This window comes from Corvus kubaryi, unplaced genomic scaffold (genome assembly GCF_017639235.1).
Source record: "Corvus kubaryi isolate FWS band 111438036 unplaced genomic scaffold, C.kubaryi_AGA036_p1.0 66, whole genome shotgun sequence".
NCBI lineage: Eukaryota > Metazoa > Chordata > Aves > Passeriformes > Corvidae > Corvus > Corvus kubaryi.
This window is the reverse complement of record NW_024582054.1, coordinates 32,847,534-32,957,308: the sequence shown is the minus strand read 5'-3', so window position 1 is coordinate 32,957,308 and position 109,775 is coordinate 32,847,534. Positions and strand designations below refer to the sequence as shown.

The following is a 109,775-nucleotide window of genomic DNA, read 5'->3' as shown; positions in this document are numbered from 1 at the left end:
GGGCCTCCCGGCGAGGGGCGGCGGGCCCAGGCCTCGGCGGGCCCGGCGCTGCGGCCCGGCCGTGGGGAGGTCCGAGCGCGGCCCCGCGCCGGGGAGAGGCCGCCGCCGTGGGGCCGGCGGGGTTCGGGGGGCTCCGGTGGGGCTCCGGTGCCTCCCGAGCGCATCTCCCCGCAGCCGGGTGAAGCGGGGCAAACACGCCGTGTCCGCGGTGTTTCCGGAGCGTGCTGCGTTGAACCGCTCGCCGAGGGGCGGCTGGGCGAGAAGCGACGCCCGAAATGTGATTTCGGAGCGTTCCCCGTGGCTGTCGGAGCCCCGGGTGAGGTTTGGCGAGAGGCGGATGCTGCAGCGCCCGGGTGGCCGTACGAGCTTTAATGAGCATTGCGCTTCATTACCGCGGTCTGGCCCGGCTTGGGTGCCTGTACTGGTGTCACATGCTCGCAAATGCTGCTCTCCACCTTCGTAGGTGATGTTGTCAGCGGTGTTTTATTTTTGAGGTTGCCTGTGCCCTTTGGTACGGCTCCGGTATGGGTTGTGTGCAGCTCTGTTAACCCTGGAGGTGTTAATGTCCCCTCACCTCTTCTCTACTCACAGCTTACTCCCTTCTTCCAGCGTGCAAGTTGTTGAGAAGGAAAGAGGAGTTAAGGCGGCAAGGCTACACCTTTTGTACCCGGCTGCCTTCGATTGATGAAGTATTTTAATTGAGTAGGTGGTTATTAAGAATAACGTAGCTGAGCATCTTTTCTGCATTAGACAGTGACAAGTTCTGCTCTCTAGTGATGTGCATCCACCCGTGTGCTTTAGGTTTGTCATTTTATAACCTTTCTTCCCCCACACTCCCCCAAAGGCTGTGCTGTGTATTTTGAGGTCACTGTTAGAAAACCTCAAGGATCATTTCTTTCTTTGTGGAAGAGGAGCTGAGCTGATACCCTGCTGTAGCTCTTTTCTGTTTAAAATTCTCCCTTCCCCCATTCCTTTGGTGTTGCCGTTGCTGCTTCTGTCCACCAACACAAATGGTATTTAGTCGACAGAACTATTCTGTTTGACATCTCTTTACCTATGACAAGGCAAAAATCTCTCACTGGGCAGTCTGAACTGATTGCTGCAAAAGTTGAGAAGGGATTCAGTTCCTGTCTTCCACATCCTTTCAGGTATTTTCCTTGCCTTTTCTCTCGGTGGATCACTATCATCCTCCTGTTTGGCTTGGGCTGGAAGTGTTTCTCTGCCTCGTGGACCTCTTGCCTGTAACTGCGCTGTAATTTCTGCCCGCGAACAGGCCATGCAACTTGCTTTACCACATATTTTTTCTCTTGCCTCATATGCTGATGCTGCTTTCTGCATACTGTGATTAAAATAACTTTTGTGTGTAACTGCAGCAGTGAAAGGTTGGGGATTGGAGAGAAACACTTAATTCTCTGGTAGAGTTACTACCAAATACCTTTTTTGGTAGTTTTTTTTCCTACCACCCCACTTTTCTAGCTGCTCTCAAGAAGATGCTTTCTGCTCTCAGAAATAGCAGCAGTAGGATCTGAAGGACACAATGAGATTTTAATTTGATCCTTTATCCCCTACTGTCACAAAACCCTTGTTACAGACCTGATGACTGCTTTGTTTCTGACACCCCTTGAAGAAAAGGGAAGGACTTGCTTAAGCCTGTATAAAGCTGTGGTATTGCTTGGTTAGCTCGATAACAGCTTTCGTTTGTGTCATATGCTCTTGCTGTTGGAGATTTGATGGTTATGGCTCAAAAAGGTCTCATCATTCTTGACCCTGGTTGCTGTAAACCCGGGGCTAAAAAAATCCCTTAGGAACTGGAATTCCCTGTGAATTTCAGCAGTGATGGCCAGGTCTGTGTTTAAGCTACACCCAAGACCCTTAAGCGCGAGGACACGGGGGAGAGGACGTGCGTTTTATTTTAAGCATCAAACTTGGTGTCTCCTAATCCCTTTCCCGCACTGCTGCCAAGGCACCCACCTCTCACCATTGACTTTGTGAGGCTTCAGCTCCCAAGTTTAGTTCCCTGGTCATACCCCAGTGATGCGCCTGAGTAAATAGTGTGAATTCCCCCTGTGCTGTCCTGGAGGGATGGGGAGGAAGCAGAAGACAGAGTGGCAGGAGGAGGTAATTCTTCATCCCGCTCCGCACTCCAAAAGCTGTGGCAGCAACCCAAATCAAGTTTAGTTTCTCTGTTTTTAGCACCCATCCGTGCTGTGGATGCCTTTCATAACACAACTGCTTCCAAGGTGAAACTCGATCCGTTTATTCTTTCTCCATCTCTGTGGGAGAGCTCATGGAGAACCTCCTTGAAGTCTCAAGCAGTTGCTGAATTCCCATCCTCACGATGTTCGTGGCCTGGTTGTGTAATTTGTTTTTGGTTCTAGTGTTTCCATTTGGTTTAAATGATTGTTTTCCCTTCCTGATGTAATTAGAGCAATCGGATCCCCTCTTGACCCCTTGTTTTCATAGGTTAACCAAGTCAAAGTCTTTAAGTCTCCTTGTGCTGTTCTCTTATCAATATTCTCAGGATTTCCTTGTCAGTGACAACGTTTTACCTTTACCCATCAGAATCTTTATTTTTAATATAAGGGGAATTTTACGTATCTGTGTTTAGCTCTTAAACTTCCTGCTCTGCATTGGCAAAGCAGCAGGATTGGACTATTTTTAAAAGTAGGAATATTTTGGAGGGGGCCGCTCACTGCGCTAAGCTCACAAACCTTTTGACATTCCTCGGGTGATTGTTTCAGGCTAACGAGACAGGGAGTTGCTGGGCTAAATCTGTCCCAAACAAATCACTTCTTGTTAATGACTGTGCATAAACTATGGAGATGATAAATTGGAGAATTACCAGCCCATGACTCCTAGGAATCTGCTTCTCTTCTCATCGTTATACAAGATGTCCAAGCAAATAAAACACATGGGGACTTAAAAAAAAAAAAAAAAAAAAAAGTATTTCTTTATGCTTTTAGAAATGTAAAAGCTTCTTCCTGTTAGCATGCCTGAACTACAGCTGGTGGCAGGAGAGAGGGTACTTGGGAGCTTTGAAAACTTCCTATTTCTTGCCAGAATGGAGCCTTTAAAGTATTTTCTTACAATGTGGACTCTTGGCACGTTTTCCAGGCTGATGCCTATGGTCTGAAGTTTGGGAACGCATCTGTGCCTGCTGGCGTGGGTGCTGCCTGAGAGACTGATTCCTGTTCTTTTTTTTTGCCCCCATTTCCAGTGATTTAAGAGCAGGAGCAGCAGCCCTGGCATCGATAAGTGCTGTCCATTGATCTGGACTCTGCTGCTGCTTCCAGCTGAGGAATTGTTATTTACCTGGTGGAGGGAAGAAGCAGAGTGGATCCAGGTGCACTCTGAGACAGTGCACAGGCATCTGCAATTCCTGCCATTCCTCTGCAACGGGTGTTTTCCCCTCTCTGTGAGAACTAAGTAGCACCTGGGCTGGGTTCCCTGTGTTTGAGCTCATCAATGTCTGGTCACTGCCATGCCTGTGTACAGGACTGCTGCATCTAATTAGATTATATTAGAATGAATAAGTGAATCTCGATAAATGAGCTTATGGGGGCACTGTCGGGTCAGCTCAGTCCCTAAATATAGGTCCTGGGCAGAGGGCAGGCTTGGTGCAGGATCTCTCCATGCAGCAAAATTAAACAGAGATCTCCTGGGAGTGCAAAAATTCTGCTGCCTTGGCCGTCTTGTCAGTCTGGATGCTCCGGTCTTGGTACAAGAAATACCAAAGTCCACTCAGATAGGAGGATTCTGTGTTTGAAGCTTGGTGGGGACTTGGAAGGGGGAGTCATGGCAGTGGAAACTTTAATATAATCTGAGGTGCTAAAGAATGCAAATCTCATGATCCTTTTTAATGCTTCCAATTTAGAGGTGAGGGGTTTTTTTAAAGTCTCTTAGATAGTGTAGAAAACAGGGAAAAAGAGGAATGGTGTCTGTTACCTGTGTGCATGTGAAAACTCTGGAAACAATCTCTGACTAGCACAAATAAATCTCCTTGCCACTATATGATGCAGAGAAGTAGTTTGGGTGCTTCAGGCCTTGAGTTTTGCTGTGCAGTGAGTTTGCAGTGGGAGGGAGAGGAGAGGAGCTGTAAGGCTTTTGGGGCAATCAGAAACCTTACTTCTTTGTAGTTCTCCTCCTCCTTTTCTGCAGTGTTCTCTGTTTTTGTTAGTGCTTTGTGGCCACACTGCTTACCGAAATCCATAGCTCTAACTTGCTGTTACTGAAGAGAAGTAAAAGTAGTTTCTTCTCCTTTTCTTCCCATGAAGATTTATGTAAAGAAATCACATTTTTTTCTGTTTCAAATGAAAGCTCATCTTTGCTTCTGCATCACTGGGGCTGCATTGTAACTCGGAGAAAGTGTCTGTAAATCAGTCATGTGGACAAGCTACTCATTTTCTTGCACTAATAGTCCCTATTATAAATAGCATTGTCCTCTTCTTACATTTACAGCTCTTTGCTGCAGTTGCTCTCAGGTGTGCAGGATTTTCAGTGCTACTAAAGCATGGGGAACAGCTCTTCTTGCAGGGTTTTTTTTCTCATTTTCCATTGGACACCCTTCCTTCTGGCTGATCCTGCTGCCTGGCTTTCCTGTCTGGATCTGCTCACAGCCAGGCAATCCTGCAAATCACTGCTCTGCTGGAGCTGCTGCATCACAGCTCCCCTGCTGCAGGAAGCATCTTTAAGCCCTTTTGTGCTGTGAAGTTGAGGAAATAGAGCAAAACTCCTTTTTCCTTCAAGTTGTAGCTGAATGACTAATGGAGCATCAGAAGCTGAATGACTAATGGAGCATCGGAAGAGGTATGTTGATGTTATCCAGCAAAACACAAGTTCTGGTTTTGGGATCACACCTATTAATTGAATAGCTGACTTTCTCAGCCTGCCTGTCTCATGTCCAGCTCGCTGAGCATGTGTTGAATGACCCAGGGAAAATCAAGCTGGAGTTCAGAATTACGTGGCTGTCAAAGGCTCTTAAAGCCTGGTATATTTATGCCCCTGATTCATGGTGCTTCCAAAAACAATCCAGCTCTCATCCTGCAGAGGGGAAATACCTCAGTCCAGTGTTACCAACTTTTGCTTAGCTGCCAGAGCAATATAAACTCAACCCGAGTTATTTTGGGCTCCTTATTCTTTTGCTTCCAAATCCCACCCTGCAAGTTCCTTGTAGAAGAAATGCTGGATTAATTCTGTTTTATACCCTCCTGTATGGACTGAAAACAGTAAGCAGGGCATTTTATTTCAGGGTTGTGACAAATTTTAGTACATCTCGTTCCTGCCTGTGGTGTGAAGAGCTGTCTTTTGTCTGCCTGCTACCACACAGGAAGGAAGTTGTTGAGTCTGGGAGATAAAAGCTTTATCTCCTCCCCTGCAAGAGACAAGCTGCCCACTCCTAGGCTGGCACCACTCTGCTCCATCCTGCTTGTAGTAGGGCAGGGAGGAAAATTTTCATGGGAAAGTGTGAGTGGACTCATAATCTGTTTGTAAGTGCGTAGCTGTCAAGGAAGATGATGACTAAGCTATTGCACAAGGTGCAGCTCTTCAGGGAGCTCGCCAGGATTGGACCAGATCGTGACTGACTCATAAGAGAGCCTATAATATCAGTCAGCTCCTAATTTTATTGTTCCTGGTTTGATCTGACCACTAGCCATGACTAGTTTTCTTTCCCAGCCTATTTGCCGTGGGGTTTTAGGTTGGAAAGTCTACACTTGATGACAACAGATTAAAAAGTCCAATTTATTGGAGGAAGTGAATGGTTCCCAGGCTTTGGGTGGGAAGTGCTGGGTGGCAGGAGTGTTTAAGCTGATGTCTTGCATTTGACTCACATGGATGTTTCTCCATCAGCACCTGTCCTGTGCTGCTGCCAGGCTCTGGCATGGCACTTAGCTGCCCATTTTACAGGAGGGAAAGCAGAGGCCAAGCACCTGCAGGTGAAGATGCCAGGGGGTCACCAGCAGAGCAGCTGGTAGTGCCTTTCTCTTGGTCCCATCTGTGACCTGAACCCCTGGCAGTCAGCTGGTGGGTGAGCTGCATTGTCAGATACTGACAGGACAAAGGGGAATGGATTTAAATGAAGAGAGGAGAGATTTAGATTAGGTATTAGGAAGGAATTCTTCCCTGTGAGGGGTGTGAGGCCCTGGCACAGGTTACCCAGAGAAGCTGTGGCTGCCCCTGGATCCCTGGAAGTGTCCAAGGCCAGGTTGGATGGGGCTTGGAGCAACCTGGGACAGTGGGAGGTGTCCCTGCCCGTGACAGGGGCTTGGAATGCAGTGATCTCTAAGGTCACTTCCAACCCAAACCATTCTGTGATATGACGTGAAACTGCTTTCCTGCAGCAGCCAGTTCCCATGTGCCCTTCCTTGCAGGGTCTCCTTTGGTGTGGGTGGGAGCCCAAGCCTGACCCCAGAAAGTGATGCTGCTTCTTGCCTCCCAAACTGGTTTGAAAGGCTGCCTTGGTGTTAAGTGCTGCTTTGCCCACCAAACCATCACTGAATGTTGCATGTGGACATCCCAGCTTGGCTTTCACATAGGCATTGCCTTTAATGCTGTGTGAGGACCTAAAAACAAGTACGTGAAGCCAGCTGCAGCATCCCTGCTGCTCCTGTCTGCTTCAGCTCCAGGTGTACCTGAGAGCATCACCATGGCTGCAGCAGCTCATACCCACTGGATCTTTCACAGGGCATTCTCAGATCTGGGAAGTGATCGGAGTTTAGGGTGCTGTGCCAAGAAGGGCCCTTTTCCCCAGGACTAGGTAGGAATTCTTTTGCCTCCTTTAACTTGCTGTTCTCCAGGGAGACTCAGTGTGTCCTGTCCTTGGAGCAGGCAGTGTCTGCAGTTCTCAGGGGGTGTGGTGCTGGGAGCTGGCAGAAAATGGGAGGTTAGAGGTCAATGCTGTATCCCATGTCACACCTACTGACCTTCGCTTGTTTCAACACCTGTTGGCAGCACGTGTGGCTCCAGCTGTGGTCAAAGGACAAAGGATTGTGCTGCTTTTTCTCTTCATACTGCCTGGTTTTGTGTTTACAGCAGTGGTGGTGGAGGTCCATGAACCTTCACTTCTCTAAGCTCATGGAGAATTGTTTGCCCTGAAGTGTGCTGAGAAGGTTCCTCCCAACCCTGTCCTAGCGTGGGCAATGAGCAGCATTGTCCAGAAGAGAGGTGGAGGGGGGATCTCAAAGCCTTGGAAACCACCAAGCTGCCTGATGGATTTATGGAGGCTTTGTTAGGATTTTACTGGGTTCTCTGGGCTTTCCCACGGCAGCTCAGTGGGAGTACTGACAGCTTTTCCTTGTTACCTTCACCTAAGGTCACTTCCATATCTTCTGCTTGGGCTATGTTACCACTAGGATTGGGTTGCGTGCTAAATTTAGTGAACCTTTATGGCTTGGTGTGTGTATGTAAAACCTGAGGGGTTTTTAGCAGCTTTTAAGGGGTTAGAGCCTGGTTCAAGATGCCCAACAAGGCCAGGCTTTCTCTGCACAGGTGGCAGCACCCCAGGCCAGGTGTGGGAGGGTTCTTCTCTGCCTCAGTGTACTTCCACACAGGGATTTGCTGAGATGTAGAGCCTGTGGGTGGCAGGGAGGGTTCTGGAGGCACAATTAGGACTTGCATAACATGGTCTGCAGTCTGAGGCATGTGAGAAGTGCTGGCGAAGGGGTTGGCTCTCAGAAGTTTTAAAGGCTTGTGAAAATTCTTGATCAAATGTTTCCATTACAATCCTGCCTTTTTCGGCCCCTTGCCCTCCATCTCCAAGTTTCTGCCTCTTTTTCTATGCTGTTTGTGTGCCAAAAGAAGAATTTTTTTGGCTTCAGGTCAGGTGTACCTATTTCTAAGTAGATTTTTTTTAATCCCTGCTTGGCATTATAGGCTACTGAAGTAATAGTTTGAGATGTAACTTAAGTTGGAAGCAAATAAGTTTAGATCTGTGTGGTTGCAGTGAAGTGTTTGTTCAATTCTTGCACGCCAAAGGAGGAGCAGATTGTGGGACAGCAAGGGGAGTGAGAACCCAGAGAAGCGTGAGAGAAATGACCTCAATTACTCTGCATTTCTGTTGCTGAACATTTTTAGGCCTTTTTAACAACCTGGCATGTTCTTGAATTCAGATCAGTGCTGAGCACATTGGGGCGGGTGTGTGTGCTTGTGTTAGGAGGCCGTTTTGGGGGCAGAACTCAGGGATGTTGGGTTCTTGACTTGAATTTGAAACTCTTCAAATAAGCATTTCACTGCTTTCAGTTCCTTTAGGAAACTCCTGCAATCTCGGTCCTTATGGTCACAAGTGGAAAGAACCAGGAAACCTTTAGCGATGTGCTTTGAACACATCTTTTGCAGGGTTCTTGTGTGGCATTGCCCAGCTCTCAAAACTGCCTTGTGCGTGGGGTTATGCAGTGAACTGGATTGTGGAACTGGGACCAGTAAGGAGTGTTGCAGCATCCCCTGGGCTGCTGCTGCTCAGAGAGACATTAGCAACACTCAGCGTCACTCACCTGGGGCATCAGCAGCTGCATGAGGAAGGTGGTAAAAGAAAGCTCCTTCACCATGTGGCTCAGGTGTGGTTCAAGCATTAAGCAAGTCTGTGGAGGAGCTGGAGCCTTTACCCTGCTGCTGGAGGGGAGTCTGGTCCCCTGCTCTGGGTGTTTTAAGATGCAAGTATTGCCTTGGGGTCTGCTGAAACACTGCACTGAATCCTGAGAACATGTGACCTGCTAAAGCTGCCTGCCAGAGCCTAAAGGATCCGGGTGATGACACCGTGAGATGACACCAGTTGTGTATCATTTCTTCAGCTGTGTGTGCCCTCAGCAAACTGGTCAATGAAGCACAGAGAGGTTAACAAGGTGAAAAGAAGCCTTGTGGGGAGGAATATGTGGTTCTGCTGTTCAGGAGCACATCTCCTTGGTGTGGAAGGTGGAAGGATGGCATTTCAGTGGAGCTGTAGCCAGTGAAATTCTTGTTGTAGTGCAGGAGGTGTTTTGGATGGATGATGAGGTGAGCTCTTAGTGCTGCCCTCGATAAATGAGATACGTGCAGTGTCTCAAAGGAGAGCAGAGAAAGACCTTAACACTTCACCTGCCTCAGCAGGGAAACGACCAGAGTTCAGCAGCAATTTCTAAACCTTCATGTTGTGCTTTTAAATAGTTAGAAGTTCCAGCTCCTGATGCAGTTTATACTTTGAAATGCACTGGTGTAACTTGTATGGTGCCAGTGCTTCAGGGATTGCTTCTAAAGCCTCTTTGTTCCTAAACCATTTTGAAACTTTATTTCTAAGAGTATTAACAGCACCATGTCCTACAGCATGAGGGATCTGACTTGGGTATGGAAGTGCTGTCTTTATGCCTGCATGATAACATGCTGTAGGATAAATGCTGAAAGACAGCTTTGCTATGGAGCAGTCAAACGAACTCCTATCTACTGTGGAAGTTTTCATGATGGAAGTTTGTTCAGCCTTCAGCTGGTGCAAATTTCTGCTGGAGCAGAAAGTCAAAATACCAGTGTACTAGGAAGCCTATCACCAGCAGAGCCTTCTGTGGTCCAAATTCAGTCCTGAGTGTACCTCTAAATGTTCCCTGCATTCAGAGGGTTTGTAAACAGAGTGTGAACAATGCTTTAATCTGGCAAACGATTTAAAATTTAATGCACATTTGAATAAAATCCAACCCTCTTTGGAGGTGTCGTTCCTAATGTGACTGTGGATTAAAACTCATTGATTGCTACCAGCAAAAGAGTGAAATAAAATACAGTGCCCCTGCTCTGTACAGAGGCTGCAGGCTGACCATTACAGCACCTTGCACCTCGCTGGATTGAGGATTGAGAGCGTTCTCCCGACTTGCAGCCAAAATGCAGCCATGGCCCATTGCTGCCCAGTTGTTCCCATGCCAGCATTGTCCTCTGGCTTCGACCCCTCCCTGCAAGGTGGGAGCGGAGGAAGCCTGAACTGCTGGGCAGGGTCCTGTTCCTTGGGTGCAGTTCAGGGCAGCAGAGCTGTTTGTGCACAGGGGAAGGGAGGGTAGCAAGTAATGCCTGCTAAAGCCTGGCTGTTCGGATTTTCCAGTGTTTTTGTGTCTTTCTGACCCATGACTGTGGTGTAGAGTATTAAAAGCAAAAATAGACCTGCTGATGCAGTGCTTACCCGGCTGCGTGGGCTGAAGAGGAGGCAATTCCAGCCTTGTAGTACTCCCTAAATTCTAGTTTGGTAGTTGTGCTGGGCATGTTGGTGATAATTTCATTTTTGATGCCTCTGTCAACATACAGGAACTTTGACTTCTCTGCGTTGAGTCTCTGTTCCCCCTGTCGTCCAGCCTAAACTGAAGCTGCCCTTTTAAAATCTCAGAGTTGAGAAACTAGCTGCATACCCCTGAGTTTTAAACTCTTGGCATATTTGAAAATTTATTTTCACTCTGTGAACTTTGGTTGTTTAACTGATGGATACTTTTCCCCCCCCATTCTTTTATTGTACTGTGTGTGGTGACAAAGGAAAGATCTTCCCTGTTGATTTCTCTCCCTTTGCAGCTGAAGAATTATCAAGACTCAGTCTGAGTGATGGGGTACAGCAATCTTGTTTCACTTGCTGCCTTTTGATGCTCTCATTTAGCTACATCTGTGCCACATTGACAGTAATTTTGATACAGCAATCGCACGTTTTCTCTTTAGAGACAACTTAAATCACTCAACTGCTTAGACATAATGTGTGCAATAAATAATATCTTGAGACTCCAGGTAGTTAGAAGAAACCACATGAAAGCATCTAGATCTGATATGATTCACAATCACTGAAGTTTTGATTTCTCTCTGAGCTAACAACTCTCCTCTGCTGTGCAGCCTGTTCCCAGTGCAGCTCAATTTCATTTTCCTCTAGGAATTCGGATAGATGAGAGCATCCGTCTGCTGCTGGCTTCTCCTTTTGTCCATTGCTGTTCAACAATAGGATTGTCGAGTCACTGAGAGGTTAACGAAGCTTTTTTTTTTTGTCAGTGGTCCAACCTCTTTGTATAGCTGTGTGGAACAGCACACTGAACAGAAATAATGGGAAAATCTTGTTGCTGGAATGACCGGGGTTGTCATTTTGCGATACCAGGGTAAAGACCTGCTTAAGCTTCAGGCTTCTGGCTGTGTTACGGGGTGGCTGAGCACAAATCCCTCTGCAAAACATTAAATATTAGTTTCTCTGTGTCTCCTTGCATCCAGCAGTGTTGCTGCAAGGGGAGGGAATCTGAACGATTACAGTTGGTTCGGCTTCCCATTTAGTATTTAGAATGGTTTTGTTACGAGCCTTTTGGGGTTTGGCATTGGAAAAAGGGTGAATTGTAGTCCGTAATTATGAAGTGTGGGAACAATTGGAGCTGGACAGACAGGCAGTGGTCCAGCTCCTCTTCCTGAGCGAGCAAAGCTTTTGTGCTGTGCCATCCCACCGCACAAATGACCGTGCGGGGCTGTTGCTGGATTGATTGGTTTTGATCTCTTTTAGGAGGGGGTTTGGAAACTCTAATTTTGGGTTTATCACAGTAGTCAGGCTCCTGGCCTGTTGCTCTGAGCAAGCCTGTTACTGTGGCTGCCCCAAAGAACTTCCCATGGCGGGGGGAGCATGGGATTAAAAACCAGTTGTTAAATCCAGTTGAACTGGGACATCAGTGGCTGGGCTCGTGTGGGTTCAGTGACAGAGTAACTGCAAGGAAAGATGTGAAGGTGCTGTGTTTTGCTTGTGCAGGGAATGGAGAGCTTTGAGGGGGAATTAAGCTTGGAATGGTGTGGGATGGATGGCACGTGGGTGAGCTGTGACTTGCTGGATGCCACCTGGGGCACAGAAACACTTGCACTATCTCTTATCAGCTTGTGGATGAGGGCACCCAGCAGGGCAGGGTGGCAGTGGGATTTACAGGAGTGTTTGCTGGTGGCAGTGCTCCAAGAAACTCTCACCTTTTCCCTTCAGAGCACCTCTCCAGGCTGGCTTTTCCCTACAGTTCAGGCAAAGTGCACGTGTTATCACTCGGGCATTGCTGCTGGCCCCAGCTGTGCCTCCTTTCCAGGCTCTTGTTCCAGCAGAGCTCATGCTGGGAAATGGAAAATACAGAACTCCTCTTCAGGACACAGCTTCACTTTTTTTTCCTCTATTTTTTTTTTTATTTTCCCCTCCTGGGAGCTGCTGGGCCTCTGTGGTGACTGGTGTATGCATGGCCCTGCATTCTCCTGTTGGGAACGTTAAAAATACCAGCTACAATTTTCCCTTTCCACATACCAAAATATATTAATGTGCTGCTGCGTTGATTAGTCATTTCCTCTTCGTTTGTTCCTTTTGCAACAGGGTAAAGGACCGCATGCACGCACTTGGGTGAAATCTTGTCTGGTTAAGAAGTCTGAAACTAAATAGATTCTCTTAGGTTAATACCTGTCTTTGTTGGCAGAAGAATTCTGTTCTCATCCCTTAAAAATACATTCAAAAATAAGTCTGGATAAAGTCACTTTTATGGTGTTCAGACTAAGAATATCTTTGCCTGATTTATTTTTGTAGTGGAAAGAAATTCTAATATGAACAAGATTAATATTCTTATCATGAATTTAATACATTCTTGTAGGAAAACCTTTGGTGATACATTACTATAGGAAATTTTCCAAATCCATTTATTTTGAGGGTTCTTGTCTTCCTCCTGTGCCATCACCTCCGTGCACACATTCCTCCTTCCCTGAGTTCCTGTGAGACTTCGTTCAGCGTGGGTGGAAACTTGGTGAAAGCAGCACTGTGCCACTGTTGGGCTGTGCATGGCTTGGTTTGGGGTAGCTCTGGCAGCCTCTGCACCCTCGGGGTCTGGGGCTACAAAGGTTAATAAATCCAACTTACAGGGACCTGCTAAAGTTGCTCTGAGTGACTTGCTCACCCTTCAAGGCTGGGTATTTTTTGCTTCTCTGTTGCTGTGGCTGCCTTAGTGAGAAATTTGGGAGAAAAGCTTTAGCACCAGGCGGTCTGGAGAGCTGCAGAACAAGTGGTAGGTTTAAAACTTTCTTGTGTGTGTGGAGGAATTCAAGTGAGTAAGCTAAAAAGTTGCCTGGTGAGTATAGTTAAGGGCAAAGTTGAGTAGAAATCTGGAGAATCAAGCAATAAATTAAGACTGATCTTTTCTCAGTTATGTCCAAACTTGAGAAACACAACCCATAAACAACATGCCATCCTCTTTAGCAATCTGTCGTGGTTTTCCTGTCGCTCTGGCGCCGAGGGCGTCTGCTCTGCCCTGGATTCAGACGGGAGCACAGCTTGTGCCTGCCTGGGGAGGTGAGGGGCTGCTGCCTCTGCCACGCAGCCTGAGGGAAAACTGTGGTGCTTGGGCTGTGCAAAGCTTGCAGGGAGCGGATTTTACTTCTCCTGGGATGCACAGGCAGGTAGTACACTCGGGTTTTCTCCTTGACTCTTTGCAGCTCTTTTATATAAAAGCCTGTGTTGTTTTTTTGAATGAGCGTTAGTTTCCCAGTGCTCAGATGCCATTCATACTTTCACAGAATCTGCTAAGGCAAAAAAAAAGAAAAAAGCTAAGCCAAAGGCCTTTGCTTCTTTTGTTTCTGTCTCCTCTTATTTTACATTTATTTTTAAAAATATAAACAAGAATTCATAATACAGAATGTATATTTATACAGTTATATTTGCTATATACACTGGGAAAGGGAAAATGTTTAATTGCAGCTCTTTTCTCTCTGCAGATTGCTGTGAAGGTATGAGAGGAATTTGAGTACTGAGAAGCTACTGCTCATACCTGCTTTCCTCCGTTACAGAATCATGGAATGATTTGGGTTTGGAAGGGACCTTAAAGACCATCTCATTCCAACCCTCTGCCATGGGCAGGGACACCTTCCACTATCCCAGGTTGCTCCAAGCCCTGTCCAGCCTGGCCTTGGACACTTCAGGGATGGGGCAGCCACAGCTTCTGTGGGCAGCCTGCACCAGGGCCTCCCCACCCTCACAGCCAAGAATTTCCTTCCATGCTTGGAATTGGATGTAAGGGGATGAAAAGGATGTAGCAGCCCTAAATTTCTCAAGAGATGACCTTAATCTTTTTTGTTTTTCTTGGAATTTGGGGCTCTGCCTCATTCGTGACCAGAGAATGGTCAGCTGCATCATTCCCATGGGTGCTGCAGACCTTGTTTTAATTGAGTAATAGAGCATGGCAGGGGTAGGTGCAGAATGAACATACTTGCAGTAATGCAGCTTATTCCTGCATCAGAAAGGGATTAAGCTGTGTTAAAGTGAGCAAACCCAGCTGGGCTCAGACCTATATTTTACTGCCCTTGGCTTTTTAGGGACTGGTAGCTGCTCCCTGAGGCTTTCTGTGGGTCTGAGGTGAAGATTATACTGTGAATGTCCATTTATACACTAGACCACAACAGTTGTCTTAAGGCCTTTGTTGAGGTGCACAGCAGCTTTAAACCTGTGTAAATGGCTTTTGTGTGTGGTAAAGCTGAGCTCCTGTGGAGTGTCACAGCAGCCTGGATTGTACAAACCCCTGTGAACTTCCCAGACAGCTAATTGGAATAAAACAGGCGTGGCCTGGTCCCTCCCTCCTGTCCAGGTGCTGGGCAGAAGCAGATTTCGGGTGTGGTTGTGTGTGTTTAATGCTTTTGCCTGTCTGATCCAAGAGTCCTAGCTTGAATTCTCTACCTGGCTCGTGCTTTTGGATGGGTTCATGTTGCAGGAGATGCTCGAAAACTACGCGACATATGGAATTGCTGCTCAAACTGGGAACCTAAACTCAGCTTTGGCCATAAGTCTGCTAGATTTGGCTCTTATTTGTAGTATTATTTTGAGAAAATCCTGTGATCTTTTTTATGCCTTCCTATTTTGAGAAGTATCACTTCCCAGTTCCCTGTGCACGGAAGCGGGTGGTGATTGAAGAGCAAATGTCTGATCTGGTCCCTGCCTGCGTGGAGAGTAGAGAAAGGGGAAATGCTTACCCAAAAGCCTGAGCTGGCTGCTTGAGTGTTTAAGTGCCTCTCAGGTAGTTCATGGTGGTGTGGGCAGATCGTGTCTGTACATGAATGCGTGAAGGAAGGAGCTGGGGAAGCCTCAGAGACTCCTTGGAAGTAGTGATGGGAAGATGCAGACTTGCTGAGTAATTCCTGCTGGAAGAAAGAAACCTTTGATTCTTTACAGGCCCTTTGGAAAAAGGTAGTGTAAAGATAATTTGTTATCTTCTGACTTTGGAGATAATAGGGGTGTGTGTGTTAGCTGGTGGTGATTTAAAGGGAAACTTGCAGTTTCTGGAATCTGGTGGAGCCAAGGACATCTTTCGCTGGTCCTGACGCATGCTGGCTTTTATCCCAAATAACATCCCCTCACAAATACTGCAAAAAATGTTTTGGTTTCCTAAGACCCTGTGCTGAACAATATAGATTCATTTAGGCTGGAAGAGCCCTGTAAGATCAAGTCTAACCATTCCCCCAGCACTGCCAAGGCCGCCTCTGCCCCCTGACCCCAAGTGCCACACCCACATGGCTTTTAAATCCCTCCAGGGACGGGGACTCCACCACTGCCCTGGGCAGCCTGTGCCAATGCCTGACCACCCTTTCAAGGAAGAAATTTTCCCTAATATCCAAACTAAACCTTCTCTGGTGCAATTTGAGGCTGTTTCCTCTTGTCCTGTCCCTTGTTCCCTGGGAGCAGAGCTTGAATCCCACCTGGCTGCCCCCTCCTGTTGTGGAGAGCTAGAAGTTCCCCCCTGAGCCTCCTTTTCTCCAGGCTGAACCCCCTCAGCTGTCGCTGGTGCTCCAAACCCTTCCCCAGCTCCTTTTCCTTCTCTGGTCGTGCTCCAGCCCCTCAGCATCATTCTTTTTATGATGGGCCCAAAACTGCCCCCAGGACTGGAGGTGCCCCATCAATGCCCAGCACAGGGGGCAATCAGTGCCCTGGTCCTGCTGCCACACTATTCCTGATATCAGTGTATTTGTGCCCATGATTTGGTGAATGCTGTGGGGTGCTGCTGTGACAGGGTCTGTGCAGTTTTGGGATATTTGGGTGAGCTGCCAGGCAGGAACGTGGAGCGTGGTTGTCCTCGCTCTGTGCCAGCAGCAGGTGTGTGCGCGTTTATCCCTGGCTAAATGCGAGGTTGCTCGCTCCACTTTCACTGATGCTAATTCCAGTTCTGGGCTTTATCCTACAGCCCAGGTGGTTTCAGGGCGTCAGCTGCCACCTGGTGAATCCATGCCCTGCCTTATCTTGTAGGAACTTGCCCGAACAGCTGGGCTGTGGTGGAAACCTCTTGCGGGAGGTAGCTGGGTGCTCCCTGCTGCTGGCACTGGGACAAGATCAAGGACGTCTGCTGGATACTGGTGGCGAGGTTGCGCAGCTGTATTGTGCTCCTAGCTTCCTCTCGGCACTGCTGCTGCATTTTGTCAGGTGTTGGCTCTGAAGCTGTGTTGGAAGAACCCTCTGAAGGTAAAGGCTTTTGTTGAAGCAAAGCTACTCTTTCTGGAATTTAATAAAGAGCTTGTCTGTGTTAACTAACATCAAGCGACTGAGAGCAGACAGAGCCCAACAGATGGTACAAACAGTGGCATGTTTGGAATGGAAAATATTTACCTAGAGGGTATTTGAAGCACTGAGCCTGTGCTCTGCAAATGGCTTAATTGTATCAGTGAAATAAAGTGAAGAGCAAGGTTTATTGACAAGTTTTCTCTGCTCTTGCTGTCAGCACCTTGGAGGGGGTGTCAAGCACTGTTGAGCTTCCCTTGAACAGGTTTCCTTCCTGGGAAGAGTAGTTCTAATACCTGAATGGCTCAGTTGGTGTTTTTGAGTGTCTACAGCTTTCTCCTGTGGCTGCACAAATCATGCTGTCAGGGCAGGTATGGAAATGAAAAACTCAGAGCTTGAAATGCTGTTTATTATTGCTTCCCCCCCCAGTCTTGGGTTTGGGAGGATTGGTGTAAACAGAGCATGGAAATACAGATATAAAACTAGAATTTAAAAAGAATACAAATATGTAGGTTAAATTTTACATTGAGTGATGTGTGCAGTTTTGGTTGCCACAATATAAGAAGGTTATAAAGGTATTGGAGAGTGTCCAAAGAAGGGCCATGGAAGTGGTGAAAGGTTTAGAGGGGAAGCCATGAGAGGAGTGGCTGAGGTCACTTGGCTTGTTCAGCCTGGACAGGAGGAGACTGAGGACAGGCTTCATCCTGGTCTCAGCTTCCTCACAAGGCGAAGTGGAGGGGCAGATGCTGATCTCTTCTCCCTGATGACCAGCAACAGGACCTGAGGGAATGGCTGAAGTTGTGTCGGGGGAGGCTTCGGCTGGATTTCAGGATTTCTCCCAGAGGGTGCTGGGGCACTGAATAGGCTCCCCAGGGAATGGGCACAGCCCCAAGGCTGCCAGAGCTCCAGGAGCATTTGGACAACGCTCTCAGGAACAGGGTGAGATTGTTGGGGTGTCCTGTGCACGGCCAGGAGCTGGACTCTGATCCTTGTGGGTCCCTTCCGACTCGGGGTTTTCTATGACTCTACTGTGTAATTCTCTGATACTGTCGCTGGGGTCAAAACTCAGAGGTCTGTTTAGACCTTCAGCTTTTCTGTGTGGTGAGTGCCTCATGCATGACTTTAAACTGTGCAGGTTATAAAGTGACCCGTGAGGAGATTGTGATCTTACTGGAACTGTGCCTTTTCCTTGTCAGGTGAGATTTATGTGCAATACTGTATTCTCCTGTGTAAAAAACTGCTCGGGTGCAGTCAGCTCCTTGCTGGTGTTCTCTGGACTGGGTGGTTTTGTGAAGGCTGAGGCCAGCAGGTGTGGCTCACCTGCAGAAGTTAGCCAGGTGTTAATGAACTCAAGCAAGTTTGATGGGCTAAAATCCCTGCCTGCTCCGACAGCTCCTTTGTGTCACATCACAGCAGCTCTGCTGTCTTTTGTGTCTTGTCCTGGGGCATGAAAAACCCATCTTGTTTTTTCAGTAACACACAGTGCTGCTTAAAAAACCCTAAAACTAAACCAACCTAAGCTGTAATTCTGCAGTTTTCCCATGTCCTAAACCAACAGTGATGTTAAATGAACTACCCTGAGGTTTTTCTGGCAGCCCCCCTTCCTAGAGCTTGAGCCCAGCAGTGCTTTAGTCAGGTAATACTCATGAACAAGTCACAGAGAGCTGGTTGCTCCTGCTGTATGAATGTGGAATAGGCATGGAGTGGCTGAACTTCTTATTTAATTTTGTTCTTTGCCTTTGGCAGAGTCTGGGTTTAGTTGCCCAAGTTGCTGGGCATCCTCTCCCAAAAAGCTCTGGGGGAGGATGAGCTTGGGAGTGAAGCTGTTTTCAAGAGGATCCTCTTTGCAGCTGGCTGATAGGGAGCGTGTTCCAAACTGTGTGCAGATTAGGGAGAACAAAAATAGTGTTATCTGTTTGAGGAATTTATTGAATCCAGATACTGCTCTGAGACTGCTTGCTGTGTTCCTAGTGACTGTTGGATGTGAGTCTGCTTGCCAGCTTGAGAAAATCCCAGGAAAATATCCCAATTAAAGGAGCTCTTGCCTTGGCTAAATCATATGTGGTATCTCTTAAAACTGCTTAGTACTTAAAAAAAGGCACCTTGGTACCTATATTCCCCCCCTTTAATGTTAGTTTTTCAAAGAGGCACAAATCCCCGAAGATTATGTGCATTTTGGGATCCAAGCATTTACAGAAGCTGTGCTTCTCATGTGCTGGGACTAAGCTATGAGTGACTCATTAGCCAGATGGAGCTATAATTTATTTCTATCTTCTCAAGTAAGTTAATCCCCTGGACCTAAACTGAATGGATATCCTGTGAAATGTGGTATCTGTGCAGAGTGAAACTTGAGATTTAAATTCAAAAAGGCAGAGGGTGGGTTAGAAAATCCAGGGCAGCATGAACTGGCAGGGGAAGTCAGGTGCAAGCAGTAATAGCACACTGGAGTTCAGAAATAGTCCTTTTTCTGTGGCACGGGCTCTGTTTAGGGAACAAAAGTGCAATTCTTTTGTTAAAGGCGGGATGGGAACAGTAACTGGGTCTGTGCACGGCCTGGGACAGATGCAGCTTGTTCCCCTTTTTCAGAATGACTAAAGGGATGTTGTGAGGTCTGGAATTTACGGGTGAGACAGGAGCATGTCTGCAAGGGGGGAGCCTGGCACGGGTGCTGGACTCTAAGAAACGTGATCAAGAGCAGGTCGAATATCAAATACGAGTGAAAGGTGAGTATTTAACCAAATACCTTGAAATTTAAATGTAGCTAAAGTCACTGTGCCTCTTGTAGGCAGCAGGGAGAGGGGGAATGCAGTGTCATTCCTACTGGGAGTGCCTTGCCTGGGATTGTGGGTTTGGGTGGGTGGGGAGCTGGTGCAGCCGCCCTGGGGAGTTCTCTGAGGGAGCTGCGAGTGATAAAAGTTCCATTGCAGCATTTCTGTGGGAGAAAAGCTTTTTTTTGGGAGGGTGTCTCCTAACCGGGATGGTAAAACTAAATGGAGCAGTTAAGCTGGTAGGTGAAGGTGTGTCAATGTAGCAGTTGTTTTTTGCTGCTTTAGCAGAATGAGTTTCTTCATCCTGTTTCTTTTTGCATGGCGTAGAATTCTTTTTCCCCCCCCTATAGATTTTTTTTTTCCTAGATGGCTTGTCAGTGTAATACAGAAATATCAATTGGAATGATGGAACTGTTTTAGTAATTGTAGATTGTCAGAGGACAACTGGAAACTGTGTGTGAACCAAAATACTGCCAATTTACCCCATGGCAAGGATGCCTCTTTGCAAAGACATTTTGACAGGGGGTGGTGTGATGGATGTTGTTTTGTCATTCTGCATAGAGCCAGCAGCAGTGGGATCCTCCTTGAGTGAGTTTTAAATACCCTTGCTGGGCTGAGATGAGAAATTAGTGCATGGTCATCAGAGCAGAACTTCTGCTTGCCTTTCCTGTGTGCTTAATCAATTCTAGTTAAACCCTGAGACTTTTATTTGGGTTTAGTTTTTTTGGACCCTGCTTGCATGTGAAAAACTGGATTTGTGTATGGCATTCAGAGATCAGATCTACCTGCCTCTGATTAGTGTTTGGGGTGGAAGGGTTCACGTGGCTTGTGCTTGGCTTTGCCCCGATGAGCAGGAGGGGGACAGGAGCAGGAATGGAGCCTGGAGAGGCTCTGGACCTCATCACTGCAGTGTCATGCTCCAGATCTGGGAGATGATCCCGTTTTTGGTGAAGTGCAGGGAGGGGGAGCAGGGTGGGGGACAGAGGCTCAGCAGAGCTCGCACTGCTTGTGCCGCTCTGAGATCAGACCTCAGCTAGTCCAGCACACATTCCCCACCCAGACTAGCTGTTGTAATTCAGTATTTATGGCTCCTCTGGAAGCAGCTGAAGCTTTTAAATGCGTCTCTGCTCTCTGGTCTCGGAGCAACAACCACTTTGTGCGAGCATGTCCTGCCTCGATGGCCACTGTGCCCTCCTGACCTTTGAGCCTTGAACCTCTTTAGCAGCACATGTTACCCTGAGCCTGTGGTTTGACCTGAGCATCTGGTGTCAGATGCTGGGAAATGTGTAGGGACTGACAGGGTGTGACTGTCCATCCCATGAGTTCATGGCTGGCTGTGTGCATGGTGTCAGCAGCAGGGCAGAGCTGGGCTCCTTGTGCTTGGGTATTGTAACTGTTGCAGTAATGTATTGTAATGATCAACTTAATTACACTTGTGAGAAATCTGCTTAATTACATATTTACTTTGGGGATTAGCTTCCCCCCCCCTTAAGCATTCAATATTGACTTTGGCTGAGACAAATTTTCAAGATCTGCTTCCTTGAAAAGATGACTAATATTAGATCACTTAGTGCAGGGAGCTGGGTTTATCAAGTAGCTGTAATTAATCATTTTGAAAGCTCCAGCTTAGTTTTGAGCATCTGTGCTTTTTCTCCCCAAAAGACAAGCTTTTCTTCCAATCCCTCTCAACCCTTCCAAAACTTTCTGTGCTGGATGTAATTTTAGACCCTGTAATTTTCAGTGAGCTGCGTGCATGCAGAAAATAAATACAAACTGGGAGGAGACTTAATGTTAAGACAACTGATGAATAATTAGTGTATTGAAGTGTTAGTCTTTTATTTGGATAACTTAATAGCCAAATTAGAGTTCCCAATCCTTGCTTTCTGTGCTACTCAATGCACTGTGCAAATATATTATCACAGTAACTCCTCTCTGTCCAGAAATTATTCTATGTAACAACTATTCCCCCTTGAGCCTGAGCCAGACTCCACACCGAGCTCTCTCCAGTGTGGCAGGATGGCACAAGCCAGTTTGTGATAGCAGCTTCCAAAACAGTCAGGAATTGAGGTAAAACAACTTTAAATGAGTAAATCTTCTGCCCAGCAGCAAGGAGAGCCTGTCCTCTGCCTGCACCATGCAGCTTCTTTGTGGACTTTATTCCCTGTGCCCTCGGTACGCACATCTGTTTTCATTTTTCAAGCAGCAGTGGAAATATTCCGAGCAACCTGGGTTAAATCCCTTGCCTTTTGTTCCCAAGAGAATGGGTGTCCCAAGGGACACTCAAGTTGAAGAGTCATTTTTTCTTGTGTGCAGGAAAATGTAGTTGTAGCATGTGCTTCCTATGATGGGTTGGTGGATCGGGAATTGCCTAATTAGTTTGGATTATGTCTGGATTTTTTTTTTCAATATCTGGTGAAATTTTTTTTTCCTTTCTTGGAACAAACAGTCTGGAGAAGATTTGGATTCTTTCTGCAAAAATCCAGGTCTGTTCATAGCAATCAGGTGTGAAATGGGAAAATCTGGCATGTCTTGACCCTGAAGTTAGGTTTTTTAACATCGTTTTGACTGTTCTTTAACTTTGTGGTTCCTGCTGTTTTTAAAAAGACAATAAATGTAATGCTTGGGACAAAAATATTGTTTTCAGCAAATTGTCCTGGAATCCTCTGGTCTGTGTAAGTGCCCTGGAAGTTTTATACCATCACATGGTCAAAATAAATAACAGATCTTCTTGTTGCCCCATAAATGTATGGAATTTTAATGAGTGTGAAGCTGGGTTTTAAGACTTCAAAAAACAGTTTTGAAAATATCTGATTCTTTATGGCTGACTAAAATTCAGGGCTCTCTCCTGTCTTCTCCTCATTCTACTTCTGAAGCTGTCATAAATCTGGGAACAAAAGCAAGGTGAAATTTAACTCCCACTTGCCAGGGTGAGAATGTTAATTCAGTATGTTTGATTTATGGAGAAAAAAAAAAAAAGGCAGTGTTCTGCATATTCTGGTCCCTGGTCCTTATTTCACAGCCTCTGAAAATGCTGTCTCATGTATTTCTGAAATCAAAAGCTTTCACTTTCATAAAGTCGCGTGGGAAGGAAGAGTGAGGAAGATGAAGGAAAGCAAGGGAAGGGAATTGTTCTCTCCCCAGATCAGCAGTCTGGCAAAGTGCATTTCTTCCTATCCAGGCCAACAACTTTGAAGCAAGTGGTAAATGATTCCAGGAGCTGTTCCATGGCTGATATAGTTCGATAATTTTATTAAAGCTACTTTAAGGCTACTCTGTAACAATGAGAAATCTTCTTTTATTATTATAATTGGTGGAGGAAATAACACCTAGGGAAAACCTGTTCAAAACCTAATTTTTCCTCTTTTTTTCTTTCTTTCTCCTATAGGTTTTTTAAGAAATCATAGCTAAGAAAAAGCACAATGGAGTTTTACGAGTCTACCTACTTTATCATCCTCATTCCTTCTGTGGTTATTACAGTCATCTTCCTCTTCTTCTGGCTTTTCATGAAAGAGACTTTATACGATGAAGTCCTCGCCAAACAGAAACGGGACCTAAAGTTCCCACCTACCAAGGCTGACAAAAAGAAAACCGAGAAGAAGAAGAACAAGAAGAAAGAGGCTCAGAACGGGAACATCCACGAGTCTGACTCGGAAAGTGCCCCTCGGGACTTTAAGCTGTCTGATGCCCTGAGCACGGATGAAGAGCACGTCACTCCCGTCCCCTCGGGCGTCACCGAGGCCTCTGCCAGCGTCAGGGAGCGGAAGAAGAAGGAGAAGAAGCACAAGGCCAACCAAGATGATCATGTAACTAAGGACTTGGAAGGATCCAAGTCTTCAGGCAAGAAAGTAGATCCAGTCCCTGTTACAAAACAGCCCACTCCACCATCTGAATCAACAGCAGCTAAGAAGAAGCCTGGGCAGAAGAAGCAGAAAAATGGAATGGGTACCTGATGTTGCATATGCTTTTTGCACAGAACGCCAAAACTGTGTTCTGCTTTTTGCAAGGCCACAGAGTGTCTCTCACAACTGTTCTGCCTGATCTCTATGGGGCAAAGCTCCCTTCTAACCTTCTCCTTTTTTACAAGCTATTGCTTTTTTCCCCCCTGTTTTTCATCTGGCAGCAGTGCTCTGGTTTTCCTCCTCCCGTCCTTGCTTTCTTCTACTAAAGATGAAGTGGAACAGAGTAGCTCGTTCCTCTGCTTTGCTCTGTGGTTTGGCTGCTTTGCTCTCAATCAGAATTTTGATTACCTGAGAGAAGGCAGTAGATGTTTGCTGGGTGCATTCTGAGTCAGGCTGTGAAAAAGTGGAGTCCTAAGAGTGGTGGCTCTGATAAGGGAGGGCATCTCGAGTAACCTCATAGCAGTCTGCAAAATAAATCACTGTTTAAGCTCAGGGTTAATGCACAGAGAGGTGTTTGGTGGCTGATTCATGGATTGGTGATTGATTCATTGCTGCCCGCCTGCTACACCTCTATAACTGAATGGAACTGATGCTAAAACTGGTCTGGCTGTTGTAACTGAAATATCCAACCTAGAACAGACCAAAAACTCATCAAAATCACTTCTGACTGTCTTGACCATATCCTCAGCAGCTGACATGTCTCAGTGTGGTTGTCTTGACTAGGAATAGAAGTGAAAAAAGAATAAAAATACCCAGTTCTAGAAATGAAACCCAAGATATTTGCTGATCCCCTTGTGAGATGCAGGCACAGCAGGTTTACACAGGGAGTGAGGAAAAAGAATGACATTGCTGCTTGATGTGGTAGGTTTTGTATTTTTCTGAAAAAAAAAAAAAAAAAAAAAAGGAGAAAAAGACCCACCCACTATCAACAGAGAAAGTATCCAGTCTTGTTTGTGGGTGTTATCCAAAAATCTCTGTGGCACAGTTAAAACGTGGTCTGCAAGCACAGTTCTGAGGGCAGCCACAAGTAACTCTTATCCTTGATTACAGGAGCTGACACCAGAGCCCTGTGCTGTGCGTGTCAGCTCTGGCAAGAATCTTAATATAGCACAGGCTGTCCAAAATGATAAAAAAATTCTCACTAGAAACTGCTTTTAAAAAGAACAGTTCCCTAATGGGAAACACTTCTTTTCTGCTTCTCACAGTCCCAGTAGCTATTGGGGGTGTGTGTTTAAAGTGCCCAAGTGGGTTCACGGAAGGGAAGAGTACACTTCTAAATAAGAAACTAATATGGGTAACATGTGCTGTCTGCTCTGTCACAGTGAAATCTGGATTGGAGTTGTTAAACTGTTCCTTGCATTGCCGTGTGTTCTGCTTGCACATGAGGTTCCTGTCTTAAAAATCACTGGGTGCTGTGGCTCTTGATTCTGCTAAACCTTCCTGTTGCTTTGGGGTCTCACTTGATCTGGGAAGTGTGTGTGTGTGTCTGTGTACGTATGTATATGTGAATAACTTTGTTCTGATTTAAAAGATGTGAGTTTGTTTTCCTGGGAGTGGAGGCTTTGGTTATTACAGATTTGCTGATTGAAAAGTATTGCTGAGGATATACAGAAGAGCATATTGTCTTAATTGTCTGTTGCAGATGATCAAGATAGTAAGACTGATTCTGTTGTGTCTCCTGCCAAAAAGCAAGAACCGGTGCTGCTCCACCAGGAGATAAAGCAAGAAAATGTGTCAGGGAAGAAGAAAGTCTCTGCAAAGAAGCAGAAAGTTGATAATGGTAAGAATTCAGTCTGTGACATTGTTCAGGTAAACCTGACTGTTAAACCTTTTTGCTGTCCATGCTTCAGTTTCTCTTCCTTTGGAAAAGGAACTTGCAGAATAGTAACTCTTTTGATTTGAAAAAGCAGGAATTGCAGGTAGGAAAGATTGCTGAGCCTGAGATACTCTTAAATTTTATGAACATCTGGTACCACTGAGCACGGGATAATGAATGTTGTGAACCTTCCTGAGCTCTCTTGGATCCAAACATCCATGCTTGAATGAGGAGTAATGTGCAGACTTAGAGTATAAGCTGAGCAGGTTTTAAGTTGCTCTGAGCAAGGCATGTCTGGAACTGCTGCAGTCATCTGCCCCAAACAAGATTGCAGTTTTTTCAGCCAGTTGCTTTGGCCACATTCCTCTCTTACTGTCCTTTTGTTGGCTGGCTCTTGCTTCAACACAAACTGTTCATCTTTGCTGTCAAGGCCTTCACTGTTCGTCATCCCTTGTTCTCTGCCAAGATGCTGCTTCTTGTGTCCTCTTGGCTCACTGTGCCTCTGTGTGTGTGTTTTTCTCCTTTTTTAAAAATGTTTTACAATGAGTGCTCTTGTGTCTGGCTTTTGGACACAGCGTGACCACGAAGTTCTGTGAGGCCACCTTGTTAGCTGCTCAGGACTCTTCTCTGCTGGGGCAGCTGCGAAGTTGGGAGCTGATGGGCTGCTCCTGGAGTAGGCACTGTTCCCCACTGTTCCCTTTGTACTTTGGTCAGGTTGTAAGGGTGTAGATCTATTGTGGGCACTGTTCAGTCCAGGATGGGGTTCTAAGCAGTGTAAAGTTCCTGTATAACTGAAAAACTCCTAAATGATTCCTGGAAAAAGCCTACTGATGGGGAACTTAGGATGTGATCACCTTTTATGGATGTGCTTATTGTTTTCCTGATGGGAAGCAGGTGCACTGCACTTTTTAGGGGCCATAAACTTGTCTGTATGTGGCAATAAATGTCAGTACCAGCTCAGCCAGCAGCAAAGCTGAGCTGTCAGTGCTACAGGGCAATAGCTTATGCATTACTTGAATGCAAACTGTTTCTTTTTCGAGCCACCTCTCCAAAATGACAGAGCAAAAATGAGCAGCGGTGGACATCAGGATTAGCCAAGACAGTACTATGGGGATTTCATCCTGCAAAATGTCTCATTGATATTAAAAAGGTTTTGAAAGGAGGGGAAGTTAATAAGGAGAGGAAGGAAAAATATGAGGATAGCAACTGGAGTAGCTGGTGGCTGTTTCTGCGAGAGGAGAGCTCTCCTCACTTCTGAGCTTGCAATGTACCTGCAGGTGTTTGCTGGCTGCTTAAGTGAAAGGCTCTTACCAGGTGACACAAAAAGGTCCATCTGGCCTATTCTGCTCCTTTTACAGCAACCAGAATTTAAGAGCGTTTTATAACTGGCTCTCTGGCAGCCAGGAGTGCATACTTGTTTTGCACGGATGCCCAAAACCCTGCATCTCACCCAATTCCTCCTCTCTCTCTGTGCTGCTGCCTGGCATCTGTTGTCCATCAGCCCTGCAGTCTGGGCTGGCTGGGGCAGTGATTTTCCTGTTGGGCCATGCACAGCCTCTGGCATCCTGCAGGCAGTGTGGAGCAGGAGCTGGGCAAGCAGCAGCTGCAGCTCTGGCTGTACCTGTTGCCCCAGGTCTGTCACTCCTGCTCTCCCCTTGCCTGCTTTTGTCTCCGCTGAAGAGCTCTTTGGACAGAGGCTGCTCCTTACCACGGTGATCCAGTGGTGTGGGAATGGAGACCTGGGGTCAGGCAGTAGCCCTGGGTACCTCTCTGCATGTTAATGATGCCCGAAGCCTGCTCTGACAGATGAGAGCTCTTCATTAAGTGCAGTGGAGTCTGCATGCAAAATAAGCTTGACTGCTGCCCCTGCTGCATGTTCTGCCTAAGTGGTTGAGTTCACAGGTGATGTAATCCATGAAAATGATGGCAGTGCAGCACCAGCTTTTAACAGAATAGGGACAAAAGACTTTACTTATATGTTAGGGATGCTGAATGGTTTCCTGCACAGGCACAAGTAAAACAGTCTCACTGATGCTATGTGCAACTTTCTCACTAAAGTGAAATGAAAGTCAAAATGTAAAGGCTCTTGTCTTCTTGTTAAAATGCTAAAAGGCGGCTTTGGAAGTAGAAATTTAATTGAAGCTATTAAATTACTATGCATTAGAGACCTTTATTTAATGGACTTACCTGAAGAGCTTTAATGAGTTAAACTGTGAAGGATAATAGAAATAGAGAGTATAATTAACTGTTGAGGTTAGAGATGTTTTACTTCAACTTTTAATATGTTAGGCACCTTTTCTAAAAAGGTTGGTGTCAATTATTCCAAAGCTTTAACCCATCCTATGGACTTATGATTACAGTTTTGGTGGATGAACCTCTTATTCAAGCAACTACTTATATTCCTTTGATGGATAATTCTGACTCAGGCACTTTGGAAAAGCGTGAGCCGGTTGAAGTTGTAAAACACAATGTGAATGAGGGGATCCAGAAGAGCAGTGGCAAGAAACTGAAGAATGAAACAGATAAAGGTAAGAAACTGATGATTCAGTCTGTCTCTGGCATAGCCGGCTTGCAAACCTCAACAGGGAAGATGTGTGGGGAGGGGGATCCTCTCTGATGTAATGTGAAGAAAGGATTTGAGGAAAACAAAAGAGCAGGATGCTCTTCTTGTGTGTGCTCATTTCTGCTTGTCTTTGGCACTGTGGAAAGGGCTTTGTGCCATCTGAATCTTTTCAGCTCTGACTGGGCTTTTGTGTCCTCAGTGAGCACAGGGGTGATCACAGACCACACAGATGCAGCGAGGGAGTTCACAGTGGAGAGTTCAGACATTGCCCACAGGGATGGACTCCAAACCCAGGGCGTTCAGCACAGGCTCTTGGAGTCTGCTGGAGGCTGGAAGTGCAGCTTGCATGCTCCAGGACTGTTCATGGAGCTGAGACTGACACAGTGCAATACAGAGTGACCTGAAGCAGACTGCCAGTGGAGAGAGTCTGGCAGTTTCCAGGGAGACTCCGAATTTTCCCTTCAGTGCCGTTGGAATTGGTTGGGACAGGGGAACTTCCTTCATACTCTCCCACAAATGCCTGGAGTGATTAATGAGCCTTGTGTTCCACCCTGAAGCTTTAAATAGGCCTCTGACTATGTCAAAGCCTGACAGATATACCGAGCCATGAGGTGAGACCTCAGATTTGTGAGTAGCTAGGCTGATTCTTCAGCGTTGTCTGGTCACTCACTTCATTCTTTGGAACCTTTCTTTTTAGTCTTGTCTTCTAAAATGCCGCCTGGAAAGCTTCCTGGCAGCTCTTTGATTGGATTCCCACATTCCTGAGGCTCCTCTTGTGCTTCTGGTTCAGTGGCTGCACGTTACTGTCCTGCAGCATCAAAGCCCCTCACGTGCACTCGTCCCTTCTCATTTCCTTGGCACGCTGTGACCTTCTCCATGAACTCCTAATTCTCCTGTGTCAGCTGGGATTTGCCCTCCCGATATAGAAATCTCCCCCTGCTCTGATTGTAAGCTCCTTGGATGCAAGGGCAAGGTCTCTGTGCCTTCAGGGAGCACAGGGCTCAGGCTGGTCCTGGCCCAGCTGCGATGGATTCCCGGCTCACCGGACTGTGGTCTCAGGATCTTGGCATATTCCTGGTAACAGCATCACTGATGATGTCAATGCAGCACCGATGTGAGCTGAAGTCTGTGGCCAAGACTAAATTGGATTTAGGACTAGAAGAGAGAGTGTGCTAGAACTCCTCAGCACTCCCTCCCCTTGCTCTATTATTCAGCAATTTTTATCTGTGGTAATTTCTTTCAGGGCATAATGTCACCACTGCTTTTTTGTTCATTTATTTTTCAGACAGATCTTTGGGTTTGATGTGTAAATTGGTTTCAGGGACGTGTTTAGCACCTGTGGTGAGAAACCCAGACCCTTCTCCATGATCTATGGGACAATTTCTGACCAAGCATCACTTTTAAGCTTGTGGTTTTTTTTATTCTTCCCATCCCTTCACATAGTTTTGGGCACTGGTGAATGTTTGACAGGTATATGGGATGCCTTGGTCTTGTGCTCCTGTTCCCTGGAGTCAGAGGGCCACCTAATGACCTGTCTACGTGCAGCCTGTTTGTGAGCAGTGTTTTTTGTTAGAGAATAGTTCAGCTGAATTGTCTTTCCTTGTGTGTGTCTCTTTAAACACTTGGTCAGCCACTAAGATACTGATTTATCTTCCTACTCCTGAGCTCTTCTTGCTGCAGTGCCCTCAATCTAAATTTGGAAGTTAATATTTTTGTCTTCCATATATTGTAATCAAAAATGTGCCAGTTTTAAAAATTAATTAACTTGTCATGTGCATATTGCTTGTGCAGCCAGGCTGTCCTCCAAATTGAGAGCTCAATTTAAATTACTGTCATGATACCCTGGAAAGGACTCTTCAGTTTTTCACATTTGTGCTATTTTTCTCCTCCAAAATCTGTGTTATGCTTTGTCTTCTTTCTAGCAACACTATAAACGTTACCAACTGTGCAAACAAAGTGGTGGGATTTTCTCTTTTCCCAAAACTATCAGCTGGCAGATTGTTATCGGATTTAAATTGGAGAGATGTTGTTTTTGCTGAATGTTCATGACCTCTTGCTTCTTGGCATTTCAGACTGGAATTAAATATAATGCATAATGATACCCCATCACATGCTGTTTCAAGGCAAAATAAATAATTCTGTATGGAGTCCAAAGTAAATAAATCCTCCCTTCTGTGTTGCAGAGAATGCTGAAGTAAAATTCAAGGATTTTGTAACATCCATGAAGAATATGGTCTTCTCTGAAGATGAGGCCCGTTGTGTAGTGGAGGTGTTAAAGGAAAAATCCGGTGCAATTCATGATTTCTTGCAAAAGGTGAATGACTGTGGGGGGCAGACAAAATTTATTAAACAAACAGAAAGTGGAAGAGGTGCTGTCAGATTAGCTCTGTCAATGTTCTCGTGTGATCTGGGCAGTCTGTCTTTGGAAGACTCTCTCCAGCTGGTCTGTGCTTGCCTTGCATGCAGGGAATGAGCTGTCTGATGCTTTTGCGCTGCCATCTGCCATGCCAGGGGTGGCTCTGGCCACTTGGAAAGAGCAGGCATGGCCATGGAGAACAAGGAATACAGCAGGTGTGCTGCTGCTGACGCGCGTGTGTTGGCATGGGGAAGGATGGCTGCTGACTGTCGGGAGTGATCTTTCCCAAATGTGTAAATAGGATAAGCTGTGGGAGAAATTCAGAACAAGCTGCTGTGGCTGTGCACTTGATCAGCTAATTCTGTGTTTTGCGAGTCTATACAATGTAGTCTGACTTCTTTGGATATTTTTCATAGGATCGTAGAGCAATTCAGGTTTGGAAGGGGCCTCAATGGGTTTGTAGTCCAGCCTCCAACTTGAAGCAGGAACAGCTCTGAGGTCAGCCCACAGTGCTCAGGGCTTTGTTCAATCTGGATATCTTGAAGCTGTCAGGGAATGGGCCTGCAAAACCCCTCTGGGCAACCTGTGCCAGTGCTTGGCAGTTCTTTTTAATTCTTGTGGTCAAGACAGAAGAGAATGGTGTCCACCAATATCTTACCAATACGGAATCACACAGTCCTTGGGGTTGGAAGGGAGCTCTGGAGGCCACCCCAAGTCCCTGGCCAGGGCAGGGCCACCTGGAGCAGGTGACACAGAAATGTGGATTTGAAATGTCTCCAGAGAAGGAAACTCCACCCCTTCCTTGGGCAGCTGTTCCAGGGCTCTACCCCCTCCAGGGAAAGCAGTTCTTCCTCACGTTGAGGTGAAACTTGTTGTGTTTTAGTTTGTGACCATTGCTCACCATCCTGTTGCTGGGCACACACCTACTCCTCCCTGCCATGACTCACTGTGGGTGTCACTGTGTCACATCCTGAATGTCACTCTTGAACTCTGGCAGTCCCATGTTCCTCTGCAGACATGGTACCAGAGCAGAAATGCAGAACTGGCTACGTGTCAGCCCAGTTAATGCAATATATCACCATAACAACACAGTTTGGGCTGGGTGGGACTTCAGGATGTTGTGCAGTCCAGCAGCCATCTCAGAACAGGTCCAACACTGAATTCTGAGCAAGTTGCTCAGGAATTTGTGCAGTTGCATCTTGAAAACCTCCAAGGACAAAACCCAGTAGTGCTACACTTGGAATGGTGTCACCTCTTCTAGCAGCCACCCTGCCTGCTGTGTTTTTTTCTGTTAAAGGAAGGTTTGGGGTTAAAGCTGAACCTTTAGGATGAAACTGAGTTCCTGGGTTTGTACACAACAAAAACATGTAGGTTTCTGTAGGTGGAAGTGTGAACAGTGTTCTCTCTGTAGCTCATGGAAGTCCCTGACAGTGTCTTTGTACTGCAGGCACGCACATTACCACTAAAGAAGAATTTCCAAACAAATCTGGAGTGCATTTGTGGGACTGACACTTCTTTGCTTCTTCAGTTATCAGGTTTCATTGAGTAAAGGTAGTCTAGCCTCCTCCTCGAAGCAGCACCAGCTCTGAGGTCAGCACTGGCTGCTGAGGGCTTTATCCAGTCTAGCTTGGAACCTTCAAGGACTGAGACTGCACAACCCTTCTGGGCAACCATCACACTTCACTGAGCCAAGTCTGAGCACAAACACGTAGAAGTTGTGCTCCTTATTACATTGATTTGATTGGTAGGACCAGTATGCAAGTGGCAGGACCAAGGGGATTGTTCTTTTAGGTCTATTTCCTGGAGTATCTCTGAAACTTTGTGTGTCAGTGTGCCAGTAGAAATGTAATTATATCAGCTGGAGGCTCTCCTGGGAAGTGGAAGGAGACACCAGATTAGTGTTTCCTTTTCCCTTTGTGCTGAGATATTTCAAGGAATTACAGTTCTTGGATTATACCTGCTTTGAGTGTGGGCTGGACCAGGTGATCTTGGAAGTCCTTCCAACCGCAGTTATTGACTGATTCAGTGTCTCTGCATCTTTTCCCGTTATTTCTCTTAGTGGCTGTTCTTTATTTTCCCCACTGCCACCACAGCAGCTCTTTTGCAATGGGAAGCACCTTAAGAGCCCATTTATCCTCTTAATTGGTTTCCATGGCTTGAAAATGCATTTCCTTGCCTGGTGAAATGGGATCCATTAGTGGCATAACTGGGTAGCAGTGGTGCCATGCGCGCCGTGCAGATGGAAAATCTGGGGGCAGGAGGGGGTGTTTCCTCCTCTCGGGTTTGCTTTGCTGCCTTTTAGTGTGCTGTGCCACTATTTGTGGTTATTTTTGTCATCCTGCTGCAGGCCAGCAAGGCTGAGACGGCTGCAGCTCTGCACCAGCTCCAGGACAAGGAGAAGATACTCGCAGTGATGAAGGAGGAGGCAGCTGTTGCAAAGGAGCAGTGCAAGCAGCTCTCCCAGGTAAACATTGAGGGGTTCATGGGTATAGAGAGGAACAGGGGTTTGTAGGACTAGCAGCCAGCAAATGCTGGTTTACTGAGCATATTATAAGTGAAAAGGTGAAATATTTATGCTGAAAAGGCTTACCAAGACACTACGTTTGCTTTTACAATGTATTTATGCACAGGTATTTTCCAGTAGTTTTTCCAGAGAGTTCATTTACTGAGACTTGTAAGCTGAGCCTGTTTTTCTTTTCAAATGGTTACTTTAAAAGCACTTCCTTCACCACTGTGAGACTACTTCATGGATGTAAATATTAAACGTCTTTCCTGCGCTGCAGTTTTAATTTGGTCCTTATTGTAGCATTCACGTGCTTAAGTGCTTCTAGGCACAACAATCACCAGTTTTCTTCAAGAAGGAAGGTACAGAAAGTGCAGAATGTGCCTGCTCAGCCCCTGGAGGTGCAGCTCTGATTGCTTTGGACTTATTGGGATGCTGATGCATTACTGTCAAAACTAGTTTGTGAAAATACACTTTTTTATGAAGGTTTCAGAGGAAAACAGTTAAAGTAGAACAAATAGTGAGGCGGAGATGGACTGAATTTGAGAGTCTTAGGAGAAGGATTTGTGTGTTTTGGCTGGTTTGGAAGCACATGAGCATTAGACTCAGGAATTGTGGGACAAAACTTGGGCACAGAAAGCTGGGTGGGCAAAGATGGGAGCAGAGTGGCCAGAGGATGCAGGAGTTGGGAGCCTTGGGAGATGAGGAGGGGAGAAGGGAGTGGGTATTGTGTGAGCTCCTGGCAGGGCACAGGTAGGTGTGTGTTCACAGGTGGGATCAAGAGGTTTGGGACAGTCAGTATGTAATCTTACGGAGAAGGGGCTTGTGATGTGTTTGGAGGGAAGAAAGAAACTACCTCAGGATTACAGAATCAAATTGGAGAGAGGGATTTGCTGCTGAAGAAGCAGAGGGAATGTATGAAGGAATCTGAGTGTGGGAAATGCATATGTGGTTGGGGAAAAAACATGTGCAAAGTGGGGCTTGTGAAGGCGAGGCAGGATCTGCAGAGAGACAGGAGTCATCAGGGGTTTTTTCCATCTGGTTTGGGGAAGGGAAAAGCTGGGAGAAAATGGATAACAGCAAAGTTGCTGCAGTGCTGAAGTATCAGGATAAACGAGGGTAAAGCTCAGCTTGACTGATAAAAGCTCTTATCTTCCAATTAATGTGTTTCTCTTGAAAGCACTGTCAAAAGCTAAAGGTGCTTTAAGGTGCAGAGCTATTCCTGTAGGGATCTTGATAAAGATAACAACTGGAGGGGATAAATGAGAGCAAGAGCTGAGTACCTCAAGATTCAGAGGTATTTGGCAAAACAGAAGCTCGTGAAAAGTTAATCTTCCCAGGATCTCTGGTTCTGCCCTGACAGGGTAGCTGGGTTACTGAGGACTGCAAGTGAGTAGGGGGATTGGTGTAGGGATAGAAGAAGCTGCAGTGTGTTCTGGTACTCTTCTTTTAGTTGCGTCTTAATTAAAAATAACATGGAGAAAGATTTGTGTCAAGCTGTCTAGATTGTATTTGTAGAAGTGTCTTAAAACTGAGTTTGATCTACAAGACAGAATAGCTCTTATTTAAACTAAAAGGTGAAAAAAACTGTAACTACTCTGAAGAGATGGAGGGTATTCAGGCTAATAATTTAGAGCACTTAAATTATGTCAGGGCTCCCTGGCACTGTTAGGAGCTGTGTGGCTGGAAACACCTGAAGCTTGGGTGGTAGAAATTCCTTTTTGTGTGATGGGAGCTGCTGAAAGCTGCACTTAATATTTTTGCTTACTACAGCAAGTGCATTTATATTGCAGAGGAGCAGCTCTGTGGATTTCTCAGGTGTCTGGGTTGAATTACTGGCTAATAAAAGATTAAAAAGCAATGTGTATTTTCATCTGAAAGCTATAATATGGCATCATGCTGGTGGGATTCAGGGCTTCTCTGGCCTTTGTAGTGCACTAATAGCCCATCTCCTGTGGCAAAGCTGTTGGCTTTGCAACCTGCTACAAAGCAATTATTTTGCTCTAAAGTGCTCTATTTTGCCGTGGTGCTTTACCTGTGTTCTTCCATTTTGCTAAACTTGGGATGAAAATCTAAACTCTGCCCTCTGTGATACACCCGTGGTTTTAGTTGTTAGAACTCTGTGATTTGGTCAGAGATAGAAAAAAGACTCCCATCTCTTTGAGACAACAGAAGATCAGTGTTTTAAATTGGTAAACTTTTTAATAAATGTGAGATTTATGATGATTTAGGATCATCATAAGGTTTTGGCAGTTTGGTCTGATACTGTGAATTTGCTGAGTGAAGATCAATGCTGATTTTGGTTTTGATGCACACTTGCTGTATTTTTAGTTATCTTAAAGACTCTTAGCCTTTAGAAAGGAGCAGTGGATTATTTGTTTCCCTTTTCCTGTTACTTCCCACCCAAGGAGCTGGTTGCAGAGAAGGAGAGGAATGGTTTGCTCACGGCCAAGATGCGAGAACGCATCAACGCTCTGGAGAAGGAACACGGCACCTTCCAGAGCAAAATCCACGTCAGCTACCAAGAGTCTCAGCAGATGAAGATAAAGGTAAATGCTGCGAAGTCACTGCAAAACTTTGTGGCAGTTTTCTGACTTAAAAAAAAGACAGGGAGTTCTCACAGGTGACTTTTGTGGTGCGTAAAGCCCAGTGCTGGCCAGGCAGCTGGTCCTTGATGTAGTTACTTTCCCTTTCTGGTGTTCTACTGAAATGTTATTCAATTAAAGTGTAAAATCTAATTGAAATACCCAGCTTAAGGGAGCCACTAATGCTGATGATCATTTACCAGCAGATAAGTGTCTTGAAGATTATAGTACAGAGTGATGGTGTAGCATAATACACATGAAATATCATTGCCTGGGGGAGTGCTTTGCTGGAAATATTTGAAGAGCAGACACTTGTATTTTTTTAAGACTCTTGTTACTTTCTGTTGTAGTTGCTTTATGGAGTGACCTTAGAAGGGTTTGTTCCATCAGATTAAAAAGTTTAACTTAGATTTTTCTAAGGAAAATGGCCCTTCTTATACCAATTTAACTGCTTAGATTTCATTCTAGAAGGTTTTTTTTCTGTATGCATGTCACAGCATTGAGCCCAACATGTGAACTCCCCAACTTTCATGTTGTATCCTCTGTCTTGGCACTTTGGAGAGTAGCATCTCTGCAGTTTTGGAGCAGAGGAAACTTCCATGGAACTTGTGTAAATAACTGGACAATTAGAGGGTCTTGCTGCTGGCTGGGGAAGGGGATGGAGACCTGGGCACACCTGGGAGGCTTTAGCAAATGCTGCAGTGCCGGGCTGAGCTGGAGAAAGGAAATACAAAAGATCCAGTGCTCCGGTCCTGCTCCCTCTGCTGATGTGCTGCAGCATGGCAGAGGAGCTGAAAATGGTCACAGCTTCCAGTTTTGTGGGGTTTGTGCCCCTGCTTCTCTTGTTGGCATTAAAAAACGAAGTAGGCAAGGAAAAGACCCCCCCAATAAACGTCCAAGGCCCAGCTTGTTACATTTGTTGGTGCAGAGCTGGAGGTGGCTGCCCTACAGGGGACTGCTCCCTGCTGCTGTGGTTGTTACACAAACTTTTATTTGGATTTTTTTTTTATGTGAGAAATGCTCATTGATGAATCAGCCACTTGATGAATGGTATCTTGGAACGGTGTCAGCCATACCTACAAACTGGCACTGATAAAGGAAGAGTGTTGTGTGTCCCTGAGGATTTTCAGAGCAGACTTTTGGCTCCAAGACCAGCTCTGCTGTTGTCTGCATATGCAGAGTCCATTTTTTTTCCCTTTGAATCCTGTCTTTTGATTTTGTTCACACTATCCTGAACCTTGGGTTATCAGGGCTTCTTTCTGCCTCAGTTTGGAACCTTGCTGAAAATCAGAATAGATTATTAGATTAGATGCCTTTTGCAGTTTGCATGCTATAATCCATGTATTTTTAGTTTTTTGTTACTTTTTCTGCTTTGTTTAAAGGCTTTGTAAACTTCTAATGATAACTTACAGCACGTTTGTTTTATTTCCCTTTGGAAAAGTAACATATTGATACCCAGTTATTGATAAATACCTCAACTTGTGTAGCTGAGCAATTGGTATTCTGAGTAACACTTATGTAGTCTTTTAAACAATAAAAAAGGTTGCCTTGATAAATAGGTTGATGCACTGATATAAAAGGAAACCTGTGCTTTGGTTTGAGCATGAGGGTCTCAGTAGCACAGTTTAATTTAAGAAGGGATGTGTGAGGAGGGAACAAAGCTCCCCTTTTCCCAAAAATCCACTTCATTTTATTTACTGAAACTATTGTGGTATCTTACCTACTGCTACAAGCTGGGGTTTTTTTGTTTTTATTGCTCCTTAGCTTAATCTTTTACAGAATTGACTTTGTTTCCCCATCAGTTCCAGCAACTCCGTGAGCAGATGGAGGCAGAAATAAGCCACCTGAAGCAGGAAAATGGTATCCTGAGAGATGCTGTCAGTACTTCCACCAATCAAATGGAGAGCAAGTATGTTGGCAGCTACTCGGAACTCTGGGTGTTTTTGAGCCTCCTCTGAAGAGTTATTTTGGCTTCTCCTTTTGTTTCTGAGTCCTTGGCTGTCTCTGAATTAGTGATTAAGCTGGGAACACAAATGTTTTGGGCTGGACAGGTAGCTGGTGGTGTTTGCATTGAGCCAGGGCTTTCAGAGCAAATAATTACCTTTTTTTCAACTTGAAGCCTGAGCTTTTAGGCTGTGGTGCTGAGGCTTTAAATGAAACAGTGCAGCAGTGCTCAGGCACAGTTACTGTTTTTGGCAGGGTGTGTATCCTTCCCCTGGGGCTTTAGGAGAGGTGCTGATTGTGACCTCTTGGGAGAACAGCAGCTCTAAACTTAGAGATCAGTATCAATACCCTGCAGTTACTGGTACTGCTGGGGTGGCACTTGGATTTATCTGCTGGTGGTGTAAATGTTTGGAGCAAGGAAAAAAGGTATCTCCAAGTTTTGTCTATAGTGAGTTAAGTTGCAGCTTAGGGTGCCCCTGAGCTGCTCCTTTTGTCCATTGTGGTAAAAGCTGAGCACCCTGGTAAAGTGTGTAGAAGACAAAACTGACGAGATCTTTGATATCAGATATTTGTTAGTGTTGGAGTCTGGAATGTCAAGTGGTGAGAGAAGGGTGGGAACCCTGGTTTTAGGGGCCCTGTTCATTTAAATGAAGCATCATTATCTTTTAGACAGTTATCCTGAGAAGGCCTTAATTCAAGCAAACTTGAGATAAACATGAAATGCTTTTTACTTGCTTAGGCACAAAGGGGAGCCTCTTAGAATTCTTCCCTCGGGCTGAACAAATACATCTTCTCTCCCTGCCGAGAAAGTGCATCAGATACCTCCATAAGTTAATAGTCAGGTCAAGGCCAGGAGGCAGCAAATAGTCTGAAGAAATGTCTGCAGTTAGTCCAGGAGGAATAGTCCTGAGCAAGCCTGAGATCAATAATCCTTTATGGGAAGAGGAAGAGAATGTGAATTTCAATGCGAGACCTTTCCTTATGCTCAGTCTCTCTGGTTTACATCAGCCTGCCCAAATCATAGCAGTCAGCTTGCAAACCTCTTCAAGGAACTGGTGCTTGTGGCTTATTGCTGACCTTTTGTTTCTGACCCTGGGTTGTAGCTACTGAGTTGTGCTGATGGCCAGGAGGGATGTGTTTTGCTGCTGTGGCCAGGAGTACCTGGCTCTCATCCCTTTCCTAGGATGAAACAGTTTGGGGAGGGGGGAAACGCCCCAAACCCACCCTGTACAGCCCTTTGGTTGGAAATACAGGACTGGGTGTTGACATTTGAGTAGGTGCTGTGTGGCCTTTGCTCGTTGTAGAAAAGCCCTGTGGAAATGTTTGTTTTCAGGCAGTCGGCCGAGCTGAACAAGCTGCGCCAGGACTACGCGAGGCTGATGAACGAGCTGGGGGAGAAGAGCAGCAAACTGCAGCAAGAGGAGCTCCAGAAGAAGAATGCAGAGCAGGCAGTGGCTCAGCTGAAGGTGCCTGGGGTTTTCTCTGCCTGTCAGGTTGTGCTCAGGATTTTATGTGAGCCGGGATGTGAGGCGTGTGGGAATTGCTTTAGCTGCTTGTTTCAGATGGGCTGAGCCAGCCTAGGGGTTTATTTAATGTTTTTATTCAGTGCACTGGGTTTTGAGTGATTACAGACCTCCCTGTGAAGTGAAACTTACCTTCCAGGTAAATATCTTTTCAACATCACCAGTTTAGCTTTTTACTTTGCTTTCTGTGAGACTACAATTCCAACAAGAGTTGATACTTTGGAGCCATTCATCCAGATGACATTGTCCTTGTGTGGTTTTTATTTGAAGCTATGTGCTTTTGCTTAAATGTATGCTTAATTTTGAAAAAAAATATACTTTTTCAAGAGTTAAAATGTAAGTGGACTGGCTTCTGGATGAATCTCTTTCAATTTCTTTGGAAGAAAAAGTCTTTTGCTTCTTTTTTTTTTTTTGGAAGAGAAAGTGTCTTCATGTGAGAATGGCAATCCAGAGCTCATTATTTCTTTAATATTTGCAATTAAATCTTACATACCAGAAGTTCTCCCTGCCTTTTGCCTTGGCAGGTGCAGAATTGGTATCTAGAGTTAAGATGTTTTAATTACTGGATGCAGATTTATGTAATGTTTAGCTGGTCTGGCTTCTGGTGTTAATTCTGAACTATCACGGCAAAGATGCTACATTTTCATATTACACAAACCATTCTGTTAAGAGCCTATAATGAAATCCTGTTCACAATTTGCCTTTCAAATTAATAGGCTAAACTAGTCTAGGAGGAGGATTACAGAGCACTCTGTCTCAGATGTGCCCTAATGGAAACAAGAAACAATTTCACTTCATTGCTGTATGTTTTGGGAATAGCACTGAGGAGAAGCACTCTGAATGCTTCAAAAATAAATTAAAGGTTAGACTTCTTTTCATCAACTCTTTCTTCAATGTGAAGGTCCAGCAGCAGGAAGCAGAGAGAAGATGGGAAGAAATCCAGGCTTATCTCAGGAAAAGAACAGCAGAACACGAAGCAGCACAGCAAGGCATGTATCACAGAATAATGCTTACTGCAGTGAGCTGGCTGTTGCCATTTGTTAAAAAAGGGCATTTTTGAGTAAATGTCTTAAATCAAGTTCAGGTGGAGTCAGCCCTGCTTCAGCACCCTGAGGAAGGTGTGTGTTGGGACCCCAGGTAGTCTGAATGCTGATGGGGGAGCTGAACCTTGGCTTGGAGTTGGAGTGAGGCTCCTAATCAGCCTCCCTGTTTACAGTGAAAATGATTTCCCCCAAAGTTAAATATTGACTTCTGAATTAAAATCCTGACATTTCTGCTACAGATGTGCAGAATAAGCTTGTGGCCAAAGACAATGAAATCCAGAGCTTGCACAGTAAACTTACTGATACAATGGTGTCAAAACAGCAGCTGGAGCAGAGGATGCTGCAGTTATTGGAGGCTGAGCAAAAGAGAGCTTCTGAGGAGGACTCCATGCAAATGCAGGTGCAGGTAGTATTGCTCAAGTGTTTTAAGGGTTTGGGGTTTTTCCTCTCACTTTGTGTCTGTGGAAATGCAGAAATATCCCTGAAATGCTGCTTTAGTAAAGCTTTCCCACTGAATAAAGGATGAAAAAACTCTGCTTGTGAAGTGACACCTCCTGTGTGGTGCTGTGAGGAGGTGTGGGGCCACCTCACACCTGAGAAGCACTTGGGGCAAGTCAGGAAAAGGTGCTTGACCCCATTTCCCAAGCTGTGAAATGGTCCATGGTCTGGGGAACGCCCTGGGACAGCAGCCATGAACCTTTGATATTTGTTGATCTCCCTCCTCCTGGCATCAGGTGGTGAGAGGCAGGGTGGACATAACTCTTGAGGGCTTCAGGGAAACCAGATGGATTACGGTGGAGCTGGGAATACTTTTCCTTGATACAGAACAAGTTCTAGTGCTTCCACTCTAACTGGTTGGCTGTAGTGGGGAGAAAAAACTGGCATCTTTTGTAAAGTGTCTGACATGTCAATGCTGAACTGTTCTTACTAACATAATCATGGCTAAAAGCTAATCCTAGCAGAGGTCAAGTAGCTGCAGATCTCAGCCTGCTTTTCTTTCTGTGCTCTCTTACAAGGAGCTGATAGAGCAGAATGATGCTTTGAATGCTCAGCTTCAGAAGTTTCATTCACAAATGGCAGCCCAGGTACAGCATGTTCTCAGACTTTCTTTTGTAGTCATGACTTGTGAACTTTCATTAAAAGTAAGACTTTTTGTAGCTGGGTATGAGATGTAATGCTGAAAGCAGAGAATTGTTAGCATCCTCTTTTCTAATGTTTCTTAAACACTTCTAGAACTTTAGGCTTCTTTCTTTTTTGGGGGGGAAAATCCACTTATTTTCTCCCATAATGGCTCTCATTTATGACTAAAGGGTAGGGTACCTTTTTCAATGGTTTTTTTTCTGTAACTTTGCATGTCTACAATTCTGTCTTGTGGTTCTTCTGGTTTTTCTGTAGTCCTCCTGTGAACCACCTGATTGTGCTTTTTCCCTTGTGGTAGCTAGTGTATGAAGCTGTCTGTTCATTTTAGTGCTGATTTCTGTGCAGAAGAAGAAAAAAAAAGAAAAATCACACCAAAACCCCACCAAACCTGCACAATGCCTTTCTCAGTTATTTTAATCTTTAAAATTTTGGTTTGGCTAGTTGTTTTGAGACATTATTTCTGTTTTAAACACTGTCTAAAGCCTTAGGATCACTGGAGTTGCTTCCATGTAGAGGAGGGTCACAGAAATCAGCTCAGAAAGGCTTTGGGGGCACAAGTGTGGGTGCTGTCTTCTTTCAATCGTGGGTGTGCTCGATGGAATTTGATTAAATTTGACATCAGGCTGAAAATCTGGCTTTGCTTGAAGTGCTTTAACCTATTGAGTGAGGAGAGTAGTGAGGGAAGAGCCACTCTGGATTTACAGCATCTTCATGGCCTGCTCCTCTCATCCCAGTCCTTTAAGGGCTTTGGAAATAAATTCCTAGGGAAATTTTTCTTTTTAGCTCTGAGTTACAGCGGGAGCATGTTGGAGGTGTGTGCTTTCCCCAGGTAGCTCCAACTGGCCATGAAAATTCAGGGAAGTTTTTCCACCATGGACAGTGGATGTGCAAACGACACTTTGGAGAAGTGAATTGTGACTGGATCCTGCTCTAGATATCTTTTAGTTATTAAGAGGGACTGGAATTGTGAACATGGAAGTTCTGTCACAGTCTGCAGAGGTCCATTGAGGCCTTCATAAGCAGTGTGATGGGTCTCCCTTGTCCTGTTGTGTGTGACAGCACAGGGACAGGCTTTTTCCTGAGGGAAAAACGCCCCTTGCTGGTTTTATGGTGCTGTTTCTGTTCCCAGCACAACTCCTGATACACTGTGCAGGGTTTTCTTCTTTTTTCTTCATTTGAGTGGTTTGTCAGCAGAATGTCCCATAAAGCACTTAGTTCCTGGGAGGGAAGTGCTGGTGAACCCTGTGGCTTGTTTGAATCTAGTGAAGGACAAATAACAGGGGTCTTTCTTCCCTTCATGTTGCATTAGGCCAGAGGGGAAAGGACATTGGTATGTGCTGGTATTCCTTCAGTGTTCCATAGCCAGGAAATTGTTGGAACCATCCTGTGCCAGTTTTACAATAAGCAGATAAATGCTATTCCTGGCTCACTGTAGATGAGGATTCTTTGACTTGCTTTACTTCCAGTTATTTGTTTTTATTTTTTTTTTCCCCTCCTGCAGACCTCGGCTTCAGTCCTGGCAGAAGAACTTCACAAAGTGTGAGCATCTGTTTCCTCTGGGATTTGGGAGGTGTTAGTGGCTTTCAGTGCCTGCCACCTTCCCTCCACTCATGTGCAGAGCATGTGGGAGGGACTGGTAAAGGAAATGTTGCTGTCTGTGCTTTCAACTTCTCATGAGATCAACCTGGGAGCTGGGAAACCGCTTCCTATGGATTTCCCTTCCGTGTCTGGCCTCAGGTTTGGAGTCTGCTGTAGCTCTGAGCTCCAGAGAAAGCAGCATCTCCTCTGTTGTTTACCCCTGCCTGTGTGCAGGGTCAGTGCAGCGTGCAGGAATGTGCGTGACCACGAGAATTGTTATTATTTGGGCTGTGGGGCTGTGCCAGGAGGGTTCTCCCTCTGGGAGGTTGGGTGGTAGTTGTGTTTCAGAACTAGGGAATGTCTCATAAATGTTTTGGCAAGCAGACAACATTTAAAATGGAAAAGCTTTTGGACCCAAAGTGTACAGTCAGCAGGATTTAGAGCAGGAGCTGGACTAAAGGGCCAGGGTGTATTTTGGGTTTAGCTTGATGCTTCCTGCACCACTTCCATCCAGAAGAGTCTTTTGTACTGATCTGTCCCTGTTTCTCCCTTGTGCAGGATTGCAGAGAAGGACAAACAGATAAAGCAGATGGAGGACTCATTAGGCAATGAACGTGCCAACTTAACCAGCAAGGAGGAAGAGCTCAAGGTATAATAAAAGCATGTGCCAGCTGATCCAGGGAGAGGCTCGCTGGCTGCTTATACAAAATGAAGCCCCCAAGGCTGCCCTCTTTGGGTGTAGAAACAGCCTTTTCAGGTACAGGTCTGCTTTTCTAGGCAATGCTAGATGCTGGGAAAGCTGTTGTTAAGGAAACTTGAGGATTTTCCATCAAAAAATACCCTGCAATGTCACCCTGGAGAGTGAAATACTCTCTGTGTATGAACTGCATATATATTTCTTTTTTTTCCTTCCTTCAGGTCTTACAGAATATGAACCTCTCCCTGAAATCAGAAGTACAGAAGTTACAGGCTCTGACAAATGAACAGGTAAAGCAGTTGTTTTGACTTTGCTCCCTTCCCAGTACCTATTCTGTCATAAATGCAAATGCAGATCTGTTGGCTTTAAGCAAGCTCTGCTTAAGCACATTAATGGTGTGAGGCTTCCGGATTGGGCTAATATCTGATTCCCTGGTGTTCTCAGAGCTGGTGGGAGGACTAATTCTTTCCCCTCCTTCACCAGCAAAGTCTTGTGCTTGGATATCCAAGTTACTGAAGCATTTTGCTTGGTTGGTTTAGATTTTCAGGCACACAGAGTGCAAGACACTTCACAGGAGTGAACACTGGGAATGTGCAGGCCTGGCATTTGCATACAAGATTCATAAACAACCCCCCCAAAACCCCCCCCAAAGCACACAGCCCCCCTTCCTCACCACAGAGATGTTTTTAGAGCCAAACAAGATGCTGTCCCTCTGTTGCTGCTATGTGGTCTGTTCATTACAGAAGTGGAAATGAAGTGTTTAATTAGAGATAATCCCAGTTGTCAAGTGAATCTCTTGGAGATCATTCCCTTTGTGCAATTGCATGCTTGTAGATTGGTGTTGTAAAAGTGCATGAAGACAAGCTTACCCCTTTCACTCTTGATTTCAGTCATGTGCTGGGAGGCCAAATGAGTTGTTCTAGCTTTTTAATATTGTGGAATGAAAGGTTGATTGAATCATGTGATGTATCCTAAGTCTGTGTTAATCCTCTTTATATCTAGGCTGCTGCTGCACATGAGCTGGAAAGGATGCAGAAAAGGTAAATAGCTCTGGGATTTGATAAACAATGTTTATCAGTCTTTTATGTTCTTTTCAATGATGCTTTTTGTAAGACTTGGATGGGGACGTGTTTAACTGTTCTGCTGTGTCTCAGCATTCACATAAAAGATGACAAAATAAGAACTCTTGAAGATCAGCTTCGAGAAGAACTCACGCAGATTTCAAACACAAAAGAGGAATTCAAGGTAAGATACAGAACAGGTGTTTTTGTGCTTGTTTTCAGTAAGTTTTCCAGGCTCCAGAGGTTGTGAAGCACCTGTAGAACAATGAAATAAAACTGACTTTTGGGTGCTAAGGTAAATTACAGTATTGTGTTTGTAAGGCAGGAGCAATGTGGGATGTCCCAGTAGCAGACTGTACAGCAGAGTGAGAGGTGGGATAACACAAGTTAAATGCCGTGTCTGCAGTTGTGGAGAGTGAGGGCTTTAAATTCTGTTAGAGGAGGTTGTACAGTAAAAACTGTTGTGATTTTCCTGCATTCCACCCACAAATGTGCCTTTCAAGGCCTTGGTGCTCTTGTTTGGAGCCTTTGTTGCTTGGATTATCATACCAAGCCTCTGTTTTCTGTCAAGGCAGATGTAAAAATGCTTATTTTAATTCTGCCTCCTTCCAGATTGTTTCTCATAAGGCTGCAGCTAAACTGCTGAAGCTTTTGTTCTGACATCTGGGGTCTGCACAGCAAAGCTGCTGCTTGTTTCTATGTGGTGTGTGCAGAGAGCAGCTTAATTCCTCTTTGCCCTCTGCCTCCTTGGCCTTTTCTTCTGAACTTGGGCTGTTACAAACAGCCCTGCTTCCCGAGAGAGGTGATGACTCCATCCATTTAACTCCTTTAAAGCCCTTGGTGGGTGCTGCTGCTCTTCTGATGTTTCTGGTGTGAGGTCAGTCCCTCTGAACCTCCCACTGTCACCTTGGGGAGTTTGCTAGTGCGGGACAGAGTGAGTGGGCAGTGGCAGAGGCAGGTTGCTTTTGTAAGAGAAGCCTCTGGAGTCTCCTGGAGCTCTTTGAAGCAGGTAGTAAACTTGATTCTTGTATTAAAGTGACACTTTCAAAGAGGTTTTGATGAGAGTCCCTTTCCAAGGCTCTGTAGTTTCTCTAAGCTGTCAGAGAATAAGAGGGAAGAAGCTTGTTCTATTAATGGAGTAGGAAACAAAGTACAATTTCAGGTGATTTTTGGAATAAAGCTGGTGACTGAGTCATCAGTGAAGTGTGGGCTGGGTCACAGGTGTATAAACTGTGGAAAGGAGAGTGGGAAGAGATGGCAAGCTGGAGTAAGCAGGCAAGTTGCGAGTTAGTGACACTCTGAGGGCTTTCAGTGTGGTGAAACATTATAAAATGGTAGGTGAAGTGAAAATGAATGTGAGAGGGAATATGAGCATCGTTTTAGTGTGATGGTTTCTGTAGTAACTGTTACCCAGGAAAAAGGCCTTGGAGGTGTTGTGAATGGGTATGTGCTGTAATCAGTTCAGTGCTGAGTAATGGCAAAAATCACCTGCAGGCAGTTCCAGCAGTTCTTGGGAAGTGAGTACAGATCATCATCATCATCATGATGGTGCAGAAATCCACAGTGTGCTCTCAGCATGAATATCATGTGCACTGCTTCTCTCCCCTGCCTCCTCTCTTTGATCCCAAACAGAAACCAGACCAGTGCTGTTCTAAATGCTTCCACCTAAGGAAGTGCTGCTTTTTCCCATGCACATGAAAGAAGGAAAAACCGGGTTCAAAACAGAGCAATGCATTTAATCCTCACTGTTGCTGTCCCTTCCTGCTTGTGTTTTCCCTGTAAGGCTTTGGGGCTGGAGCACAGAGCACGTGTCCTGCTTTTCACTTTTGTAAAGCACCAAGCAAGTCTTTAGAAAGACAGAAAGCAATCATAGAGGAGGATTTTAAAATACTGTGTGTTAAGGGCTGCTGAGTCCATTGTATGGAGCAGGAATGCAGGAGGAGAGGCAAAGTCTGTTTGTCCTCCCCATCCACCTCTTCCCAGCCTGTGGTCAGACCAAATGTGGGAGCTGTGCAAACCTCTCTGCTGCTGGACTGCCAGTTCCTTGCTGTGCATGGAGGCAGCTGAAGGGAACTCAGAAGGGGGAACTTGGACCATTTGCTTTGCCAGAGGAGTGTTTTGTAAGAGGCAGTTATCAAATCTTGACACGATGCTGATGCTGCTTTAGGAGGAAAACCAAAGCAGCTTTTTTCCAAGCTTCTCACATTTGGTACTGTCTGATTCTCTGCCAGGGAATAAAGATGGTAACAGCTGAATTTCTCATGGGAACATAAGGACAATACTTTTGTCCTTAACACAGAAAAGCAAGACAGAGAAGGAAAGGACTCTTTGTAGTCTTGTAGCTTCCAAAGAACTCTCTGTAATGACTTCTGTGCTATTTAATTACCTCTTTGCCATTATGGAAACACTGTATTTAGGCTCTGCAGTTCTGAACTGATAAAATGCCTCAATTTTCTTCCAGGTTCTGAAGGATCAAAACGCAGCCCTGCAAGCTGAAGTTCAGAAGCTGCAGACTCTTCTGTCTGAGCAGGTACAGCCAGTGTTTGCTGAGCTTTTATCAAATACCTTCTATGCTTTTAATTTCTTCAGCATTTTTTCTTAATCTGACTGTAGGCTGGATTAGTTGGTGTCAAAACCTGATGCTGTTTTAGGTATTTTCTCTTTCATGGAGGGTCAAGTAAGGCAGTTGTGACTGCCTTGTAGACCTAGTCAAGAGTGTCAAAACAAAATGTGGATTTTTTGGAAGACTCATATAGCTTAACACGAGCAAGAATTTATTTCTGCAACCACTTTGACCCTTGGAAATAGAAAACTCTTTACACTATGATGTCTTTTGCCTCCTGTTCTCTATTTTCACCCATGGTTCACCTGCTGCAGCCGGACTGGTGCTCACGGGATGCTGCACATTCAAAGCTTTTGTGTTGTTCAGCTCCATCTCCTTTGGGATGTTCTCTGGGAGAGCCCTTGTGAGCATCCCTGGCTTTGCACCATTGTGGAATGAGGAAACTTCCTGAAACACTGGAAGACGACTTGCAGGAGAGGAAACTTTTCCTGTGCTGTGTTGGTGGCTGCTAGTCAGGAGCTCCCTGTGTGGAACAGCTCCCTTTCCTCTGGTGGAGAGCCAGATTTGCAGCCACTGCTCCCCTGGGCCTGGCTGATCTGGTGTCCTGTCTCAAAGACTGGAGGTGATTTTTCTTGGAAGCTGGTTTATATTTCCCATCTGTTCTCTCACAATGTGGTGGTGTTGAGAAATCGTGAATGTTCTGCTGAGTGAGCCTCAGGTGGAGCTTGTAGTTCTGGTAAATGCTCAAAAGAGGCTGATTTTTCAGGTACTGAGCTGGCTGCCAGTCCATCAGTGTAAAACCATCAAGGCATTTGGGCTGGATCTGTCCCTCCCCTGAAAGACTGACATCTTTCCAGCATCAATATTAGACACACATGCCATGAGGACTTTCTCCCCCTACTTTGTTTTCCTTTCTGGATGAGTCATGTAACCAAGCTTCTGGTTAACTTGGTGCTTTCCAATTACTTGTTTTTTAAATCCCAAACCATTATTGATCCAATTAATGATGGCTCTATTTTTTTTTTCTTCATAGACAAACAAAGACTTGATAGAGCAGATGGAAAAAAGGTAAGAAACTTTTTTTTTGTTTTGAGTCAGAGTCTAAAATAAAGATTTTGGTGGCAGTAAGGTTACTGTTGATAGCTGAACTGTCTTCAAAGTTAAACTCTCTTTTTTCCTAATTTTCACCCTCGCTTTTTCAGCATGAGAGAGAGGGATGATAAAATCAAGACAGTTGAAGAGCTGCTTGAGGCAGGACTCATCCAGGTGGCTACTAAAGAGGAGGAGCTGAAGGTAAAATCCCTTGTATCATCTTTTGATGGGGAAGTAGACATAAAGTGCATGTTGGAGTGCTCATGGTTCAGTGTGAATTCCTCCTGAATAGGAAAAGCACCTCATGGAGATGAGGTTAAAACCTTTTCTATAAGATAGGCTAAGCATGAGCATCAGTGGGGTAGAATAAGTGCTTCTCTCTGCTTAGTCTAGGGCAGCTTTTGCTAGGATGCCCTTGGGATGAAAGGGAATACATCTCTAGAGCTGTACATTTGGTTTAATCTCCAGTGAATCTCTCTTTGGGAAAGGGTGTTTTGTCCAAACTTGGCATGATGGGACTCCTGCATTTTTTTGCTTAGTTGATAATTGGAATGGCTAAGTGGGTTATAAACTAGTGAGTCTCCTGGGATGATGGTAAAGTTATATCCTTCCTGTTTGTTTATAAGGAAGGTAATGAGGACAAGCCTGGAGAGCCAGTACAGAAATCCCTGGTTGTTTTGAGCTGCCTTTTGCTGGAAAGCTGTGTCCACCTGGACATAGCCAAGACAATGTTCCCTTTCCTAAGGTGCCTAAATTCAGGGGCATTGTTGACATCTGTGTGCTGGGGAGGGGTTTCAGACTCTGAGGTTACTGAACAGCCAAAGCTGTGAGCACATCATAAACTCCTTCAGGCTGAAAAGACCTCTAAGATCATTGAGTCCAACCATCCCCCAAGCACTGCCAAGCCCATCACTAAACCATGTCCCTAAGTGCCACATCCATGAGGCTTTTAAATCCCTCCAGGGATGGTGGTATTTTGCAAATTATTTGTTTGAAATAATAATCTACAATTTTTTAATAATGCTGATGACAGTGTTTAGATTATATGATTTTTATTCCTGTACCGTGTTTCTGTACAAAGGCATCTTTGAATTCTTATATATTTTGGATGTTACTATTGACTCCAGAGTAGGATCTAGACTGTTAAAGCCCGTGGTGTTATAATTTTTATTTGTATTCCCAAAGTGGTGTGAAGCCTGTCTGTGGGAGAACCCAGTATTATGTAAATACATCTAAATAAATGGGGTGTCCAAAAGAGGGCCTGGAACATGATCTGTTACATTTGTTTTCCTGACCTCTCTGCTCAGTTACAGCATTCCCACCTTGCTCTATACCTGGGCTCTAATTTCCTATAAATTGGTGTCCACTCCAAGTTATCCATGGTGAATAATTAGTTTGTTGAATACTTTGGCTGCAACAGCTGCAGAGGGGGGTCTCTTTGAGACTTTCAAAGTCTTTCACTTATTCTAAAAGAAATTACTTTTCTGTCAAGCTTAACACTTTTTTCCCCCACAAATGAGTCTTTCATTATCTGTGTGTCTGCTTTCAAAGGCCCTGCGAACGGAAAATTCATCTCTGAGAAAAGAACTTCAAAGCCTGCAAATTCAGCAATCGGAGCAGGTAGTACTTTTAATCTAAAACTTTTATTACACCTAAACTAAATCTGAAAGAATCTTGCTGTGGTTGCAAAAGTCAAGGGAAGAAGGTGGAGATGCCTTTGAAGCCTGTTGGCAAAGCATCCTGTTTTCTTTCAGTGTTGGTCTGGGAGCTGGTGCTTCTGTCAAATATTTCCTTTGCAGAAGTGTCAGAAGCGGGGCAGACGTGCAGGATCCAGTCAGTGCTGGCTGTGGGTTGGTTTCAGGTTGCCATGCTCTGAAACTGCTGTGGGTTTCCTTTTCCAGAAGCCTGGAGCAGCAGGCATGGCTGGCAGGCAGCTCGTACTGCCTCAGCTTCGTGATGAACGTTTGAGGTTCCCAGTGTCAATCCACACTCTGCAGGTGTCGCTTATCCCCCTTCTCCTTGTGTCTGATCAGTGATGCTGTCACAGTGTTGTCATTTTTGATGTGCTGATCAGGAAGTGCCTTTCCTTGACATCCAGCTCTGCTTGGACAGCTCAGGAGGGCAATTAGTTCCTAGAAAATAAGTTATGGAAGAGGGAGGCACCATGACCCTGAAGAGATGTACAGTAGTGTCAGTATTAAAGAGTAGCTGATGAAATGCTGGTCCTGAACCTCATCCTCTTCAGGTAAAGATGGTGTGGGTTTGCCTTTGTTTTCCTGGAACTTGCAGCAGGCTTGGTATTATTGGTTTGCTAGGAACTGGAGACTGACAGCTAATTTTCTTAGGAGCAGCCGGATACATAAAATCATTAGGCTGCTGCATAGTTCATCCAGTGCCAGAGAGCTCCAACTCTCTATCCTCACCCCTTAATGGTCACAGATTGTTTTGCTCTGTTCTGCTTTTTCTAAGATGAAGCTCTGTTTTTAACAGGTTTCCTTCCAATCACTGGTGGAGGAACTGCAGAAAGTGTAAGTTACTGCCCAGATTTAATTTCTGATTATTAATTCTCTTTGTCTTCATTCCATGACTACAAGTGTATTGCTTCCCTGAAATGATTTGCCTTTAACTGGGTGAAGTGTGTGTGTGGCAAGAGGCATTTTCATTTTTGAAACATGTCACACCAGATCAATACCTGCTGAAAATCCAGTTGCTTCTCTGCTAAGCAGTTAATTTCATAAGCCTTACTTTGACTAGATGAGGAATTGCTCTGATTTGTCAGATAATCATTTTTGTTCCATAGGCACTTTAAAAGGAGTGAGGCTGTGTGAGTTTTGAGTTGATAAGTACTTTGCTGGAATGTCCAGTGAAGGCTGATTTTAAGTGTGTGTCATTCCAGGCACTCTTGATATCTTAATTTGCATTTTTAGACTGCAATAGTATTTATTTAGGATGGTTATGTAAAGCCAGCTGGTTCCGCACTAGTCCCAGTCTTATTTTTCCTATTTGTTCCTCCTGCCTCGTCCCACTGTGGATCCCAGAGGCTGGTGATGGGATGTGATGGGATAGCAGAACCAAATTTTGTGTGTTTGCTTGAGTAGCACATTTTTTTCATCCAGCTAATGTCATTTCTCTGCTCTTTTTAAGGATCCACGAGAAGGATGGAAAAATAAAATCAGTGGAAGAACTCCTACAAGCTGAAATCCTAAAAGTAGCAAGCAAGGAGAAGACTGTTCAGGTATCTCTGTGCAATCCCTGCCTTCCTTTCTGTGTTGATGCCACAACCACATTTGTTTGTTACTGCATGGCATTCTACAGTGATCAAGTTGTAGCATCCATTTTTGTGGCGTTTTCGTGTTTCCATTGTCCAACCCTGTCTTGTTTTGTCATTGAAAAGGCTTTGACACAGGAAATAGAGGCTCTGAAAGAAGAAGTAGGAAATTCCCAGCTTGAGATGGAAAAACAGGTAAAATACTTTAGTGCCAGCAGTGTGAACCAGCCTTGCCTTGGATGTGCTGCTCACTCGTTTCTGTTCTAGTGTGTTCTGTTTCACTGGTGAATGTCATCGGGTAAGGAACTTTTTAATGCTAGAGCTCCACTGTTCTTGGATATATAGCCAGAAATATGTAGGATAACTAGTGCTGTCTTTCAGAAACCACACACCTCTGGAAGCCTGAGCTTTTTGGACCATTAGTATGAGATTTGGCAAGAATTGCTACAGCTTAATGCATTGCAACATCAGCTCTGTCTGGGCACACTGTCCATGTAGTGAACATGAGATCCTAGGACATCCTCGGACGCTGGCAACTTGGAAATTTCAAGTGCTGAAGTTGCTGCTCCTGTTGTTGGCCTTTTTCTGTGTTGCTGGAGCAATCCTACAGGCCCAGATAATATCTGCTTTCCGGCTAAACCCAACACTGTTTTTTCGCAGTGCCCAAAAAGAGTTCAGTCTTGGCACAGTCAGTTTTGCTTTAGCTATCAGGAATGCAGGGATGGAGGAGTATTGGTTTTTTTGGCTTGATTGCTGTCTGGCATCCAAAACAAGGGAAGCCCACGTTTCCTTAGGGAGCCCATTCTGCAGGCAGCTTAATCCATCGTGCTGTCAGGAAGTTTGCTTGTTTGTGTGGGTTGTGTTTTTGCTCTGCACTCTTTCCAGTCCTAGCTACATTCCAACATGTCACCCCTTTCTCAGTGTTGGAGTTTTGTCCTTTTTAGGCAAAGCTTCACAGAATGTGTTTCCATCTTGGGCTTTTCCTCTGAAGCAAATTTCCAGGAACTGCGGGAGTTATTTGTGTGTATTTCCTTCCCTGGAACTGTCAGAGCCCAGAAAAAAATGCAGTGTAGAGTTGCTGTCTCTGGAATGCTCTGTGAGGGATGCTTGCTCCAAAGGTGATGTATTTGTGCAACTTCTGGTCTTCTGCAAGCAGAAGAGAGATTTTTGGGAATATCTGAAGCTCCTGCTGTGTTGTGGTAGAGGATTGACTGTCTACACAGATAACCACTGTCAGGCTTTCACACAGCATTCAAAAGTAACATTCCCACCAAATCTTGTGTCTTCAGTCCACATTCAGCCTTAGAATGGCAATTTAAGGGAGTGCTGGCTTTTCAGAAAGCACCTAAAAAGCACTTCCTTATGCAAGGATCTCAATGGCCAGGGATGATCTCTGTGGCTGGAGGTGCAGTTGCCAGTGAGATGGTGGTCACAGTCACTCTCTGCTTCTCCCTGTGTGTCTCCTGTGGGCCTGCTTACGTTCCCATTTGCACTGTTTCCTTTGCTGCTCTGGAAGTCACATTTTAAATGTGGGGAATGGGAATAGTGGGAGAGACTTGGTGTATTGTAATAAAAATTGTGTTTTTATGCTTACTGCAATAAAACAGTGCCTATTTTGATAATGTCTGAACGCTTTTCCCCCTGTTTCTTCATAGAGCAATTTTTAGCATTTACGTGCCTTTTTCATGTGCATTGAACTGAAGTGCTTATTTTCTTTAGGTGACAATAACATCACAAGTCAAAGAACTTCAGACTCTGTAAGTGCAGTTATTAATGTCTGATCTGCCCTGTGCACCCCTTACTGACCCCTTAAATTCAAGTCAGGATGGAGGGGTGTAGGCAAGGCATAGTGGAAAGCTTGCTTTGGTAATATCTGAGCTGTAGGGGTGGGGAAATGACCAGTCAGTCCCTTGTATCCCCAGCTGGGGAGGGGCAAGGAAGTATTTTTGGGTGAGGAGAGCACACATTTGTGAAACCCCTGCAATGTGTCAGCACAGAGTTTGCTTTCACCTAATGAGCAGTGCCATTGATCAAGGGCATCTCCTGCTAACCCAGGCTGAAGTGGAAGTGTTCACACATTGATTTTTAGCAGGTGAATTGTGGTTGTGCCTTTGATCACAGATGCTGCTTTTGTTGGGTGCTGCAAAGCATAGGATGTTTTATTTTCAGATGGATGAAAGAGTGAGGGGTTGATGCTGTGTGTCTGTGTTTAATGGTACAGGTTGAAGGGGAAGGAAAAGCAGGTGAAAACCATGGAGGCCTTATTGGAAGAGAAGGAGAAAGAGATTGTTAAGAAAGGAGAATGTTTGCAGGTAAGCTGCTTTAATATTCTGAAGGGAAATAAGTTCTGTTGCAGCATTTCTGGCTGGGAAAAATAAATTCACACTTCTAACCTTGCTTTTTTCTGTCCAAAGGGTCAGAAGGATACAATTTCACAATTAACCAGTAAAGTTCAGGAGCTGGAACAACAGAACCTGCAGCAACTCCAACAGGTACAGCCTGCAGAGCGGATGTGGCTTGGGAGTGCTGCTTGGTTGAACAGGAAGATATTTTTCTCCTCTGCCTCACACAGAGGATTTGCATTGGCTTCAACTTAGAGATGTTTTAAATCCTACTTGACTGAGCTATTAGTTTACAATGCAGAGAGCCCACTAGTTCAGCTGTGCTCATCCAGAACAGGTTTTACATGGATAGCAAGTTCTGAGAGCTTTAACTGGATGACACTGTGCATAACGAGGTGCTTTGGGGGTCTGAAAGCCTTGGAGCTCCCAGACAGAGTCCCAGCTGTGTCCCAGGCACCTCCTTGCCAGGCTGAAGCAGCATCTCTGCAGGGCTCTGCTCATGCAGGAGCTTTGGCTGTAACTGAGCGTAGCAGCTCCTCTTGAAGTGGGCAGGCTGTGCTGTGATTCCTTCCTGCCTTTCCCTGGGGCTGGGATATTTTGGCTTTTGATTTCCTGCACTGGACTCGAGAGCAGACAACTGGACAACCTTGAACCCAGGTGTTACTTAATGGAAGAATTTTTCCAATAAGGTGGTATTCCGGCTCAGTTTGGATTTTTGTTGATGGTAAAAGGAAAGGACTGAGTTGAACTTTTATTTTGGGTGGATGTCTAGACAGGCATTTATCCCAGGCGAAAGACTGAATGGAGAGCAATTGGCTGGTGTGACGTTTGGGATGCTTGGTGTAAGCTCTGCTTCTGAAATCCATTATGTGTTTAGATATTCTTGGAGCAGTGCCTGATGCAGAATTCCTGGTATTTCTTTGGCAAGTGTCTTGCAAGCTGTGTGTTGCCCCTTCTCGTGCAGAGAGCTGCTGTTAATTTGAAAACTGTGCCATCAAAATGAGACTGGGAATTACTTTTTCAGGTACCTGCTGCATCCCAAGTCCAGGACGTGGAGAACCTGTGAGTATGGGGAGTAGCAGCTCCTCAAGTGCCTGCTGGGAATATGCATGGAGTCTATCTTAAATTGGAATGTTTGAATTGGTGTCAGGAATTTCATGGGCTTTGCTAAAATAAGCTGTTAGTGCCGGTGGCTGGAGCGCGGCTGCTGCCGTGCCTGGCGTCCCTGCCCTGAGCTGTGCTGCTCACACACTGGGAATGTGCACCCAGGGCTCTATTAACTCATGGAACTGCTGCTGCTTCTCGTGTCTAGTGCTAATTTCTCCTTCTGTTCAGCATGTTTAAGGGTTGCAGTGCCTGTGGCTCAGTCGGTAGCAGCAGCGAACAGATCCGGTTTTTGCCATTTTCAGGCTGAGATGCAATAGCCAATTCTCCAGTGCCTGTTTTATGGAGAAACGCTGCCAGGCTTTCCTCTGTTTTGACTCTGCTTAGTCTGGCTGCTCCAAGTCAGAGGAAGGTTGTATGAGGCTGTGCCAGAAAGGGCTCTGTCTTCAAAGCAGCTCCTGTGACGTGCTGCTCTCCCAGCAGAGCTCCGGTACAGCCGGTGTGTGGTACCTGAGGCAGCCTCAACACAGAAAATGTATTTATCTTCTGCTGCACAAACTGTCCCAGTTTGAGTGTCTGTCCCTTTTTAGCATAAATTCTTACTTTAACTTTTTTTTCCTACTTTAACCCTTCCTCCTTACTTTCTAAACCATCTCTGCAGGTTGAAAGGGGAAGAAGAGCAAATGAAGAAGTTGAAAGCTATGGTGGAAGAAAAAGAGAGAGAAATTGCAAACCAAGTAAAACAGTTGCAGGTAAAGTTTTTGCAGAAATGCCTTGTGTTGAGGAGTCTATGTATTTTGAGTGTATATCTCTATGCATGAGTATATATTGCCTTTTTTCTTTCAACAGGATGTGCAAAAAGAAAATGAATCTTTCAAAGCTCAAATACAGGAATTAAAGCAGGAGAACTGCAAACAGGTACAGCTTCCAATTGCAGTGTTACTGACTGAAGTCAAAAGTGGGTGGTGGTAGCTTGCATGGATGGCATGGAAAACCAGGAGTTGTACTGCCCATGGAAATCCAGGACAGCTTCAGTTTTGGGTTGCACTGAGGCAGCTTTTCTGGCTGTTGCATATCTGTTCTTGCTTCCTTTTATCATATGGATTTGCAGCCTTGTGTTCTTTCTTATGCCTGATGTGTTCCTGGCCAGAGGAGGCTGGACAGGATTCCCTCAAAGGCCCAGAGTGCAGCTTTCTGGGCTTGCAGCAGTGCCTGGTTAACCAGGCAGATCCTGGTCTTTGCTGCTGCTCTGCTCCTAACACATCTCTGGTCTCTTTGTAGGCATCTCTGGCTGTCCAAAGTGAGGAGCTTCTGCAAGTGTGAGTACTGCCAGGAGTTGAATGCTTTAGAAAATTGATTCAGTTCTCTTAATTGCTCAGGGAATTTAGAAATAAATGCCAAATGTACAATATCGGAGTATGTGAAGTGGCCAGTAAAAAAAAAAAAAGAAAAAAAGAAATTACTGTCTAATAAAAGTTGAACATGGGAGATTGTGCTCACACTGCTAATCCTCAGGTGTAATCTCCTGCAGGCAGACAGTGCTGGCAATATGTTGTGCCCACCACAGAAGCAAGCCTTGATTGATGTAATTTTGAATGCATTCCAGCTCAGCTGTATGGCTGAAGAGTTAAATGTTGGTGTTTCAAGCAAAAGTGACAGGCTTTTTTTCTTGGAATTTCACCTTAGCAGAGGGTTGTTCCTATGATAAGATTGTCTGGTGGAAATATCTTCCCAGGGAAAATCTCAAGGGTAAAATTGTGTTATAATGTGGGGCTGAAGCACATTAAATAACTATGTGGAAGTTAATGCTATATTGTGCTAAGCAAATTGCCACTGTCATGCATTTTTGGCTGGCTGAATTATTTGTCTTTCAAGTTAAATGACTTATAAATTGTGGATTAGGTGCTTGAAAGGGAACGCTCTCATCCAGCCGGCAGTGCCTGTTCTGTGGTGTTGTGCTGGCGTGGGCTGGCTGACTCTACCCTCAGCTAATGTGTTGCCTTTCCATGGCCTTGATAAATGTGTGCAGATGCCTGTTGTAGGCAAACAACAGCTTTACAATGGGTTTGCTCAGGCAAAGTGGTTCAGGGAGCGGTGGGAAGCAGACGATGCTGCCAAGGCAGTGAAAACAGCTTTTCAGAGAGAGCGTGTTGCTGGAAGGGGAAGGCAAGTGAGTGTGTGGGAAAGGGTGTCAGTGCTTCACTGGAAATTTCTTCAGTATCTCCTGACTTGTTTGTGGTTCCCTTTGTTAATTCAGGGTTGCAGGCAAAGAGAAGGAAATTGCCAGTCTGCAAAGCGAGCTCGCCTCTCAGAGAAACGCTTTTGAGCAGCAGAGGAAAAAGAACAACGTAAGGAAATTCTTCCCCCACCACCCCAGAAAACCCCCCAAAACAACCAAACCTGTGTTCCCAGCATTTCCTGAGGCCTGGGGCATTTTGCAGAGTCAGAGAGTGTTTCTGACAGCTGTCTGCTGTATTGTGTCCCTGGGCACTCCTTTCCTCTTGGGAGTGACTCAGCACACCTGAGTTCACTGCTCAGAGTCGTGTCAGCTCCTGGACAATTTGTTGGTTGCATGAGAGGAAGGAGACTTGCTAGGGGACACATCTCACAGCAAGTTCTTGGATTTGGATTCAAATCTGGTTTACCCTGTTCAGAAACAAGTCCTTTGCCAAGGGGAGGGAGGGTGGGAGGAGGAAAGGTGCTGTGCTCTGACAGAGTTCTGGTCCTTGTGTGTGGACATGGGAGGAGGATCTGGCTCTTCCCATTCCTAAGAGTCGCTAATCCTGATCTTCCAAAAGAAGTGAAGGACTGAGCCTTCCTTCACAACAGCTGCTGATGGTGCAGTCTGGGTTGTTTGTGGATGGAATTAAAGATTGTATCTTCCATCACAGAGCTGTGGAGTTACTTCCTTGTAATGCATTACCTGTGCAGGGCAGGAGAGTGTTATCTTTTAAGTTATATGGAAGAAAGGTAAAATACAGGGTGTTTATCTCACCTGTCTCTCCTTGATACCCTGTAAAATCCAATGAATAAGCTTTATTTATTAAAGCAATAAGCTTTATTTCTTAATAATTGGACAATCGAAGGAAAATGCACAAGAAAAATATTGAGAACTTGAACTTCCCGAGCAAGGAGTGCTGCTTAAGAGCTGAAATAAAGTAGAGAGGAAGTGGCTGAGTAGTCTCAGAAGACAGATGAGCTGGAAAGGCAGAACAGAAGGTCTGTTTCCTGGGGATTCACAAGGTCTGAATACCCTTTGTGCTGCAGGCAGAAGTCTGGCTGCTGCTAAAGGCAGAACAGGCCTCTAGGTCTTTTTCTCAGTTTTAGCCAATATTGTGTTTATAGCCTGTGAACAGCCCTTAGGATTGCGGGCAAATAGAAGTGGTAAAGTAAAACTAGTGTAGGTGCTTGCTAGGGTTTTGATGAATTTAAAATGCAACTTTTCCAAAGTAGCCCTTTGCTAAAGGAGATTTGCTCTGAGGGTTGGAAAAAATTAAATCTAAATCCCAATCACTGTAATTGCCTCGCTGCAAGCCCCCACCATCCTTCCTAGAGAAGAGCCGTGAGGCTGCTCTTAGAAGAGCTCTCAGCCTCTCACTGAGTTGTGTTGACGTCTTGTGGAGTACACGTTTGATGACCTCGCCAAGAAAGACACAGGAGCACCGTGGCCTTCCCATGTGGATCGGGGTTGTGCTCACCACTGCTGAAATCCCAAAGCCTCCCAGGTGGGCTGGTGAGCGCCAAACCAGCTTTCTTTGGGTGCAGTGGAGAGAGCTGTGAACCCTGAGGTTTGTGTTCCTGAATCAGCCCCGGTGCAGCAGCAGGTTTGGGCTGAGGTCTGGTTGCAGGATCAGGGGTGTAAATGCACACACCTGCGTGTCTCCTGGGTCTGTGCTGGGTTCTGCACTGCGACATGCCTAACACTCTGTTGTGTAATCTGTGGTTTGGTGTCTGTGTTCCTCACTACTTTTGAAAACTTCCCTCTTTCTTCTTCCAAGTGCAGTCAAAGTGTGGGGTCGCTGTAGTGGTAACGCTCTGCAGTAACACTTGTATCAGTTTTGGACACAGGGGCAGGTTGGGCAGAAATTGGCATTTTTTTCCCCTCACTTTTCATTCAGACTCTTTGAACATCGCACTTGTTTTTGCTAGTGTATGTCATACTCCTCAGCAAAATCACCTTGCAGTAACCAGCATTTAAATACAAATGGCGGAATGTAATGCGAAATATTTCTCTGAAGTAAAAGCGAAAACAGTTTGAATATTGGCTGAACTGAAATCATTCTTTCTAAAAATGATTAGGACCTTCGGGAGAAAAACTGGGAAGCAATGGAAGCATTGGCATCAACTGAAAAATTGCTGCAGGACAAAGTGAACAAGACTGCCAAGGTTGTAATGTTGACCGCTAGAAATGATGCGTTAAGCTAGAAGCAGATCTGCAGCTGGTTTTTTAAGTGAAATGGAGGCATTTAGCTTTTACTGCAGTTTAAGTATAATCTCTTCTGAGTGATCATTCATATACTTTCACCTCTGCTTCTTCCTGTTGTCTTTAGGTTGTGTTTTTTTTTTTTTTTTTTAATCGTTAGTTTGTGGGCATGCTGACCTTTGATTTCTGTTTGCATAATTGTTAGAGCTGTCGTGAAGTGTTTTTGGTTTGTGGGGAGCTCCAGAATAAAAGCTGTGCTGGTGAGCAACCCGCTTTTTTCTACTGGGCTTTGGCTGTGCTTGAACAAATCTGTTGGACCTGGGAAGAACCAGGACTAAATTATTATTTAAAAACCTGGGAGCATCTGAGGAAAACGGTGTGACCACAGCTGTGAATTTCCTCCTTGAAGGCATGTGAAGCTCGACAGGGACCATTGGACCCATGTTCAAAACGATACGGGGTGCGAATTGCTCTGAAAGGAGCTCGGGTTTGCTGTGGGCCTGATTCACTGTTAATTGTCACTGTGCAGGACTCAAAAAAAGGCATCTGACTAACTTTAAGAACACCAGTCAGGCAGCCAGAAGCAGAGGAGCTCTGGTTTGGGGCTGTGTGCCTGCGTTCTGGAGCCATCTCCACTCTGTGCTGGCCCCGTGCTGGGAGGAGCCTGTACCTGCTTTTGCCGTGTGCTAACGCTTGCCTGCTTTCTCTTGCAGCTGGAAGACTTCAGCAGCCTTTTGCCACTTCATGGTGGCTCCTAAATTGTTGCCAACTAACACACTTAGCACAGCCTCACCACCTAATGTCTCCTGTCCGTTTCTGTCTCTGAATCTCAACCTGCTCATGCCACCGATCCCTTGCAGCACAGGAACTCAGAGCAGCCAGGCAGTAGCACTGATGTCAAAGGGAAAAACAATCCTGAATATCAGTGAAGGGTTTTGGCTGAAAGCTGCCTTTCTGAGCAGTATTTCAGGCTTTCTACATTTTAAGTGGGAGCCTGAGCATTGTATGGCTAAATGAAACCAATCTGCCACAAGCACAGCAAGCACGTGTCCTATGGCTGCTCTGCTTTTAATGTTAAATACAGGGAGGGATAGGTCTGTGGTGCCTGTCTGTGGCTCTGGGTATTTATATTTGAAAAGCATTAACAAAGAAAAGTTGGAGATTGTCACACAGCTCTAATAATTATCTCCCTTTGCATCCAGGGTTGGGAAAAAGAGGATGTAAGGGGCTTCCTCTTAAGTATTTAAAAGTAATGTTTAAAGTCTTACTTTCTTGGCCTGGTTCAAATGTGCATTAACACAAAGTTTCCTTTTGACTTTAATTCTCTATTTTTGATGTGATGACGTTAACTTACGGTGATTTTTTTCCCACCTAACATTAATTTAAAAGTACGGATAAAAAAAAAAAGTTGATTGACCAAGCTATTTGATTTTGAGCTCACTTAACTTGGGTGGCAGGGCTGGTGTGATCTGTGGATGCAGTTACTCAGCACAGTGCAGCTTGTGTTGTGGACAAGTGAATGATGGTGTAATTTCTGTACAAACAGGCCGGATTGGAGGAGAACTTCAGAAAATAAAAGCTTAAGCGAGAACAGATGCAAAGGCCAAATTCTGAAGCAATTCAGTGCCCATTTTTGAAGCAATTTACTGGCAATTTTAGAGAGTGTAGCGCCTTTCTCACTTAGAAAAAGACTTTCTGGGTTAAGTAAATTGCTGTAGGCATAGGAGAGGCTGTTGCCAGGTCGGTGAATGTGGTGCCCAGTCTCACCTGTGCCCTCCTCTTGGTTTAGGAGAAGCAGCAGCATTTGGAAGCTGCCGAGGTGGAGACACGCCAGCTCCTCCAGAAGCTCTTCCCCAAAGTCTCTCTTCCTTCCAACATGGTAAGAGAAGTGGCTCTTCTTAATCTCCTTCTGGGAGCCAGGGAGCTCTGGTCCTGCTGTGCTGGGCAGTCCTGGAGTGTTTCCTCAGAGTGCCCTCTATCCCAAGGTTTTCGCAGTGGGATGAGAGTGTCTCTTGCTGGTGATACCTGTACTTGCAGAGGGAGGCAAAGCTGCAGTTGGTTGCTTCAAGAAGTGTTAAAACAACGACAAAAAAGTTATTATCTTGTGTGTTTTATGCCCCAACATCTACCTGTCTGTATTATCTTGTGTTTCACTGAGACAGAAAATTGTCAGGGGTGGATAATGCCTGCTGTGTTTGCTCACTGTCTGGCATGATGGGGATCTGTAGATTCCCAACCTTTCCAGAGGAGCTGCAGTGCCTCAGTGACAGCTAATACAATTTAGGAGGATTTGTTTTGTCCCCAAGCACCAATTTTCAGTTTTATATTCTTGGTGGCTCTCAGTGGTTTGCAGGGAAAATGCCCTGGGTTTGTGGAGTTCAGATGGGATGAATAACATCAAGCGAGTCTGGAAGAAGGGGTGCATTTCATTTATAACCTCTAGAGGTTTTGAATATTCATATTTAAAATTGTTCCCGAATGTGCTAAAGTAAGCGTCCTGATGAACCAGTCTTTAAAAAGACTTTCTCTAAGGTTATAAAATAACCTTCTGAGAGCCATGCAGCAAGTGTCTGCTTGAACTGCTCAGGGATTTCAGGAGAGGTTCCCTTGAATCTTTAAATGCTTATGCAGAGAGCCCTGACACTTGCAGGGAGTCCTCTGTCACCCAGCTGTATTTCAGCTCATCCAGGCCCCCCTGAACTGTGTGTGTGTCTCATCACCTCGTGCTCCTGGGTTGCTGCCAGCTGTGTGTGGCACTGGCTGAACAACAACCATGGGGCTGTGTGTGAGCTCCAGGGACTTGGGGTGCTGCAACACTGCTCCCTCAGCCTGCAGTGGGGAGGCAGATGTCCTGAGGAGAGTTCTCCTGAGGTTATTCTCAGCTTTAACTGATTGACTTCCCAACAGAGCCACAGTGAATGGATATGTGGGTTTGAAAAGATGGCTAAAGAATACTTGAGAGAGGCTTCAGGATGTGAAGATGTCAAGGTAGGCACGAAAGATGGATAACTGGTGTGTGGCATAATGTATTTCTCCAGTATAAATCTTACAAATTGTGCTGTGGGTTGGGAAGTTCAGGTTCTCAGACAAGTCACAAGAAAGTTGTTTCATATAATTCTAGAATGGTTTGAGTTAAAGATCAGCCAGTTCCAACCCCCCTGCCTTGGCCAGGGATGCCCCTCACTGGACCAGGTTGTTCCAAGCCTCATTCTGCCTGGTGCTGAACACTTCCAGAGATGGGTCAGCCACAGCTTCTCTGGGCAACCTGCTGTTTAGATAATTGCAGAAATTTATTTGCATCTTTGATGAGTACCTTGTGGAATTGTGACTTCATAAAATTGAAAATCCCTGTTCTCTTTTTTTAAGTAATGGGGATTTATTTCAGTAACTCAAAGTTTGTGATTGAGAGTTGCAGGTGAACACTGCAATTGCTGTTGTCTTTTCGTGGGTTGGAAAGACAGACCTGCCCAAGAGTGATACCAGCTTGTTGAAATAAGATGAATAGAACTGAAATCCATCCACTGAGATATGACTCTTGTGATCCCTTTCCTCCTTTGCCAGGCTATGGAGCAGAAGTTGAAGGAGGCTGAGGAAATGCACATCCTGCTGCAGCTGGAGTGTGAGAAATACAAATCTGTTCTGGCAGAGACAGTAAGTGGGATGCCTGGTCACTTCTGTGATGTTCCAGCTGCCTTTCTTCTGCTCTGAGCTTTCAAATCCCTCTCTCTTCTTAGGAAGGGATTTTACAAAGGCTACAGAGGAGTGTGGAAGAGGAAGAAAGCAAATGGAAGATAAAAGTTGAAGAATCACAGAAGGAACTTAAACAGGTATTTCTGAAGCTGGTTTTTTTTTTTTTTTTTTCAGCAGCCAGGCAGGTTCTGCTTGAAGTCACAGAGAGTGTCTGAGCTCTGTGAAAGCAGGTGTGGAACAGCCCTGGCTGCCTGGTTTGATGTGTGCATGACCAGGGGGTGAAAAAGGTGAAGCCTGCAACAAGTATAATAGGAATGATTCCTCTTATCAGTGATATTTTGGTGCTCTGATACTTTAACTTCATGTAAAGGCTGGTTTTTAATTTTTAAAGGAACATATTTCTATTAAAGAAGCTGAAAAATGGAGGATTTGTTGATATCTTTGGTTTTGTGTAGCTGTTTCTATTGCCATCTTTACAGAAGGAAGGAAAATAAGCAGCGCAGGTGGAAGGTGTTTGACCATTATGATAAATCTGTGTCACAGTCACAGAATCACAGTGGTTTGGGTTGGAAGGAACCTTAAAGATCATCCAGTTCCAACCCCCTGCCATGGGCAGGGACACCTCCCACTAGCCCAGGTTGCTCCAAGCCCTGTCCAGCCTGGCCTGGGACAATTCCAGGGATCCAGAGGAGTCCTTTGCAGATGCTTCAGGAAGCAGCCAAACAGTAACATTAATGCTGATGGGATAGGAAGCCAAAGATTGAGGAATGTACAAGTGTCCCATTAATGTGTCCAGGAATATATATTTTTCTAATCCTGGTAACTTATTTTTATTGAGCACATGGGTTTTTTTCCAAGTATATTTGTGAGCAGATATGGACTCTTTGTGCTAAAATTGAAGTATCATAGAATCATAACAGTTTTTTGGAAGCTGTTCAAGTACTGCTCAATCCATTATGGTCAACTAATTACACTTGAAACTGCCTGCAAAGCTTTCCTTTTAGGAAGGCTCTGTTGATAGCAGAAGTGGGAAGAAAAACTGCTTTTACGGTTTTTTTCTAATCTAGAATTAAAGTAGGTCAGACTGCTTTTTTGAAAAGTAATTTCTAAAGTATCTCTGCTTAGTAAATTTGAGTGCCACTGTGTGGACCTGGCAGCCAACAGATGATTTATAAACATCTTGTTTGAGGGGCTTATAAAGGCTGTCAGATCTTGAACTATAGATGTGCTGCCATCTGCTGCACTTCCACAGCCCCAAATAAGGCTAAAAATGCTGGGTTTGGGTACGTGGATGGTGACTATTCCCTGTCTGGGAAGGATGTTTTCCTTGCCATGGCTAATGGACAACAGGATTAGTGCTTATATTCCAAATCTTTCAGGCATGTGGGTCTAAATATGTCAAAGAACTTGGGCTGGGAATAGGTAGGAATGGTGTAGACTCAGTGTATTGAATTATTTGAGTGAACATCTTATTTTATTCAGCCACTCTTGATTTCATCCTTAATATTCTTAGATTGTTTCTAGAATCTTGTGTATTTATGCAGAGTTGTCTTAGACCAACCCAACTAAATATCTTTATTTTCCCCCCAAACTGCAGATGCGTTCCGTGGTCACTTCTTTGCAGCACGAGGTGGAGAGGTTAAAGGAAGAAAACAAAGAAGTTGAAACTGTACGTACAGGTGGTTTTTTCCTTTTGTCTTCGAAGTTTTATGTTGTTTAAACGTGATTTAGGCTTGTGCTGTAAATCTGAACTTCTCAGGCTTCTCTCCTGCCAGTGGCACAGCCTGTGCTGCAGTTTAACCTGAGCCTTTTGGGCAGTGTTTTTAAAAGGCAGAGAAGCTGGAAAGTTGTTCTGATTTTTACTTCTGTGCTCACCCACTGGGGCTCTTTCTTGTGAGACTGAGCAGTTTGCTGCTTGTTGACAATCATGGGCTTGATTCTTTCTCTTTTTATCTTATTTTTGAAGTTGAAATCTGCACTGTGCAATCACTGGGTTTGAAATGCTCTCTAAACATCATGGAATATTTGATAGAAATTTACAGCTAATTATAAATCAAGCAAATGATACTGCAAGAAAGCACTGAAAACATCTGTTTTAACTCTGTTTTTCTGTTCCTAGCTTAAAAAAGAGAGAGAACATTTGGAAAGTGAACTAGAAAAGGCAGAAATAGAACGATCTACTTACGTTTCAGAAGTCAGAGAGGTAAACATAATTGTCCAAGCTGTTCTTTTTTTTTTTTTTCTTTTGGTTACCAGTTGGCTGGCAAACTAACCTAGTGCTTAGCCCCTGTGGCTGAGGAGTTTGTATGCTTGTGACCTTAGGGTAGAGCAGCACACAAATAACTGAGCAGAAGAGAACGGGCATCCTAAGGAGACAAATCCTAAAACTCTAAACTTCATTTCAGCTCAAAGATCTCTTGACTGAATTGCAGAAAAAACTTGATGATTCATATTCTGAAGCAGTAAGACAGAATGAAGAGTTAAATTTGGTAAGAAGCTTGTTCTCCGTTGGGCACAAACGAGGCTCCCAGCATACGTATGAAGCGGAGACTTATTTCAAATCCTGTCTGTTCTGCTAACCTCTTCAGCTTGATATTTTTGTCCATCGAAATCATTTATGTAGTCTGACTTTTACAATTTGTCTCTTTTCTCTGCTCCTAACAATAGCATGTCTGGTTCTTAAGACTTTTTCCCGAAGTCTGTAAGATTTTCATTCCTGAAACTTCTTGAGAAGATTTGCAGTGTAGGCATATGCAGCAGCAAATGTCATGTCCTTGGAGCAACAGAAGTGGTGCTCTCATTGGTTTAACTGGAGGATTATTTTCTGGTGGGATTTTTTTTCCCCCAAAGCTTTTGAGGTGCTCTGACTGTGCAGAGCCTTTTCCATCCTGCTCTGTATGTACTAAAATTGGCCAGACCCAAAGTTAGATTAATTCAGAGTATTCAGCCATTCAGCTGCTGACACCCTGCTGTGGCTGAATGGCTGTGCTGGCTTGGTGCTTGCATGTGTTACAGCGTGTTTGGCTAGAAATGCTTCCAGCCAATAATGCTCCTATAGCTGCTTTCTCAAGAAGGACTTGGATTAACAGGATAGACCTAAGGATGCATGGTTTTCCGTTTTGAGCCCTTTCCCTTCTCACTTGTTTTGGTGACCTGTTTTTTAAGGCTGCAGGAGCAGTCAGAGCCTTCCTCTGCTTGTGTTTGGCCAGTGCTTTCCTGCTTTTGAGCCAGAATTGGGGAAGGTTGTCTCTGTCACCGTGTCTTTGGGATGATGGGACAACCAGGCTACTGCCACTGATGTAACTGGGTTGAAATAGTTGATTTAGAAGAATAACTACCACCACAGTAGCAATCTGCTTAAGTTAATAGTACACTTGGCTCAGCAAGCAGAGCCTCTCATTCTGAAAGCAAGGGAAATGGGAATTGAATGCATACCTTGGAGTTAATCAGTAAACGCCAACCTCTTTGAATATAAGAGACAACAATTTATTATGTCTGTGCACAACAAAAGCTTAAAAAGCTGAGCTCCCTGCTAGGGCAGCTTGAGTGCAATCTGATGGTGCTGTGCTGCTGGGAGTGTGAGGATGTGTTAAATGACCACCCCCATGCAGCTGGCTCAGGAGTGCTGTCCTGAGTGTGTGAGAGTGGCTTTTGCAGGAGGCTGGGGAATAGAAATTACGGTATTTCATAATGGGTTGCCCACTATTTACAAGGTAAGCAAGGAGAAGCTGAAACTGCAGAGGAGCTTCCCCAAAATGTATAAACCCAGCATTCACCAGTCCAGGTACTCCAAAGGGGGAAGCCTCCCAAGGGTGAGACAAACACAATGTGTAGGTTTGGAGTCGGTGAGAATTCAGGGCTTTGGGTAGTCCATTGTTCCCTCCTTTAATCTCCTGCTGGCTCCCAGGAAGATTGACAGCAGGAATAGTGAACATTAGCACAGCACACTTCAGAGGCACAAATCCAACAAAATTGGCACTTGAGCTCCTTGTTAGCACTTCTGTTTGAGGCTCAAGCCTCAAGTGCTGTGGCTGGTTCTGTGTGCTGTGTTGAAGAGCAATCAAAATATCCTTTAAAAAACTGTGTAGCCTTTGGAAGGCTGCAGTTTAAGTACTGACTGCAGCCAGTATGAAGTATTCATCCCTCTTGACTGAAATAGTTTCACTTTTTTGGATTGAATCTAAACACAATCGACAACTTAATATCCCCCTGTCAGTGATTCATGCCTTGATGTGACATTAACAGGCTGGTTAAGTCAACATAGTTGTAGTAAGTGGTGCTTTATTAAGATGACAAATAGAGCTTTTTAGTTTATTCAGCAGTAGAGAGACTGTTTAGCCTGCACTAGGAAGATGACAGTCTTCATTTCTGCATATTTGCTGTGAGTTAAGTTGGAGTCTGGGCTGACTCCTGTGATAAGGATGCTGGAGAGGCTGATGCACTGTCAGTATTGCTGATGCTCCTCCTGGAATGGAGTTGAAAAGCTGAAACCACTTGTAAGGAAGCCAATGCCAACCATGTTTTGTCTTCTGTAGTTTCCACTCTTTACCTTTATCTTTACAGATGGAGTCTCTCTTTCTTGACTGTCCCTGTAAACCTCATCATACATGTTGCCTAATCCAGTGTGTGCAGTAATTGTTAGTAAATCTTCCTCCCTTCGCAGTCCATGTGCACTGGGTTAATCCCTGGGACAGACAGACGAAATCTGTGTGTGTGAGGGAAACTGATTTTCTCTGTTACTGTTTTGCAGCTGAAAACGCAGCTAAATGAAACACTATCAAAACTCAAAGTTGATCAAAACGAGAGAGAAAAGGTAGCTGGTGACTTGCCCAAGGTAAGCAGAGACCCTTAGCAGCTGCATGTATAAATGTTACATTTATAACATTTATATAATATAATGTTACATTTATAACATTATAACAGGGTTACAGAACCCCTCAATGTCTGTAGTTCTGCAGTGCTGGAAATGATGATTTGAACTTGATTTAAACTGCCTGCCTCGTGGGGTGTCTTGCTCCACTGGCTGGTTCCCCAAGTGACTGGGGCTGTAAGGCCTCTACCTGCATCATGTCTGCAGAAATGATGAAACTGCAGCTAACAGCTCTGTTTAATTGTCCTTCTTGAAAGGCTCCCTTGTTCATGATAATTTTATGCCAGTAGGAACAAGTGGTGATTTGGGGCTGACAAATAATTCTTTATTTAAAAGAAACCCCAGCCTAACAAAAAGCCCATCCCACAGCCCTCCACCCACACCACAGCATGAGGCTTTTAAATCCAGACTCAAATGGCAGAGGGTTACAAGCTGGCTTACAAAGCATCTGCCCTTTTGTGCTTGGTGACATATCCACTATAACCCAGGAGCCTGCAAGTCCTAAAAGTTAGATCTGTGCAGTTGTGATGGGACAAACAGGTGGGTTTCCTGTGCTTTTCCTTGGTGACTGCTCTTACAAGATGGATTGGAGTGGAAAATCTTGAAGCATGAGAGGTCTCAGTGCTGTCTGTCACTGCAGAAGCAAAGCTGTCATGGGAGAATTGATAAATGGAGACAGGAGTAGCCTGTGGAGTGGCTGGGCTCTGGCTCCAGACTCTGGAACACCTTGTTCCTTCAGCATAGTAAGCAAATTGGGCTGAGTTCTTCCAGGGCTGGAGTGGGAAATGCTGTTGGGGGAGCATATCTTGTCCTGGGACAGGGATAGATGATCACAAAAGCACTGCCAGGAGGTGAGAAGCCAAAGGAAACCAGTTACAATAAAGAATTTAAAACATTTTGCTCTGGACAATTACCTTGGATGTTAACATACAAAGCGAGCTGTGCTGATGTCCATGGTTCACAGTACAGGATTTTGGAGACCTGCGCTCCTGCTCTTGCAAAATTTACTGCACAATTTTTACCTAATAACTTGATGTGAGACTATTAAAGCTTCCCTGTAGGATTGCTCTCAGCTGCAGACAGGCTGACATGCACCATGCTGATTGTGAGGAGACATGTCAGTCTTGGCAAATGGGTTGGTCCCTGGAGCAAATCTGGCATAAAACAGATTTCCTCCTGAACAGTGATTTCCTGTGTCTGTGGTGCTCTCAGGGAGATGGGGCTTTGCTAATTGTTGTGTTTTCCCTGTTTCTTCCTTTTTTTTTTTTTTTTAATAACATCTTTCCCTTACAGGCCCAGGAGTCTTTGGCAGCTCTTGAGAGAGAAATTGGGAAGGTTTTAGGGGATGCCAATGTTATTGAAAACAGCGACGTTTGCACAGACTCGGTGAGTGTTTCCATGAGCTCGTGCTCAGGGGCCACACAAATCTTGGGCAAAGTGGGAACTTTGGGAAGTGAGGTCCAGCAAAGTGCTGCTGGTGGGTAATTAGGGCTTGATGAAGCTTCCAGTCCTACAGCTTGCCAGGGTGTCAAGGGTTCACTGGGAATCCTGCTGCTGTCTAGATCGTGACCTTCTTCCCGTGGCTTGGATTTGCAAGGAGGGAGGGGAGAGATTCTGGGCTTTTGATGGGTTTTTGGTTTGGCTTGGACAAAAGTGGGGAGATCCCCAGACTTGTCCCTTCAAGAAGGGAAAAGGGAAGCTAAAAATAACTGTGCTGATGAGTTAAGTGGGCTGTAAACACTGTTGGGTTGGCCCTTGCTGACATCAGTAATGCCAAAGAAAGGCAGCCTTGTACTACCTATAGCACTCAGGCAGAGATTCTCTTGCCAGAACATGGTTCTTTCTGCTCCTCTGCACCTGTGGCCAAGAGCCAGAATTTGATTTCAGCTGGTTGTGGCTCCTGGGCATTTGTGTTGACCTTGATGTGGTCCAGCAGCAAAAATCTTGCTAAGCTGAGCTTCAGTGAGGCCCAGCCCTGAGCACTGCCTTGTCCTGTGGGTGGGTGACTCTGCAGACTGCTGGTGTTCCTGTATCCTCCAGCAATGACATTCCAGTTTTAGGGTCTGGAATTAGGTGGGCAGCTTTTCACACTTGCAGGTGACTCACCTGAGCCTGTGGGTTGCTGTTAGCACAGATGGTTGTGGAGCTGGTACTCCGAGTGTTGCCCTAAAGACACCACCTGCACAGGGGGTTGGGCTGGGGCTTTTTCCATCTCTGGAAAAAAGACCTTTCACACCAACCCTGGAACAGCTTTCTAGAAGACACTTGGGAAGGGGAAGGCTGAGGCAGATTCTCTCCCAGCTCAGTGGTGTCAATGGAGCTCATTTCTCACTTTCTTCTGAGGGACAGAGTGGAAGGAACCGCTGTCGTTTGAGGGGAGAGGAGCACTTGCTGATAGGACAAATAATTTGTATTGACTCCTTTTAGCTGCTCAGCCTCAGTGGCTTCATCAGCTGCGAGGGGAAGCTCGAGGTCCTCTGAGGAGAGCTGTAGAAAAGCTTTTGCAGTCATTAGCAGGAATGAAATGGCTTTTCCAGGCTAATCAGTCTTGGATGCTGATGGACCCTGGGCTTGCCGAGTCTGAGCCAGAGGTGCAACTGGACCTGTGAGACCTCAGATGTGCCAACCCTGGGAGCTGAATCCTGGAGGGATGGGAGGGCTGTGTTCCCAGAGGGAGGCCAGGGGTTTATGGTGCCAGCCAGGTGCTGTGTGTCCCTGTCTGCAGCAGGCTGGAGAAAAGCCCCTCTCAAGCCAATGCCCAGCTCTCTCTGCTGTGCCCTCATGGCTTATCCGTGTGGTGCATTGGGCCAGCCATGCCATCAGCCATGGCATTTGTGGCTCTGGTCAGCCCTCCTGAGCTGGGCTGTCATGAGCTGTGCCCTGTGGTGGCCCAAATGTGCTCGTTTGGCTTAATTGCTGTAGCCTAAACTCACAAAACCCCTCTGGCTCTCGTATCGCTCTGCTCTTGCTGCACATCATGGAACCCAGGTTTCTGCCAGAATATCCATGGCTTTATTCTAGAGAGGAGTGTGGAAAAACAGTCCTAATAAACCTGTAATTAAGCCTTCATTAGTAAAAATACATTAATTGTCTAAGCAGCACTCTTGACAGGTAGCCATTGGCAGAGGCTGGAATTAGAACATTAACTTTTCTTCAAGCCTTTTCTGCTGCCTTTTTTTTTTTTTTTTTCTTTTTCTGAGGGGAGAAAAAGAAACTGTCTCCCCAGAAGCCTAAAAACCCAGCTGAAAATAGCTCTGAGATCAAAAAAGAAAGTCTTCCAGCCACTTCCACCTAGCAACAGTGCCTCTTTTTTTTTTTTTTTTTTTTTTTTTTTTTATGAAGGACCTGAAAACACATGCTTGGAAATGAAACATATTTGTTCCTTCTGGGTGCTGGAACCAACCCACAAAATTGAGAAATGATACTTGCATAAACCCTCAAACACACTCAGAGTGTTTTCTTTAGACTCCTTTTCTTTCTGTTTTAAATAGACCATTTGGGGTTTCTAATCAGCTGCTTTGTCACTTGTGGGACCAGCTGATGACTAAAGGGGGCTTTTTAGTGTGCTTTAAGGGAGTAATTTATATTCGGCAGCTTGCTTAGGCACTGAGCTTATTTTGAGGCTTATGTGAAATCTAATGTGCTTTTCCCCCCAAATCTCAGTGTAGAACACTCCATCACTGGGAACTGGGAATGCCATATGTGTGAAACAGTGGAGGGGAATCTGTCCAGACGGTTCAGCTCCTGTTTTAGCTGCTGGGTCTGAATCTGAAATCACAGGGGCTTCCCCGCTGCCATCCTCTTCCTCTCTTCATCCCCATATCCCAAAGAAGTGGAATCATAGGATCCCAGAATGGTTTGGGTTGGAAGGGACCTTAAAGACCATTCAGTTCCACCCCCTGCTGCAGGTGGGGATACCTTCCACTATCTCAGGTTGCTCCAAGCCCCATCCAACCTGGCCTGGGACACTTCCAGGGATCCAGGGGCAGCCACAGCTTCTCTGGGCACCCTGTGCCAGGGCCTCACCTCCCTTACAGGGGAGAATTTCTTCTGTATGTCTGACCTAAGTTTCCCCTCTTTTCCCCCGAGTCATGGAGAGCACAGGGCTGGGGCTCAGCAGTGGCTGTGTAAGGCAGCTGTACACTCCTGGGTTAGCAGGAGCTGCAGGAGGACTGTGCTGAGCCCAAATCCATCGGGATCTAGCCAGGATTGCCCCTGGGAGGGCTGGGGATGTGTCTATAATTCATGAGCCAACACTGCCTGAGATCAGTGAGGTCACAAAACAGAAGGGAGATGCAGTAAATGAGGGAGGGAGGGAGGAGCTGTTGCCACAAATGGGGGTGGGAGTGGACTGGAGGGCTCCTTCCTTGCTCCTGCTGCGTTCTGTGCTGATGCCCAGGCAGCCTCACTGCTGGTCAGTGCTGGATTAATTCATGTGCTGGGCTGCTAATTGCCTTTGCCTTTCCACTTCCATCAGCCTGTATGAGACTGCTAAGCCAAGTCTCAGCCTTGACAGACCTGATTTTCTACTTTAATAAGGGTAAAACAGGTTAAGGCTACCCTAATACAGATCCCAGTGATTTTTTTACAGTAGGAAAATGTTTACCAGTTGCACAGGAATAAGAGCTTTGCTGTAGATTGTTTTGTTCTCTTGTCTGAGCCCGCAGTCGTTTCTGTAATGGTGCAGGTGCTTGAGTTTGATTTACTGCTCATTCTGCATTTCCGGCCAAATGGGAGCAAGGAAAATGGCCCTCTCTGAACTCCCTTTAATTTCCCTGGAGCTCTGGGGAGAGATTTGCACCCACATTGTGCATCAGTCTCATTCTGGGGTAACACCAGAGCAGGGCTGATGGATGCTGAGCGCCTGCAAACACCTCTGCACTCCTGTGGAGAATTGGGTACTTCTGCACTGCTGACACCATGGCAGAGTTGCTTATTTTTAGCTGTTAAATTTCAAGGAAAAGCTCTCCTGCAGGTGATCTGCATGTCTGTGTTCTGAGCTGAATGAGGAGCAGTAAGGTGTGTGTTGGATGTGGAGTGCTCTGTGCGTCTCTGGAGGAGTTAATCAATAAAGGTAATAAAACAGGGTTTACACAGCACTGTTAGCCCAGCAAGGCTGGCAGGCAGGGAGGCAGGAGGGGGAGAGTCCATCTTAAGCTGTGACACTTCCTGACTAATAAACTGTTGAATTCCTAGGAAAAAAAAAAAAAAGACATTTATTTTTGTTTCAGAACACAAGCTCAGCATTTTCGTTTCAGCACAGGAAACTTCCTAGCTCATGGTAGCTTTCATTTTTCCTTTTCTCCGTGTTGGCTGGTGCTTGGACTGCTTTGTGAAGCCCTCATCCAAGTGCAGGTGTTGCTGGCAAGTGGGAATTTCACAGTGGTTTGGAGCTGAGGGTGAATCCATGGGATAGCTGTGGGTGGGGGAGGGTGTGGTTCTCCAGGCAGCTGTTCCAAATGCTGTTTCACAGCTGGAGCTGCCTTGGGCTCGGGTATCGGGTACTGCTGAGGACACCACCCCACAGATCCTCAGTCACACCCAGTCCTTGGTGGTCCAGGAGTTTTGCTGTTCCAGCTGTGGGGTCAGATGTCATCCCTGTGCACCTCGACCTGTGTTATAAACCACATCTCTGGGGGGGATTCAGCCAGGCTGGTGGGGAAATAACCTTTGAGGCTAGACCAGCTGTGGATACCAGCACAATTCCTGGAAGCAGGGAGTACTGGAGTCCCAGACAGGGAGGGTAGGAGCTGGATGTGCAGGTGATTCCCTGGAACAGGAAAGGGCTCCTTGACTTTGAACCATATTCTCCTTAAACGTGGCCATAACCCTCTGACTTAGAAGAATTGTTCCTATCTGCACCACGAGTTGTAATTTTATACAGAGGATCTAATTCTAGGCTTCCTTGGTAGTTAGATTGTAAATGAGTTTTTAATGATTTCCTTTTTTTCCTTCTTCCAGGAATTGAGTGATAAAAGGCGAAATGTGGCGGTGAATCTTACCCAGGATGTGGGTCATCTCAAGAAGCTGCTCGTGTCAATAAGCCAAATGCTGTCAAAGGGATGAGGACACTACAGCCAGGTGGGTGTGACCAGTGCCCCCCCAGTTCAGCTGTTGAGAAGGCTACTGGTCTGTGATGGTGGGACTTCGTTCAAATGTAACAACTCTGGTGTCAAAATATGAGACTTTTTAGAATCAGATCACAGAATCAGTGAATTATTAAGGTTGGAAAAGCCTTCTAAGACTGTGAGTCCAGCCATTCCCCCAGCACTGGCAAGGCCAACACTGGCCCATGTCCCAAAGTGCCACATCCACACGGCTTTTGAATCCCTCCAGGGATGGGGACTCCACCACTGCCCTGGGCAGCCTGTTCTGAGCCTGACCCTCACAACACTTTCAGTGAGGAATCTTTTCCTAATACCTGATCTGAATTCCACATGCAAATCATAAAAAGCTTCTGGTAGGGACTGGATTTGTTCCTCTCTGGATGCACATGTCAATCAGCTGAGACTAGCCTTGTGTGTCCCCAGGTCCCTCTCTAAGCATGTAATTGCACTCCTCCCTTCCACTCCCTGCTGCTCCTGCAGCAGTTGCCCCAGGTTTTGTTCTCCCAGAGCCTTTGCTTTTTTTCCTCCTTGTTTGCTAAGTGAGCAAATTTGTCTGCACTTCCATGCTCTTGATTGCTTTGGGATGGAGGATATAAAATAATCCCTGGGCTCTCACTGAGCTGCCAGCAGTGGCTGGCTGTGAGTGCCTGAAGCACCAGCCTGGCATGAGCTCTTCATCCAGTCACAGACACATGGAGAAGGCTTTTATTTCAGTACACAGCCAGCCTGGAAACCTGGGCCTTTGTGCTGGTAAAGTTCTTAAGTGACCCAAAGTTAGCTGAAAGTTGGATGAACTCAAGGCACTGAACGTTCTCAGGAAGCTGGTGCAGATGTGGGTCTGAATTGGAACTGTTTTGTGTTGGGAGGCAGCAAAGCCTTGACACTGAGCAAGGAGTGTCAGGGCTCCCTTTCATCTGCTGAGGATGGGGACTTGTCTTACTGCTGATTTAGGTATTTTTTATGCTCCTGCCTTTGTAATGCACAGACAGCAGAGCTGGTAGAGGGCACCTGGCTGTTCAGGTGGGAGGGAGGTGCTGCTGCACCTTGGCCTCTACTCTGGGAGGCTGTTCCTGCTCAGCCTCCACCTCCCAGGCTCGTTCCCCTGGGCTTCCTTGTGGGTTGACACCAAGGAAATGCTGGCGAAGTCCTGGATTTTCCCTTGGAAGCTGCTCCTCTGACCTGGTGATTTGTGTTTCTCTTGCAGAGTGAAGTCATGGGGGAATCGTTCATTTGAGGATAGCAGAAGGCATTGTATCATATTTTGCCAAATTAAAGCCTTATTTATGTTTTCACCCTTTCTACTTCGTCAGAAACACTGAACAGAGTTTTGTCTTTTCTAATCCTTGTTAGACTACTGATTTAAAAAAAACCCCAACTCTGTAGACACCTCCAGAGTTTAGTTTTATAATAAAAACAAACCTGTTTGGATAATTAGACCTTTACATTCCTGGAGAGACAGTAAACACATAATCTTTTATCTTATTTTGCTCAATCAAACTTGTTCGGAAAACTCCAACGTGGTAAAGTCACCAATGGGAAATGACATTTTAATACTGATGTTGTACACTGTTTTACTTAATTACATTTTTGGGATTAGCTGCCTCTGACTTCAACCTCAAGTAAACACTCCTTTTTTTTTTTTTTTTTTTTTTTTTTTGGTTGCTAATGTAATCAGTTTTTGTAATGGTGTCAGCAAATAAAGGGATGCTATTATTCAAGGTGTTCCTGGTCTCTTCTTTCAAGTGAATTTGGATGACTCAGGTGAGGTCTCCACCTGTCCCCTCCCCGAAATGAGCATCAGGCTGCACCCACTGTGCTTGTTTGTGGGCAGAGGAGGAGGCACCAGCTTGAAAAGAGGCAAACTCCAGAGCAAGTTGTTGTTTTAAAGAAAAGGTATTAAGGTTTTAAAAAAGACAAGAAATCCCCATCAAACTGCCATGTAAGTTGTGGTTCTGTGTCATGTGTTATCCTTGGGAAAAATCAGGGAGTGCAAGGGGCAGGAACAGCTGGAAATGCTGGATGTGGCAAAGCCAGTGGGGTGCAGAGTGTGTCCTTTTGCCCCAGATCCACCTCCTAGGTGGGAGTCTGGGGTGGAAGGAGTTCTGGGGAGGGGGTCTGGATGCTCTGTTACCTTGTGCTTTGTTGGGAACAAGTGTGGGGAGGATCTTTGATGGGACAGGGATTCTGCTGGGGCTGTGGGGAGATCAGGTGGCCCCTCCTCTGCTTTTGGGTTTTAAGTGTCTTAGAGGAACCCTAAGAGAATCCCTGTGGGATTCTTCAGTGGGCAAGGTGAGGGGTGGTTTGGTTCTTGAGAACACTTGAGGACGTGATTACCCAAGGGAAGGCAATAAAACAGGGATCAGTCGTTAATTGGGGGGTTAATTGCAGAGGTGAAACAGATCAGAATGCTCACCCTGAGCTGTTCTCACTCCCCTCTGTGCTATGTTTTAGTTAATAATTGGCCTTCACCAGACAGGAGGTAAAGAAACCTCTTCCTTACGTGGTTCCAGTGATCTGAATCATGCTAAATCCTGCTGAGAGCTGTGAAATAGCTCAGAAGAAGGAGAGAAAAACTGGACAATGTGGTTTCCTCACAGAAGGAGCTACCCCTGGTCTCCAGCTGTGGCCACTAACGTGTCCCATGTGTTCCTTGGAGATTTTATTCCATGGAATGAAAAAGCAAGTGCCGCTACCCTCACTTGTCCAGGTGTTTGATACAGAACATAGAAAGACACCCCCTGCAGCTACAGATCCAAGGAGAACCTGAACCCTGGAGGGTCTCCACACTTGCCTAGGTTGGGGTGAGAGGCTGGTCCTTTGGCAGGTGTCTAAACACCTATTTTTGGCGGGTGAGTGGCAGTCTAATGGATCCATGCAGGTTTGACAGGTTAAAAATGATTTAAGAGCATAACCCAGAAGCTTCAGTGATGGAGGGTTGGGTAGGGCGTGTCCCTGTGGCTCTGATTCTTTCCTGCCCCTCTGGGGGAGTCCCCTTGGCCACCCATGCTCTCTGAAACATCATTCCAGTGAGAACTGGGCTCTGCAAGTAAAGCAATGTCTATTTTTTTCCTTTAAAAAGTGGGTTCATAAGTGCTGGATATGCCTCGTGCAAGGAATAAATGCTTTTGGAAGGGGCAGTAGTGCCTGGAGAGCCTCTGGATGCAGCCTTTGGAGCCTGGCTGTGTCTCCAGGCTCTTGATTTTCTGTGGGTTGAGCTGCAGAGCAGGGGGTGAAGGTGCTGCTGCAGTGCTCAATTGAGAAGGGGAGAGATTTGCAGCATCGTTCCCTTTCTTGGCAGGAACTCTCCCTGGAGAGGGCAGGAGATCTTTTAGTTCTGCAATTCAGGCGCCGGTTTTTATCTTGCTTTAGGGGATGTACAGAGGTGTTAAAGGCAGCTGTGAAAGGATCCCCTGGAAAGGCCAGCTTTAGAGTAAAGCCTGATCCCCTCTGACGGGCGAGGAGAGGTCAGGCTGCTTCCCCAGGAGCACTGGCAAGAGGGAAGGATGCTGTTTCATCTCGCTGTCCTCTCCAGCCCTGGATCAAACACCGCTCCTGGCAGCCATCTCCAATTTGGGAAGCTTTGCCTCGCCGGTTTGGTCACTGAGAAATCCCTCTTGCTTGGAGCATCTGCTGGGAGAAAATGGGATGAGAAAGAAAAATCTAAAAAGTGTGGGAAGCTGACTCATCAGTGCAAAGGCAGAGCTGGTGCTTGGCGTGTTCCCAGGGCCGGGAGCCCCCGGATCTCCGCAGAGCTCCAGCCCCGGTGCCCAGCCAGGCCGGGAGCCGCGGCAGGAGAGGCGCAGGATGGTGTCTGCCCGCGCTAGAGGGAGACAATAGCTAATGGATACAGGGATGCTTTTCTTGGAAAAAGCCCAAAGTGGGATGTTCAGATGCTGGCAATGGATTTTTGGGGGTATTTATTTATTTTTTTAGCGGTGATTCGCAGCGGGAGAGCCCGCGCCGTGCGATGCGGGGCCGAGCGCTTCCCGTGAGGTGCTGCCTGCCGAGCCTGGCTCCTGTACCAACCTGGCTGCTCTTGCTTTCAGTTCGTCACCGTCCCTCGAAATGGGGATGGGAAGTGCAAGGGAAGGCTCTGAGCTGTCTGCCTGGAGTTGTGCTGCCTTTCCTGCGCCCCCCATCACAGCCCTGCCAGCCTTTCCCGGCTGTTCCCGGCGTTCGGGAGCGGCAGGTTGTTTACCCGGGAGCTGCTGCTGGGTTTTCTCAGGCAGTGACTCACTCAGCTATTTATTACTGCGATTAAAAAAAGAAAGCTCGTGCAGCTTTAATTCAACCCCAAATAATTCAGATGATTTTGCCATAAAAGCCCTCTGCAATGACACAGCTGTGTGTTCTCCCCCGGGGGTCCCCGTGTCCCCCCTGCTCCGTGGGTGACCTTGGCTTTCTCCTGCAGCTCTCTCAGGGATGTTTGCAGTTTGGTGCTCACCAAGGATCTTGCCAGGCTGGTTTTGGCAGGGCTCTGCCTTCCTGGGCAGAGGGGTTGTAGTGGGGGGGCTCTTCTGTGGGTCTTGGTGGAAGCTGAGTGGGAGTTCCTAAGGGAGCATCCAGAAGGTGAAAACCACCATATTTCTGCCAGACTTCAAGGTTAGACATCATCTTCCAGCAAAAACTCTCCTCCATGGGGCCAGACTGTGCTTGTGCCCTGGCTGGAGAGGGAAGGTTTTGGGGAGAAACCCGCTGGTGATGCTGTGGGATGTAAAGTCTCCAAAAGCTTTAAAGCAAAATGGACATGATTGCTACTTTCCCAGCATTCAGGCTTTCTCTCACATCCAGTTGGAGATCTATCTTGCTCTCACAAATCCCTGTGGATCCCCTGTCAGCTCTGGCTGGGCAGTGGCTGGGGGGGGAGTGATGGGCAAGGGGTGCTCCTTGGAGGGAGGTTTAGCCAAATATCTTCATGGAGGGTGTCTTCTGTCCCAGACTCGCTTAAAATAAGTCTGGACTAATTCCTGAAGGCACAGATTCTGCTGAGAGCTCTGCCTGTCACAGGGGCAGGATTAGAGCCCGAGAGTGGCCTCCTCTGGAGCTTTATCTGGATGTTTTCCTCTGTGAGACTGCCAAAGCAAACGGGTCAGTAGAAGTCCTGAGGAGTTTCCTAAGTCTGTATGAATGACCAGAAGTACAGGACAACCCATGGGAATGCCAAGACTTGCTCAGGTGTTCACTGGGGGAGGTTTCCTGTGGTGTGTCCCCTTCCAAACCCCACCTCTCCTCGTGCTGTGACACCGGGATGTACAAAATGTTTCCTTTCTGTTTGAATTTCTGTGTTCCTATTTTTCCAAGCCCAAATGTGGGAGGGTGCTGAGGTGGCTGCTGGAAGTGCCCCTGTTCTGATGTCCCCTGTGCTCAGGATGGGTGCAAGTTTTGCTCTCAGCTCATGCATCCACAGCACAACCCGCACGTGGCTCCTTGGTGGCTGTTTGCAGCTTCCTGCAGGGATGCTTCTATTTTTGGAGTGGTTGCACCTAAAAATACATCTTCAGGCTCCTGGGGAAGCTGGCTCTGCATCATTGAGGAGCTAATTAAACTGGAGGAAACGCAGGCCCTCGAGCAGGGTTTATTCCACGCTGCTGAAAACGTTGTGGGTTTGTTTTTTCCCCATTTTTGCAGCGATCCATGTTCCTCTTGCACTGCATGGGCAAGGTCCAGAGGTTTATCCTTCCTCTGTGGGAAGGGCAGGTTTGCACCTGGGTATTTGGGCATTCATGTGGTATTTTTTTGTGCAGCTGTGACTCCCCAGACCCTGAACTTCATTCTCAGCCCCACTGTGACCATCACAGGATCCCCTGAGCAGCCCCTCAAAGGAGAAGGGATGGGGGCCTGGAAAACAGCTTTAAATTTCATCCTTTTAATTTCTGAGTATCTGGGGTTAATATCCAGCTCAGATGAGCTGAGGGGTCCCAGTGGGCTTTGAGTCTCCAGCTTGGCCATCAGCAATTCTTTATATCAACAAAACCACCATCAAATGTGGCCGTGGGCCCTGTTTGTGCCACTGTGGGACCCAAAGCCACGAGAGGAGGGAGACCCTGAAGGTTCATGACCCTTGTGATGTTCTCACAGGACCTATTTGGGTAAAGTTCCCCTCACCACCTCAACCAGGCTTGAAGCACAGAAAAGAAAGACCCCGAGACCATTTCAAAGCTCATATTCAGAGCCAGAGTGTTCCTGCAGCGCATCAGTGCTGCCCAGGGCCATCCTGGAAGAACCTGATCTCTTGCCTAAGCAAATGGGCTCATCCTAACCCAACCCTATGGAAAATAACCTGAGCTGCACCAGGCTTGGATATAATTCTTTAAAATCAATAAATATTTCAGGAGCAGAGGGAGCTGGTCTCTATCAGCAGTGCTGGTCCTGGCTGGTCATTATTAATTCAATGGATGCAGTTGTAAATTGGCTGAGGAAGCACAACAGCTGTAATTTTAAGTGCTGCTTGCCCCCACATAGCTGAGATAATTTGCTGGATCTTCAGTGACTCAGAATGGGGCCCCCAGACTTCACCCAGGTGTTAAATACAACCAAAAAGTAGTTGTTTTGCACATGCCTCAGTCTGTGTCCTCGGTCCCTGGGTGTATAAAGCTGTGACAGCAGGACTTGGACTCCCAAACAGTCAGTTGTGCTTTCTAGGATGTCTGTCCTAAATCTCCTGCTTTTGGGGTCCTGTGACGGAGTGAAAATCTTGGCTTAAGGAGACTCCAAGCTGCTGGCTGCCCTGGCAGAGCGGGATCAGTCCCTGTTCCCAACCCAACGAGGCATTTTGTTACCCAGCTGAAATAAGGAGAAGCTGAAACCTCTGTTCTCTCAAAGGGCTTCTGAAACCTGATGAGGAAAACCAGCAAGAGCAACCTGTTTGTTGGTGTGTGAGTGTGAGAACACAATCGCTCTCTTGAGAGTAAGTGTGTGTTGGGAAGAAGCCTGAAAATGGGACACTCAGGGAATGGGAACTTCTAAATATCGTGGAACCACAGAATGGTTTGGGTTGGAAGGGACCTTAAAGCTCATCCAGTTCCACCCCCTGCCATGGGCAGGGACACCTTCCCCTATCCCAGGTGGCTCAAAGCCCTGTCCAACCTGGCCTTGGACACTTCCAGGGATCCAGGGGCAGCCACAGCTTCTCTGGGCACCCTGTGCCAGGGCCTCCCCACCCTCACAGGCAGGAATTCCTTCCTAATATCTGATCTCTATATATTTTACATGTTATGTTTTATATATTATGTATTTTTATATATATAATGGAATATAAATATAACCTCCCCTCTCCCCTTGCCTTGCTGGGGGGGATGCAGCTGGGCTCTGTGCTGGTTTTGGGGGAGATGTGGGGTTGCTGTGTCTGGCCTTCTGCCCCCTTGGGAGGTGTCTTTTGAAGAGCTTTGCAGCACCCAGGTGTATTTTAAATACACATATACATGTTGCTGCCGGGCTGGGGGGCTGTACAGGCAGAAACACAAACCCTCCCCAAGTTTTCTTTGCCCTGGGATTCCTGTTCTTGCTGCTCAGCATGAGTTTATTGCCAATCTTGTGGTGTTGGACAGGTGAGTCTCTCTCTGCAGGGTCCTTTTGGAAGCTGTGACAATTTCATCCCCTATAGCTGGGTAAAGGGTGAATCCTTTGGGACTATGACCAGGAGAGGATCCCCCAATACTGCATGTTTAGCATGTCTTGTGCCAGTAATGGAGCTCTGATCCCATATAAACATTATACATATATGTTACGTACATATCTCTGTTTGTGCGTGTTTCACCAACAAGGGGAGGAGTTTTATCACTCAGGGCCAGGTTGGACAGGGCTTGGAGCAACCTGGGCTAGTGGAAGGTGTCCCTGCCCTTAGCAGGGGGTTGGAATGAGATGATTTTAAGGTTCCTTCCATCCCAAACCATCCTGTGACTCTGTAAATGCTGGCTCCTCATTTGCAGTTAAATCTTGCCTCAGGATGACTCAATCCAAGCATGACTTTTTTTCCCCCTCACCTTTTACTTAAAACCCATGTTCCAGGCTCATCTTTTACTAACTAAATCCACCTTTCAGCATTAGCCTTTGCCATCATCCTGGTTCCCCAGGCCCTGCAGCCGACAATAAGCTGCTGTAACAGCAACCAGCATTAACACAAGGGCTACTCTTAATTACAGGAGCTGCTGTTTATCTCCCCAGCTCTGTTTGCTGCTGACAAAAGCCCGCTCAGGAGGGGGGTCTCTTGTTAATAAGCTGCGTGTGCACCCCAGCAGTGATATATTGATGTATTTTTAATAAATATTCCCCTTTAAAGGGCCACATATGTATTCTGGGCTAATCCTCTCATTACAAGATCGCGGGGCGGCTCCGAGGTCGGTGAGAGTGTGCCCGGCAAAGCTGGATTTCCTATTCATGGCTGGTGCCTTAGATCTTGTACTTCCTGAAGGGGAGAGATGATGAGAGCAATAACGACTCGCTGTGCTAATTATTGTCATCCCTGAAGTTTAGAGGATGGAGGTGCATCGCCTCAATTAAGAAAATCGGGGAGCAATAACCTGATAATAGAGAAGCCTTTCATTAAGCAGCCCCTCTGGAAATGGGAGGCTCTGCCGAGGCTTCTCCCTGTCCACCGTCACCAGACGCCTTCGTTAGGATGGGATAATAGGGAGGGAAATGGGGATTAAGCGTTGGGGGCAGCAGTGGGATGGTGGCAAAGGTTTGTCCTTGGCAGAAACCCTTCTAGGGAGGGCTTCGCTCTGTGCCGGGCGGGTGCAGGGGCCACGTCCTTTTGCTGCCTAAGCTGGAGCAAACCTGGAGTTAGTGGGATGGAAAGGCACATTTAAGCCTTCCTCTGTGCTGTTTACCTTGCTCTCCCACTCGGGTTGCAGGGGCTTTAATTTTGTTAAAATCCGATTATAATATTCCGTTACCATTTGCTCAGCGGCTGCGTGCAGCGGCTCTGTGTACCCTGGGCCTCTCAGGGAAGGGAGGAAGGGCTCAGATTAAAGCAGCTAAGCCTGCACAGGCTTTGAACTGCTGCATCCTGATTTCAGTGTTTCCCACTCACTTCTGTTTTCCCTACTTCCATCATTTTTCTCCCATGAAAAAGCCTCTTTTTATGTGAAACCTCCGAGTCTTTTCTTCTGCTGGCTGGGGAGAATGGGGCGTCCTGGAGGTAGAGAGACTTTTAAATCAGGCTGGTACTTTGCAGGATAAAACATTCCTGCCTCTGTAACTGTGGTTTTCCTTTCCATGGTGGCTCTGGATGGATCTGGATGTGCTGGTTGATAAAACAGCACCACAACTGCACAATTTCTTACCTCTGTCTCCCCAAAACCAGCATGCAGTCACTTAATGAAGAGCATCTTTTTTAATTTCCTGAAATATTTACACCTTGCACGGGGCAATGGTAGGGCTGATGTGTCCCCTGACAGTTTTAAGAGGGTTTGGATGGTTCACATCTCTTCCTACCTGGCGTTAAACTCCTTGGCTACCAGACATGGGAGACAGTGGTGAAGGCAGCCTTGGCTTTCTGCCTGCAGGGAGTTGCAAGATGGGACAAGCGTCAGCCTGGAAGGGAATTTAGGGAGGTGTGAGTTGTCCCTCACCACTTTCCCAAGGTGGGAGCGAGGAGTAGAACTCCTGGGAGAGGTATGGTGCTGCCTTTTGCCTTTTCCAGTTGTTTTAGTTATGAGGATGGGGATTTTCCTCATCAGCAGCCGGAGATGCATCACGTGAGGAGCCTGGGGGTGCTGCAGCATCCATGCCTCCATGGAGCTGGTTTTGGGGATGGGGACAGGCTGCCACTCATGAGCAGGGTTATCTCCACCATCCTCTTGGCTTGGGAAGCTGTTGAGGAGGAAACCCTGGGCTGGGAATCACATTTTTGGGCGGCTGCTGCTGTGGTCTGAGTCTGCACCCAAGGGTGCCACTGCTGGGTGCCAGTGGTGCTCTGAGAGCATTTGCTCCCTCACTGCTGGGTCTGGGGGGCACACACATCCTGCAGGGATGGGGTTTTGGCAGCTCTTCGGGGTTTTTTTTTCCCTTCCTCTTGCCGGCAGCCAGGGAGCTTGGAGGGAAAGGATTGCCTCCTGTTCTTTCCTGAGGATGCTTCGCACTGGGGGAGGAGGTGGTGATGGAAATGACTCATCCGTCTAGCGGGTCCCTTCTCCCTCAGCGCTGCTCCCACGCGGGAAGGTGATGGTTCTCCTCCTTCCTGTCAGGGAACAATGAAGCTGTCGGAGCTGTTCCCTCTGCAGCCTGAAGCCCCGGGTGCTTTCAGAGGTGCCTTCAGGGGGAGCAGGTTGGAACCCTGGGGTGGCACCGTGGCCCTCCAGTGCTGTCACACACCTCCCAACCACGGGGATTTGTGGTTTTGTGCTTCACCCAAGGGAAAATAAAAGGGATTTGGGGCAGGGAAAGGATAAAGCTCTCCAAACCTTCTCCAGCAGCCACCAGCCCAGGGGCTGGGCAGGGTATAGCGATGCTCTCCCGGCTGCTGGTGCTCTGCAGCACGGGATACCCTGAGCCAAGTGTGCTTTCCACGTGTTTAAAAACCATCCATGAGCTTATCCTGTCCCTGCCGGAGCTCCCTTAACCGTGGTGTCCCGAGGCAAGGAGATCCACTGATTAAACACCCGCACTCATAGGGATCCACTGCTAAATCCTGCTGGCCCTGTGCTTGCAACCCCAAACGAGAACAAAGCTCTTAAAGCCTGCAGGATTTGTTCCAGAAATTCCTGGCGTGTTTCAGCAGCTCCTGGGAGCTGATTTCATATTTTGTACAAATGTTTCCCTGGCCCCTGTGAGCAGAAGGCGAGCGAGCGGCTCGTGCAGCAGCTGTTGGTGTCACAGCTGATTTTAGCCCAAATTTGGCAGCTCTAAGCTCAGAGCCTGCCCAAAGGTTTCAGCTTCTCCATCCTTCCCTAGCAGCAGGGTTTGACTTTTCCTTGGGTTCAGACACCAGAATGAGTCCCAGGAGTTTGAAGCAAGTTGTCGCCAGCAGGCACCGAGAAATCAGCTCCAGCCTCTCCTCAGGGCTCCCGTGTGCTGCTCCAGTCAGCTGTCCCAGAGATTTCACAAGCTGGGTGGAGCAGCAATGCCTGGATGCTTTCCATAAGCTTAGATGTACCTTGTTTAGAGTCTCGACAAAATAGAGGCCTTGTCAAGCCTCTAAAGGGGGAAATGATGCCTCAGGTTTTAACTTTTATATTTTTCAGATTCTGCACTGCCTAGTGTGTAACTCTGGAGTTTCTTGTAGCCTGTTAACTTCTGCCCTCTCATGCCAGGCAGACATAACAAAGCCTCTCCAGGCCTGCTCTCCAAGGACACCCAGACCGTCCTAGGCCCAAAAAGTATAAACCAAAGAGCCTCTAAGGGGAGTAAGCTGAGGGGAATTACATCATTAAACTGAAGCTTTAATTGGAGAATGAACCCTGCTGTGCAAATGAACCAAACCTATAAAAGGGTGAAGAACTCATGACCTGGGATCTATCTTGGGGTCCATCTTGGCAGTGGCCTCTGGCTCCCCAGGGGTACCTTTGAAGGCCTTTCAGATAAATCCCTGCCTTATTCCCTTACTCCTGTCCGGTCTCTGTTTCTAGGAGGCCTCTTCAGGCATCAGTTCGAGAGCCCTCCAAAGGTCTGGGTGTGGGGAGAGATGCAATGGGGTGGGTGATCACAGCTGAGCCCGTGCTGCCTGGCCTTGGGAGAACCTGAGGCTGTTTCTCCATGTCTCTCCATATCTGGATGCCCAGCCAGTGCCAGCGGTGGCTCCTGCCCTCCTCCAGTGTCTGCTGATGCTTTGGCAGCTTCCAGGCAGCTTTTTAGCTCCGGTATGAGGCAGATGTGACCTTGTCAGTGACATTTCGGGATTAGAGGGAAACTCAGCCCATGCACACGTGGCTGAACCCCATCAACACCACGAGAGCACGGGAACAGTGCCTGCTTCCCACATCCATCCATCCATCCATCCATCCATCCATCCATCCATCCATCCACCCATCCATCCACCCATCCATCCACCCATCCATCTATCCATCCATCCACCCATCCATCCACCCATCCATCCATCCATCCATCCACCCATCCATCCATCCATGTGCCCGCAGCTCTTTCTCCAGCCCCGGCACCTTCTGGCCTTTAGGCTGTGTTGTGCTAGGAAAGGTGAGCGCCGATATCAATCTCCAGATCATTTTTTGGGGGGCTATTTATGAAGTGTGGCTGGAACTCAAAAGCCTATTGTGGCAAATAGTAGGCTGCTTGTGTGGCATCCCTGAATAGGAGGGGTGTTATCCCGTCCCCATGACAACGAGCATTTGAATTAAGAGCCGTCTACTCGGAACAATTTGCCGTCACATGGTTCGGAGGAAACACTTTGAAACCCTTGTAGTCTTTTCAATAGGCTTGATTGTTGGCGTCTCCCAAACTTAATCATTAACGGGGCTCTGCGACTGATAATTACTGTGCTCTGCGTTTCTCTGCCCCGCACGTCACCGGCGCGGCCCCGGGACGCCGCTCGCCCCGAGCTCCTTCTCCTCCGGGATGAGGTGGATGAGGGAAGTGGGTGGCGGATTTTTGGCCGGCCTGAAAGATTTGGGCAGTTTGGGCAGCGGCCGAAGCGCTCAGGGATGGATGGTTTGGAGGGGGAGAGGCTGAGCCCTGCTCGGAGGCGATGTCTGCGGAGTGGCCATGGAATGTTTGGGACTTTCTCTCCTTCCCTGGAAGTATCCAACCCCCTGCCACCTTTCCTTGACCATGCAGAGACACGAAAAAGGGGTTTAAAACAGGTCCTGGTGCTTTGCCCAATTGTAGGGCTTGGTGAAGGATGGTTGGGTGCCGACTGCGTTACTCAGTGCCCGGAGGAGCCAGCCCTGGCTGCTCCGACATCAGCCAGAGAAATAGAAATTGAACATATAACCCAGGAATATTTCCTTTGGGTTGTTTGTTTGTAGGTTTTTTTGTTTGTTTGTTTGTTGGTAGTTTTGGGGGGTTTTTTGCTACTCGGTTTGTATTATCCGGGCGAGGAGGAGATTTTGCATCCCACGGCAGGACCACCAGCGGGATGCTCCCAGCAGGACCCAACATCCCTGAGTGCAGCGCTCTTCCCCCAGCCACGGTGGCGTACTGGGAGCACTGGTGAGGCGCTGGGTCAGCCGAGGGACTCCCGGCAGCAGCCCCTTGTCCCGAATGAATGGGATTTGCATTGTGCAGGAGCAGGTGGCAACAGCCTCATTTGCGATTTCTGTGCCTGCCACATGTCCCTGCAGCGGCAGGTTCTAACAGCGGGGTCAAAGAGATGGGGCCTGCCTGGCAGGACAAAAAGAAACGGGCTTGGAAGGGCCTCACGCACCTTCAACATCCACTTGGGTGGATAAAACATCCCCATTCCCGCCCCTCGCTGGCCAAGGCGAGCGGAGCAGCCCGGACTCAGCAGGTCAATAATGCAATTTGCACCCTCGTACAGGCCCATCCATCAAGTGACATGATTGCATCTCCACTGGTGCCAGGCTGTAATGTAAATTATGTCACAGTGATAGAAGGATCTGAGGATTCATTTCTTCTGCCTCTGGAAATACATAGCTTGCCCCTCCCTGCGTTTATGGGGACTCAGGGGTAGCATTACCCCACGCCAATAGTATTTTTGTTTAATGTTATTGTTTGATTAAGGAATATTTGTGGAGGTTTTTTGCCTTCAGGAGGGAAACCCTGATGGTTTTTTGGCTGGATGAGTGATGTGTGGAGGCAGTGTTGGGCTGTGTGTCACCAGGGGTGAGCATCCTGTCCTGTGCCACTGTCCCTGCCTGCAGCTGCTGTGAGATTTCCCTGGGTTAGCACAGAATCATCGAATGGTTTGGGTTGGAAGGGACCATTAAAGGCCATCTAGTTTGAGCCCCACAACAAGAACAGCTCTAGATCAAACTTGGGTTCAGCAGAGGAGCTGGCAGGGAATTTGGTCCCTACTAATTTAGAGAGCCTTTATTCCTTGCTAAGGAGAGGTTGGTGTCTCCTCTCTCCTCTGTTTCTTGATCTCAGTTTCCAGAAAAGCTGCTCCTGGGTTATATCCCACCCACACACCTGGGTTTATCACCCTGATGGGATCAAGTTATGTAAGAAATTCCCTTCCAGAAAGGACCTGATGCCCTGACAGGTCTGTGTGTCGCTCCTTCCTAGAGCCCAGATTAATTCAGTATTTTGGCATGTAGGGCATTGGTGGGGTGATTCCTCCATCAGGTCTGGAGAAATTACAAGTTTTATTTTCTTGGCTCTTTTCATAGAATTATTGAATGGTTTGTGTTGGAAGGGACCTTAAAGATCATCCAGTTCCACCCCTCTGCCATGGGCAGGGACACCTTCCACTATCCCAGGTTGCTCCAAGCCCCATCCAACCTGGCCTGGGACTGTCCCAGGGATGGGGCAGCCACAAATTCTCTGGGCAACCTTTAATCTTCTTCAGCCTGGAATCTCCTCCCCAGCTGGGGAAAGGGGCTCAAAACCACGTGGCAAAAGATTTACAGATGGGACATCTGTGGCTTCTTTTGGCTGAGCAGGTTGGGGTGTCCGTGCCCATCCCCTGGCTGGGAAGGGGATGGTCCCGGGGTGACCCTGCTGGTACCCAGTGAGTGGTTCTGGGTGTGCCCAGTGCACCCAGTCTCCTGAAGGTGCATCCTCATGTTCCTGTCTCTTCCAGCCCTCCTGAAGGGGAGGAGAGCACCCAGATGAGCCCAAGGCAGAGGAGCTCTCTTCCCCCTCCCCAGAGCAACGTGTGGGACTGGAGGGAGAAGTCAGGGCTGCAAATCCTTCCATGGTTTCACCTGTAGTGGGGACTGGAGATAGTTTGGCTGGGGAGGAGGGGTCAAAACCTTGGCTCTGGGTCTACCCCCATGTGGGAACTGCCTCCTCTGCTGCCTTGGGCTCTGCAGCCAGGATGGGATCGCGTGCCAGGAAGCGGGAATGCAGGAAGCCTCCCCACAGCCCAGCCTCCGGCCAGGCGGCTGCTATGCAATTAAAAGCTTTTGCCAGTGAGAGGCTTAATTAACTCTGGATTTCTAGGGCTGTACCCCCACGTGTGTGTTCTGCAGCCAGGCCTTTCTGTTGGATGAGCTGGAGTTTAGCCCTGGCTGCAAGAAATTCCTCGTGGGACTTGTTTGGGTCATGGCACCTGGTGGTGGTTCTGGGCTGGTTGGGGAGATACAAACCCTGTGAATGAAGCAATTCCATGGGGAGAAGGAGAATGCAATGGGAGTGGAGTATTTTAGGGACTTGAAAACCTCAAATCCCCAGTGGCTGTGATCCCACCACCCCCTGGACAGCCTGAAGCAGTGGCTGTCATAAAGGAAGGTCTCGCACTGAGCCCTGGCCATCCTATCCATCTCCTGTCAAGCCTTTACTAAATATCTCCTTTACTCCCTCACATTTTTAGATAGTCAGCCCCAGCCCTGCACTTTTCAGGGTGTTTGAAGGTGTCTGGTGGAAGGGAATGGATGCTGGGTGGGCTGTGGCAGCGTAACAGGAAATAACTGGTGAGAAGACTCGGGGTGGTTAAAACATTTCTCTCGTTTTCACTCACAAGGCACTAACAGGGCTTTTCCTTGCCCATCCTGCTCTCCAGGCTGGTTAGCAGCCCACCTGCAGGAGGACTTTAGCCTCATCAACCCGAGCCAATTTTGAGTTATTAGGGCCACAAAGCTGCTCCTGGAAACACATGACTCCTACTTTCACGGCACCCAGTATTTTTAACAGGCCCAGCTGAAAACAAACCCCCTTTCCCCCTCCAGCTGTTGTTTTGTGGCAGTGTGGGATGGTTTTGGTTTTTTTTTTTTTCTTTTGGGTTGAAACAGATATCCTTGGGAAGAGCTGTAACACACTGACCTGGAGGGGATGCAGTGACATCCATGGAGCACCCTGCTGTGGGAAGCAGTTAACCGGGGTCAGCAGCCTGTTATTTTTCCCCCCCTCTGCAGCTGATAAGGAAAAGGAAGTTGCTACTTTGTGTCCCTGGGACAGCCTCGTTAAATAGGAAAATAACAAATGGAAAAACAACACGTTTCCGAAGGTACCCCACTTTCCTGAAGCTGCAGAACAACAGCTTGGGCTGCCTCTCCTGCCACCTAAGAGCAAGCCTTGCTCATCTGTTTTGTAGGGATGTGGGTTTTTCCTGGTGAACAGGCTTGCCATGTGCTCTGGGAACACCTCAGTCTTGAGCTACGTGCACTTAAATCTCTTTTTTGGTTGGCTTTTTGTGATACCTTAAAGGTATAAGCTTGAATGAGATGCATGGGGTAACCAGGCCAATGCTGTTTGCTCTTCCCTCCATCCCCTGAGCCTTGGGCAGCTCCTCCAGCTCCTTCTTCCTGCATCAGTGATGCCAAACTCTCTCATCACCTGCAAGACTGATGCTCATGAGGGATGGTGTGTGCTTCGATCACTCTGGATTTACCCTACAGTGACTGAAAATCGACACTAAACTTTGGCCCTTGCAGCTGGAGAAACTTCCTTTGCTCTTAAAATTCCAGAATCCCAGAATGGTTTGGGTTGGAAGGGACCTTAAAGATCATCTCATTCCACCCCTGCCCTGGGCAGGGACAACTTCCACTGTCCCAGATGTCTCCAAGTCCCATCCAGCCTGGCCTTGGACACTTCCAGGGATCCAGGGGCAGCCACAGCTTCTCTGGGCACCCTGTGCCAGGGCCTCACCACCCTCATTATGAAGAATTCCTTCCCAATCTCCCATCCATCCCTGCCCTCTGGCAGTGGGAAGCCATTCCCTGTGTCCTGTCCCTCCATCCCTTGTCCCAAGTCCCTCTCCAGCTCTCCTGGAACCCCTTTAGGCCCTGGAAGGGGCTCTGAGCTCTCCCTTCAGCAGTCCTTGGGAGGGTGCTTGGGTAAGGGTCATTGGCTCTGGGTGCCCAAATTCCCCTAAAACAAACCCTGGAAGCTGCTTTGCTCCCCCCCCGCTGTGTGCTCTGGCAAGCAGTGGCTTGTGGTTGCCCTTCCCCAGGCAGCACGAGCCACAAGGGCTCTGTGTCTAAAATCTGCAGCCCTGTGGGAGCGAGAAATGAGAGTTCCCGCTGATGCCAGCACTGGAGGGGGTTGTTAACATCCCCCAGGATTTATTTCAGCCACATCAACACTCTCATTATTACCTGCACGTAACAGATAAATGAGCATTTCCACGTAGCCAAAGCAGGTATTGATTAGGGCCGGGCAGGGGCTGATCAATGGGATGCTGTTTTCCCTGGCTGGACGTGCAGGGCTGCTCAGCTGGAGCTCGTCCCAAGCCCCTGGGGACTTTGCCCATCATTAACAGTCATATGCACTCAGACAAGAAGGGCCTATTGTGTTATCCTAATGCCAGGCCAATCTGGGAATTAATCGGGATATTTGGAAGCACCTTAACTGCCTGTGCTGATACCCGGCCCTGAGTTTCCTCTCCTAATCTCCCCCAGGCAGCCGGGATCTCCCACAGGTCCTGGCGCTGGATAATGTGCCTAAGCTGGTTACAGTGAATTTGCATGAATAAACAGGCAATTCTGCCCGGGCTGAACGCAATTTCATTAAAGCCCAGCGATAATTTGAGCTTGCTTATTGCCTGTCCTTTGAACCCTAAAAAGGGAAGATTTTGAGCAACAATTGACTTTGGGGTCACGGGGACCGCTCCAGCTCCCAGGCAGAGTTTGCCTCTCTAGAAATGTCTTTTCCTCTTCGCTTTCCTCCACAATCGCTCTGCCAAGGTGAATAATTGTCCTGGAATGTTTCATTTGCAGAAAAAGGTTGGCTGTGCTCAGGGATAACAAAGTGCTGGCTGGCTGAAAGGGGGCACACGATGATTTACTGGTGGTTCTCAGCACAAGGGGTCTGCCCAGCCAAAACCATGCCTGGAAACACAACTGGAGCTGGGATGGGGTAATTGCTGTGGGGAAAATGGTCACATCGATGTGGTGGTGGAGATGGGGATGCAGGAGGTGGAAACGGGCCAGGGAATACTGGGAGAGAGGGGATGAACATCCATGCCTGGGTGGGAGGTGAAGGGGAGCAAGCAGGGCAGGGATGTGCCTGGGAAAGCTTTCCCACCTTGCATTACGCAACCATGAAAATGAGCTGTGCAGCCGCAGAAAATGAGGGTCATTTTGGGGCCTGAGAGGGTCATTTTGGGGCCTGAGAGAGGAGGGGCAGGGTGGGGACCCCGAGGGATGGAGGGCACAGCGGGCAGGGTGAGCTCGGGGACACTGGGGACAGATTCAGCTCCCTGCTGCAGGCAGAGGGTGGATGGCTCTTGGGTACAGCACCACCAAGCACCACTTTTCTCTCCTGGCTCTCCCCATGCAGCCTGAGAGCAGGGCTGAACCTTCCCTGGATTAATGAACTCTCATGGATGTGTGGGCTCTGCTCCACTGCTGTTTCCCAGCTGTGCCAGGGCTGCCAGCTCAGCCTGGGTGCTGCTCAGAGCCACTTTTACCTTGTGGACCCACCCGGTGCTCAAACAGAGCATCTGCCTGGGCTGGGCAAACTCTGGGATTGGGAAAGACTCCAGAGGTTTACCTGGATGCAAGCAGCATTAGATAAACAAAGCAATAAATGCTGCCTGCTTTGGAGATTTTAGCACAGGCTCATCCCTTCAGCAGAAAATTTATTATCCTGTGAACAAATTGGCCTGGTATTGGTGGCTTTCAGCCTCACACCCAGCCATCCAAACATCCAGCCAAGGAGCATCCACGCAGCATCTGGGCAGTGTCCTGGCACCAACAAGGGCAGAAACACCCATTGAATTCCCAGGTGCAGCTCAGACACTGAAGGAAAATGTTCTTTTTTTAACTTCCAGGCTTGTGGGTACGTGTTCTTGCACTGACCATGTATATCAGTAGCACTTTTGGGCAAGCTCCTGTGTTTAAGAGCAGGCACTGAGCCTCATTTCAGGGGTTTTGGGATGACTCCAAAACATTCTCGTTTTGACCAGGTGCTGGCAAAACGCCCATGAGGCCATTCCCAGGAGGGGATTGCCTGTGCTTTCCCAGCTCTGGCCAAACAGGTGTCAAAGACTCGTGGGGGCCATAGAAAAACCCCGAGCTCTGAGATGCAGCTCAGGTTTCTGGGCGAACCACCAGGTGCAGAGTGACAGGGGACAGCGAGCGCCCTGCTTCCCTTTGTCCCAGGCGAGCAGCGCCCAAGCCCGGGCACAGCCTCGGGGCTCACACCGAACCCTGCGGCTGGGGCAGGGCCAGCACGGCGAGCAGGCATCCTCCAGGCATAAGGAGGACCAGGAGTCTGGCCCAAACCAGGGAAAAGCCGGAGGGATGGTTAAGGGGGAAGCCAGGATCTCGTGAGGGTCTGCCCTCGCAGCGGAAGCTGCTGACCCAGCTGTTTTGCACATCTGTAAGGCTCGACTGAGCGAGGAAGGACGGCTGGAGTTTGTCCTCAATTACCTTGACGTGATCCTGGGCTGGCTGGGGAGGCGTCTCCGCGTTCTTAAACATTTCGGTGGCTCCAGAGGCGCAGGGGACGGGGTGTCCCCTGCCAGCAGAAACATCTGGGGGGGGAAACCAGGTTTGGGTTGGAGTTGGCTGCGTGTCCTTGTTCCGGGGGTGCCCAGCAAAGACGGGGAGCCGGGAGGAGGAGGAGGAGGCTGAGGGCTGGGCTGTGCCGGGAGCCCAGCTCCCATCTGGCTCCCTTATCACGCCCGGCACAGCCTCGCGTGTCACATTGGGATGTAAATCGCATTAATTGAATTCACTTTGGCTGCGCTTTTGGGAGCAGACAATGACTGAGTCAAAATCTCATTTACATACTGATAAGACACAGTTGAAAAATGATGCCTTCTAATGAATAAAATGTGTGTAACTGGTCCAGCTTGATATTAGCATTAAAGTGTTAATCACTTTGGCATACAAGTTTATAGTGCTGAGTAAATTTGTCTTCAAAGGGTCCTGAAACAGAAATCTATGTTTCTGGACTGCCATAGCAACATATAGACGTCTTCATTGTATTTCTTGGTCAGAAAGCAGGTGCCAGCTTCTAATTAAAGCCTAATTTGCAATTTGTGTCCTATTCAGTGTTTTCATGGGAACTTTGATGGCTGATACGGTGGTAAGCAATAACCAGCAATGGAAATTCATCCTCCTCCGGGGCTGCAGGGCTGAGCCAGCACAGGAGGGCCAGGAGAAGGTTGTGACGTGTGTCCCTGGTCCAGGAGGCTGCTTGCAGAGAGGGAGGATGGAACTCATTCCACGAGCCAGCCTCACAGGGGCTGGTAGCCACCCTGCTCCAGCCTCCTCAGGGCAGCTCTGGCCCTCCTTCTTTGAAGACAGATGGAAAAGGCTCCTTCCAAACTCCCAGTTAAAGGCTCCAGATTAATGATGCTCATGAAGGTCTCTTGTTGCACATGTTCTCCAGCCCGCCCGCTGGCCTGGAGCAGCTTGTGCTTCCCAGTCTTCCCCCTGCCACCGATCCATCTCCTCTTTTTGTGTCTAATTGCGGGCCTAGGAGCTCCTGACAGCATTAATATCAAGGGTAATTAGCAGCAGCAGGTCTGTAGGTGCAGCGACCTTTTGTGGAAGGTGTCCTGTGGAGCTGGCTGCCCTGGGAGCAGTGTTTTGAGGTGCCAGCACCAGTCTGTGGGAGGTGTTGCTGCTGATAAGTGCTGCCTTTGCTTCTGCTGGCTGCGGGTTTGGAAAGGGCCCTGGGGGGAACGGGGATCAGATCCCAGCGAAATTCAATGCTGCTTCGGATTCCTTTCCCTATTGCAGCCTCGGGCACTGGCTGAGGAGCTGAGCCTCCCAAAAACCTTCACAGCCAGAGCCTTGAGCTTTCCTGGAGCTATCCTGGTTGCCGAGCGCCTGCAGACCCTGGCTGTGTTGGGCTTTTCACTGTCCAGCCCATGGGGCCCCAGCCCCATTCTTGCACCCCTGAAAGAGGGGTGGAAGTCCCTTGACGGGTTTTGACCACCCCTCAGCTCCTTGTAAGGTTTGCTGCTGATAATAATTGGTGTGGCAGCAGATTCAGCTGTCAGTGGTCACAGCAGGCGTGGCTGAAGGACCACAGGGGTCTCTGCCTTGGTGTGGATGTGCCATCATGCTGGTGTCCCCCCACCATCCTGGGATAGCTGGGGACAAGCCAACAGGGAGACAGTGGCTCTGTTGTGTCCTTCAGGAGCAAACCACACACCCTGGATCAGGAATCACACCAGTGCTGGTGGGGAGAGATGTCTGGGGATTTGTGATCCCCTGCTCCTTGGAATGGGATTTTCCTGATTCCTGTTGGCCAAATGAGCCCTGGAAACCCCTGGAGACAGAGATACCACCCTGGACTCGTGCTCCAAAGCTGCACCAGCCTCCAGCAGGGAAGTTTGCCCATGCCTCTCTGCTGGCTGCCCCTTCGCACCTTGGCTCAGATTTCCAGCTGCAATAAATCAGCACAGCTCCACCAAAGCCAATTTCACATCAGTCAGTGCTCTGACTCCTGGTACTCAACCTTCTGTGCCTCCCCTTCCCACTGAATTTATTCCCTCTGTAGGGTCCATGTTCTTGCTTAAGTCCTATAATCCATCATGGAGTGTTCCTGTTTCTATAGCAGACAAGACAAGACAAGACAAGGAAAAGAAAAGAAAAGAAAAGAAAAGAAAAGAAAAGAAAAGAAAAGAAGTCAGTGGCTTAGGCCAGGCTTTGCTGTGCTGCTCCTGGGGAGGCTGATCCGAGTGCACCACACACGTGGCTGAATGGGACAGCAAATATTGCATCCTGCTGCCCTCAGCCCTGTAATTCCCCCCTGCATCCCCTGCTGGCTCAGGTACCACTTGGGTTGTTCACCCTGGAGAAGAGAATGTTCCAGGGAGAGCTCAGAGCCCCTTCCAGGACCTAAAGGGGTTCCAGGAGAGCTGGAGAGGGACTTGGGACAAGGGATGGAGGGACAGGACACAGGGAATGGCTTCCCAGTGCCAGAGGGCAGGGATGGATGGGAGATAGGGAAGGAATTCTTCATAATGAGGGTGGTGAGGCCCTGGCACAGGTTTCCCAGAGAAGCTGTGGCTGCCCCTGGATCCCTGGAAGTGTCCAAGGCCAGGTTGGATGGGGCTTGGAGCCATCTGGGATAGAGGAAGGTGTCCCTGCCCATGGAAGGGGTGGAATGAGATGAGCTTTGAGGTCCATTCCAACCATTTTATGATTCTGTGATTCTACCAAGAAAAAAGTCAAATCACTTCTGGACTATTTATCAGCTGTGAATCCCCTTCCCAAGGGATTTGGGTCCCCCAGGGCAGGCTCCAGCCACTGAATCCTGGGGGTGAGAACATCTCCTGAGAAGCACCTTCTCCCATGGCCTTCCAGCTCCGTTGTTCCGTGCAGAGCCTCCTGAGCAGTGCAGTGTGGTTCAGGTCCTCCAGCCCCTTCTTAGACACCTGATCACAAGCCTGACCTCTCCCCCTGGCTTTTCTCCTGCCATCCCATGGGGAGCAGGAGGAGCACTACCAGCCCTGACTGTCCCTGAGAGCTGCTGGTGAGGATGGCTCCAGCTCTGGGTAATGCTCTGGGCTTGTACCAAGCTTTTCTTTTTGGGTTCAGGGTCTCATTGACACTTAGAAATTAACAGTTTGGAAATACAGGTGAAGAAGGGAAGAGAAAGGATTAGCACAGAGCTGCCTGATGCTGCTTATGGCCTCCCTAACTAATGGGAGAGGAAAAAACAGGGGATGTTTGCATAGATATTTATGTGACCTGGGATTTCAGCTGGTGGTTTTCTCCTCACTGTTATTTCCTCCACCACATAGATCTATTCTGATATTTTTTTGCTGGGAATCCTTTCTAACAATTTTTACACTTTTCAGGCAGTGTAAAAATCACCCTGGGCTGATGCACGTGTGCAAGCAGACATAACAACATCACATATCCTGAAGCCAGGGTGAAAACCCCAGTAAACTGGTGTGGCACAATCAGATGTTCGACTAAATCAACAAAATAAATCCGGACTGTCCGAGATAAATGGAAAAAAATAAAAAAGAAAAGAGTAACCCACCTAACACTTTGCTCACATAACAGGAAAAGCACAGCCTGGGGCTCCATCCACCTATTTCTACCAGTGAGTGGAAAACACCCTGCTCCAGGGATCCACCTCTTTCCTGCTTGCTGGGGGATGCGAGTTCTCCCTGCAGGGAATATCCTGTTTACCTAAACCCCTGTTTCCCACCATTCCAACAGGCACCACACAGGAGTGACATCCCCATGGGAGATGGAATCGTGCTCTTCATAAGGAATTTATTAATTTAAGGGGTTTTTTTGCAAGGTACTGGTAGGATAAGAGGTCTGCAGCCCCTGGAGCAGGGGCTTGGTGAGCAGGGTGGTGGAATCCAGGGCTGTGATGGCTTCTCTGAACCAGCACCTCCCTCCATCCCCCTCAGTCCCTTCTCCAGCTGGTGCTCCAGGAGCTGTCACACCTTCTTCTGCCATGTAATTCCCTGGGGCTCTGCTTCAACCCTCATGGGAACATGTGCTGGAATTGCTGTGGAACATCTGGCCCTAAGCCTCCTTGGCTTTGTGTGGCATTATGTGCCTAAGTCACTGAGGCCATTAAAAATCTTTTCCCCAAGGGCTTCGTGCTGCTTCCCATCCCAGGGAACAGCCTGGGACACGTGTGAGTGAGGGACATCAGCTCACAGTCCAGAGACAGGAACTGTTTGGTTCCTGGGGTTTCTGGCAGCTGGAGTTACAGCTTATTCCAGCCCAAGCACCCCTAACCACATGACAAACATTATCAGGGTTATTAAAATGTTTTACAGAGCCAGAAATGTTTGAAAAACCTGTTGCAACACTAAGCTAAGCGTTTTAATGCGGCCTGGGGAACAGGCTCGCTCTGTTCTTCGCACAAACCGGGGGATTTTTGTTATTTCTTAAAGTAAATTGCCACGGAGGGGGGACGTGCTGGTGCTCAGTGGGCCTGGGCCAACCCTGCCAGAGAGTCTGTGATGGCAGCAGACCCTGTCTGGGTCTTTTCCCAGCTTCTTGTTGCTCGTATTTTGGATTTGGGGCACTTTGCAGGTCTGAACATTCCCAGGAAGGAAAGGGGAGCTCTTATTTTTTTGGGTGTGCAGGGGTAGGGCTGTGTGTGGAGGGGAAGTACAGCATCTTGGCATGAAAGCACAGCATCCCAGGCACAGCCTTTCCCATGGAGCCAAGAGCTGATCCAGCTGAATCCTGGCTTCAGCTCATCCTCCTGGAAGCTCACAGTGCTGGAACACCCAGGCTGGGAGATCGTGGTTTCATGGAGCAGTTCATTTCCCAAGTGCTTTGGTGCCTAAACCAGGGTCTGACAAGGGATCTCAGAATGGTTTGGGCTGGAAGGGACCTTAAGGATCACCTGGGCAGGGAATCTTGGGATTCTGGGGGCCTTGGATCTCAACATCTTGGTATCCAAGTGTGGAATACACTGGGGCTCTAATTGTGTCAACCCACAATTAGATCCGATGCAGGTGGAGTCGCCCTCTCCTCCTTTCTGCTGCCAAAACAGAGCTGATGGCAACTGTGGCTGTGGAGGCAACAGTGATTAACCCACCTGAGTAAAACCTGAGCTGGCAGAAGCTCTCCAGAGGGAGAGTGGCAGCTCTTGGGTGTTTTGCCAGGATTCAGTGCCTGATTTGTGAGCTGGAGCAGCACGACCTGGACCATTTCACCTGTGCAGTCACTCACTCACTGAGCTCTTTGGTGTCCCCCAGTTCAACCTCTCCCTGCACACACTCAGACGCTGCTCTGCAGGCACCACAAAAGTTACGGCATCGCCCCACAGCAAATATTTGCAGAGGAGAGACAAAAAGACTCCGTGGCGGAGCCGTGACTCACTCGGTTCCTCTTTGGGCTCAGAGGGAATAATTTCTGTGTGGTGCTGAGTATGCAGCTCAGCAGCAGATGTCTTGGGTTTTGCTAAAGAGAGAGGATTTGGGAGTGACTGTATTGACACCCCTTTAGTTCATATGGGGAAATTTTTTGCCTGTTTTCTCTACTATGTGGCTACAGAAGTAAAAATAGGTTCTCCTTCTGTCTGCTAAAGCAACAGTGGGGCATTTCCCACTGCCTGGGAAGGGTTGTCTTAATCCTGCTGTGGAGCAAGGGCCCTTAAGAACCAGTTGTCACAGGCAGCATCTTTTAAAGACGAGTGAGTAGCCATCCCTGACAGCCTTATCTGTGTCAGACCAAGGATGATGTTTCACCCAGAATGTGCAAAACCAGCTCCAGGACCAGCTCCTGGCACTGCAGCCATGACCCAGCTCTGTTTTCCTTCCCTGGGGCCAGGGATTGCTCCTGTTTGCTGCACTGTATCATTCCAGGGTGTCCACTGGATGGCCATTTATCACATTTTCCTCCATCAGTGCTGAGCAGAGGTCATGGCTGACCCTTTGCCTTGGTCATTCCCGAGCTTTCCAAACTTTGCTGCCCCAAATCAAAATCCTCCTTTAACAAGACCCCCCAGATGTGCAAGCCCAGATCTAAACACAGTTTAAGGTGAGGAGTAGAGCCTGCTGAACCCACCTGGAGAGCACAAAGTGTGGTCACACAGGTAGAGAACGACTGGGGGTGCACAGATTTTAGCAGAAATCAGTAAAGGTGGAAGGCAGAGCCTGAATAGCTGGGCTTTGTCAAACACCACCAGCCAAGGGTGTGCCAGTTTCTCCCCTGGGCCTGTGTGGAAGGGAATTTCACTTTGGTTTTGGCTGCAGTCTGGGGTATTTGGTCTGTTTGGACAGGGATGCAGGGAAAGGGAGTTCACTGGCCCTCTGTAAATGCCAAGTGAGGATGGTTTGACTTTTGTTTTTAGCAAATCTAGCAAGGGTGGGCTTAGTTTATGTGCAAGCTGTCCCTAAAATCCATTGAGTTTGCTCCAGAGTTTCTACTCAGATCAATCTGGGTTCAGACTAAACTTAAAGTTTGGGCAAATATCTCTGCTTTTGGCTTATTTCCAGTTCTAATATTGGTTTTAGCTGGATAACAACTAAAGGTCTGACCCAGTGCCCACTGAAATCTGATGGAGCTTTAAATTCTCTCAATACCAACCTGGCCTGTGGATGGAGAGTCTTCCAGCAGATCCAAGCCCAGGTCTGTTCTCCTTTAGCCCTCTGTAAAGCCAAAATTGAGCCAAGGGAAGAACAGGCCTGTGGGCACAGAGCCTTCCCCAGGGGCAGGATTTGGCAAGCTGTAAATAGGCAGTGCTTCCAAACCCCTTGTGGGGGAGTGAGTGATGATCCAGCCACACTCAATAGACTCCAACTGCAGCCACCATCACTTTACACACCTTTTAGGCATTGGTGCCATCATCTTGGTGTCTTATTCAGCATTAACAAACAGAATTCCAGCTTTCCAAGCCGTGAGGGAGGTTTTAACTGAAGGGCTACTTGAGGCCATTGGAGAAAGACACTTTAATGGCACATTTTCCTTGTTATAAAACCAGTCTAAAATAATGAGGCTCATGAAAGGATACGACCTGAACTATAAAATGCACTTATTAAAGTTGTATGATAAATCAGAGAGGGACATTTTTGCCTCTTCCTAAGGAACTGGGTGCAGTCAGACAAGAAATGGAGGCAAGGCAGATTGATTTCTGGTGCAAGGCTCTCTCCCATCTGGGGGTGAAGGATTTGCACAGGTCAAACTGCTCACAAACCTCTGTCAAGGAATAAATATATGTCTAACCTAAATGTCAGGCTGGAGGAAAGAAAACCTGGGTTCTGTGGCCCTGCTACATCCCCATGTGGGTGATTTCATCAGTTATATCCTTCTTTGCTCCTTTTTTGCCCCTCCTTTTTTCCCCCCAGACAAGTGATTGGTCTCCAGCAGGATGCTCTGCTGTCATGTTAGCGACAGGGCAAGGGGGAATTGTTTTAAACTAAAAGAGGAGAAATTTAGATTAGAATTTAGGAAGAAATTCTTCCCTGTGAGGGTGGGCAGGCCCTGGCACAGGGTGCCCAGAGAAGCTGTGGCTGCCGCTGGATCTCTGGAAGTGTCCAAGGCCAGGCTGGATGGGGCTTTGAGCCACCTGGGATAGTGGGAGGTATCAACAGCCTTCCCTCTGAGTGATGAACTGCACCAGTAGAAAGGAGTGGGGAAAAAAAAGAGGGGGTTTTTTTGGTTGTTGTAGCTAAAAATACAGCCTCATTCTTCAAATGCTTGGGAATCTTTTTTATCCCACTCAGATGATTTATTCTGCTGCAAAAGGTCTGGCTGGAGGGGAGGCTCCTGGATTAGCTTTCACCAGCAGCAAGCTTCAACAGGGAGCAAAGCCAGGAATGCCACTGAGGAGCTGTGGGATGCTACAGCACCTGTAAAGTGAAGGCTTAGAGGAGTGAAGTGGTTTGATGACAAAACTTCTGGGCATGGGTGGACCAGGCAGGTTTTTCTCAAATCCCAGTTCCCAGAACACTGAAACAGCACTGAAATGACCTCACCCTCCTGCAAGGGATGGGGCTGAGCCCTCCTGTCCACTCAGGGCTTATGTCAGGGCCAGTTAAGGTGCAGGAGCTGCCTTTCCTCCCTTCAATTCCTCGTGGCACAAAGACGCCTCGGTTCTTAGCTGCCAAGTAATTTTCTTTTGGGTAATGCAATAGTGCATGGAAGAGCCTATTATTTGCCAGCAGCAAGAGACTCAGCAAGCACTAATTGGACAAACGAGGCTCCAGGGATTTACAAACTAAGCAGATGAATATGCAGCTGGGGAAAAAAGGCAAATAAGACTCTGAGCCTCCCTGAAGGGCACCTGGGACGGCGCTTTGCTCCTGGAAGCAGAGGCATGTGCTGTGTGTGCTGTGAGGGGCCATCCTGTCCAGAGAGGCCCTTCCTCCCCCATAAACCATCTCCCAGTGCTGTTTTCCTGGGAGCATCTCTGATGAGCAGATTTGTTTTTCCCCAGGGATGCACAGACTGCACTCTGTGGCAGGTATTTGGAAATATTTCCCAGGCTCTTGGCATCCTGCCCAGCTCATGTTGCCCACAGGGACAGGCTGCCATCAGTTCTCTGTGTTGGAGACTGTGTTGGGGTGAAGACTTTATAGCTCTTCACCCATTCCCAGCCTAAAGTCTTCCCTCTAAAAATAAGGAAAGGCGGGAAAGAGAAGGAAAACAAAATTCTTTATGGGGGATTAAAAAGAAAATATTCATTTTTGTCCTCAAATATTCCCTTTGAAAGAATATCCTGAGCTGTGCCACACTCCAGGATATCTTTTGGGAGCTCTTTCTTCTTGTGTCCCCATGGGTAGCTCAACATTTGGGGTCACAGCTTCATCTCTGCTCCCCTTGGATGCTGTGTCCCCACTTTGGTCTGTGCAGGAGAACAGCTCAGGCTGTGATTTCCAGTACACAACACCAGGCAGTGAAATGGCTTTGAAACATTGCTTTTTGACTGCTCTGAGACATAATTCATGACCAGGTCACTTTTCCTTCCGTTACCGCTGCCCTTTCCAGCAACCCCTGGATAGGGAGGAGCGTTTGTCGCATCACCATCAAAACTCAACATATCCCCAAACCACAAAGTTTCTGGGCATGAGATCTGCTCTTCTCCACATCTGGGTCTTGCTCCATGACCTGGGTACCAAGCTGCTGCCATAAAATGAGTAATAAGGTGCTGTGTTCAATCAGTGTCCGGAGCTGAAGGCTCCTGGTCCTGGAGCAATGCTGGGAATGCCCCCGAGAGGACGGCCAAGAGATGACTGATGGTGTTGAGTGAGTTACTGCAAGCCCTTCTCCCAGGAAAAAGTGGTCCTGGCTGGGGTTTGGATGATAAATCACTGCCTTTTCCTGTAGTGCATTAGCACTTGATCCCAGAGGTCGAGGCAGAAAACAACCTTCTCCCTCTAATTGACATGCAAAGCTTCTGCTGTGTATTAACTTGGATTTGGGCTGAACTCTGAGCCCCAGTGCTGAGATCAGGGAAATGGAGAGTGGTAAATCTGCAATAGATTGCTTGGATATTTATAGGCTCTCAAATGTGAAATGATTAATTAAGAAAAAAAATAAAAATTGCAGTCCACAGGATGGCTTGGCTTTCTGCCAGAGGCCAGGGTCAAAAAGTCCCCAGCCCAGTGTGGTGGGAGAAGGAAATATGTCATGGCTTTAGCCACCTGGAGAGCTTTCCAGGGAGGAATTGTGGATGTCCTCTGTGTTTTCATGGCTTTACAAATGAATGGGTTGGTTTCACTGTGAGAACCATCAGTGAGGAGGGGAAATGCTGAGGCTGGAGTTACACTGGGTAGTGAATGGGAGACCCCAATAATCTCCACCTTCTGGTGGTTAAAGAACAGAAATTAGCCAGGTGATGCACTGCTTTTAAAGCCTGAGGAAAACAGCAATGAAGGGGATGATTTTCTACCGTTTGACCCCCCTTTCTTTTTGCATCCAGTTAATACTTCCATGCTTCCTCTGCAGTCCTGATGGCCAGAAACCTGTTAGAAAAGATATCTTCCACATAACCCTACAAATAAACCATGAGAGCTGGTGTGGGACTGGAGGTACAGACAAATCTCGCTTCAATTTTGGGGAGCATCACTATTTTTGTGGTACCCAAACCTGGGAGACCTGATTTTCACTTGAAATAGGACCTGTCAGCTAATCCAAAGTGCAAAACTTCTTGCTAAACGTGAGGTGGCAACACAGAGTGCAAAAAAAAAAAAAAAAAGATGTTAACACACCTCTCCTTTAGTCTGCCTTCAGAATTACCCAGTCTTGTAAAGAAAAACCTTCCAGACCCTCTCTGTACTGTCTGGCTTCATTTTTGCATGTCTGAAGGAGCTCTTCATGACATCCTCCAGAAATAATGAGAGAAGTCGAAATGGGGAAAACTCAATGAAAAGGGCTGCTATAAACAGAGCTGCATCTTCCTGCAGGTCTCTGTAGTTAGAGGCTCTCATTAACCATCGTGTATCCAAGGGCTTATGAATTCCAATTATTGTTTCCTCTGTGTACTTTTCTTGCAAGGAGGACAACGATTAATTAATTGGTCCTGGGCTTCGTTAATGCTCCTGGGTCCGGCAGGACTTAACAAGGTGCCCGTGGCCAGGCTGAGTGAGGGCGGGGGGGAGTCTACACACAGAGTTCTTGTGATGAGAGGGGAGAGGATCTTCACCTCTGGGCTTGAGCTTGTGCTTGAACCAGGAATCTGGGAGATTTTCACCTTTTTGGGGGCAGGAATATCCTGGAGCTGATCTAGAGGGATGGATGTCATGGGTCCGCCTTCAGCCTGCAGGGAAGCCCTTTCCATCCAGGGACATCCATGGATGTCCAAGACCTGAAGTGCAGCTCTTTGCTTGACCTATTTTTTATTTATGACCTGTTTTGCTATTTTTCTCACCCGGGTGCCACTCTGATCACAGAGGGTGTGAGAAACAGGGTGAGCACAGCTGGGCCTGTCCCACCCTGCGAACACCACCAGCACTCCAAGCGCCTCCCTCTCCCCTTCCCCTTTTACATTTCCAGCACAAAGCCTGACTGTGGTGTGTGCTATCACACAGCCCTCCTGCAGCCCACTCATGTTGGTAAACAAGGCTGCTCAAGCAGCTTTTCCCAACAGGCATGTGCTGGATGGAAGCAGCCTGGATGCTTTTCCCTGCCTGGATGCAATCTGTGCAGCATGTGGAGTGCATTTCAGGTGTCTGTAGCTCTGCTACAGGCAGGCACATCACCAGCCTGATTAACAGTAATAATAATAATAATGAGAATAACAACAACAACACCTATTAAAATTATTATAACAACAACAACAATTACTATTACTACTACTACCACCACTACTACTACTACTACTACTACTACTACTACTATTATTATAATACCACCTCTCCTGACCTCAGGATGGGCTGCAGCCAGTTCAGGCCTGAGCCCAGAGCAGAACCAGGCTGCTGCAGCAGTGAGCAGATGCCAAAGCTGGCAGAGGGTGCATCAGGCTGCTCCTTCATTTCTGAATCCCGGGATGATTCCGTGTCCTGGTGCCTGTGATTGATGAGCCCTGACTTCAGGGCAGCCAAGCAGCATGGGGTGGACACTCCACAGCGTCCCACAACAGTCCCATGAGATGCCTGCTCTTGGATGAAGCCCCAAGGTTGACTTTTTAGGCTAGCTTTGGCTCCCAGCAGGTACTGCTGCCCTCCAAAGCTCCCTGTTCCCGCTGGGTGAGGGTCAGGGGGTGCAGCTGGGCTGGATGTGGTGTTCCAGGACCTGTTGTGCATTGATTATCGCTCATGGGGGGCAATTCAGATGATGAATTGGCTCACATTGAAAGGAGTCCACTCTCGACCCAGATAAGTCAAGGTTTTATCCAGTATCCATCCTCCAGCTTGGTTTGACCAGCTGAACATGAATTTAGAAATTTGTACAGATTTGTGCCAATTTGGGCACTTGTATAAGGGAGCAGTGGGCAGGCAACTGCCCCCATGTTCACACTGCAGCCTTGCTCTCACCCACATCTTGTTTTTCAAGGTGATGCTGCAGCAAAATAATTTCTGTAGGTGTTCCTCAATCTCTGCCAACATCTGCTGCTTCCACCCCCAAACTGGGTAAATTTTTGATCTGAACTTCCAGGCTGAGGTGAATTTGTACACTAAGTTCCTGTTGTTGTCTGGCTTGCTCAGAAAACAAGGATTCCACAGTTTTCCCTTGGTGAATCCTGCTGGGACATGACAGAGTGTTTTAGAAGACTCTGTTTAATTAAAACACTAACAACAGGAATTTCTGGAAAAACATCAGAGGCCCTCATAAATTATCCCAGTCTCCCATGTTTCACACTCCCAATCTTCTACCTTTCCTTTACTCCGTGTTATTTTGGATGGTGTTTCAGGGGAATATTTATGGGTGAAGCATGCTCCTGACTATGACTGGCTGGCTTACAAATTACCCTTTAATCAACAGATTTGATATTAATTAATAATTCATAGTCTGCTCTTAGGATAAAATTGCATAATAATGTCTTTGATGCAGCCAAAGTGTCCATTGTAGATGGCATAAAATGTTAATTAGCAGAAAAATGCAGTTAGGAGAAAACACTTTTAATTATGTAATAGGCCTCATTACAATGGGTAATCAACAGTGCTTCCAAATTAGCCCACTGACAGCATTTATCTATACATAGCAAATAAACTTTTGTTTGCAGAAAATGCATTTGAACAGCCAGCCTAGGAATTGCTTTTAGGCAGTTTTTTAAGTCACTGCAGTCCCCAGAAATATTTTAAGAAGCACCACGCTTCTCTTGGCTGAGCAGGCCATACGTAAAGCTTAGAGAATAATGGGGGAAATTGTTCACACATATTTGCTCGGATATGCAAGCAAATTTCAGTCTGACCTTTTGCAGGACCCTCATCTGAATACTGGAGTGTTTTGCTGATGGCAGTGCCCAGAGAAAAATGTAAAGAATCGGTGCGTGAACATCCCCTGAATTTCACATTGTCTGTGAGGTCTGTGGCCCTCACTGGCTGCTTTGTTGGAGAGTGGCATAAATCACCCGGTCCCACAACTGAAATGTGTGGTCAATAGGGCCAGGATGGCCCAAGGGTGTGCACAGAGACCTGGTTGGAAGCTACTCATAAATCCAGCTTTTCCTTGTGAAGGGAAACAGGAGAGAGCTCGGCAAGCAGATGCCTCATGGTGATCTCTGTCCCAGCTGACTTGTCTAAGCCAGAGTGAAATTAAGGGTTTGGCTGCAATGAGCCAATTGACCCAAAGCCAATGACAGAGGGTGTTTTTTGCACCCTGAAGCATTTTGCTGTTTCTGTCCGGATTTTTAAAGTTATCCAGGCTTCTTCAGAGCAGCCTTCAACCCTGATTTCTCTTCCAACTCAGCCAAACCTTTACGCGGTTCCACAGAGAGATGTGGTCCAGCTCAGACATTTTGGGGTAGGGATAATGGATTTCTCACGTCCTCTGTCCAGCCCCAGAAACCTTCCTGTCTCACTACAAGTCATTAGTGGTGCTAATAACACCCTGCAGCCAGTGGCTAAGCAGTGCTAATGGCTGCTGGTCCTCCTCAAAGGGACGGCGTGAATCTTTGGGATACCACGACCTTTCCGTGTTCTCGGCTTGTAATTGTCCTTTTAATACTGTACAACCCTGATAACCCAAGTTTATCCACACTGTGGAACAGACAGACACTCTGTTATTAGATTTGCTCTTGCAGACACCTCGCTGGATTGTCTGAATGTAATTTGGAGTCTCTAAAATCTGCGGACACAGATCTCTGCCTCCTTCACTGTCTGGTCATTTCTATTCATTTCATCTCTGGAATCTAATGTAATAAAATTATAAAAGGCTCGAACTCCTCAGCATTTAATCAGCTTACTATGAGAGAATTACATCAGCAGCCCTTAGGTGTACTTTACCCAGCGAAGGAAATCTCACATTAGGAGGCAATCGCATTATTCTCACTACTGAGGATTGCTGGAATTCCCTAAGAGCTGCCAGGAATACAGAAGGCTCGAGGTAGGCTGTGTCTTTATTTACAGCAGGTAAAGAGCAGGAGGGTTTTGCTCTGCCAGCCAGGCTGGCCAGAGCTGGGCCTTGCACCCAGAGCCTCCTGGATCCTTCACTAAGATTCAGAGTTCTACATCAGACAAGATTTAGGGGGAGGTAGAAGCTTGGTAGAACCATCCCCATCCCTGTTCAAAATGCTTTCCATGCTCACAAGAGCAGCTCTAGATCAAACTTGGGTTCAGCAGAGGAGCTGGCAGGGAATTTGGTCCCTACTAATTTAGAGAGCATTTTTTTCCTTGCTAAAAAGATGCTGGTGCCTCCTCTCTCCTCTGTTTCTTGATCTCAATTTCCTGAAAAGCTGCTCCTGGGTTATATCCCACCCATACACCTGGGTTTATCACCCTGATGGGATCAAGTTATGTAAGAAATTCCCTTCCAGAAAGGACCTGATGCCCTGACAGGACTATCTGTTGCTCCTCCCCAGAGCCCAGATTAATTCAGTGTATTGGCTTGTGGGGTATTGGTGGGGTGATTCTTTGCTTCCATCAGGTCTGAAGAAATCACAGTTTTATTTTCTTGGCTCTTTTCATAGAATTATTGAATGGTTTGGATTGGAAGGAACCTTAAAGATCATCCAGTTCCACCCCTCTGCCATGGGCAGGGACACCTTCCACTAGCCCAGATGGCTCCAAGCCCCATCCAGCTGAACCTGGGACACTCCCAGGGATGGGGCAGCCACAGCTTCTCTGGGCACCCTGTGCCAGGCCCTCCCCACCCTCACAGCCAAGAATTCCTTCCCAATATCCCATCCATCCCTGCCCTCTGGCACTGGGAAGCCATTCCCTGTGTCCTGTCCCTCCATCCCTTGTCCCAAGTCCCTCTCCAGCTCTCCTGGAACCCCTTTAGGCCCTGCAAGGGGCTCTGAGCTCTCCCTGGAGCCTTCTCCAGGTGAGCACCCCCAGCTCTCCCAGCCTGGCTCCAGAGCAGAGGGGCTCCAGCCCTTGGAGCATCTTTGTGGTCTCCTCTGGACTTGCTCCAACAGGTCCACGTCCTTCTGATGTTGGGGGTCCCAGAGCTGGGTGCAGCAGTGCAGGTGGGAATCTCACCAGAGCAGAGTATCCATTTTATTTATTTCAACCTGCAAATCTTCAGCAACTGGTGTGATAAGGTGGATAAAGAGCTGGTGTGAGGAAAGAGATGCTCCAAAGGATGACGTGTCCCACTCCTCCTGGGGTTGCACAGAAACTCTGTGAGGTGAAGCAGGAGGCTAAACCCACGTCTTCTTTGGGTTATGTCACCGCAAAGCCACCGTGTCCCACATCTGCTTCCCAGCCCTGCCCATGGGTGGCTGAAGTTGGGCCAAAAAAGGATTTCCAAGCTTGTTTTTGATGCATCCTGGTTTAGGCTTGGCTGAGAGGCAAAGAGAGAGGAGGAGGCAGAGGAGAGACAGGGACTGAAAGGCACTGTTAACGTAGCACAGGGATTGCACTTCTCTGGGCATGCTGAGGCTGGGGTTGTCCAAACCTGTCCTTCTCTCCTGCCTCATGGATCTGTGCTGTCCTGACCCCATGAGATGGCATTTCTGTCTCTCTGGGCACCAATGTTATTTTAAAGGAAAACAGCTCGCTTGTTTTCCAGCCCAAGCTGGCTCTGCCAAGCTCAGCCCCTCTAACCACAGTCTGGGCATTTATTTTTGTCCTCCGGACTTTCCAAGCCATTTCTTGGGGTTGTTTGTCTGGTTCTTGCTGGGACTGATGGAACATGATAAAAATAGAGAGGAGTCCCAGACTTGGGTTCTTTCTTCTGAAAAATCCACAGCGAAGTTTAACACAAAGCTCGGGAAACCCAGGCAGGGTCTCAGTGCCAGAGCAGGACACCTGACATGTCTTGGAGCCATCTGTGGGGGCTGGGTGATTGAATATAACTCATTAGGATGGTTTCCAGCTTGCCCTTGGGCCTGTCTTCAAAATATGGGTTTGCTAAAATATTCAAGGAACTGTGTCTCCAGCTTCAGTGAAGGCATTTGGGCCGAAATCGGTCGAAATATAAAGAGTGGAGCCGCCTGCACCACCACATCGACTTCAGAACCTGGGGCTTTAATTAAAATATCAACCATGACAAGACTTGCTGGAGGGTGGGCAGCACTGGCTCCTGTCCTCACAGCACCTTTGGTGATGTCAGTGTTTCAGGAAAGCTGTCGGAGGCCAGGTTTTGCTCCTCCTGGAGCCAGCTGTGCGGCATCTGCCGCGTGTTCTCCCGTCCCCCAGGAGCGCGGGGAGCAGCCGCCCGTGTTGTCGTGTCTCTGTTAATTTGAGGACGTGTTGTTGTGCCTTGCAAAGTGCCCTCTGCATGCTGGAGGGAGGTCTGTGATGGCTCCTGGAGGAGCTCATCCATGTCGCCGACGGCTCCCCCGGGAAAGCACCGCTAATGCACAGCTGACCGCCGCACTTCTCCCAGCCACGCCACTGGACACTGATTTAGCTGGTTATGGTTTGCTCAGCTGGTCTGGAGCCTGACCATGGGGTGCTTCAAAGATTTAAGTGGTTACCCTGAATTCCCAGGGGAGGACAGGGCAGGATTGAGGACAGGAGTTCAAACATCCCCAGCTCCCTGGGGTTTCCAAATTGATGATGGCTCAGGCTTGGCTCTGTGCCACAGCTGTGTTTCAGCCCTGAGCTGATTTGTCTGTCATCATCTGTCTGTCTGGGCGGGGCGGTTTCTCCTCGGGATGATGGGGACCATCACAGGGTGCTGCCAGGGTGGCTGAGTTCATCACAGATGGGAAATCAGGAGCCTGGGATATCCTTACTGTGCAAACAGCTGCAGGCTCCTCCTCTCCAGGAACTGTTCCATCTAGAGCTACGTGGTGCAAATATTTTCCATTTCCACCAGGACTTATCTTATCTGGGTGGGCTTTAAGCAGTTCTAATATCCAGCTACAACCTTTGGTATTTGTGGAGTTTTGCATTAGGAGTGACAACCCGTGACAGCACTGACCCAGCATTTCAGTGTTCAC

General features: G+C 47.1%; 1 protein-coding gene across 10 annotated transcripts; it reads left to right on the top strand.

Moving 5' to 3' along the window:
- Positions 1–19,068: 19,068 nt before the first annotated feature.
- On the top strand, positions 19,069–75,092 carry KTN1 (kinectin 1). 10 transcript variants are annotated; one of them, XM_042047078.1, is made up of 44 exons: positions 19,069–19,167; positions 22,598–23,049; positions 24,754–24,891; positions 27,288–27,455; positions 29,674–29,804; positions 32,194–32,310; positions 34,758–34,898; positions 36,737–36,843; positions 38,212–38,344; positions 39,303–39,390; positions 39,684–39,850; positions 40,461–40,529; positions 42,086–42,123; positions 42,721–42,811; positions 43,081–43,149; positions 43,862–43,899; positions 44,014–44,104; positions 46,382–46,450; positions 47,517–47,551; positions 47,686–47,776; positions 49,127–49,195; positions 50,066–50,103; positions 50,720–50,810; positions 50,970–51,038; positions 52,563–52,600; positions 53,065–53,155; positions 53,258–53,335; positions 54,210–54,247; positions 54,951–55,041; positions 55,139–55,207; positions 55,571–55,608; positions 56,547–56,637; positions 58,589–58,675; positions 60,502–60,591; positions 61,620–61,700; positions 62,274–62,363; positions 62,447–62,539; positions 64,000–64,071; positions 64,522–64,605; positions 64,808–64,891; positions 67,153–67,236; positions 68,566–68,658; positions 73,234–73,353; positions 74,584–75,092. In XM_042047078.1, the coding sequence occupies exons 2-43, from the start codon at positions 22,632–22,634 to the stop codon at positions 73,336–73,338; spliced, it is 3,963 nt and encodes a 1,320-aa protein (XP_041903012.1). In that variant the 5' UTR covers positions 19,069–19,167; positions 22,598–22,631; the 3' UTR covers positions 73,339–73,353; positions 74,584–75,092. The 10 variants fall into 10 exon arrangements, with proteins under 10 accessions (XP_041903012.1, XP_041903007.1, XP_041903009.1 ...); XM_042047073.1 differs by having other exon boundaries at positions 19,070–19,167; positions 22,598–23,154; positions 27,354–27,455; XM_042047072.1 differs by having other exon boundaries at positions 19,071–19,167; positions 22,598–23,154.
- Positions 75,093–109,775: the final 34,683 nt, after the last annotated feature.

Bases quoted from the DNA above. Each gene is read 5' to 3' on its own strand.
- KTN1 (XM_042047072.1), top strand. From the start codon at position 22,632: ATGGAGTTTTACGAGTCTACCTACTTTATCATCCTCATTCCTTCTGTG. The intron at 43,900-44,013 runs GTAAATAGCTCT...GCTGTGTCTCAG, and splicing joins CTGGAAAGGATGCAGAAAAG to CATTCACATAAAAGATGACA. The intron at 44,105-46,381 runs GTAAGATACAGA...ATTTTCTTCCAG, and splicing joins ACACAAAAGAGGAATTCAAG to GTTCTGAAGGATCAAAACGC.